Below are 112,667 nucleotides of genomic sequence, written 5' to 3'. Positions count from 1 at the left end.
TTACCCTGCCCGGGATAGGGTTACCTGGTGGGGAAGGAGCCTGAGTTAGTGCGTGAGGTTAAGAGGTACCGGCTAGATATAGTCGGGCTCACCTCTACGTATGGCTTGGGCTCTGGAACCAGTGTCCTGGAGAGGGGCTGGACTCTGTCTTAGTCTGGAGTTGCCCCTGGTGAGAGGCGGCGGGCTGGGGTGGGTATTCTAATATGCCCTCGGCTTGCTGCTGGTATGTTGGTGTTCTCCCCGGTGGATGAGAGGGTTTGTTCCCTGCGCTTTAGGGTCGGGGAACGGGTCCTGACTGTCATCTACGCTTATGCGCCGAGTAGCAGGTCAGAGTACCCAGCCTTCTTAGAGTCCCTGGGTGGGGTGCTGGAAGGTGCTCCACCTGGAGACTCTGTTATCCCACTGGGAGATTTCAATGCTCACGTGGGTAACGACAGTGAGACCTGGAGGGGCATGATTGGGAGGAACGGCCTCCCTGATGTGAATCTGAGCTGTGTTTTGTTATTGGACTTCTGTGCAAATCACAGTTTGGCCATAACGAACACCTTGTTCGAACATAAGAGTGTCCATAAGTGCACGTGGCACCAGGACGCTCTAGGCCGCAGGTCGATGATTGATTTTGTAATCGTATCACCAGACCTGCGACCATATGTTCTGGACACTCGTGTAAAGAGAGAGAGCTGTCAACTGATCACCATCTGGTGGTGAGTTGGATCAGGTGGCAGTGGAAGAAGCTGGACAGACCCAGTGCACCTAAACGCGTAGTGAGGGTGTGCTGGGAAGAATTTTGGACTGCCTCGAAGAGATTCTGGCAAACAGTCAGGCGTCTCAGGAGGGGAAAGCTGTGCTCTACCTACACTGTGTATAGACCTCCTTAATCCAACTGACTTCCGAGGAGGAAGGTGAGGTGAGGAAGTCAGAGTAGAATACATGCTGTGGAAAAGAGCCAGAGATTAATAATAATAATTCATGATTAAATACAGAGAGGTGTATAAACACCAGGGGCGAGGTTACTGAGCCAGTTAAACAACTCCTTGGTGGCAGAGCCCCTGGTGTGCATGAGTTCCGCCCCGAGTTCCTGAAGGTTCTGGACATTGTAGGGCTGTCCTGGTTGACACACCTCTACAATGTTGCGTGGAGATCAGGGGCAGTACCCCTGGACTGGCAGACCGGGGTGGTGGTCCCCATCTTTAAGAAAGGGGACCGGAGGGTGTGTTCCAACTACAGGGGGATCACACTCCTCAGCCTCCCTGGGAAAGTCTATGCCAGGGTGCTGGAAAGGAGAGTTTGTCCGCTAGTCGAACCTCAGATACAGGAGGAGCAATGCTGTTTTCGTCCTGGTCGCGGAATACTGGACCAGCTCTTCATCCTCTCAACGATACTTGAGGGTGCATAGGAGTTTGCACAACCAGTCTACATGTGTTTTGTGGACTTGGAAAAGGCATTCGACCGTGTCCCTCGGGGTGTCCTGTGGGAGGTGCTGGGGGAGTATGGGGTGTCTGGCCCATTGCTACGGGCCATTCGATCCCTATCCAGTGCGAACCGCTTGGTTTGCATTGCCGGCAATAAGTCGGACTCGTTTCCGGTGGGTGATGGGCTCCGCCAGGGCTGCCCTTTGTCTCCGGTTCTGTTCATAATTTTTATGGACAGGATTTCTAGGTGCAGCCAAGTGGCGGAGGGCTTTCACTTTGGTGGCCTCAGAATCTCATCTCTGCTTTTCGCAGATGATGTGGTTCTGTTGGCCTGATCAGGTGATGGCCTCCAGCTCACACTGGAATGGTTCGCAGCCGAGTATGAAGCAGCGGGAATGAGGATCAGCACCTCCAAATCTGAGGCCATGGTTCTCAGCCGGAAAAGGGTGGAGTGCCCACTCTGGGTCGGGGATGAGTACCTTCCCCAAGTGGAGGAGTTCAAGTATCTCGGGGTCTTGTTCGCGAGTGATGGGAGAAGGGAGCCGGAGATCAACAGACGGATTGGTGCTGCGGCCGCAGTGATGCGGACGCTGCACCAGTCCGTCGTGGTGAAGAGGGAGCTGAGTGTATAAGCTAAGCTCTAAGTTTACTGGTCGATCTACGTCCATACACTCACCTATGTCCACAAGCAGTGGGTAGTGACCAAAAGAACGAGATCGCGGATACAAGCGATGGAAATGAGCTTCCTCCGAAGGGTGGCTGGCCTCTCCCTTAGAAATAGGGTGAGAAGTTCACATTATCACATTATTTTATTGTATAATGCCTTGGTGCCACTGGATTTTAACAAGTCTGACACCCATACTGTAAGACAATTTGTGGGGGTGTAGTAAGGAAGTTGGGGGAAGCAGACCAGAGTCTTTAGTCTTCAGCAGGTACACTTGATCCGTGTCCTGGGGAAGACTAACCTGGACCAAAAGCTGCTGCTGGTCTTCTACAGCTCCTCAGTGGAGAGCATGCTTTCCTACTGCTTGTGTGATTGGTACACAGGGGCCACAACTGAAAACAGGAAGGCTGCACAGAGGGTAATTAACACCACCCAAAAAAATCACTGGCTGCCCTCTGCCAACCATGGAGGTCCCACACCTCCAGACACTAACTAACACTAACAGCTTCTTCCTCTGGGCCATTCCAACTGTAAACAAGCCCTATCCCCCCACTCTCAGGCTCTGTCCAATCATCTCACAAATCTGAGGCATGGTATGAGTAACCCACATTTTTGTTGTACATGTACAATGACAATATAGGGCTATTCTATTCTATTTCTGAAGTTTAACCATTTGGTGTGTGTTCTTTGGCTTCACAGATAGGTAGAGTTGGGTGTGATCTGCATAGCAGCGAAAATGTATGCTATGCCTTCTGATGATACTGCCTAAGGGAAGCATAATGTAAACAGAATTGGTCCTAGCACCCTGTGGAACTCTGTGGAAGAGGACTCTCCATTTACATGAACAAATTAGAGTCTATTAGATAGATATGATACAAATCACTGCATTGCAGCACCTGTAATACCTACATCATGCTCTAATCGCTCTAATAGGATATTATGGTCGACAGTATCGAACACTGCATTGAGGTCTAGCAGGACAAGCACAGAGATGAGTCCATTGTCAGAGGCCATAAGAAGGTCATTTGGAACCTTCACTAAAGCTGTTTCTGTACTGTGATGGGCTCTGAAACTCTTCGAATAAGCCATTCCTTTGCAGATGACCTGTTAGCTGTTTGACAACTGCTCGTTCAAGAATTTTTGGAATGAAAGGAAGGTTAGAGATTGGCCTTACTTAAAGGGTCAAATGATGCCTTTTAAAGTAATGGTTTATTTACTACCGGCTTGAAGGCCTGTGGTACATAGGAAATTATAAGAGAGAGGTTGATCATATTCAAGACTGAATCATTAACTAATGGTATTACTTCTTTTAGCAGTCTGTTCTACAAGACTTCCTTCGGTTATGACCTGCTCTCAGTAACAAGGTCTACAGATGTCTTTAATTTCTTAGCAAGTTTAGTCAAATGTTTTAATGTAAGCATCCTGTCCTATTATCACACGTGAAGCTGAAGCATCACTGACCTCCACATGACCTCTCCTGAAGAGTCTGTCTTGTGGTTTAGAGGTCAGATCTCACATTGACTGATCACTGGGTGAATGTGGTGAAAAACCATTGACCAGGCATGTCATCTCTGACCTCACTTATTGGTTCGCAGGGTTTGTTTTTTTTCTTTAAGTAAAAAGTGACCATATTTAAGTAAGAATGTTAAGCTGGTAGGGATTCCTGAAAACTGATTGGATAAACATACTCACCTAAGAGGCCTAGTATTTACATAAGGGCTGAGTTATTTTTTTTAAAAAGAGCTCTGCCACCTTGAGTACCATCATCAGTCAATACGATCATTCCTGGAATCCTGGCTGACAAACTGCAACAAAGACTCCACTTCCTTAGGACGCTGAGGAAAAACCATCTGGATAAGAACCTAATGGTAGCTTTTTACCACAGCACCACAGAGAGTGTCCTCACCTACTGAATCACAGTTTCGTATGTTAATTGCTTGGTAGCGAACAAGAAGAACCTGCAGAGAGTCATTAAGACAGCACAAAAGATCATCAGTTGTCCCTTACCCTCTCTAGAGGACATAGCCAGCACTTGGTGTTTCAGGAGAGCTATAAAGGAATGTTTATCTCGTCTTGTAACAAGTTAACTATTTTAACTACCTGTGCATGTGCATGGACCTGTACAAAGGGTCCATGTACAGGAAACAAAAATCTGGATTTCCCAGAAGGTTATGATCATGTCACCCTTACAGTAAATTAATAAAGAAGCCTAACATTGTGTTGCATATCAGCACATTTTTCCATCATGAATGAACAGTGTGGACATAAAAACATAAGCAGGTGAATGAAGCTGAAAATCTGAAGAAGAAACATTTGAAGTCAGATGTCATGTTACAGACATAAAACTGGAGGGTTTGCCCAACCGTAGCTCAAGGTTCGAGCAGAAGGTTTTTTGTTTTTTTAAATGTGAAACAAAAATGCCCTCCAGATCAAGATCAGCCAGACCCTGCAGGAACTGGAAATCCTTCTACCCTCTCCAATCTTAGAAGAGGTTTACAAGTTTGTGGACAAGGCTCAGCAGGCCCAACACTGTAAAGGAAAAGAAAGACAACGCAGGAAATTTCACACCTTGCTTTCAAAAACACACACTCCTCAGTCTGAACCTACACAACCCAGAGAAGAAAACACACCTGAAGTCAGTCAGGAGAAATGGGTTAAGAACTTTTCAGACAGGATTCTCACTGAACCTGAAAAGAGAGTATTAGCCAAAGGACTCAATTTTGCCATTTCTCCACAACAGTTGCCCATATTGGACCTCATCACAGCCACAGAATCTGCCATACGGATTAACAAATTATCACAGACAGAAGCAGAGCAAATCAGGATGAAAGTCTCAGCCACGCTCTCCAGTCCCTCCATCCAACCTCACAATACAGGAAAAGAAGGTCGTCGCTTCCCTGAGCAAAGACCACAACATCACTGTTTTACCAGCTGATAAGGGAAGATGCACCGTGGTCCTAAACACTACAGATTACCATACAAAGATCACTACTCTCCTCAGTGACAACAATACCTACGAAGCCCTAAAGCGAGACCCCACAAGCAGCTACAAAAAGAAAGTTATAGCTTGCCTTCAAGACTTTGAAAAGGACAAAATTATTGACCGCCTTACATATCACCGCCTTTACCCAGGGGATGCCATACCCTGCATCTATGGACTTCCTAAAATCCACAAGGAAGCTGTCCCACTCAGACCCATAGTCAGTAGCATAAACTCAGCCACTTATAACATTGCTAAACACCTTGCTACCATCCTTGCTCCTCTCGTGGGGAACACCCCACACCACATCAAGAACTCCACCGACTTCACCGACAAGGTCCAGAAACTTACCCTGGATCCAGATGAAACCATGGTGTCCTTTGATGTAGTCTCTCTCTTCACTTGCATACCCACCACGGAGGCCGTGGAGACTGTCAGAAAACGACTACAAGAAGACAGCTCCTTGGAGGACAGGACCAACTTCACACCCGATCAGATCTGCACACTGTTAGACCTCTGCCTCACCACTACATATTTCAAGTACAACGAAGGGGCTCCCCCGTGTCACCTATTGTAGCCAACCTTTACATGGAGGAAGTGGAAAGGAAGGCTCTTGGCTCTTTCAAAGGAAGAGTACCCAGCCACTGGTACAGATATGTGGATGACACCTGGGTCAAAATCAAGACACAAGAAGTGGAATCCTTCACTGCGCACATTAACGCTGTGGATAAAAACATCAAGTTCACCAGGGAAGACACAAAGGATAACTGTTTGCCTTTCCTGGACTGCGCTGTGCACATTGAAGAGAACGGCAAACTCAACATCGAAGTTTACCGGAAACCCACACACACGGACCAGTACCTCCTCTTTGACTCCCATCACCCTTTGGAACACAAACTTGGAGTAATTAGGACCCTACACCACCAGGCAGAACATGTTCCCTCTAAGCCTGAAGGAAAAAAGAAGGAACACACACATGTAAAGGAAGCACTCAAAACGTGCGGCTATCCTAAATGGGCGTTCTTAAAGTCAGCAAAGAGGCACAGAAAAGAAGACCAGACACCAGCGAGGGAGGATAAGAAGGACAGACGCAACAACATTGTCATCCCCTATGTAGCCGGTGTATCAGAGAAACTCAGGAGAGTTTTCTCCAAGCATGACATCCCGGTGCATTTCAGACCCAGCAACACGCTCAGACAGAAACTGGTTCACCCGAAAGACAAAACGCCAAAACACAAACTTAACAATGTGGTGTATGCTGTACAGTGCAGCGAGGAATGCTCAGACCTCTACATTGGAGAGACCCAACAGCCACTTCACAAGCGCATGGCACAACACAGAAGAGCCACCTCCACAGGAAAAGACTCAGCAGTCCATCTGCATCTTAAGGATAAAGGACACTCTTTCGAGGATGCCAATGTTCACATTTTGGACAGAGAGGACAGATGGTTTGAAAGAGGAGTGAAAGAAGCCATCTATGTCCACTGTGAGCGACCATCTTTGAACAGAGGCGGGGGTTTACGACACCAACTCTCTGCCATCTATAATCCAGTTTTGAGATCCCTTCCCAGACACCTTAACGCCCACTCACATCCTGGGCCATCTGATCTCAGGAATTCGCATGATAAGGTGGGGCCAGGTTTCACAGTGAACACACCCGAAACTCTGGCTGATTGGGACCCACACCCAGTTTCACACCTTGGCTCAGGCGATTAGAGGATCATCAGGGGGTCCTTTTGTCCCTCTGTGGGGGGTTACTCCCACTAGGTTTATATCTGGGACTCTCCACCATTTGACCTTAGAACTGAAGAAGCTTCTCGGATGAGAGGTGAAACGTCTTCAAGCAACGTAAAGAAGTCCAGACACTTTTCTTTGCAAGCTCCTTTGACTACGATGACCTGGATGACTGAGAACCTTCACAGACAAAAATGACAAATCAACCAAAACACAAAGTAAAGCTTTATTGGTGATTAACATCACATTTAACGGCTGAATCAGGTAAGAGGCGTTGTTAGAGGCTTAATGAGAAGCAGAAAGCAGTAGGTGTCCTGACCTCTGACCAGGATCCTAATGCACTGCAGCTGTCCATAATAAGCAGCTTCACGAAGAGCGATCCAGCCTTTATCATTTGGCTCCATAAGGCTGCTTAACCGCCTCTGGACCAATTCCATCAGAGCCTCTGCATCCCCATTCATGATGATGGACTGTAATGAACTGACCTCTCTGAGGAAACACACAAACCTTCAGAACCACAGACTTGGAGCCAGAGTCAGATCCAACACAGAGCCGCTGCACTGGAATAACACAGAGTTAAAACCACCATAACAGAACCAACAGATAGTCAGAACAAACACAGAACATGAGTAGAACGACAGAGTCACAAGCACAGAGCAAGTCAGAAACAACCCCACCCCCCACCCACCCACCCAACACACACACCCTGCAACCATCTCCAGACTGTCTGACACTCACTCTGAAACGTCTATTGATCTCTTGCTGCTTTCTGATGTTTGTGGATGTTTCCATCCTCTGAGCTCTATTTCATTGCAAACTGACTCACCTCTTGTAGACCTTGTAGAGCATGTCCACAGCATGTCTTTTATCCTGTCTTCCTTCTCTCACCCCAACCGGTCGCAGGAGATGGCCGCCCCTCCCTGAGCCTGGTTCTGCCGGAGGTTTCTTCCTGTTAAAAGGGAGTTTTTCCTTCCCACTGTGCTTGCTCATAGGGGGTCATATGATTGTTGGGTTTTTCTCTGTATCTATGAAGCTCCTTGAGGCGACTTATGTTGTGATTTGGCGCTATATAAATAAAACTGAATCGAATTGAATTGAATTGAATTGAATTGAATTGAAACTGTGACAGGGCTGTGGGAGGGTTTATACAATTTTGGATGTGGGGGGCAGGTTCAGGTGCAGGAACTGTCTGCACCCCTTTGGGTTAGGGTTTGTTTGGATGATGATGATGATGAAGCCTGTTTATCAGACAAGCTTCTCTCAACAGCGATCTGCAGCAGCTCCTCGTCTGCCAGGTGACTGTAGATACTGTAGTCATCCAGGTTCTGCTCAGAGACTGCCATGTCAGACAGGGGAACAGGAAACGGTTTGCTCTCTGTGTTTCTCGTTAATGCCAGCAGCGTGTGAACAGCAGCGGGTCATCCAAGATGATGGCGTTTTGGCCTCAGCTGCTGCTGAATGATGTCAAGACTGCGGGTCAGCGGTGTTTGTTTCCTCCAAGCTGAAGACAAAAATTCAAACACTGCGAGAGCTGCTGTCAGCAATATCTTCTGTCCTGCACCCGAAAAACAGCCTTCACCAACAACACAGATGGAAACAGGATCGATGCACATAACCAGACTCACAACAGCCCAGACAACTACTAACTGATTTGTGTATCAATCGTTTAAACCCGGTCAGTCAACAGCAGCCTGATAAAATTTCAAAGACTCAACTACTAACCCATCTCACACATTTAAATTCAATGATTTCAAACACACAAATGTAACCTAAATTAATTCAAAATCAGAATCATTAAAGAAAAAAATTGGTAAACACAGAACTGAGTGTTTGATTACAATCAAATTGGATGATAAAAACAAAACAACATTCAAGTGGATTCAAGTGTGGTTGGAAGTTCCACAAATTCAAACATATAAAAATAAAATAAAACAAACTGTTGACTGGGTACTACCTGTGAAACCATCCAATCAGGAAGCAGCACTCTCTGGTGTGCAGCAGAAGGTTCTGGTTCAGAGTCTGAGGGTCTGATCAACTCTGAGCTTTCATGAGCCGGACTGTCAGCCAACTCTGACACTGAGACTGCAGCTGAAGGTCAGCCCCTGTTCTTCTTCTCCTCCTCCTCCTTCTCCTCCTGTCTGTCTGGTCTCACCTGTCCCCATCTTTTTGCATTATGTGTTTTTTGTCTCGGTATGATAGTGTAACTTAAGTGGCTTACCTGCCTGCTCTGTCCCAACTACATGTCATTCAGAAACTCCAGGCATCTAACAAAGGGCCAACAGGGCTAACCTGTGATTACCTGCTCTAAAATGATGATTGAACACAGGAAACAATCTCAGAGCTTAACAGGTGAGGCATTCATCACATAAGCTGTGAGCTTCATGTTCACGTGGAAAAAGAAACATTTCAGAAAAAAAAGAAGAAAACCCTGAATGCAGGAAGTGACCCTGACCCTGCAAAATAAAACAAATCAATGCGGATTTTAAGCACGTGACGTGGATAGTTTTATTTGATGATTATTGAACTTTCAGGTGCGTTTACAGGTGATGGGACAGCTCAGAATGAGAGCGGGTTCTAGATCGAAGACACGTTCTGGACTTTATGAATTAGCACGGACAGTCGTTTCCATGGAGACGGATCAGCTGCTGCACTGCGCCTCCAGCTTAACGCCCTGCAGCTCATCTCTCGGTCCCGGTTCAGGTCGGGCTTGCATCCTCATGACTCCGTTTAGGTTCGCTCAGCCCGCTCTGCTGCTCACGGGTCACTCACGGTGATGAAGCCTCCTCCTCTTCGTCCTTTGGTGTGAAAATCAGTCTGATACCGTCTGTGAACTTTGACGCTGTCCGGTACCGGTCTGCGTATGACAGACCAGCACTGAACGTAGAGTGGGCGATTCGGTTCGGTTGTGCACTGTCGAGGATGACGGACTCAAAGGAGCACGGAGGAGCGCAGCCGCAGTTCTGCGTGACGCTCCCACCGCAGCCCTGAGGAGCTGAAGCAGGTGGAGAAGATCTGGACTTTGTCAGAATATTTGGAGATATGCGACGAACCGGAGAGGAGGTCCATCTGATTCATCCCGCGCCCGGTTTGTGCGGTTTCCTGCATTCAGTCTTTGGATTTACTCCGAATAAATTCCGTGTGCGGACTTTTGGACTGAGTGTGGTGTGAATGAAGAGTCCTCGGGGAATAAAAGAGTTAACTGGAGCTTTTTACACGCAGTCTGGCTGGCTTCTCTGCGCTGCACTGGATCTGCTTGGAAACGTGTGACACATCCCGGTAACGGTGTGACAGTTTGGGATGTTACGGGGGATTTTTCTGGAGGAATCGCAGTTCTGTGAGCGCCGAACCGCAGATCGTGCCGTGAGTGTGTGGACGGGTTTTGTTTGGGATCTCTGATAGCTGCATCGTGTGCAAATGAGCGCGTTCGTGAGACTTTGTCAGACTTTTGAACGGAGTCTGGAGTGACGTTCAGCTCGAGCCGGGATCTCCTTGGAAACGGTTAGTGACAGCCCCGCAACCCCCGCCCCCTCAACAGGGATGGTCGGAGCTGATACGACTGCCCCCCCTCTAACAGCCAGATGTTACCCGGCAGGATGGCCCTGAGCCCGGCCGGCGTGCTGTGCGGCCCGCTGGAGGAGCTGCAGGAACTCGCCTTCATCGAGAGGCCGATCCGCAGGAGCCTGAAGGTGGGTGTGTGTGTGTGAGAGAGAGAAACGTAAAGTAATGAGGAGGAGGGTGAGTTAGTGGGAGGAAGATCAGCAGCTTCAGTGGAGGAAGCAGAAGGGAGACCCGCAGCATGACGCAGTTTGTCCGCCTGTCTGTCTGTAGAGAGACAGACAGGTCTGAGGTGCATCGAGAAAAACGGCCAATAACTGATCGATTAACCAGTAATCATGAGAAACAGAGTGAAGCTGTCTCTGATCTAATTTAAGACAGTCGCTATTCATGACTGATCAGTAACTGAAAAGATAAACGCGCTGCCTGATTCTTACACCTGTAGCTGTGTGGGCGGGGTTTCACCATGATGACATTGAGAGAGGAGGCGGAGCTTGGGTGTTCTTACGGGAGAAAGCTGATGTGATGACGACAAACACACTTGCACTGTGTGCATGTGTATGTGTTGTTATGGTTGACAGTGGTCAGTCAGACTTCAGGTGAGCCTCTCCGTGTCCTCTTACGACCTTCCTGCACGTGTGAATGCTCAGGACAGTTCCTCATTGACAGACGTGACCCGGAAGTATCTGTGTTGCGCCCATAACAAGAGCTGTTCCATTTTTCCAAACACTAAGGAAAGGAGCTTCAGTGCTTCCTTTATTGCTTCCTTTAGCAGAGGAGACACTGGAACATCCTTTAGGAAAGGGAGCAGAAAACGCCAAATCTTAATTCATAGCATCTGATCGTTCATGAAAACAGGCAACATATTAAACAAAGTGAAGCAGATCATGAGAACATTCATCATAACTGCATTTTCCATTTCAGGGTCAGAATATTTTATTAATCCCTAGGGAAATGATGTGCTTTCATCCATAACCCGTTGATATATTTATAGTTTTTATAGCTGTTAAACTCACAGCTGATATCTGAACATCACACAGCTGGAATAAAACTACTTCCTGTTGAGTTGTTGCTGCATGAATGCAGAACGCTGTATGAGCTCAAGATTATGATCTATACCAGGGGTGGGGAAACTCCAGGCCTCAAGGGCTGGTGTGCTGTAGGTTTTAGATGTGTCCTTGATCCAACACAGTCGATTAAATGGCTAATAACCCCCTCAACATGTCTTGAAGAGGCCTTGTAATGAACTAATCATTTCATTCAGGTGTGCTGACCCAGGGTGAGATCTAAAACCTGCAGGTTCACCGGCCTTTCAGGCCTGGAGTTCCTCACCCTGATCTATATGAACAGATCAAAGTGTATGTAAGGTTTTGTATAATCAGTGATCATTAGTAATCATTAGTAATGTCCTTTGTTGTATTACAGGCTTTAGGAGTCATGTTTACTTCAGGTCAGGTGGGAACAGTGATGATGGAGACAAGCAAATAAATAAATACCATATACACAAGATAACTGCCAGAGGGCAGAAGCTTAAACACCTGGTGTCCTGTGTTTGTGCAGTCCTGCAAGATGTTGCGTGCCTTTTTGAGACAGCGGATGCTACAGAGGTCCTTCAGTGATTTTCTAGGCCATGTTAGCGACCCTTTTAAATCAGAATACTTTAATAATCCATAAGGAAATTGTGTGGGTTACAGTTGATCCAAGACAATAACAATAACAGACAGTAAATAATACTACATAATCCAAAGTTTACATAATATAAGAAATAGCTCTAATATTTACAAATAGCTCAATTATAAATATGCCTTAATGCCTTCTTGTGTGCCATGCTGCGGCTCAAGAACTACACAGAGATGCAATACATCACCACATCAAAGGCTAGTGATAAACCAGCTATCATCATGAGATTTGTAAACAGGAAACACAAGAATGCACTGCTGAAGCAGGGGAGGAAACTAAAAGGATCGAATGTCTACATGAATGACCATCTAACAAAATCCAACGCTGACATGGCGAAGAAAGCACGACACTTAAAGAAACTGGGAAAAATTCAGAATACCTGGACTGCAAACTGTAAAATATTTATTAAGCTTAACGGCACACCGGAGGAAGCTAAAGTGTTGGTCATCAAATGCATGCAGGATCTGGAAAACATTAACAAGTAATATAACTACAAAGACAAGGAGCTGGGCTAACAATCTACAGTCATCCAAGCAGGTAATAGAAGACAACAACGAGCTAAAAGCGTAACACATTTAAGGATGGAACAATCAAGTAACTCATTATCTGGGATCTATACAGTGTTATCACAAAGGATTGCTAATCAGGAGATAAATTCACCAGCAAACAAGGAATACAAAACACATTTCACAGAGCAGGACATTGATCCAGAACTGAACTTTTTTAACATCAAAAATACCTGCTATTATCATAATGATGATCAATTCAACAAAACTGTCAAGGTGGACGGTAAAATATCTATAATTCACTTTAACAGTAGAAGTTTATATGCAAATTTTCATAAAATAAGAGAATATTTAAGCAAATTTACACATCCATTCAGTGTGATTGCAGTATCTGAGACATGGATTAATAAAGAGAAAGGTGGGGACTTTGTAATAGATGGATATGAATTAAATCTTATAAATAGAAAGAATAAGAATGGCGGTGGTGTGGCCTTGTTTGTGGACAAAAATTTAAAATACAAGATGGTAGAAAAAATGTCGATGGCGGTAGATAATATATTAGAGTGTGTAACAATAGAAATTAGTATGGGAAAAGAGAAAAATGTCATTGTAAGCTGTATATATAGAACACCAGGTTCAAATACTGAAATTTTTAAGGAGTGGGTAGATAAAATATTCACTAGGACAAACCAAAAAGTCATCTTCATTTGTGGGGATTTTAACATAGATCTATTAAATCCAAGCAAACAGAAAATGACAGAGGAGTTTATTAATACAATGTATAGCTTGGGACTTTGTCCAATGATCACTAAACCCAGCAGGATCACAGCACAATCGGCAACCTTAATAGACAATATATTTACAAATGAAATAGAAAATAGATCCATAAGTGGTCTTTTAATAAATGATATCAGTGATCACCTACCTGTTTTTATAGTGTATAATAAAAATTATAGGAAGGTTACACAGGAAAATATAGTAAAATACAAACGAATGAGAACAGAAGAGTCAATAAATGCATTTAAAAATGATTTGCTCAAGCAAGAATGGGAGACGCTGTATAGGGAAAAAAATATTGATAAAGCTTATGAGATTTTTTTAGGAAAATTTAAAATGTTATATAATAGTCGTTGCCCAGTAAGGAAATATAGTAAAAAACAAAAATATGCAGAATGCCCATACAAAATGATTGCAAAATGCATGTAAGAAGAAAAATACCTTATACAGAGAATTTATAATGAACCGAAGTATAGAAGCTGAAAATAAATATAAGAAATATAAAAATAAATTAACGAGTATTTTGAGGTCATGTAAAAAGGAATACTATGAGAAATTATTGATTATGAATAAAAATAATACTAAAGGGATTTGGAAAACATTAAATACCATCATTAAAAAGGGCTCTGGACAGTCAGACTATCCTTCGTATTTCACTAATAATGATAGAAACATTAATAATATGAGCGATGTGGTAAATGATTTCAACAAATTCTTTGTAAGTGTTGGGCCAGACTTGGCTGAAACAATTCCTGATATGACAGATTCGGTAGAGAAAGAAACCAGATTCATTGATCGCAATCCTCATTCAATGTTCTTAACGGCAGTAGAAGAAAAGGAAATCATTGATATTGTTGGGAAATTACAAACAAAAAACTCTACAGACTCTGATGACATAGATATGGAAATAGTCAAAAAAGTGATAGAGGGCATTTCCAAACCCTTAACACATATCTGCAATTTGTCCATACAAACTGGTACATTCCCGACACAAATGAAAATAGCTAAAGTAACACCATTGTTCAAAAATGGAGATAAACACCAATTCACAAATTATAGGCCTGTCTCTCTACTTTCTCAATTTTCAAAAATACTGGAAAATTTTTTTATTAATAGACTCGACAAATTTATAGACAAACACAAAATAATAACGGATAGTCAGTATGGTTTCAGATCAAATAGATCAACATCATTGGCATTAATAGAATTGATCGAAAATATCACTAACAATATAGATAAAAGACAATGTATAGCTAGTATATTCATCGACCTAAAAAAAGCTTTTGATACAATTAATCATGAAATATTACTCGATAAATTGGAGTATTATGGCATTAGAGGAGTGGTGTTAGAGTGGGTAAAGAGTTATTTGAGAGACAGGAAGCAATTTGTGAAAATTGGGGAACATCAATCAGAGTGTATGGACATTGTTTGTGGAGTGCTGCAGGGGTCAGTATTGGGACCAAAGCTGTTTATCCTCTATATCAACGATATATGTAGAACATCAGATATATTACAGTTTATTCTATTTGCAGATGATACAAATATTTTTTGTGCTGGAGAGAACTTACAGCAGCTTTTGGAAATTGTCACACAAGAAATGATTAAACTGAAAACATGGTTTGATAGAAATAAGTTATCATTAAATTTGGAAAAAACGACATTTATGTTATTCGGAAATTATAAAAAAGATGCCGAAGCAAAGTTATTAGTAAATAATGTCAAATTTCTGGGTGTGATAATAGATAACAAAATCTGCTGGAAACCTAATATAAAGTATTTACAAGCTAAACTGTCAAGAAGTGTCTCCATACTGAGTAAAGTTAAATATTGTTTGCCTTCCAAATCACTCCGGGTACTTTACTGTTCACTTATATTGCCATATTTGGAATACTGTGCGGAAATTTGGGGAAACACATATAAAACTTCACTTCAACCAATATGTAAAATTTTAAAAAAAGCAATCAGGATGATTAGTAAAGCTGGATATAGAGACCATATTAACACCATGTTTTTGAAATTAAAAATATTGAAGTTTATGGATCTTATAAAATACAAAACGGCAAAAATTATGTATAAAGCTAGATACAATATGTTACCAGGAAATATACAGAGGATGTTCTATGACAGAGAAGGAGACTATGAACTAAGCGGTAAGTTGAATCTGAAGATCCTTAAAGCACGGTCAAATGTTAAAACTTTTTGCGTAACTATTTATGGAGTAAAACTGTGGAATAGCTTTACTGCAGAATTACAGCAATGCTCAGGAATTGGCAAGTTCATAAAACAAACAAACAAAAAAGGCAGCGGCTGCATTACTGCAGCTGCAGCCCCAATCCGTCTGTTGATCTCCGGCTCCCTTCTCCCATCACTCGCGAACAAGACCCCGAGATACTTAAACTCCTCCACTTGGGGCAGCATATTCCAGCATATAAAATAAAATAATGTTTTGTGTTAACACTCGCTCTTTCAAATAGATTCAAGTAAAACACAGCAAAAAATAAATAAAATCAAAGATTCAGTGGCACTAAGTCCTGTTGCTCTTAAATGCATTTTCACCCATTTAGCAGGAGTGGGGCCGATGGAGGTTTGTCAGTGTCGTGTCAGTGGGAGGATTTAGAGATTTCTCAGTGAATTTCACACTCCCGTGGCGGCTTGCTAGGTGCTTGAGATTTGAAGTTAAATTTTTCGCTGTCGAAAGAAGTTTTCTTCCCACGCAGAGTGTACAGCGGACGCTAATGTTTTTGTCACTTTTTACGGACTAAAACTTAAAGTAATTTCAGTACATCCACCCTTTAAACGCTGCATGGTTGTACTCTCTCCCACACTCCATATTATCCATTGTTGATCGACACACGTCTGTTGCTGCCACGTGCACCGCACGTGCTTACATCATTGTCATGAGACACTCTCACAAACAAAATCACAACACTTTAGTAACACAGTAACGCAGCATGCTTACGGGAAGGTAACAGTTATATAATTACTTTTTTGCAATGCTAATCCCTTACATTTCTCGTTACTTGAAAAAGTAATTGGATTACAGTAACATGTTACTTGTAACGCATTACTGGCCATCTGGTCGAGAATGACCGAGCTAAAATCCTGACAGACTTCCAGATAGACAGACAAGTTGGTGATGGCTAACCAACCAGACATAGAAGTGGTGGACCCTCAAGCTGACAGGACGAGATGGGAACTTTAAAAAAAAAACAAAAAAACAAAATTCCCCTCTCACCCCTGCAGTCGGTCTATCCTCCAATCTCGGGTCCTCTACCAGAGGCCTGGGAGATTGAGGGTCCTGCGCAGTATCTTAGCTGTTACTAGCACTGCGCTCTTCTGGAAAGAGATCTCAAATGTTGTTCCTGGGATCTCTGGAGCCACTTGTCTAGCTTGGGAGTCACTACACCTAGTGCTCTGATTACCGCTTGGACCACTGTTACCTTCACCCTCCACATCTTCTTGAGCTCTTCGCTGAACCCTTGGTACTTCTCCAGCTTCTCAAGTTTGGAAAGCTGGTATTCATGTGAAGAGTGATGTCACCCCACACTTCTTCCGTCCATGTTCTGTCCCCTTTGCATATGTTGCCCTCAGTGAAGAGGAACAGAAGCTACCTCTAGAAGTCAAAGTTGTAAAAAACACTATGCAAACTGATAAATAGAACCTCAGCTCTTCACAAGTTTCAGCTTGGTCCAGAACTTGCACACCTCCTTGGGTATCAGGTACTGTATGGCCAAACTGCACTGGTGGAGCTCCCCTGATGGCAGACCAAAACCTAATGAAGAAGGGCCTGTGGTTACAGATCTGAAGAAGGTCTGATTGCAGTAAAATGGTTCGACAACAAATGTGTCAACCCTCTAAACAATGCCTGTGGGTTCATGCCTCTTTCATCTGTCAAAAGGTGGAGCAAAAACTCCAACGCAAAGATCACCATTGCATGCCCATCACTCATCCTTACATATAATTAGCATATGGGAGGAACTGAGTTTTCTGATATGCTATTACACCTGTATAAGACAAGTTATAAGTTATAAGTTACAAGTTAAGGAGATGGCATATTCTGCTGTTCGGATACATCGTTGACTTGAATTCCTGGTCTACACGAGTTCCTGTGCCCTACAGAACCAGAAACCAATGGCTCTCAAAAGGTTCCACCTGGCTGTGTCTGAACCAAGTCAACAAACCAGATTTGCACTGTTTTTGTTTTATTTTTATTTTTTGCAAAGCAAAAATGATTTTGCACAGTAGCATTCAATCAGAAATGGCCTGAATGTGAGTGTTTTGCACTTTTTCATAGTTGCAGATTTAAAAAATATATATTTTGTTTTTTGATATAATACTTTCCTTTGATGGAATGAAAACCAGCAATGTTTGCTGGCATGCTACTTGAAATAATCTGTATCCAATGCCCGGGATAGTTTTTGTTATTAATTTAATTATAATTTGGCACTTTATTTGATTTTTCTTCAACTGTAAATTCTACTGTACTTGTGTTTGCATGACAAATACGTAAACCATTAAGTGGCATCTCAACCATTTAGTAGAGGTCCAGATAATCTTCCACAGCACACCTAATCATTTCTCACGCCACACCTATGTGCCACAGCACAGTGGTTGGGAAACACTGATCTATACAGTTATACATAAACAAGATCCCGAGATACTTGAACTCATCCCTGACCCGGAGTGGGCACTCCATTGTTTTTTCCAGCTGACAATCATAGGGTCAGAGTTGGAGTTGCTGTTTCTCATTCTTTATGGGTTGCTCTAAGCACAGGTGGGGTTTTTTTGTGTTTTTTTGTTTTTTAGTTGTAGTTACCACAGGTATTAATACCCAGGTCCTTAAAAGGCTCTGGCTATGATCTTTGACAAAGGTCTGACAGAGGTCTGATTAGCTTTAGTCTGTGTGGCAGGCAATATCACAGACTTATCATTAACTTCTCACATCTTGTCATGTTATCATATGATGACAACAAACATTTTAATGCAAAATGTGTACTTTACAGAGAAATAATTTTACTGTATTAGTACTTACTGTGCTAACATGCAGTTAACGTTATTTATTGTTACTACCCTGTGGGACCTTTGTAGTAATAGTTATTCTATGGCATGAATCATATTTTTTCAGAGAAAAAATATTTCGCCCTACTTTATGGGAGCTTGGGCCCCCTTGTTTAGTCAAATAAATCAGACCCCCACATCTCTGCAACAGAAATTTATTGTGCATACAAGCACCTCTCAAACAGCTTCTTCCACTGGGCCATTCAGACTGTTAACAAATACTACCCCCTCCTCCCTCACATATATATAGCCCTTAACTGACCTCTGAATTCCTAACTGTTGCTCAGACCTGATTCTGGGATCCTCTCGTACTCATAATCACTCTCACCGAGGCAGTGACCTTAAGACCCTAATTCTCCAATCAAATTCTTTCCTCCCATAAACTGCTCTTGTGCTCGTTTCCTGCAAGTTTGCGCATGGTCATTTTAATGCATTATTTTTTTGCTTTTACATCCTATCACTCAATGTTCTCAAAAAATGATCCCAATCCATGTCCAAACACAACTGTTTCCAATGTGCTGCAACTGCATGAAAACAAGGTGATCATTATAATGATCACCTTGTTTGGTGTTTTCCCCACTCCAAAAATTCTGGTGTTTTTTGAGTGGGGAAATGCCTCAAAAACCAAAACAAGCAGTCCCAAGGAACAGAATTTAGAAGAATTTAGAAGTCAGTCAGTCTAAGCTCAACCTCAAGACAAACATTTTCCTGGAGTCACAGAAAGCTTAATTCACATTTGCATATCCACCACAGAGGTTGCCAGGAAAGACCACCAGAGACTGCAGACACAAAGATCTTACAAAGACTATGCTTCATAAGCTGAATGCAGTTTTAGAGATTTTTAATGTCATATTTACCTCTGATGGTCTCATATATGATTAGGGTCTGTGTTGGGTCAACTGTCATTAAAGCTCACCTAAGGACAGCACAATCATATCAAACAGGTAACTCTGATCAGCTGACTTTGTATTTTTGTTTTTCCCATCAGACTGCAGAAGAGATTGATCAGCTGACTGTGGATGAAGACCTAAATGACATTGAGAGAGCTGTCTACCTCCTCAGGTGAGTCTCAGCAAAGGTTTATGCGCAGGTCAACAGCACTTCAAACTGAAACCCCACCTAGTGCCCCAGGTTTGTCAGACAGCTCCAGGTGCAGATCTGTTCATTCCTGTGGGGAAATGAAGAAACTGGAGCAGAGTTCAAGCTGAGACTATAACCATAATCCTTTTTAACCTGCCACAGAGTTTCTTTTTCTCTAAGTTAAATAGGTTACAATGAGACTAAAATAAGTTCAGCTATGTTTACAGTAAAGAACAAATACAAAAGCTTTTGTAGTTATGTGGATTTCTGGATGCCTTGGGTGGAGCTGAAAGCATTGTCCTCCACCCGTCCTCCTTTGCTGTGACCCAGTAAACTGTGGAGCTAATTGAACAATGGAAGTAATCAGCAGTCCAATCCCAGAGGGTTTAAATTAGTTCACTGAACTCATTCATAAACAGGACTTGAGCCTACAGGACTCCGACTGGAGTCTGGAGCAGATCTGAACCCATAAACCTGCCCTGTTCAGGTCGTCTTCGTTTGTTTGCTTGTTATTTTTTAAATCAACAATATTTTTTATTATTCTCAAATAAATATTAAGTAAAGAAACAGAAGCAAAACAACAAAAATATATTTTTTTAAAAACGAGACACAAACAAGCCTCATGAGATCACAAGTAATATGTTCGTAGTGCTTGCCTTCACTGCCCCCCCCCCGTCCCGTTTGGTTCTTTTGCCATCAGAATTATTGTCTAAAGGCAAAGAAAGATGCCCAATGGATTTACTTTATCAAATGGACCATCCCGGCCTTGGTCTATTTGATTCACCTTTGCTTTTATTGTGTGGAGGTAAACACAGACGACACGAGAGCTCTCGATTAACACTGCTCATTTATTACTCATCACCACACAACTGAATACTTTCCCCTCCAAAACACAGCAACAACACTTCCTGAGAACTGGGTGTGAGTGGAGCCCTTCCAGTGGTCCACCACACATGCCCCCCCCCCCCCCCCCCCCCCCCCGAACACCCAGTAGGGTCATCCCCTAGTCCAGAACCCTTGCTTTAATTAAACGTCCAGAACGGCTGAGACAGCACATAGGGAGCGAAGCACGGGGGTGGGCTCTCGGGCAAGAATTCCCCAGGGACCCGGAGGGGCTGACCGAGGACAAGTTCAGCCGAGGAAGCCCTGAGATCTTCTTTAACCGCGCAGGGCAACCCCAGTAAAACCCATGGAAGGTGGTCAACCCAGTTGCCATCTGTGAGAGAAGCGGCCTTAAGCGACCGGTGGAAACGTTCGCATATCCCGTTGGCCTGTGGGTGGTACGCAGTGGTTTGGTGGACCTTGACCCCCAGGCCGTCAGCCATGGCAGACCAACGAACTGGGGGCCCCTGTCTGAGGTGATGTCGGCGGGGGAACGAAACGCGAAACCCACGTTGACAAAAATGCCTTGGCCACTGCTGCTGCTGTAGTAGACGCCAGAGGCACTTGGTTGTGCAGTCCACTACAGTTAAAAGGTGCGTGAAACCTTGTGACTGCAGCAGAGGACCAACCAGATCCACATGCACATGATCAAAACGCCTCCCTGGAACGCGGAAGGATTCGAGGGGCGCCTATGTGCCTATGGATCTTAGCACGTTGGCATGGGATGCACGCGGCTGCCCAGTCTTTCACCGATTTACGAAGGCCCGGCCAAACGAACCTAGAGCTGACCAGCTTGACCGAGGCCCGGACGCCTGGATGAGAGAGGGTGTGTACGGAGTCGAAAATGCAACGACGCCACGAAAGGGGAACTACAGGGCGTGGACGGCTGGTGGAAACATCACAAAACAGGCTAGGCCCACCGTTCCACACGGGTCTGTCCTCCAGTACAAGGCCCGTTTGCGCAGACCGAAGGGCAAGGATGTCCGGGTCGGCCTGTTGGTCAGCGGCCATAGCCTCAATGTCTATGCCAACATAAACGGGAGAAACCAGCACGCGGGATAGACAGTCAGCCACGCAGTTGGACTTACTAGCCACGTGCTGAATGTCAGTTGTGAACTCGGAAATGGCTGCCAACTGGCGCTGCTGGCGCCCGCTCCACGGATCAGAGACCTTGGACATCGCGAATGTCAAGGGTTTATGATCAACGTACACGGTGAAGCTCCGACCCTTAAGAAAAAACGAAAATGCCGCGTTGCGAGGTGCAGGGCCAGCAACTCCTTGTCAAAAACGCTATATTTGCGCTCACTGTTTCTAAGCGTGCGACTAAAAAAAGCGAGCAGTGGCCAGGCACCGGAGACCCGCTGTTCTAACACTGCGCCCACCGCCACGTCCGACACGTCGGAGGTCAACGCAATCTCCGCCGACGGAAACGGGTGGGCCAGCAGGGCGGCGTTTGCCAGCGCGGCCTTGGCCCCAGAAAATGCCTGGATGCGTTCAGTGAGCCAATCAATTGGGTCCTTACCTGTTTTACCTTACCTTTTTCAAGGCAGCATAGAGAGGCTGCAGCAGGTGCGCAGCTCTGCGGTTGTACAAATTGACCATCCCCAAGAACTCCTGCAGCGCTTTAACGGACGCGGGACGCGGAAAAGCCGAAACGGCCCGGACCTTGTCTGGCAACGGAACCACACCATCAGCGGAAATGCGGTGGCCCAAGAAATCCAGAACCGGCAAGCCAAACTGGCACTTGGAGAAGTTGACGATCAGGCCGTGTGCCGCCAAGCGCTGGAAAACCTGATGCAGATGGGACGCGTGCTGACTCTCAGAACAGCTGGCCACCAATATATCGTCAAGGTACACGAAGTCGAAAGGCAGCCCGCGCAAGACAGAGTCCATCAACCGCTGAAGTCAATTTTAGAAAAAATCAAGGCACCTCGATTTTTTCTAAAATTGACTTGGTGCGGGGGTATCAGCGGGTTCCCGTGCGCACCGAAGACGTCCCCAAAACTGCCGTTATTACCCCTTTCGGCCTGTTTGAATTTTTCGCGCATACCATTCGGCCTGAAAGGCGCCGCCCAGACTGTCTTGCGCGGGCTGCCTTTCGTCTTCGTGTACCTTGACGATACGAGGTGGCCGGAAAAATCCTGGATGTGGGGAATGGGGTAACGGTCGTTCTCTGTAACATTATTCAAACGGCGAAAATCCCCACACGGCCGCCACCGACCGTCTGACTTGGGCACCATGTGTAGCGGAGAAGCCCAGGCACTATTCGACAGCTGCACTATGCCGAGGCGCTCCATTGCGGCAAACTCTTCCCGAGCGACGGAGAGTTTCGCAGGGTCGAGGCGGCGCGCGCGTGCGAACACCGGGGTACCGACCGTCGGAATATAATGTTCAACCCTGTGCTTCGTTGCCGTGTTCGAGAAATTAGGAACAGTCAGTGAAGGGAACTCCAAGAGCAAACGCTGAAAAACATTCCCTGAAGTCACAAAATTAGCCCGATTCAGGGGCTCGATGGTGCGAGTGAAACGGGGTATTGAAGAAAAAGACAGGGCATCAATTAAGCGTCTGTTAGTGACATCGACCAGCAGTCCGTGGGCACAAAGAAAATCGGCGCCCAAAATAGGTACAGAGCTAGTGGCAACAACAAAGGTCCATTGGAAATCCTGACCATGAAAACAAACAGTCACGAACCTTTCCCTGAACGTTGCGATGGGAGAGCCATTAGCTGCAATAAGCTGCAGTCCGCAGCCTGCTGCTAAACTGTCGCCTCCGGACGGGGGAAGGAGGCTCTTCTGGGAGCCGGAGTCCACTAGGAAACGTCTCCCAGAGCGCGAGTCTTCTATGAAGAGCAGTTTTTCTTTGTCGCTAGCAGTGGCGGCCGCTACAGCGCGCTGGCGGGGCCCGTGTCCCAGGGTCAGAAAAGCACAAGGCAGCAGAGAGCAGCGCGCTCCGGCGCCAAAACGCTGATGGTAGAAACAGAGGTCCCGTCCGTGGTGTTGCTGTGCCGCGATCTTTGCCGTCAGCGAAGGATCGGATACGTCGGGGCAGGTCAACGGGGAAGTGGAAGGCGCCGCCGGTGAGGCTGGAACTAGGTCGTGATCGTGGAAAGTGCGGGTAGCCAGGAGAATATGATCCGCGTCCTCAGCCAGTGAGCGATAATCCTTTGTGCCCAGAAGTGGAGAGTTGGCGAGGCCGGCTCTCACGGCAGCCGGCAGCTGTCGGAGGAAGATGTGGGCGAAGAGGAATCCCCCGTCGTCCGGTCCGAGAAAGGATAGCATGTGCTCCATCAGTTCGAGAGCCGTACCGCCACCCAGGCCTGAGAGGCAGAGGAGCTTCTCGGCTCGCTCTGCGTTGGAGAGGGCATTGCGCCGAAGAAGCAACTCCTTAAGGGCGGCATACTTCCCTCGGGTGGGTGGGTCCCGGAATAGAGTCAACGCACGACGAGTGGCTAGTGGGTTGAGAGAGGCCACCACATGGTGATATCAGCCGAGATGCCACGAAGAGCAAACTGAGCCTCCACGTGCACGAACCACGACGGGGGATCGTGAAGCCAAAAGTCTGGCAGCTTGAGCGCCACAGCAAACGCAGCTGCAGCCGTAGGCAGAGGGCTGGCGGCTGCTGATGCATCCAGAGCGGAGTCGGTGCCACCATCGGACTGCACCATGTTCGAGTCAGGGGTTACCATTGTGGAGGTAAACACAGATGACACGAGAGCTCTCGATTAACACTGCTAGTTTATTACTCATCACCACACAACTGAATACTTTTCCCTCCAAAACACAGCAACAACACTTCCTGAGAACTGGGTGTGAGTGGAGCCCTCCAGTGGTCCACCACAATTGTTTATTTTATTCTATTTTCACTTGCTACACATGGGACAGGGGAAAGAAAAGGGAGAAAGAAAGAGAGGTAGGGAAAGAAAAACAGCAGGGAAGAGGAACGGTGATAAAGGGCAAAAAAACAAAAACCAACAAAACAAACAGACAAAAAATACATATATCAATCACCTAGATCACATGTTGAGAAAGAAAAAAGAGAAAACAAGCAAAAAAAAGAGAGCAATATAATAAACAATATAATAAACAACATCAAATAAAGAGCAGTAGTTTGTTGTGTTTCAGCAGTAGTAACAGCAGTAGAAGATGAAACTGAACAGTGCAAAGCAGCTACCATAGACCAATCCACACCTTTCTGACCTGGAAACATTCTGACTACTCATTCTATCTCCCCTCTTTCCTCCCCTCTCTCTTCCCTCCGTCTCCCCTTCTATGTCAACTCTGCATCCCCGCTGTCTCCCCTCGGCTCTTCAGTGTTGGTCAGGAGGTGCAGAGGGTCAGTGTCATCAGTAACCTCTCGAGTCTCGTCCGACAGAATCCAGCTGAAACATTTCGTAGAGTGGTACCAAAAGTTCGGGTAAGTTACCTCTGTCACACTGTACTTCAAGGACATCCGAGTATGGCCACAAAATGACAGGTGCAATGTACAGGTGTGTCTTACAGGTAACCTGTCCTGTCTGTGTGACCCAGGAGGTTCTGAACGGAGCTGGAGCTGAAATCCAGCTGGCTGCAGCGGCGTCATTTTTAACTATCCTTCAAGATGACATCATACTGATCCACACCCACACTTACTCCATCCTAAAGATTGTCTTGTTGCACCTGAACCACAGAGACACAGGTAAAAACCTGAACTTCAGACGTGACAACAAGAAAAAAAGAAACCCTGGTTTGCTGGGCTCCTTTCATTGATAACAGTTTCAAATGTGTCCAGGTCCTTTCTCCCTGTAGAGATCTGTAGGTCCTGATGAGAAGGTGTGTGGTTGCGATTTTTGTGTAAGTGCTATAATTGTGGTGTTATTCTTTGATGGACCTTTCCAGTCTACGGTGTACGTATGACAGCTGGGATAAGCTCTAACCTCACACCCCAAAGACAATATTCAATAAAAGCAACTTTTGCTTGCTCCAGATTTTAAGAATATTCCATGGCTTATAAATAATGACATCATTTTTATACTGCCAACATACAGGTATAAAACATCTGTATATCTGACATTCTGACATCAAAGTTGCCTTGTTTGTTACTGATTTTGCCATCTTCATTGACAGTGGTGAGCAACGCCTGGCTGGAAACTCTGCTATTAGCTATCAACGCTCTGCCCAAAGAAACCATCAAACAAGAGGTCAGTTAATGCTGGCTAATCAGTTAATCCAAAATGCTGCAGTAAGAGTACTTACAAGGACTAAAAAGAGAGAGCATATTTCTCCTATTTTGGCTTCCCTTCATTAGCTCCCTGTTAAATCCAGAAATTAAAATCCTGCTCCTCACATACAACGTCTTAAACAATCAGGCCCCATCTTATCTTTTGGGGCAGGGATAGCTCAGTAGGTAAAGTGGTCGCCCCATGATCGGAAGGTCGGCGGTTCGAATCCACTTAACGGCTACCCTGACGTACCCCTGAGCAAGGTACCGTCCCTACACACTGCTCCCCGGGCACCTGCTTAGTGGGCTGCCCACTGCTTCACTGAGTGAATGGGTCAAATGCAGAGAAAAACAAGTAATTTCCCCATGGGGATCAATAAAGTATCCATTATTATTATTATTATCTTAATGACTTTATAGTACCATATTACCCCATTATAACACTTCGCTCTCGCACTGCAGGCTTACTTGTTGTTCATACAATATTTAAAAGTAGAATAGGAGGGAGACAGACACTATCTCTACTTTTAAGATTAGGCTTAATTGCAAAAGAATTGACTTGAACTGATTATTTACCAGATTTATATGGTCAATGAAATGCGTGTCTCCACAGGTGCTGAACCCCCTACTACATCAGTCTCAGCTGTCTCACGCTCCTCAGGCTCGGCTGGCTAGCTGTCGCATTTTAGGAAAAGTTGCCTGCAAATTTGATTCCTACATGTGAGCTGCAGCAAGTAGTACTCTGTAGTATTATAATACAAAGAGTTCTCTCATTTGGTCTAATACTAACTCTGTTTCTGTGCATCAGTGTAAAGAAGGAGCTGCTGCCTTTGGCTCGTTCTTTATGTCAGGACCCGGAATTTGAAGTCCGAGCCTGTATGTGCCGTCAGCTGGAGAGCATTGCGAGAGCCACTGGGTAATTGCAAGCAAATACTGAATAAACAATCATTGGGTAAAACACAACACTGACCAATCAAAAGCCCTGCACCGACCAGATGAAATCTCACCACTAACCAACCACTAGCCAGACAGTAACCAAGCAACCAAAAATCAAACAAAACCCAACACCTACCAAACATATGTGCTGTTTTTCTTTCAGGGTGGATGACACCAGGACAGAGCTTCTTCCTGATCTAGTGGAACTTGCTGGAGATGAGGACAGCAGTGTCCGCCTTGCTGCCTTTGACACAATCATCAACCTAATGGAGATGATGGACAGCGGTAAGTCAGATTTCATGCGGTATGCATAGGTGGCCCAGTATTTTAGTCTATTCAGTGTGTATTTGTAAACAGCTGGTTTAAAAATTCTTCTTCTCAGATGACCAACTCCACGTTGTCATTCCTTTGGTGATGGCGGTGTGTGAGGCCTCGCTGCAGGAGGATGAAGCAATTATGGCATCTTTGTCATTCCGGTTTGGGAAGCTCTGCAATGAATTGGCAGGTAGGACCAGTAGAAACAAAAGTCATTTGTTTAAATTAATTTTTTTTGGTGTCCACATATATGGACATCACATTTTGGGTTATTTAGACCAAAATACTCAATTTTGCTCTACAAGGGCCTGATATCCACTTACGAGGACATTATACTGCTACTGTTCTATGGAAATTTTAAATGAATATCCTCATATGTGGTTCTCATTTTTCTTAGAAACAAAAATTAGGTAAAAAAAAAATCTGGTAATTCTTTGTTTTTACATTCATCAAGTCCCAATCAACCTAAATATCAAAGAGAAATTAAAAACGCATGCGGTGGAAGAGTTTGGGTCTTAGGAGGTTAAGACATATCAGGTGAAAGGCTGCAAATAGCAGCAAGTCTGGGAGTTCAGTGAGCTCTACACTTCTAAAGTTACCCGGTGTCACAGGCTGGGTCTCTGACCCAGCGCTCTGAGTTCATGTTTGTATTTGTCTCATTTTGTTATGTGATTTAGTTTGTGTTATTTCCTATCTGCCTTTAGTTTAGGCAGTTATTGTTCCTGGGTTTTCTATGTTTTGGGGTTTTGTATTTATTCATCACATATTAGGTCTGTTAAGTTGTGTTGTCATGTTTTAGTATTTCCTGTTTTATTCTGACAATGTCATGTGTTCTTTGTTTATTGTATTTAGCTTTCCTCTCCTGGTCCTGTCATTAGGTTTATGTCTGTCAGCTGTTTTCCCCCATGTGTCGCCACTTCCCCTGATCACCTCATGTCTGTATTTAAGCCTTTTGTTTTCTTCATGCCATTGTCAGGTCGTCTGCTCATCCATGTCTCATCTCCAGGTACCCATGTCAGTTCACTATGGTTAAGGTTTTTCATGTTTTGTTATTAGTTCACCCAGTTTAGGTTATTGTTTAGTTTTCACCGATGCCCTATTATTTTGTACCCTCGTTGCTAACCTCAATAAACGGCTTGTTTTGTTAATCCACACCACGTTTTGGTCTGCGTTTGAGTCCTCCTCTGTAACACATACGGTCTGCCCCAGCCAGACCGTGACAGTACGACCTGACCACTATGGACTCAGCAGACCGCGAGCTTTACGAGCGTCGGGAGGCAGCCTTCGCCCAGCTGGAGGAGGAGCTCCGCTGGAAGCCGTGGCGTACCCCCGACTACGAGCGCATTTTCCACGGGACTCGGCTAGCTCTCGGAGGTCCCAAGAGCTGCCGAAAGTCCCCGCCTGTTGCGCTGCCTGCATCTAAGCCTCGCTCGCTTCAGGTGGGAGTCCTCCATGTGGCTTCAGGCGCTCACGCTCCAGCCTCGGTGTCACCATTCTGTGCACCAGGGGCTCAGTCGCTCGCTCCGCCAGCTTCCTCTGTTCGCAGGAAGCGGCGCGCACGCCGCCATAAACCGGACATCGCTGAGCAGCTCACGGTGGTGAGTGAAAATGACTTTTATTCTCACGTCCCGTCTGACCTTAACAACAATCGGCTCACTTCCGATCCATGGGGAATTTCCCTTATGGATGACGACGTGGACTGGGAGGATCCGTTTTGTTTTACTCCCTCTACGCAGGGAGGGATGAAAGACAATTCCCGCTCGCTTAAGTCTGCACATGCGGTTAAAGGAAAAACTGTTAACACTTCTACCAGGTCTACAACACTCAGTTCAGGTTTTGTTAAGTCTGGTTCAATCATCCCCAAGTCAGCTCACTCTAAGACCGTTAACCCAAGGACTGCTAATACTAAGACTGCTAAACATGAAGTGGACGGCGGATTCATTTTTGCTAGGTCTGTTTTTGTCGACCCAATACATATTAACCCTAAGCCTGCCGTTTCTAAGACTGTTTTTTCTGAGCCTGCTCCTTTGCCTGTTCGTGTTTCTGCTGCCAGGGCAGCTCGGGCCCAGCGTACCCCTGCACCCGTACCAGTTCCTCGGGTGAGGGAGTCTGAGGCCCAGCTGGTCCCTGCTCTGGTTTCCAGGCCAGCTGAGGCTCTGTCCATTTCTGCACCCGTACCAGCTCCTCGGGTGGGAAGGGCAGTTGCCCAGCCGTTGCCGGTGCCTGTCCCGGCTTCCGGGGTGAGGGGGGCTGTGAACCAGTCCACCCCTGCACCCATGCCGGTCCCCAGGGTGAGGTCAGCCAGGATACAGCCCGTCTCCGCACCCGTACCTACTCCTCGGGTGGGAGTGGCTAGTGTCCAGCAGGTGCCTGCACCCGTTCCTGTTTCTACTGAAGGCTCAGGAGAATTCAGTCCGCAACCAACACCACCATCACTACTGCATGCTTTTCAGTCTATAGCTCAGTCATTAGCTCTGTTAGCAGCCCAGTCAATAGTTCATTTTCCTGTGTTTCCGTTAGCTCAGCCCTTAGCCCACTGTGCAGCTCAGCCAGCTCCCCATTGTTCAGCTCAGTCATTCGCTCCATCACCTGCTCAGCCTTCTGTCCAGCCGGTGGTCTCTACACCTGCTGGTCATGCTTCGTCTGTTGGAGGTTCAGGAGAATCCACCCAGCTTCATGCCTCGTTTGCTGGAGGTTCAGGTGAACCCAGCCAGCTTCATGCTTCGTTTGCTGGAGGTTCAGGAGAACCCAGCCAGCTTCATTCTTCGTCTGCTGGGGGTTCAGGAGAATCCAGCCAGCTTCATGCTTCGTTTGCTGGAGGTTCAGGAGAACCCAGCCAGCTTCATGCTTCGTCTGCTGGAGGTTCAGGAGAACCCAGCCAGCTTCAAGTTTCGTCTGCTGGGGGTTCGGGTGAACCCAGCCGGCTTCAAGTTTCGTCTGCTGGAGGGCCCGAGGAGCCCATCCAGCCTCATGCCACGTCAGCTGGAGGGCCCGAGGAGCCTGTCCAGCCTCATGCCTCGTCTGCTGGAGGGCCCGAGGAGCCCGTCCAGCCTCATGCCTCGTCTGCTGGAGGGCCCAAGGAGCCCGTCCAGCCTCATGCCTCGTCAGCTGGAGGGCCCGAGGAGCCCGTCCAGCCTCATGCCTCGTCAGCTGGGGGTTCAGCAGAACCGCACCAGCCTCATGCCACGTCAGCTGGGGGTTCAGGAGAACCGCACCAGCCTCAAGCCACGTCAGCTGGAGGGCCCGAGGAGCCCGTCCAGCCTCAAGCCACGTCAGCTGGGGGGCCCGAGGAGCCCGTCCAGCCACCTTCAGATTCTGCTTCTGTTTCGCCTGCTGCAGCTCCAGCCTGTGCTTCGCCTGCTGCAGCTCCAGCCTGTGCTTCGCCTGCTGCGGCTTCATCAGAGCCTTCGTCTTCGCCTGGTGCGGCTTCGTCAGAGTCTTCATCTTCGCCTGGTGCGGCTTCGTCAGAGTCTTCATCTTCGCCTGGTGCGGCTTTGTCAGAGTCTTCATCTACGCCTGGTCCGGCTTCGTCAGAGTCTTCATCTACGCCTGGTCCGGCTTCGGCCTCTGCTCCTGCTTCTGCCTCACCTGGTCCGGCCTCAGCTTCTGCCTCGCCTGGTTCGGCCTCATCCGAGTCTTCCTCGGCTTCTGCTTCAGCGTCGCCTGGTCCTACGGCTGTTATGCCGCCGCCCAAGCCTCGCTCTGCACCTGGGAATCTTCGGCCACCTGCTGGACGTCACCGCCGTCGAGGTCGGCCACCTGAACTGTTTCTACGCCGTTGCCGTCCACACGGTCGGCCACCTGAACTGTTTCTACGCCGTTGCCGTCCGCACGGTCGGCCCCCTGAACGGTTTCCATGTCGCCACCATTGCCGTCCGCACGGACGGCCCCCGGAACTGTTCGACCATGGACTTCTGTGCCGTCGGCCTCCGGGCCGGCCCCCTGATCACATGAACTATGATTTTCTGGACCGTCACCCTCCGGGTCGGCCCCCTGAGGAGTCATGAACTGTTCCCTGTGCTCCTGTGATTTTGATGGACATTTTGGTTTTTTTGGCCTTGTTTCTGGCCCTCCGTCCTGGACCCCACCGCCCGCCCTTGGTGGGTTGTTTTTGGTTTTGTTTTTCGAGGTTTTGGGCGTCTGGAATCCGCCCTTGAGGGGGGGGGCTCTGTCACAGGCTGGGTCTCTGACCCAGCGCTCTGAGTTCATGTTTGTATTTGTCTCATTTTGTTATGTGATTTAGTTTGTGTTATTTCCTATCTGCCTTTAGTTTAGGCAGTTATTGTTCCTGGGTTTTCTATGTTTTGGGGTTTTGTATTTATTCATCACATATTAGGTCTGTTAAGTTGTGTTGTCATGTTTTAGTATTTCCTGTTTTATTCTGACAATGTCATGTGTTCTTTGTTTATTGTATTTAGCTTTCCTCTCCTGGTCCTGTCATTAGGTTTATGTCTGTCAGCTGTTTTCCCCCATGTGTCGCCACTTCCCCTGATCACCTCATGTCTGTATTTAAGCCTTTTGTTTTCTTCATGCCATTGTCAGGTCGTCTGCTCATCCATGTCTCATCTCCAGGTACCCATGTCAGTTCACTATGGTTAAGGTTTTTCATGTTTTGTTATTAGTTCACCCAGTTTAGGTTATTGTTTAGTTTTCACCGATGCCCTATTATTTTGTACCCTCGTTGCTAACCTCAATAAACGGCTTGTTTTGTTAATCCACACCACGTTTTGGTCTGCGTTTGAGTCCTCCTCTGCAACACATACAGTCTGCCCCAGCCAGACCGTGACACCCGGTGTGAAAGCCTTGCCCCTATAGAACACCAGCACTGCAGAATATCTGAACACTGCCTGCTGAGGGACAGGAACCTGGAAGGAGTGCTTGAAAAGAGCAGTCTGTTGTGATCCACAGAAGTGATCTGAAACACTCTGTTTTAGATCACTTCTGTGGATCATACTGTTTGATGATCGTGTTTCAGGCTCACTGTTAGATGAGCAGAAGAGTCATTTACTGCAGACATTTAAGGAGATGTGTACCACTGGACTGCAGACTGATGGAAACCAGACTGATAGCAACAACGAATCCACGCTTATCCGCTGCAACTGCTGCTACAACCTGCCGGTACACATGTGCACACAAACCCACAGACAAACACTCACAGTTCGTCAGCTCTTTAGGTGGTGGGGTCACTTCCTCTTCTCTCCATGCAGGCTATGGTGGTTTTTGCAGACACAGCTCATTTCCTATCGGAGCTGTACCCTTCTTTCTCTAGTCTTTGTAGTGACCCAGAGGTCTGTGTCCGGCGCAGCGCAGCAGCCAGTTTCCACCAGGTGAGATCCAGGCCTGATTCCAGATGGTCTATCCTCAGGGATTGGGCCTTTTGGCTGAGAAAGAAAGACATAAATGATCAAATAAAATTGCTAAATGATTGCCTCACTCTGATTGACTGCTTCCTTTCCCACCTTGCTGTCAGGTGGTCAAGTTGCTTGGTTCAAAAGTCCAGCTGGTCCACAAAGAACTTCTGTGTCTGCTTCAGGATGATGCACTGGAGGTGAGCGGCAATGCCCACTATCACTGTTTCATCAATCAGGATTTAGGGCCAAATGCCAATAACTTTCTGTGATGTCACAGTTTAGAAAATCATACATCAGGTTTTATTTGAATAAAGTGTTATGTTGGATTTTCTCTTGAGGTGCTGGATGCTCTGATGACTCATGTAGAAGAAACTTTGGAGGCAGTTCTGTCACGAGGAGAGAACCAGACGTTGGACAATAAGGTGAGAAAATAAAAATTTTCATTTTCACTTTAGTTTATCTCTCATTGCTTCCTTTAATCAAGTTCCCAGATCTGATGGCAGGACTACTGTTAGCTGAACAGAAGATTGGACGTTCCTTACGTTGGCGGCTTCACGAGAAGCTGCTACAACGTTATAGCTGCCTGGCAAGACTGCTTCCTGGAGAGCTGCTACACCAGAGCTTCTCACCTCGCATCTTCATTATCCTCACCACCAATGTGAGCACTGCCACATGCCACACCACGTCACAGCATGCTACATACAATATCCCATAGTATCCCACAGGTGAACCTGTGACAATAACGCTGCTGTTTTGGTTGCAGAAAGTGTTGCCGGTACAGAAGGCGGCAGCTCGCACATTCTGCACATTCCTGCGCTACAACCGCAAACAGGAGCAGCGTCAGGAGATGATGGGGCGACTCATACAAGGTCAGAACATTTCTGGTTCTTCTGGCACTTTTACTCTGATATTTGAACAGCAGAACATCAATAGGAATGCAGCTAACATGTAAATGCTGACAATCTGATAATCTCAGATCTGGCTCAGGGACGCAGCTACTGGCATCGTCTGAGGTTCCTAGATGTTTGTGAAACTGCCACAGAGATTTTCTCCAGAAAATACTTCAACAAACATTTCCTGATTCCAGCACTGGAGCTAGTCCATGACCCAGTTGCCAATGTCAGGTACATCATACTCATTTCGTCCAATGAGACATTGGCAAATCTGTCCGACATCCTACTAAACACACCTTTCTGGCTCTCAGGTACAAGCTGTGCCAGTTGCTGCCCAGGTTGCGTTCTTCGCTTCGTCTGCCAGCTGACAAACAGCTGCTACAGAAACTTGACTTCTGCGTCCAGAAGCTGCTTTGCAAAGAGAAAGACAAAGATGTGGTGGCCATGATTCGCAAGGTAACGCCTACCAGAGTCCAGACTATTCCAGATATTCAGGTCTGCAGACTTCAGATTCTGACTGTGTTGTTGATGAAGGTGATCAATGTTTCCATCGTCTTTTCCAGACAGTCTTGGAACTGGACAAACTAGACCTCTCAGAACCTGTAAGAAGTTGCTTTAACATGGAGCTGAAATGAGAATACAGGTTTACTACTGACCTCTAACCTCCTTCATGTCTTGTGTCTGTGGACAGTTTCATAAGAGGCAGGAGAGGGACTTGTTGGACCAGAAGAAGGAGAAGGAGGAGACGCTGTTGCTGGAGATGGTGAGTCTGAGACCTGCTACTAGACTACAGCCTGAGCTGCCTTGCTTTGTTATAAAAATGTCTTTGTGTTGTCAGGAACAGCTGGAGAGGCAGCAGAATGAAGGAAAACTGAACTCTGACAAACACCCGGAGAGAAAAAGTGAGCTGGGGGGGGCAGTCTCAGCAGAAATTTAGACCTGCAGTTCAGTCTGTAAACCATGTTTCTTTGACAGGAAGAGACAGCAAGACCAGTCTATCTGCCACCAAGTCCATGTCTGTGTCCTCATCTGCAGGCGCCTCATCCTCCTATGGTGAGACGATGATGATGATGTTAATGATGGTGATGACGGTGATGATGATCTCCTCTCTGTGCAGGTAAAGAGATGAGAAAGGCAAAGCTGTCACGGAGTCGGTCCCTCACCAGTCAGCCGACAACATCTAAACCTGTGACCTCAGACAGATCTCTGTAAGAACATCAACTTCCTCCACCCTCACCCTTAATTACATACATGTAAACCTTCTGCAGCACAGAAAAAATGTGTGTCTCTGTATTAACAAGGCTGATACAAAGGTCATTCTGAGTCTAGCCTGAGGTTTGAATTCTGCTATACAAAGATCTCATCTGTGACCAACTGTGAATATTATATATAATATTGACAAAGTAAAGACCATTAATACAAAATAAGACCACATGTAAAATAACATTTATTACAGTAAAAAAAAGATCATGCTAATAATGCCTCGTTGGCTGCATGTCGCAAAATGAACTGGTTGCCATTCTTCTGAAGTTTCTTTACAATTGTCCACTTTTTTAGTTAAAGCTTTTACCCAGCACATTGCACGCTCCTGCTTCCTACTTGCTTACCGGTAGCTTATACCCACTCTCACACACGAGCAGTGCAATAATTGTTTAGGCAAGCTTGACCTTCAAAATAAAATCAGCACCATTTCAACTAAATGAAAAAAAAAGTAACAGATTCCACTTGCAATTACAGCTATGACATTGACAAAAAATTATATAAACATTATCCTTATGGCAACAGATACACAATGGATGGCATTACCTTGGCCTCCAGTAACACTGTGAGGACCTTGGAGTTATTTTTAACCAGGATATGTCCTTCAATTTACATATTAAACAAATATTTAGGACTGCTTTCTTCCATTTGTGTAATATTTCTAAAATTTGAAATATTTACTTACTTCAAGGCTGGACTACTGTAATTCATTATTATCAGGATGTCCTAAAAATTCCATGAAAAGCCTTCAGTTAATCCAAATGCAAGAGTACTGATAGGGACTAGAAAGAGAGAGCATATTTCTCCTGTATTGGCTTCCCTTCACTGGCTTCCAGAATCAAGCTTAAAATCCTTACTTAACACATAAAAGTCTTGAATAATCATGCTCCATCTTATCTTAAAGACCCAATACCATCCATCCATCCATCTTCATCCGCTTTATCCGAGGCCGGGTCACGGGGGCAGCAGCCTAAGCAGAGAGGCCCAGACCTCCCTCTCCCCAGCCACCTCCTCCAGCTTATCCGGGGGAACACCAAGGCGTTCCCAGGCCAGCCGAGAGATATAATCTCTCCAGCATGTCCTGGGTCTGCCCCGGGGCCTCCTCCCGGTGGGACATGCCCGGAACACCTCACCCAAGAGGCGCCCAGGAGGCATCCTTGTCGAATGCCCGAACCACCTCAGCTGGCTCCTTTCGATGTGGAGCAGCAGCTGCTCTACTCTGAACCCCTCCCGGATGGCCGAACTTCTCATCCTATTTCTAAGGGAGGCCATCCACCCTTCGGAGGAAGCTCACTTCTGCCGCTTGTATTCGCGATCTTGTTCTTTCAGTTACAGCTCGTGGCCATAGGTGAGGGTAGGGACGTAGATCGACCGGTAAATTGAGAGCTTCGCATTTACACTCAGCTCCCTCTTCACCACGACGGGCGGGTGCAGTGTCCGCATCACTGCAGCCGCAGCCCCAATCCCAATTCCTTCCACCGCCTGACAAATTTCTCAGTCGATGTCAGCAGCGCTCCGCCAGCACTATACACAGTGCAGGTAGAGCACCGCTTTCCCCTCCTGAGACGCCTGACGGTTTGCCAGAATCTCTTCAAGGCAGTCCGAAAGTCTTTTTCCATGGCCTCTCCGAACTCCTCCCACACCCGAATTTTTGCTTCAGCCACTGCCCGTGCCGCATTCCGCTTGGCCTGTCGATACCTTCACCTCTGGTGTCCACCATTTGGTTCGGGGATCACCACCACAGCAGTCACCAACCACCTTGCGGCCGCAGCTCAATGCAGCAGCTTCGGCAATGGAGACGCTGAACATGGTCCATTCGGACTCAATGTCCCCAGTCTCCCTTGGAATGCTGTTGAAGCTCTGCCGGAGGTGTGCGTTGAAGATCTCGCGGACCCGATACCTTCTTATCTAAATGATATTCAACAGGTACCTTATCAGGGGTAGCAGTAGGCACCATCTCAGTATCCTGTGTGTAATGTCAGGGTCCCTGCTTCATACAATCCTGATCAAACGTTTAAAACCACTTGAAAAATGGCAAAAACTCATATTATGTATGGCTGGAGCTTAACAAGGTTCCATGTAGAGCTTCAACATGCAACAAGAAGAAATGGGAGTGAGACAAAACAATTTTTTGAGCATTAAATTTATTGAGAACAATGCTTAAACTGAAATGGGCTGTTTTACAGCTGATCAAAAGTTTAGGACCACATGCCTTTAAAAGGCCAAAAATGTGGATTCATTGTCATTTTCTGTCAGGAGGTCACACTGTCATGACATTCTGATGGCAAAGGCAAAGAAACTTTCCCTTTTTGAACGTGGTCATGTTGTTGAACTGCATAAGCAGGGTCTCTTGCTGCTCGCCATCACTGCTGAGGTGGGATGCAGTAAGACGGTCATTTGGAATTTCTTAAATGATCCTGAGATTTATGGAGCGGAAGAGTCAAGTGGAAAATCCAAATAAATTTCACTAGCACTGAGCTGGAGGATCCAATTGGCTGTCCGTCAAGACACTGGAAGATCCTTGACCCAAATTAAGGCGTTACTGGTGCCGACTGCAGCCCCATAATCATCAGATGACATCTGAGACTAATGGGCTTCAAAAACAAAAAATGTCTTCAAAGGCCTCGTCTCCTTGAACGCTACAGAACTGACCATTTGGACTTTGCAAGAGAGCACCAAACATGGGACATTGAAAGGTGGAAGAAAGTTTTATTCTCTGATGAGAAAAAATTTAACCTTGATGGTCCTGATGGTGTCCAACATTACTGGCATGACAAGCAGATCTCACCTGCGATGTTTTCTACATGCCACAGTGGAGGGGGCGCCATAATGGTCTGGGGTGCTTTTTCCTTCAGTGGAACAATGGAGCTTCAGGAGGTGCAGGAGCGTCAAACGGCCATTGGCTATGTCCAGATGTTGCAGAGAGCATCCTTCATGACTGAGAACACTCGTCTGTGTACTAACAATCGGTATTTTTCAACAAGACAATGCTATAGTACACAATGTCCACAGGACAAGGTACTTCTTCCAGTAAAATAACATCTATCATGTGTGTTCCCCTGATCTAAATCCAATTGAGAACCTTTCAGGACGGATGGTAAGGGTACTTAACAAAAATGGAAAACAGTTCCAGACAGTAGATGCCCTTCATGTGGCCATCTTCACCCCTTGGAGAATGGTCCCAGACACCTCATGGAAACTCTTGCATCAAGCATGCCGCAACGAATACGAATATTTGAAATGAACAGCAATAACGGTGAAGCTACTCATTACTGAGTTCATGTTTGGAATTTGATTTCTGTTTTGGGGGGTTTACGGGGTTCTTTGCAGGTGTGGTCTTAAACTTTTGATCAGCTGTAACAGCCTGTTTCAGTTTAGGCGTTGTTTTCAATAAATTGCATGTTCAAAGAATGTTTTGTCTCACTCCCATTTCTTCTTGTTGCATGTTAAAGCTCTACTTAGAACCTTGTTAAGATCCAACAATGCAAAATGCGATTTTATGCCATTTTTAAGTGGTCTTAAACTTTTGATTTGGACTGTATTTTCATTAATTTGGACTGTAAAGACTTATAATTCTATGGCACTGATTAATCCACAGATGAACATGTATCTTGTTAGCGTGTTTGTGTGTGTTGGAAATTTTTTAGGTTGGTTCGTATAAAATTAGCTCTTTTAATTAGAAACTTTTTTTTTTAACTCTAAACAAGCTCTGAGAAAGACCTTACTCCACACTTTGCTAGCTAGCACACCCAGCTTCACATTTTCAAAACAGTAATGTTTATGTATCTTCTGTAAAGACACCAAAATCCAACCTGACTCTGATGCATCCATCGGTTTGAGAATGGGTGTGTGTTGGCGTCAGGTTCCAGAAGTCCATTATATTCTAGTTGATTTATCAATTGTGTGTTTCAGGAAGGTCAAAGAGCTGAGCAGTGGATCTGCATCTGGGAAGGCCTCCATGTTGACCAGTAAAGGTAGCTTACTGACACTCAGGCCTGATCGACTTCAAAGTCAGTCTCTATATGAGTGTCTTTACTGTTTTCATGTCTCTTACAGATGACTCTTTAAGGACAGCTCACTTCAGCATGGGAGCCCAGTCTGCCTCCTCCATGCCAGTCCTGATCCGTAGCAACACCACTAGTCTCCTGGACAGGGCCAGTACGCTGGACCAGAGAGACCACAGGACCAGTAATCTAGAGCAGAGAGACCACAGGCCTAATACACTTGACTACAGGACAGTTAACATGGATCACAGGAACAATATAATGGATCACAGAACCAGTACATTGGACCAGAGAGACCACAGAACCAGTACCTTGGATCAGCGAGACCACAGGACTAGTACTCTAGAGCAGAGAGACCACAGGACCAGTACCTTGGATCAGCGCAGTAAAACAATGGATCGGGGGTGCGGCATGAAGGAAGGCCAGTCCAGGAAGCTATCCATGTAAGTTCTTTGTTCTAGCATAAACCTGGGTCCTGTTCCACAACATGGAATTAGAAAAAGTGAGTTCAGGTGCTTTGGGACCAAACAGTTTTGAGGATCATTGAGGATAACTTTCAGAGAGCTCTGTTATTTATTTCTTCCTCCATACAGTTAATGTAAGGACAGTTAATGTAAGGGCAAATTTCTACTGATGTTTAAATCTTTGCAAATATTAAACAATGGTTTAAACTTCGGTGACTGTCCAAAGTTTTCAGTAGTCAATCTATTAGAGGACAGAAACAGCCATCTGTGGACACCACAGAATTACCATGAGATAAGAACCACATCGTAAACTGTTTGATCCACAGTTTATTTTTTATCTACACTTTATTATCTTTTCCCATTACACTCCTGTTTAAAGTTTAAACATAAATCCTTCACCATGATCCAGAATTCAGCTCCTTAGGAGGCCCCACCTTTTATTTTCTAACCACCATGATGGCGGTTTTCTTTGCCCATACAGATGAACGCAAAGCAATAAAGTTATTGATTATTGATTGACCTTTGATCAGCTGATCTCAGGGCTACTGAGTAAGAAGTCTGATCTGGTTTCATTTTCTCATATTTTGCAGAAACAGGAAGTCGAACTCTTTCAGCGTCCAATCGGGACGAGACTGAAGATGATGACATCATCATACCTCCACTAGGCCATTAGCCAGTCAGCATTCAGAAAAGAGTTTCCATTCAGCTTCAGGACATTACCCAGAATACATCAGGACCTCATCAGAGACAGGGGAGTCTGATTCTACCTGTATCTATTGAGAACTGTGTAGACTGATGATCTCATCCTGCCACCTGATTGATTCAGTAAAAGAGTCCACCCACAAATTGTTGCTGTGTTCTTATTGGTTAAAGCAGGGGTCTCAAACTCGTGGCCCGGGGGGGGGGGCTCCCTATGTTAATGTGAAGAAATATAATGCAGTTTGATCTGTGAAGTTACTTTTTTTGTTAGGGAGGATTTGTTTGTTGTTGAGTGCAATGTTAAAACAAGTTCTTTAAAAAGCCAAAAATGGACAGCAAGGCAATGTGACCAGAGTACAAACATGCTGAGGGATTGGCTGTGTTAGTTCAGTGAGAGTCAAAAACTAATGTGTACACTGCATTTTTATTCTGTTAAATATGAACAAAATGATAGCAGAAGTGCTGCCACATGTCTAGCCAGAAAGAGAGGACCAACATGTTTATTTGGTCATTCAATGAAAGGCTTCCGTTAGTTAAGAGAGAGAGAAAAAAATTGTCTTGTCAATATACAATATTTGAATTTTTTTTAAAAACCAAACAAACAAACACTACATATTAGGAAATATTTGTGGGTGTTTTCTTGTTTGTTTGTTTTGTACTACTTGAACATTAAAGTGGCCCTCCAATGAGACGACAGTGCCAGGAGTGGCACACAGCTCATTTAAGTTTGACACCCCTGGGTAAAAGGTTTCAGCTGCTGTCCTGTGACTTTTTTCTCTGAGCTTCTCTCATAGTGTCATTTCAATAAAAGTTCATATGATCCAAAGATCAGAAAAAAGTGAATATCAATCCCACTCCACCTGCAGCATTAACACGTTTCCTTACTGGTTATCTAACAAAGTCATACATAATCAATCACCAGTCACGGTGAACAAACCAGGACTGAAAAACCCTACATGTAATGCAGTACTTTTACTTGATATTTGTACATCAGCGGAGGTTGAGAATACTTCTTCCACAGGTGAGCACCTATGAACACATCAGTACTGCGGAGGATTCACGTTAAATAGGTTTAATATAAATGCAACAGCACAGGATACACAACATGCTAATCAGCTGTAAACACAATGTGCAGCTGATGGAGAGGTCTACATCAGAGTTTCACATAGAAGTTTCAAAAGTGGAAAAGAATTTAAAAAAAACAACAGTTAAAACAAACAAAAATAAAATATCAGAGCTAACTTACTGAAATTACTGATGAATATTATCTATATTCTCTGTGAAACTATGGCCTCAGTCACACTAGAGGAAAAAACAGGAGAGTAACCTTCATGTGACCAGGAGAAATCAGCCAATGACTGCACTGAATTCTTTTCACGTCTGGGGCTGATTGTAAGTAATCCGGCAACCTATCACTCAATCATCTAACTTATAAACACAGACAGATTGCCAACATGGATAAATTACTCAGCCTTAAAACTTTGGCTCTGTCCTGTCGCACTTTACTCAGTACTCACTTTGAGCGTTAACCCTAACATATCCCTGCTCCACAGTGATACTGGGACTTCTGAAAAAGTTGATTCTGTTCGTCTGGACGTTTTCAGTGAGAAACGTTTTGTCATCATCAGGTGACTTCTTCAGTCTCAAGTCACTGCAGGTTTCCAACCTTATAAACAGTACATGATAGGTTCAAGCTACAAACCTATTCGCTGGAACGTTGAAGACAATATAATTACACAGCAAGCAAGACACGAAGTAGGCAAAGTTCTTCATGTTTCTCGTGCACGGGAGAGAACCGGACAAACGCCGTTCCTTCGCTTGACCCCAGTTGCTCTCGTCCACTCCCCCGTAACACTGCTCTTTTATTGAGGTTACATGAATATACATAGGTTCATTAACATATTTAACATATGACGTCTACATACAAACAAAGAGTACGTTACCTGTGTGTTGTGTAAGTGTGTGTGTGTGTGGGGTCAGAGTGTGACCCCATAAATGACTTCCCTAAACCTGCTGGTCTGGAAGTCCAGCAGTTCATCTAAACAAAAGGCACTTAGCCTAAAACAGGTATAGATACGTTTATCCTACCATAAAACAATAAGACAAGGTACGACCTCTCCCATGCTCCCAGAGTGCTCTCTAATGCACACAAAGTTTGCAGACTATCAAGGATCAAACCTCTACCAATCTACAACTAATTATAAAACTCTAAGCATATATAAGTAGATATTTCTAAGCATAAATGACAATCAACAATACAAAACCTAACAGTACATTTGCACAATGACTAAAACCAGCCCACTGAATAATGGGCTGCGAGGTCAGTTCCTTGATCAATTATATGCAACTTGTCATGACCATTGGTCAACCACTATTGATCAATAGCCATGAGTACCATTCACAGAGAGAAATTCAGTGGGCTAGTTTCAGTTATTGTGCAAATGTACTGTTTATAAGGTTGGAAACCTGCAGTCAGCTGAGACTGAAGAAGTCACCTTATGATGACGAAACGTTTCTCCCACTGAAAACGTCCAGATGAACAGAATCAACTTTTTGGGGATTTCCTTAACTAGATGATTGAGCATGCATCAAGACAAATACTGGGATTTGACTTAAACTGAGCAAAACTGAACTTGATGGAGCATCAAGGAGAGGAAGAAGGAGAATCCCAACACACTGTGGATGCAAGGTCCTATTGCCTTTTAGAGCAGAGTGGCTTTAAAAGTCTTTATTCTTCACAGAGATCAGTACACAACAAAAACGTGTGCGCACACACAGAGCTACATTCATATTTCCTTCTTTTACTTCCCTCAATAGGCCATAATGCAAAATGTATCTCTGCCAACATGCAGCTATTAATGTGGCCATATTAATGTTTGAACGTCACAATATGTTAAATGGGTTCAATTAATGCGTGCAAAGACTTACGCATTCTCCAAATACAAGACAAATGTTTACCACACAAGAACTAAATCCAGCTGTGCCATGTATGTGTCAAACTGCAACAACAGAAAATGCGGCCAGTTTAAAGAAAGAAGTGATAAAAATTTATACTCAGTAGATTCTTAAGAAAACAGACCGCTTTGATGAAGGATTTTTCTTCTGCATTCCTGCCTCAACTGTGAACTTGGGAAGGAGTCTTGCTCCATTCACTGAGATCAAAGGCAATCTTTCAGAGTCTGAGGGAATAAAATGAAAATGACTCAACTCTGTATCACATCACCATGGACCACGGGTGTTGATTCTTTCATTCAGGAGTGTGTCTGTTCTTCTTTATGGGTCCATTAAAGCAGCTCTAGAACCATTTACCTAGTAATTCTTTAGAGATGCCCTCATAGCAACGCTTTCTTACTGTGGATACAGAACTCCAAAATATGAAAATCTTCTTACTAATTGATCAACCCTTTATCACATCTTAATCCACCAATGTTGGCCTGAAGACAGCAGCTGAGTAGGAGTGGTTCCTCTAATAACTACTTTCTGTCTTCAAAGTGACCATCTCAAAGCTTCACAGAGATCACAAGGTGACTGCATACGGTCACACCGTGATCTCCAACCATTGTTTTTCCTAGTGTGACTGTGCTCTTATTGATAATGATAAAGATGTTACAGTCAGATGTCAGAGAGAATGTTACAGACAAGCCGCTAATGGGACGCTAACAGAATTAATAATGTAAATCGCTGTTATATATCTAGCTAATATTTGTCACAGGACATCATTAGAAGATGGGACGGGGGGGGGGGTGACTGTTTGCCGCCGGGGAGGCTTGGGTTGGTGTTTGGGCCCATTTATTTGCAGGTGGGGTCGTTGACTCGGCCAATGAACATCAGGCCACTGGTGCTTTGATGGTAGATGATGAAGATGAAGGGTCTGTTGAATGTCAGTCGAGGAGGAGGTGAGGAGAACACTGCATTTCCGGCGCTGGTGTCACTGCTGCTCTCTTCAACGGAGATGACGGACGTATGATACACCTGAGTGGAGAAGAAACCACAGCAGAATCTCGATTATTTAAACCAGGGTTAGGCACCTCCAGGCCTCGAGTGCCGGTGTCCTGGAGGTTTTAGATGTGTCCTTGATCCAACACAGCTGATTTAAAGGGCTAAATGACTCCTCAGCATTTCTCGAAGTTCTCCAGAGGCCTGGTAATGAACTAATCATTTGATTCAGGTGTGTTAACCCAGGGTGCGATTCAAAACCTGCAGGACACCGGCACGCGAGGCCTGGAGTTCGACACCCCTGATTTAAACCTTTCCTGAATAAATCAACACAGATGTCATCATCAGGTGATCAAATCTCTGTGACCATGGACACTCTAAAATATGGACGTAATGTCTGGGTCTGAAAAGTGAAGCGAACACTGAAATGACTTAAACCTGTATTCTCTGTAATGGCAACTTGAAGGAGATAACTGAGGGCAAAAAGGTTTCTAGTCCTTTATGAAATTTGGTGGTGAAAAGGGCTTCCTGACCTCTGACCACAGTTCAGGGCTCAGTCCTATGTTTCAGAAAGGATGATGACCCAGGGGACGCTTGTGATCACATAAAAAGTGATTGACCGGCAACTTTTTACCCCTTTTGGCTGGATGTTAGATGCTCCAGGCTCTTGTTTTTTGTTTTTTTGTTTTTTTATTTATACAGCGCCAAATCTCAGCAACGGTTGCCTCAAGGTGCTTTATATTGTAATGTAGACCCTACAATAATACATACAGAGAAAAATCCAACAGTCATATGATGCCACTTTGGCAACAGTGGGAAGGAAAAACTGGTAAAAACCATAGGCCCACCCCAGTGCATGCTGGTCCTATACCAGTCCTTTTACTTACAGAAAATGGTCCTAGAGTTCTTCCTACCTGACTTAACAAGATAAACAATAACAACAAAAAAAGAAAAAGAAGTATTAACCTACAAATTAAACTAGCAAACAACCCGAAAATATGAGTAAACCAACAACAAGCTTTAACAAATTTCAAAAATAATAAAAATAAAGAATAAATAGCTCCAACACCTGGAATTACAGGTTTAACCATAAAGAGAATTTATTCTGAACTCTGCCCTTTGATGTCATCACAACCCCCCTCCAGGTGGTTGTGATGACATCACAACCCCCTCCAGGTGGAGATGCCTCATATCCAAACAGCTCTTAATGTGGCAGACACTCACCTGTTTAAGTTTGGACCCTTCAGCTCCACCCATGTTGCTGAGGTCAGCGTCATCCTGAAACACCTGGGTGATGTCAAGAGTCTGCAGTGCATCCTTAAGTGAGTATGAACGGTCCAATGAAAAGCGAGGAAACTGTACCTCCAATTTCCTATTTACAAAAGAAGAACATTTATTTCCTGGTTTTAATTAAGAAGCCAGTGGGAGGAAGAACAGTATAGGAGGGAGGGAGGAAGGAAGGAAGGAAGGAAAGGAAAGGAAAGGAAAGGAAAGGAAAGGAAAGGAAAGGAAGAGGGCCTCACGTCTTCTTCAGCTGGCGGATCCAGGCCTGGATCTTATCAGCCGTAACTTCCTCCTCCACGGCGGTGACGTCCACACCTTCATCGGGAAGCACGGCCAACATGGCTGCACCGTCTCTCATCGGCAGCTTCAGCACGCCAGCCTTCACCGCAGCATCGTACGCCAGCAAGTACTTATCGGCCCTAAACATCATCGGAACCATGACGACATGATAGCTATCCACATAGAACCGCTCGTCCTGAGTGGACGACGCATTAAAGGGCGGAGTGAAGCTTGCTGAAACACACAGAAACTTTATTTGAACATATTATTGAGACAAGCTGCAGTTCTTCTGACGTCCAGCAGAGGAGTCATGCACAGGACTGTTAGTGACCTACGGTATTAACGTCCTGACACTTTAATTGGTGTGGAGATTTTAAGCATGTTGATGCGGACTCCATGCTATCGGCATACCGGCAGAGCGTGGATCAAGAACACAGGACAATCAAAAGAGCTGTCACACCTTAGTTCAAAGACTGAGGAGGTGGAGTTGTGGAGCCTCGCAGGACTGCTTCAACACTCTAAGTCCTGCCCTCTGGCAGATGATACATACCTCTGTAGGCTGTAACGGCGGCGAGCAGCAGCTGGGTCTGATGGTCCACTTCGGAAATGAAATCCTGGACCTGGTCTACAGTCTGCTCCAGCGCCCACTGGTTGATGGTGTTGATGGCTTCATAAGCATTTGTGTAGTCCACACCCTGAACTGTGCCTCCGAGCTTGGTCTGAACCAGGTTCAGGTAGGACGAGGCCACTTGGACACTCTGAGAGGGGAAGATGGCCGCACCCTGCTGCAGAGAGACTGTCGGAATGGCGTTCCTCAGAGTCTGAAACACATCTGAGCACAGGAGCACCACTTAGAACCTGAACCACAACCAGAATCTGGTGACCCTTGACCTTAAACCCACCTGGGAGTGTCTGAGCGTCCAGCCTGGTCAGCGTAAGTCCCGCCTGCAACTGCTCGCGGGTCTGTCCGTTGGTGGCACTCAGCAGCACTGTCAGAGCAGCAGACAAAGTGAACGGACACAGTAGGACGTTCTCGTCAGTGCGGGCGGCGAGTACTCGGTACAGACGGGCGCCAAAGTCCGCGTTCCTGCTGATCAGGTCCTGCAGAGCACTGGTCTCTGAGGAGGCGGGGCTTAGCAGGAGTACGAGGACAATGCTGACCAATGAGATGGGGCCCGGGTGAGTCATGGCGTCCTGCGTGTTAGATAAACAAAGCCTGAACCTGTGCTGTACAGTGGGGCAAAAAAGTATTTAGTCAGCCACCGATTGTGCAAGTTCCCCCACTTAAAATGATGACAGAGGTCAGTAATTTGCACCAGAGGTACACTTCAACTGTGAGAGACAGAATGTGAAAAAAAAATCCATGAATCCACATGGTAGGATTTGTAAAGAATTTATTCGTAAATTAGGGTGGAAAATAAGTATTTGGTCACCTCAAACAAGGAAAATCTCTGGCTCTCACAGACCTGTAACGTCTTCTGTAAGAAGCTTTTCTGTCCCCCACTCGTTACCTGTATGAATGGTACCTGTTTGAACTCATCATCTGTATAAAAGACACCTGTCCACAGCCTCAAACAGTCAGACTCCAAACTCCGCCATGGCCAAGACCAAAGAGCTTTCGAAGGACACCAGGAAAAGTATTGTAGACCTGCACCACACTGGGAAGAGTGAATCTACAATAGGCAAGCAGCTTGGTGTGAAAAAATCAACTGTGGGAGCAATCATCAGAAAATGGAAGACATACAAGACCACTGATAATCTCCCTCGATCTGGGGCTCCACGCAAGATCTCATCCCGTGGGGTCAAAATGATCATGAGAACGGTGAGCAAAGATCCCAGAACCACACGGGGGGACCTGGTGAATGACCTGCAGAGAGCTGGGACCAAAGTAACAAAGGTCACCATCAGTAACACACTACAACGGCAGGGAATCAAATCCCGCAGTGCCAGACGTGTTCCGCTGCTGAAGCCAGTGCATGTCCAGGCCCGTCTGAAGTTTGCCAGAGAGCACATGGATGATACAGCAGAGGATTGGGAGAATGTCATGTGGTCAGATGAAACCAAAGTAGAACTTTTTGGTATAAACTCAACTCGTCGTGTTTGGAGGAAGAAGAATACTGAGTTGCATCCCAAGAACACCATACCTACTGTGAAGCATTGGGGTGGAAACATCATGCTATGGGGCTGTTTTTCTGCCAAGGGGACAGGACGACTGATCCGTGTTAAGGACAGAATGAATGGGGCCATGTATCGTGAGATTTTGAGCCAAAACCTCCTTCCATCAGTGAGAACTTTGAAGATGAAACGAGGCTGGGTCTTCCAACATGACAATGATCCAAAACACACCGCCCGGGCAACAAAGGAGTGGCTCCGTAAGAAGCATTTGAAAGTCCTGGAGTGGCCTAGCCAGTCTCCAGACCTCAACCCCATAGAGAATCTGTGGCGGGAGTTGAAAGTCCGTGTTGCTCGGCGACAGCCCCAAAACATCACTGCTCTCGAGAAGATCTGCATGGAGGAATGGGCCAAAATACCAGCTACTGTGTGTAAAAACCTGGTAAAGACCTATAGTAAACATTTGACCTCTGTTATTGCCAACAAAGGTTATGTTACAAAGTATTGAGTTGTATTTTTGTTATTGACCAAATACTTATTTTCCACCCTGATTTACGAATAAATTCTTTACAAATCCTACCATGTGGATTCATGGATTTTTTTTCACATTCTGTCTCTCACAGTTGAAGTGTACCTCTGGTGCAAATTACTGACCTCTGTCATCATTTTAGGTGGGGGAACTTGCACAATCGGTGGCTGACTAAATACTTTTTTGCCCCACTGTATACCTGGGGTCCGTTCTTCGTACCTCGCTTACTACATCCAAGATCAAATCATCGCGCCTACTTTGACCTCGCTATCCCGGTTCTCCGAACACACCTGTTGTTGACGATTAGTATAGCTGGATGAAGTAATGTGAGATCACTGGGTGGCTTAACAGGGGCTACGCATCGATAGTAGAAACATTGATTGGCAACCCTTTGATTGGTCAGCGAAAATGTCGAAGGAGCGCGCTCAGTATTTTTCGGCAGCAGAGCAAGAACTCTTGATTGAGGGATTTCAGGAGTTTCAGAGTTTAATTAAAATGCAAGGGAACACTGCAAAGGCTGCAAAAGCAAGGCTGGCAGAAAGTTGCTGACAAATTAAACTCGTAAGTAATTTAATAATAATAATAATAATGGATTGGATTTATATAGCGCTTTTCAAGGCACCCAAAGCGCTTTACAATGCCACTATTCATTCCCCCTCACATTCACACACTGGTGGAGGCAGCTACGGTTGTAGCCACAGCTGCCCTGGGGCAGACTGACAGAAGCCAGGCTGCCATATCGCGCCATCGGCCCCTCTGGCCAACACCAGTAGGCGGTAGGGTACATTTATTATATTATATTACATTATATCATATTATATTATATTACATTATATCCTCTATCACATTAGAGCCACAACAGGACCCACTAGAACATGGGAACAAGTAAAAGTGAAATATAAGAATATTCTACAGCATGGTAATATTTATCACTTATATTGCTTTTAGTCTCTTGAAAAGAGACCCTGAAATAATCTGTTTGTTTGTTTATAACAGCAACCAGGAAAAGGGCAGAGCAAAAAAAGACAGGTGGTGGTCCTGCACCCCCTCGTCAACCAGTTGGTTAAGTAAATAATACCCTCACAGGAAAATCGATATCTCTCTATGAGCACACTGTCGCGCTGAGCTAAAGGATCCTGTCTATCCCGCAATATACGCTGAATTCTGAAAACTCTCCTTATCAATCTTGCACCTTCCGCAATGGGTGGCTGCGACAGACTTCCCAAATCCACCTTCGCTTTTATAGCCGTGGTCTCTCATCTTGCTTACATGAAGTAACTTACAATTACAACTCTAAAATATGAATTACATCTGAAATAATCAAATACATGAAATAGAATGATTAATAGTACATTTCCCTTTTTTAAGGAAATGACCTGTATGTATCTGTATGAAATCAATAAAAGAATCAAGTGCTGCATTATCTTTAGTTACATTGATAATATTTATTTATGGACAAACAGTGGTAAAATATCGCTGTTGCTTTCGTATAAATGAAGCGGACATACCTGAGTGGCCGCGATCTAATCCAGTTTACATAAAGTAAGCCTGCTCCCAAGCAGGTTTACGCTTACGGATCTGTTGCTATGACAGCAAGTCCCGGATGAGCTTCGGAGAACCGAACGATCCAAGGTCACGCGAAATCGTCAACAATCAAATCCAGCTAACTTACTTAGCGAGGTACGAAGAACGGACCCCTGGGCCCTATTTCAGAAAGCAGGTTTAGAAAACTCAGAGTTAAAAACGATACTCAGGGTTGAGTAACCCTGAACTGTCCAACTCGGAATATTCGGTTTCAGAAAGGCTGATAACAATTAGTTCAATCAACGCAGAGTTGCTTTAACCCCAAATTAAGCGAGCGCACGAGGATACATAAAGCCCTGATCAGTGGAGCACAGATTAAGCGAGTCACCATGGAGACGGAGGGAAAGAAGGCGCGGTCAATGTATCTTACAGCGCTTGAGGCCGAAATTCTGATGGCAGCATATGCCGATAACATGCAAATTTTGCGGAAAAAAAGTAACACAGCCTCAGCTGCAAAAGAAAGGGAGCATGCATGGCAAAGTATAGCCGACAGAGTCAATGCGTGAGTGTTAATTTAAACATTGATCTAGGGATTTACACCCATTTAACACGTTATTTTATTACATTTTATTTTATTTTTTATTTTATACATTTTATTTTGTGATGTGATGTGAGCACAGGTGCAACCCAACAGGCCCCAAACGTTCCTGGCAGCAAGTAAAAATGAAATATAAAAATATAGTCCAAACAGGTAAGGTGTAATTGTATTATGAGCCATAGTGCTTGGTCTGTTTGTCCTATGTAAATCAATTGCAGTTAGAGGCTAATTTTCTTTCTGTAAGCACTTATTGAAATTATCTGAGCACATTACAAGTACATATTTGCTTACTCTGTATGCTCAAATGTGACCCATTATAGCCACTAGAAAAAAAGCGGAGGCCCGAAAAACAGGTGGGGGTCCTCCACCACCACCACTCACAGAGGCTGAGCAGTTGGCTTCCACATTTGTGATAATGTTGGCAGCATCACATATGATCTTCACAGTGCAGAGAACACAAATTAGCATCCATTACTATAATGACATAATTTGTTAGTTTGAAATGCTACAGGGAACCATGTACCTGTACATTAATGCTGTGGAAAGACTTCCTGTTCACATTGCTCCTGATTGGAATGTGAGTGCCATCTATACAGCCAATCACGCCTGGGAACCGTGAGAATAAATGTAAAATTTAAGTAGTAGTTCAAGTATCACCACATCATGAATTAAGTTTTGTTCATCCTGATACCTGCAATTTTGTGGAATCCTTCTTTGATAAATCTTGTGGGTCTATGACCGGGGAACACCACAAACGAGTACAGGAGACGTTTCAGTGCAACTGTAACATTCCTGACTGCCCGACAGACGGTAGCCTTGGAAACGTGCTCAGCGTCACCAATATTATACAGAAAGCTCCCGTTTGCAAAAAAACGAAGTGCAATACAAATAATATGTACAGAACTGAGAGAATGTCCGCGATGTGTCACATGAGCAATATTAGGCCTGAGGATGTTATTCAAATAAATTATAGATTGTGCTGAAAAACGGTAACGTTCACACAGGAAATCATCAGGAAATGATAAAATGTCCAAACGCGCTCTAATCACTCTCTCCCGGCGGAGAGCTCTGCGGAGAATTTGGGCTTCAACATCTACTGGCTCTTCAAGGAAAGGGCAGGCCATGTCTGACACTTCCTGCAGTCAGGTTTCTGACAAAGAGGCGGAGAACGTCAGGGTTAGTTGAAGTAAACCTGCTAGGGGGCAGGTCAGCTTCACGGAGTGTGTCGTCATAGTAACTCACTCAGAATTAATCTAAACTCGCTTTGTGAAACCGAAAACCCAGAGTTTTCGTTAACTCAGGGTATACTTACTCAGAGTTTGCACTAAACCGGCTTCCTGAAATAGGGCCCGGGGCCTTACCTGTGAGGTAAACACGACATCACAATAATCACATGAACAGGTGATCGACCACGTCATCGGTCCATAGGGCCACGCCCTTAACATCTCGTGACGTCATTTGTTTTTGTTTCCATTTCCTGATCAGACTTTTAATGTGAATTAATTCTCGATCACTGATCGATCGCTGATTAGCTGACAACAGGAAGAAAATCAATCACAAATCTTACTGATGATCGAGTCTACCGCTGTAAACAACAGCAAACAACCGACAGGAAACAAACACGCTGGGTCTGACCTGCAGCTGATGTTCAATCTCTGATTTTCGATCTGAAGCTTCACGCGATGTGCATCACCGACCAGCTCCCATTCCGACCCTCACCGGAAACTACAGCTCAGAGTACGACACGCCCATTTCAAAATAAAAGCCGAAACTTTATATTACGTCAAACCAAACTATTTTTTAAACTCAATAAGATCAGCTGATCGGTCATAAAGGATCTCACCCCGCTTTGTGGTGTTCATCACGTTCTAGAAACGCAAGTTTTTCTCTTCCGGAAAGCGTCAGTTACCATGGTAACAGACTGTGCCCCTTACCTGGAGAAGATGACAGAGTGGAATTTTTCACTCAGTGAATCACAAAACACCATCATACGACAGGGTATGAGAACAATATATGGAATGTGGAGATAACACGTTGCTGTCCCCTCCTCGTGTCAGTGAAACAAAGCGATCAGTCCCTCAGTGATACATCATCCATCCTCGTTCATGCACGAGGGTGTAACCATCGATAACCTCGCATATCTCCATTACCAGACATTTCGTTTTGCACAAATCCTATCTTCTACATTTGTGTTTTCCTTCTGATCAGACGAAGCTTGCTTCATCGTCCTCATTCTGATTTCCGCCCTGTGTTTATGATTCCAAAGACAAATTGTTTCCTTTATTACTACAACGGAAAGTACGTCCTCGCTAACACAGCGGCACTTTGTCCTGAAACAACAGCTGTAATCTGCACATTACCACTGCTATTTCTTAAAATGACCAATAATGGCTTTTTATTTTTCTAAATGTGGCTGTACCATCCACACCGGTGATTGTCTGCCAAAAACTGCCTTCTTGTTAGTGTATAATATGTGAAACATATATCAAATGTATCCCTCATGAATGATATCACGTCATCTTGAGCAACAAACAACATTCCTGTAACAAGGTAGAAGCCGCAATCAGTTTTTGGCAGTGAGATTTATGTATCCTTTATGTTTGCAGTTTAAAAAAAAATATTGACTTTAAAAATATCTTTTAAGAGTAATCTGACCAAGAGGACAGCTGAAATTGCAACAAATGCAAAAATAGTTCTGTAAATATATTGTAAGTGGACAAAAGGGAGCTGATTGATTATAATGTAAGTGCAATAACACAGTCACAATGATACTTGAGAAACAGGTAATTTTTTAATTTTATATATAACCACTTTGTAATACCTGTTCACCAAAGACTTTTTAGCAACGTAACGATATTACACATAAAAAATAAAAAAACACACGCAAACATTGGAAATCAGTTTTTGGCAGGCAATCCACTTTTTGCCACAACACCGGGATACTCTCTTGCTTCTTTTATGTTGAAAGATTGGGTTGGTTTCCTGTTGTTATGGCAGTGAAACTGCAGGCGCAGTAAAAGGATGGCGACATTAGCCGAGCTAGAGGATAGGCTGCAACAAAGATCCGTGCGAGGCAATAGTCTGACGGTTTTGGTTTTCAAACTACAAAATGAATGAAATGTTTGGATCAATTAAGTAACAATCCCTTTGAGACCTTATACCAGGGGTCGGCAACCCTGTGCACGCCTGCCACAGCTGGCACGAAAAGGGTTAACTGATGGCACGACCCGCAGTGAATTACTCTGAGAAGGTGCATTAAAAATAAAGGGCACCGATGCACATCGCAAGTTAGCTCGCATAGACACATTAGTTGTGTTGCTTCTTAATGACGGCATCTTAGCTAATTACCCAATTACCAGATTCAACTTGTAATTGGCCAAAAATCACCTAGCCTAACGGTGAGAGGGACCTTGCTAGCTGACAGTTTTTTCAAGCGATGTTGAAATTTCCACATTCCGACACTTCAAATGCCTCAGAGCCAGTGCTTTAAGTGGGCTGGTACGCGCCGGTACTCAGTACCGCCACTTCTAAATATAGCTCTTGAGAGTACCGCCACCTCTCCATGCGCCCAGAACGTGCTTTTAGCGTACCGGTACTCTCATTTGCACATCTGTTATAATCGTTTGGCTGCGCTGCCGCTTTTCAGAGCGCCCTTCACAAGCACGCTTCCTAATTCGTCCCACCGAGAGCAGAGACTACATTACCCATACACCAATGTGTTTTACAAGTGAAAAGCGCATGCGTCGCTTTTGCCGTTGTCATGTCAACAACTCAACGTGGTCCGGAGAGGTTGTGTAAAACGCGCAAACAGCTGCTCTGTTAAAATACAAAAACAATGAACACTTAATATGCTCTCCTGGCTTCAGACTCTGAGTAGTAAAAGAACAAGGTCAGAATCAGAGGACTCGCTGGCTGACACCCCACCAAGCCAGAATGATATCGCTGCAGGTCAGATGAAAGCTGCACTAGTGCCGCAGCCGCGGACGACGGCACTTTTTGCGACGACGAGGACGAGAATGACACCATTTCTACCGATGACAACAGCCGCGTTAGCGAGCATGAGTGGCCAGAATGTTGGTCCCAAGCACAAGTCCGGTATTTCTCCACAAATTACAAGTGGCTGATCAGCAGAAATCAAAAGTTGGGTTGTAGTGTGTGTAGTCAAGTTTGTGCTCGCGTGGACATGCAGCAAGGGCAGAGAGTGTCGCAGGAGTGGAGTGGGTGCTTAATCTCGTCTTTTGGAAGGGACAAGGCTGCACAACAAAACTCACTACGAAAAAAAATAAAAGAGCACAGAGACTCAATTTATCACAAGAAAGCAGTTGAAATAAAAGAGAAGGCAACACAAAATACAATGCAAAAACACATTGAAGATATGAGAAAGGCTGACTACGCTTCAACTTGCAATGTGTTTAGAACAGCTTATAAGATTGGCAAGCATGGGCGTCCCTTTACAGACATGCCAATAGATGTCCAGTTGCAAGTCTTAAATGGTGTCAAGATGGGCAGAGTTTTGCACTCTAATAACTCATGTGCAAATATACTGGATCACATTGCAGCTGAAATGAAAAAGAAGGTAGTCAATGACATAGTGATGAATGAAAGAAAATTGTGTGTGCTCATTGATGAATCCACTACAATAAGTGGAAAGTCTGTGCTTGTCGTGTGCCTGCGGTCAGCTATTTCCAGTGAAAATCCAGACACAATATTTTTTGAACTGATTGAGCTGCAGGGGACCACAGCAAAGGACATCACTGAAGCACTGTTAGGATGTCTTCATAATAATGGCTTTGACCCTCACTACCTACAGGAACATTTGTTGGCATTTGCTTGTGATGGAGCCTCAGTGATGCTTGGGAGGAAAGCAGGAGTTGCTGCGCAGCTTTGTTCCAAATTCCCTTACCTGTTTGTCTGGCATTGTTCCAATCACAGACTGGAACTGGCAGTTTGTGATGTTTTGAAGGAGGTAGGAGGAATCAACCACTTTAAAATATTCTTAGATCAGCTTTACTCCCTCTACCATGCATCACCAAAAAAACCAAAGGGAGTTAACCGAGAGTGCTCACAATGTTGGACAACGTCTCCTTGTGATAGGCTGTGTTTTATCAGTGCGTTGGGTTGCTTCAAGTGAGAGAACAGTGAAAGCAGTATGGGAGAACTACCAAGCTCTGCAGGTACACTTTACAAGTGCTGCTGCTGATACCAGCAGGGACTCAAGAGAGAGAGCAAAATACAAAGGACTCAATGATGTTCTCACTACTGTTTCTTTTGTGGTCAATCTTGGCATCATGTATGACGCTCTCACAGAACTCAGTGACCTCTCAAGAATGCTCCAGAGACGGGACATGACTTTGGATCAAGCCGACAGGCAGCTGGACCGACAAATCCGGGTGTTTGAGTCAATGGTATCCACACCTGGTCCCTACACACAAACTGCCATTGAAGCTGAAAAGGAGAAAATCTTCAGAAATGTATGCCTGCATGAAAATCAGAGGGTTATAAAAATCAACCATGGCCAATTTTTCCATAGCCTGGCTGAAAATGTTAAGTGCAGGATGACTCCAACAACTTCCTCGCATGTCAGTAAAACCTCATCTGAAAAGACAGATAGTCACCTCCTCTCAGACATCAAGGTCCTCCAGTCTGACTCCTGGCCTGCATCTCTAGATATTCAATATGGGGATGCAGTGGTCAGACATTTATGTCAGAGATTCAGAGTTGGGGAGAGGGAAAGTGTCCTAGGATTTAGGGAGTATAAAGACCTTAAAGCTTCCAAGACACCAGCAGCCCTGAAGCCGCTTCTTACAGCTGTCCACACCATTGCAGTATCAACAAGTGAATGCGAGCGAGCTTTCAGCTCAATGAATGATACTTTGACAGATAAAAGAAACTCTCTCGACATCAAAAGGCTTTCAAATATGATTTTCCTGAAATGCAACGGACCACCCTTGGATCAGTTTAACGCACAAACATATGTGCAGACATGGCTGGCACTAGGGAGGAGAAGTGCAGCATCCACAAACTGCGAAGCCCAAAGTGAAAGGAAAGTGGAGCCCAAAACGTGCTGGAGCCTTTTCTAGGTAAAATGATTTGTACAGTATTTCTCATTTTTCATTTGGTGTACTGTGATTGTATTTTGCTGAATCTGCTTTTGTATATTTTTCAGGGGTAAAGAAATGAACCATCTTCAAGACTCAAGATTATATTCTACTGTTCTATGGTTATGTTTGGGTTGCTTCAAGTGAGAGAACAGTGAAAGTAGTATGGGAGAACTACCAAGCTCTGCAGGTACACTTTACAAGTGCTGCTGCTGATACCAGCAGGGACTCAAGAGAGAGAGCAAAATACAAATTATTTTATAATTTATTTTATATACATTTTGTGTAAAAAACAAAACAAAAAAACTTTACAAGTGCTGCTGCTGATAGCAGCAGTGACTCAAGAGAGAGCAAAATACAAATTAGTTTATAATTTATTTTATGTACATTTTGTTAAAAAAAAAATTTCAATACCTTTTTGCACATTTTATTTATGTTCAGTAGCTCTTTCTAGCTCAAGCAAATCCACAAACTAATAAAATGATTTATTATTTTGTATAAGGTTGTCTGTTGACTGTTGTATATAAAACCCATTCAATATAGTTGTTGTTACCTCAGGGGAGGCAAAAAAAAATAGAGTACCGGCACCTCTTTTGGGCCACTTAAAGCACTGCTCAGAGCTGTCCACTCAGCGCAGCATCAGCACCACGGAAATACAATAGTGTACTAATGGTAAATGGTCTGTATTTGTATAGCGCTTTACTTGTTCCTAAGGACCCCAAAGCGCTTTACACTATACACATACACACACATTCACACACTGGTGATGGCAAGCTACAGTGTAGCTACAGCCGCCCTGGGGCGCACTGACAGAGGCGACGCCAACATGCCAACAAATATAGATCTATAAAGTTGTTCTATATAGTGTGTAACTGTTGATATAGAGCGTTATTAAATTTATTGCTAATGCAATGGTTGATATGGCACATTGACTTCTGAGGAAATTTTAGATGGCACTCATCAGAAAGGTGGACGACCCCTGCCTTATACTATGATACAAATGTTTAAAAAAGCAAAGAAAAGTGCTTTAGTGCTTGTCTTTTAGCTAACACAGTGTAGGAGAAAAAATTACATTAATAAATAATATGAACAATAATCACAAATCTAAGAAAAGCAGCTGCATGAGGCTACAATAGAAACACGTGTTCACACATGATAGCAGTGACAGTGAGGTTGAATCAGTCTGACGGAGGACGAGCTCTACTGTGGGGGTGATGGGCTGTCCATGATTCGACTCAAACACTTCCAAATTCTGACCAATGATGCTTGCAGTCTTGTGGATTAGTTTGTTGATTCAGCTGCATCTCTGCACTGATGCTGCCCTTCAGCAGAGTAAACGGCTCTTGCTGCCACAGACTGGTAGAACATCTCCAACATCCTGCTGCACACATTAAAGGACCCAAGCTTCTTTAGAAAGTAGTTTCTCGTACACAGCATCACTGTTGGTCCTCAACAAAAAGCATATTTTTTTTACTTAGGACATTCATGTCAAGTAAAAAGATTACTTCTATAGCACATTTAAAAACCTCAGCTGAAAAAGTACATAAAAGTTACTAAATCAACACTGGATCAAGAAACATCCAAGATTAGCTGTTTCACAGGCCGCAGGAATGCAGCACCAAACCATCAAGACACGTAACAAGATTTAAAACTGGATCCTCAAAGCAGTAACATATTTAAAGGGATAAACGAGTCACAGCTGGAAGCTGATGTGAACGCCTGCTTAACGATCAGGCTGACAAAACTTTCAGGCTGCTGCAGACACCGCTTCTATTTCTGCTGTAATCTGATTACACTTCCTGTTAAATATGTTCAGTCACTAAATCATGTCAAATGACATTAGAGTATTTAAAAGTAGAATGGGAGGGAGAGCCTTCAGTTTTCAGGCCCCTCTTCTGTGGAACCAGCTTCCAGTTTGGATTCGGGAGACAGACACTATCTCTCTACTTTTAAGATTAGGCTTAAAACTTTCCTTTTTGCTAAAGCATATAGTTAGGGCTGGACCAGGTGACCCTGAATCCTCCCTTAGTTATGCTGCAATAGACGTAGGCTGCCGGGGGATTGCCATGAGGCATTGAGTTTTTCATTTTCAGTCACCTTTCTCACTCACTATGTATTAATAGACCTCTCTGCATTGAATCATATCTGTTATTAACCTCTGTCTCTCTTCCACAGCATGTCTTATATCCTGTCTTCCTTCTCTCACCCCAACCGGTCACAGCAGATGGCCCCGCCCCTCCCTGAGCCTGGTTCTGCCGGAGGTTTCTTCCTGTTAAAAGGGAGTTTTTCCTTCCCACTGTCGCCAAAGTGCTTGCTCATAGGGGGTCATATGATTGTTGGGTTTTTCTCTGTATCTATGAAGCGCCTTGAGGCGACTTTTGTTGTGATCTGGCGTTATATAAATAAAATTGAATTGAATTGAAAAGGTTCAGTCTGAAAATAATCTGAATCCACTTTAGCGGGTCAACCAGAACCGAATCATAGGCTCCTGAACAGACCAGAGTCCACCTGCACAGCAAAATCAGGATCATGTATCAGTCTGGACCTCCCAGCTCATTCTGTCCAGATCAAAGAGATATGAGGCCACTAACACACCTGTCTGACCCCCAGTCAATGCATCAGTGTCCACAACCTTCAGAACAGTCAGGAAACAGTGTGATCACTCTTTAATAATCTGATGCTACTGATGCTGTTTAATAAAGTTTATTTTCTATTTGAAGTCCAGCTCTCAACTCCTCTGAGCCCCTCCCTCCACACGGCAGCGTTTTGTCCGTCACGTGCCAGGTGAGGCGCAAACACCACCTCCAACCTGCGGAGAGCACTGCTCTGGTCACCACGGACGACCGTTCCTTGGAGACGGCTCATCATCAGCCGAACCATCACCTGATTGGCCCACGCCAACCCAAGAGCAGGAGACACAGTGGACAGCGAAGGCCTGAGTAGGAGGAAATTTATGCTGAAGTGGTTCTGAGGTCAAAGGTCAAAATGTGATCAGCTCATAAAGAAGATATCTGATTTACCCCATACTGTTGTGTGATTGGCTGAAAACATCTGTTACCTGGAAAACAAACACCTGTCACTGATTAGTGGTCAGAGATAAGAGACTGAACTCTGGTGTGCTACCTGGATGGTGTTACCTGGTTGATGCAGAGCACAGGTGTGCTGAACTCCTGACTCAGGTGATGCAGCATGGAGGAGAAGGTGAGTAGCTGTCTGTTCCTCTCTAGCCAATCATCGGCCTGGAACTCGGTCCTGAACAGCGCTGCCACTGAGTCGACCACGATTAGTCGCACCAGACCGCGTGTCAGTAGGAGGCGGGCACGGCGTGTTAGGCACACCAGGAGGGAATCCTGAGGACAGAGCAAGAAGTTATGGGTTGTAACGGGGTCTGAACAGATGTCGCATGATCAGACTTACCAGATCCGCGGTATGCTCAATGTAAACGTGGTCGCTGAAGCGAAGACTGCTTACAAGGTCCGCAGGAACGTCAGAACGCAGACAGACTTGCTCGCCAATCAGCTGGTGCAGACGCTTAATGGGAAATGAGTCCTCAGTGCAGACATACAACGCACCTGGAACCAACAACGAACACACAAATAATGAATGTGACATATCAGAGGTTATTTATTAACTTACAAATCAGCAGGTCATTGAACAGGTAAAGTAAGTAAGTAAATTTTTATTTATATAGCACTTTTCTAGATAAAAGATTACAAAGTGCTTCACACAGAGATTAAGTATAAAACAAAAACAGACAAAAGTTAACAAAAATGCAAATTTAAAAATGTGTTTTTAGTTGTTATTAAAAAGAGACTACTGAGTCCACAGATCTTAAGCTCAGTAGGAGAGAGTTCCATGGTCTGGGAGCCACAGTGGTAAAAGCTCTGTCTCCCTTAGTTCTCAGCCTTGTATGCTGAATAACAAGTAGGGCTTGATCACATGACCTCAGGGACCTGCTAGGGACATAGGGCTTTAAAAGTTCAATGATGCAAGCTGGTGCTTGTCCATGAAGGTCAGAACCAGAATCTTAAAATGGACTCTGAATTTAATGGGGAGGCAGTGCAACTGTATTAGCAACGGTGTCACATGTGAGTACTTTGATGATCTGGCCGGAAGCCTTGCTGCAGCGTTTTGAACAATCATCAGATGCTCCAAGGAGTTTTTGCTTAGACATGTAAACAGTGAATTACAGTAGTCTAATCATGATGAAATGAATGCATGTATAACAACTCCAGTTCAGTGCGAGATACAATAGGGCTTAATTTAGCAATGTTTCTTAAGTGATAAAACCAAGACCAAACCAGAGATTTGACATGAGCATCCAAAGTGAGAGGTGGGTCAATTTTATTTATATAGCGCCAAATCACAACAACAGTCGCCTCAAGGCGATTTATATTGTAAACAATGTTCCCTCTAAGCTGCGCACGTGCGCAATTGCGCACTGTAGGCACGGTCTCTGCGCACAAAAATTCTAACCTGAATTGAAATTAAAATTAATACTTTGACAATTCTGTTTTGCAGTGTTAGTCAGTAAGTGACTGGCTGCTCCCATATGGGATTAGAACGATGCCATCTTATCCCATAGTCCAGCCAATAATGCGATTCACATTCGCACATACGCAGCTAATCAACATCGTTGACAGGCTATGACAGCGTTCTTATATGCTGACACCGGTGTTTTAGCTAGCAAAGCGCCGTGGCTGATGTGGAGTGAAGCCACGTTAATGACAACGTGTACAACCATTGGAGATGTGAGCAGGACAGACGGAACAATTGACGGAAAAAGTGTGGACTTTATACTAGTTTTTAAATTGAGTTGATAGGCCACGTAAAACCATAATTATGATAAAAATATCTGCAATGTTTGGTTTTCTTCCTGAATACTATCGTTGTTTATATTTACTGCGGGAAGAAACGGTAAAAACGGCGTTTTATACGAAAAAAAGGCTCGAAAACACTCTCTGCCTGTGAGCAAAAACAAACCCTACCCCCCTCTCCCTTTCCTATTCGTCCAAAAAAGTACCATGTCAACCAATCAAAAAATGATATGGCAATGTGGCATTTAGTTGTTAAGAAACGGGGGGAAGTTTTAGGAGTGATGGCGGTGTTTTGAGATGTGAGAGATTTGAGACGTTTAGTGCAAATCCTGTGTAGTTAGTGTGTAGTGTAGTCAATAGTTTTGTTGTGTGTGTCAGAACAATGAGGCGACTGCTGAATGTTACAGGTGTTACAGGAGTGATACATCTCCTGTTGTCAGGCCTGCAGGTATCAGGCTGTTGTCAAAGGAGCTTGCAAAGAAAAGCGTCTGGACTTCTTTTAAGTTACTTGAAGACGTTTCACCTCTCATCCGAGAAGCTTCTTCAGTTCTAAGGTCAAATGGTGGAGAGTCCCAGATATAAACCTAGTGGGCGTAACCCCCCACAGAGGGACAAAAGGACCCCCTGATGATCCTCTAATCGCCTGAGCCAAGGTGTGAAACTGGGTGTGGGTCCCAATCAGCCAGAGTTTCGGGTGAGTTCATTGTGAAACCTGGCCCCACCTTATCATGCGAATTCCTGAGATCAGATGGCCCAGGATGTGAGTGGGCGTTAAGGCGTCTGGGAAGGGATCTCAAAACTGGATTATAGATGGCAGAGAGTTGGTGTCGTAAACCACCGCCTCTGTTCAAAGATGGTCGCTCACAGTGGACATAGATGGCTTCTTTCACTCGTCTTTCAAACCATCATTAAATGGGCGTTCTTAAAGTCAGCAAAGAGGCACAGAAAAGAAGACCAGACACCAGCGAGGGAGGATAAGAAAGACAGACGCAACAATGTTGTCATCCCCTATGTAGCCGGTGTATCAGAAAAACTCAGGAGAGTTTTCTCCAAGCATGACATCCCGGTGCATTTCAGACCCAGCAACACGCTCAGACAAAAACTGGTTCACCCGAAAGACAAAATGCCAAAACACAGACTTAACAATGTGGTGTATGCTGTATAGTGCAGCGAGGAATGCCCAGACCTCTACATTGGAGAGACCAAACAGCCACTTCACAAGCGCATGGCACAACACAGAAGAGCCACCTCCACAGGACAAGACTCAGCTGTCCATCTGCATCTTAAGGATAAAGGTCACTCTTTCGAGGATGCCAATGTTCACATTTTGGACAGAGAGGACAGATGGTTTGAAAGACGAGTGAAAGAAGCCATCTATGTCCACTGTGAGCGACCATCTTTGAACAGAGGCGGTGGTTTTACGACACCAACTCTCTGCCATTTATAATCCAGTTTTGAGATCCCTTCCCAGACGCCTTAACGCCCACTCACATCCTGGGCCATCTGATCTCAGGAGTTCGCATGATAAGGTGGGGCCAGGTTTCACAATGAACTCACCCGAAACTCTGGCTGATTGGGACCCACACCCAGTTTCACACCTTGGCTCAGGCGATTAGAGGATCATCAGGGGGTCCTTTTGTCCCTCTGTGGGGGGTTACGCCCACTAGGTTTATATCTGGGACTCTCCACCATTTGACCTTAGAACTGAAGAAGCTTCTCGGATGAGAGGTGAAACGTCTTCAAGCAACTTAAAGAAGTCCAGACGCTTTTCTTTGCAAGCTCCTTTGACTACGATGACCTGGATGACTGAGAACCTTCCCAGACGTATCAGGCTGTTGTTCTCCTTTATCTTATAGTGGACAGAAATTATTTTTTGGAGTGGCACAAATTATTTGTGTGGCATCAGATTTGATGCAGAACAGCTGATTGTTCTGTAAATAGTTTGAAATGTTAGTTTAAAAAACGCCTTGGCTGCATTAAAAAAAAAAAATAGCTGCAAAAAATGTTGTTTGCATAACTCAGTTACTTTTTTGAAGACGTAACTATATAATTAATTGCCCAGCATTGGTCATTATGTACTATATTTTGCAGACAGAGTTACAGGACTCTCTCCCAGACCACAGACTCATAATAAGTCAAAGCTTTATATATTTAAAAAAAACAAAAAACAAAACAAAACAAAAAAAAAAAACAAAGAAAGAAAAGAAAGTTGTGTTTTCGAAATTGGACTTCAAGTTATTTTTTACTTCCAATAGTGTTAACATACTACACAGGTCAATGACTAGATTTTTTTTTTTTTACATTTTCATTGTAAATGGGCTAAAGCAGTTAATTAAAAGTAGTCTAACATAAATGTAAACGCTGGCGTGACCACAGTGCACACGTGTGATGTCGCTCACAGTGGTCCAAGGGATCGCTCAGGGAGTTTGTGTGTTCGCTCAGACACGTGAAAAATTAGAGGGAACATTGATTGTAAGGTAGACCCTACAATAATACATACACAGAAAAAAACAGCAATAAAATGACCCCCTATGAGCAAGCACTTTGGCGACAGTGGGAAGGAAAAACTTCCTTTTAACAGGAAGAAACCTCCGGCAGAACCAGCCTCAGGAACGTGTGGCCATCTGCTGCGACCGGTTGGGGTGAGAGAAGGAAGACAGGATAAAAGGCATGCTGTAGAAGAGAGACAGAGATTAATAACAAGTATGATTCAATGCAGAGAGGTCTATTAACATATAGTGAGTGAAGAAGGTGACTGAAAATGAGAAACTCAATGCATCATGGGAGTCCCCCAGCAGCCTATGCCTATTGCAGCATAACTAAGGGAGGATTCAGGGTCACCTGGTCCAGCCCTAACATATAGTTAGCCAACAGGAATGTTTTAAGCCTAATCTTAAAAGTAGAGAAAGTGTCTGTCTCCCGAATCCAAACTGGAAGCTGGTTCCACAGAAGAGGGGCCTGAAAAATGAAGCCTTACCCACCCATTCTACTTTTAAATACTCTAGGAACAACAAGTAAGCCTGCAGTGCGAGAGCGAAGTGCTCTAATGGGGTGATATGGTCCTATAAGGTCATTAAGATAAGACGGGACCTGATTATTTAAGACCTTGTATGTGAGGAGCAGGATTTTGAATTCAATTCTGGATTTAACAGGGAGCAAATGAAGGTTCCTGATAGCTGACTTCACAAATATCGAAAGGGGACCAAAAGCATTCATTATCTTAGGTACATGTCTGTCAGGAGCACATACAGTGGGGCAAAAAAGTATTTAGTCAGCCACCGATTGTGCAAGTTCCCCCACCTAAAATGATGACAGAGGTCAGTAATTTGCACCAGAGGTACACTTCAACTGTGAGAGACAGAATGTGAAAAAAAAAAAATCCATGAATCCACATGGTAGGATTTGTAAAGAATTTATTCGTAAATCAGGGTGGAAAATAAATATTTGGTCAATAACAAAAATACAACTCAATACTTTGTAACATAACCTTTGTTGGCAATAACAGAGGTCAAACATTTACTATAGGTCTTTACCAGGTTTTTACACACAGTAGCTGGTATTTTGGCCCATTCCTCCATGCAGATCTTCTCGAGAGCAGTGATGTTTTGGGGCTGTCGCCGAGCAACACGGACTTTCAACTCCCGCCACAGATTTTCTATGGGGTTGAGGTCTGGAGACTGGCTAGGCCACTCCAGGACTTTCAAATGCTTCTTACGGAGCCACTCCTTTGTTGCCCGGGCGGTGTGTTTTGGATCATTGTCATGTTGGAAGACCCAGCCTCGTTTCATCTTCAAAGTTCTCACTGATGGAAGGAGGTTTTGGCTCAAAATCTCACGATACATGGCCCCATTCATTCTGTCCTTAACACGGATCAGTCGTCCTGTCCCCTTGGCAGAAAAACAGCCCCATAGCATGATGTTTCCACCCCCATGCTTCACAGTAGGTATGGTGTTCTTGGGATGCAACTCAGTATTCTTCTTCCTCCAAACACGACGAGTTGAGTTTATACCAAAAAGTTCTACTTTGATGATACAGCAGAGGATTGGGAGAATGTCATGTGGTCAGATGAAACCAATGTGCTCTCTGGCAAACTTCAGACGGGCCTGGACATGCACTGGCTTCAGCAGCGGAACACGTCTGGCACTGCAGGATTTGATTCCCTGCCGTTGTAGTGTGTTACTGATGGTGACCTTTATTACTTTGGTCCCAGCTCTCTGCAGGTCATTCACCAGGTCCCCCCGTGTGGTTCTGGGATCTTTGCTCACCGTTCTCATGATCATTTTGACCCCACGGGATGAGATCTTGCGTGGAGCCCCAGATCGAGGGAGATTATCAGTGGTCTTGTATATCTTCCATTTTCTGATGATTGCTCCCACAGTTGATTTTTTCACACCAAGCTGCTTGCCTATTGTAGATTCACTCTTCCCAGTGTGGTGCAGGTCTACAATACTTTTCCTGGTGTCCTTCGAAAGCTCTTTGGTCTTGGCCATGGCGGAGTTTGGAGTCTGACTGTTTGAGGCTGTGGACAGGTGTCTTTTATACAGATGATGAGTTCAAACAGGTGCCATTCATACAGGTAACGAGTGGGGGACAGAAAAGCTTCTTACAGAGGACGTTACAGGTCTGTGAGAGCCAGAGATTTTCCTTGTTTGAGGTGACCAAATACTTATTTTCCAACCTAATTTACGAATAAATTCTTTACAAATCCTACCATGTGAATTCATGGATTTTTTTTTCATTCTGTCTCTCACAGTTGAAGTGTACCTCTGGTGCAAATTACTGACCTCTGTCATCATTTTAAGTGGGGGAACTTCCACAATCGGTGGCTGACTAAATACTTTTTTGCCCCACTGTACGAGGAATTCAGATTCAAACATCTTGGGGCTTAAAAACAAAAAGTATAACTGGATGTCATTTGCATAGCAGTGGTAGCAAATGTCCTCAAAGGGGCTCAAAATGTGCTGGAGAGGAAGTAGATGTATTAAAAACAATAAAGGCCCCAATACAGAATCTTGTGGCACACCGTAGGTGAGGGAAGTACTTAGAAACTGCCACAGAAAAGTATCATTCATACAGATATGAGGAGAACCACTTTAAGGCAGATCCATATACACCGACCCAATATAATTGGATAATTGGAGGTGAGCTTCCCTCCCTCCAAGACATCTACAGGAAGCAGTGCCTGAGGAAAGCGGGGAGGATCATCAAGGACTCCAGTCACCCCAGCCATAAACTGTTCAGACTGCTTCCATCAGACTGCTGAACACTTCATAGACACCTCAGCTTCACTACTGGAACTTTAACATTATGCACTCCATACTGTACAGTAACGCCACTGTTTTGCACATGTCTCACTCTGTATATTTTATTTTATATATTTTATTTATTGTTTACTCTATTTAATTTGTAAAATATGTACACACACACACACACACACACACACACACACGTAGAAAAATATTTAGTATACACATCCAGAAATGCATATACTATTATATATTGTACATATATTTATTAGTTTCAGATGTAGCCATTCTTGTATTTTGCTTGTTTACATTATTGTATTTTGCACAACTCTGTTGCTTGTGAAGCTCGCACACAAGAATTTCACTCACATGTGCTGTACCAATGTACCTGCACATGTGATGTGACAATAAAAAGTGATTTGATTTGATTTGATATTTCAGCCTTTCAAGCAGAACGTGATGGTAAGCTGCATCAAAGGCCAACGTGAGGTCCAACATTTTCCCGCATCGTTTTGCATCAAAATGTCACTGGAAACTCTAAGAAGGGCTGTTTCAGTAGAATGAGCTCTGCGTAAGCCAGACTGAAATTTGTCAAGAATATTGTGTTTATCCAAAACTGCTGTAAGCTGCTTAGCCACAACCTTTTCACTGAATGTATCACAAACCTACTGATTGGCAAAATCATGGTGCGTTCACTGACCTGCTCCCAGCCCTCCGTGCTCTGCTGGGTACTGCACCGAGAGGCTGAGCTGCAGGCCCACCTGAGTCTTGCCGGTGCCACTCTCTCCAGCCAGCTCAGTGATGCCCCCCACAGGCAAACCGCCCCTCAAAAGGCGGTCCAGAACTGGACAGCCGAGCCTGAGCTGGGCGCCAGACACGCCGTGCTGCAGCTGCTGTGCTGAACACATACACACACACACACTTGGTTAATGCATGATATCACATCACACAGTGTGTCCAGTAAGACTCTTCTCCTGACCTGTGATTGGAGGGTGCCTTCTGCAGACGGCAGCGGCAGCAGTGATCAGCTGCTGGACATCAGAGTTGGACAAACCGGTGAGTCTCTGCAGGTCTGGAGCAGAAGCACAAACCATATCCTTCACAGACTTTAGCTGAACTGCAGCAGGAGAAGCACAAGTGGTTACCGTGGAAACAATGGAAACAACCACAAAAAAAGGAAGTCCAAGCAATTCATCACATCTCTGAATCTTTGGTGTTCACTGTCTAATCTGTAATAATTTGAATGGATTCTTAAAAAGAGCCAGCTGTCTCAGCTAATTACAGGCCAACCTCTAACCTTCCTTTCATCTTAAACATTCTTGAAAGAGTAGTTGTCAAACAGCTAACAGATCATCTGCAGAGGAATAGCTTATTTGAAGAGTTTCAGTCAGGTTTCAGAGTTCATCACAGCACAGAAACAGCTTTAGTGAAGGTTACAAATGATCTTCTTATGGCCTCTGACAGTGGACTCATCTCTTTGCTTGTCCTGCTAGACCTCAATGCAGTGTTCGATACTGTCGACCATGATATCCTATTAGAACAATTAGAGGATGCTGTAGGTATTATGTAGGACTGCTTTCTTCCATTTGCACAATATCTCTAAAATTAGAGCTACCCTGTCTCAGAGTGATGCTGAAAAACTAGCTTATGCATTTATTACTTCTAGGCTGGTTCATTATTATGAAGATCTAGCAAAAACTCCCCGAAAATACCTTCAGTTATTTCAAAATGCTGTAGCAAGAGTACTGACAGGGACTAGAGAGAGAGAGAGATTAGTCTACACAGTTATAATATTTGGAATAACAAGGATATCCTATATAAAGAAAACTTTTTTCTTAGTTTAGGAACAACATTATTTTAGTCAACCAATTATTCGATTCAAATTGTATGCTTTTCTCATATGACGAATTTTGTCTACATTTCAATTTAAGATAAGATAAGATAAGATAGAACTTTATTAATCCCTCGGGTGGGTTCCTCTGGGAAATTCGATTTCCAAAAAAGCACAGCACCGACAGAAGTTACAGAGTTACAGAATATTATATATATATACACACACACACACACACACACACACATATATATATAAATACAGAGACAATATAAATAAAATATACGAAGGGGATAAATAGAATAAATAGGAATAAAAAATAAAAATACAAGTGAATTGCACATTTCAAGTATTGAGGTCTATTACTTGGAAAGGCTGCCGTCACTCCAGCGCCATCTTTACTAAAAGATATTTAGCAATAAATCATGACAATTATATTAAAGCATTTGGGTCTATACCTTCAGGGGTTTGTATGCTTTATAAGAATAAACACTAATATCCCTTCATACCACAGGCCACTGGCATCTCCAATACAAACTGTTGTTGGTAAGACTTCTGGCAGAGATTATGTGTTTTTATCTCAGAACATGTATTTAAAGGATTTGCACTGTTCTGAAACTACGTATTATTTGGGTTCCACAAAAACTAAAGACAATTCAACATTGATAACAGGTATATGATTAACTTGTTAATCTTAAAGGTTAAATTTCATATTCACAAATCCAAATGTTTAGGGAGACATCCCTCCTTTTATGTATACTCCTATGAGCTTTTATAATATCTAAATTCAATTAAGAATTCTACTAACCCCAAAGGCTATGGTTGTATGTGAAAAAATAAAGATCCTCCAATCTTTACTCTTTGGCTTAATCAGTTAAACTTCTCCCCTTAGCGTACCGGTATGCGTATTGTAGGTTCTGAAAAATGGTCGTTTGTTTGTTTGTGGTTTACAATTTCTTTAAGTACAACACCTTCAATGTAATACTGTTTTAATTCTACTTTGTACTGACCTTTAAATAAAGGTTTAAAAAGAGAGAAAAAAAAACTATAGAGAGAGACCATATTTCTCCTATATTGGCTTCCCCTCAGTGGCTCCCTGTTAAATCCAGAATAGTTGGAATAACTGCAGATTAATAACATAAGATGAGCTCGGTGCTGTTACCTCTCCTCAGGGCAGCGCTGACCCGCGGGTGGAGCAGTAGTTGGTCGCAGTTCATCCCGCTGACCTCCGTCCGTCCGACTGTGTGTTTGTTTACATCAAAAGCGCCACTGCATCGAAAATAACCCGCCGAACGAGAAACGTCATCAGGCGGCGCCGGGTGGTACCGTTCAACACAGTCTGGGGGGAGGAGCGGGGTTATTTCTGGGTCAAAAGAAGTCGGTTTGTTTCATTGAGTCGAATCCAGATGATATAACATATTGGTGACGTGATAACAGTTACATTCGTTCAGGGTTTAATTATTAGGATTCAAATGCTTTCCTTTCCACACCCACGTCACCAACTCATGTCCTGTGCCTATTGAGTAACGTCACTCCAGCGCGCCACAGGAAGAAAACAAACTGCAATCTGAAAACAGTCAGTGATCAATAACTGATCAATAACCGTTATTAGCAGCCAATAAGGTGACCGGATGTGTTCTGGGACGGAACACTGTTTCTAACGGACCAGACTCTGAAGTTCTCCCGGTGAGTGGATCCAGATCTCTGGGAGAGGAGCTCCCCGGTCCCGGTGTTTCAGGTTAGCCGATTATATTTGTTTACATGTTCCAGGTGCAGCATCCGATGCTGATTAAAAATATTTAAATAAAGTTAGAGAAAAAAAAAAACTCTGACTGGACTCCAACCTTTGTTTTTATGACATAAATCACAAACCGACATTTTCCTGCTAACGCCATTGAGCAGCTCAGCGGGAGTCTGAGTTCACCTGCTGCTGATATGGTGACAGGCCAGTGCTGGTCTGGGCATCAGGAAGCTGGTGATCCACTGGCAGGTGGAGGTGGGTGAGCTTCTGGTGGAACATGTCTGGGATGATGGTGTTGAAGGCCAAACTGAAACCCATGAACAGTATCTGGCGTGTGTCTCAGGTTGGTCGAGGTGATGCAGTATCTAGTGCAGACCCATAGTGACTGCATCGGATCGGCTGACCCGTTTGCCCAGTAGGCAACTTAGAGAGAACAGTCATCTTGATTTTAACATCAGGATAACAGCAACTTACCATCTTAGTGTTTCAATTTCTTCAAAATTAACAATAAAGGGCTCTGATGTAACACAACCATGCATTCAAGTGAGGAAATATCCCTTTCCATTTACGGCAATCTATCAAAAGTTAAGCAGAGTCTTCTTAACTCACAGCTTCCATGTTCTCTTCCATGTGTTGCATAAGGAGGCAAGCCAAAGAGGTGGAGTTAAATAGTATCCAACAAATTCACAGAGAACAGGATGTGATGTGTGGTGGTGTAGGGAAGTAGGAAAAGGTTTAAAACTTGTCATTTTAACTAAAAGTGATCTGCTGATCAGATTTGTTCTGAGCTGAGCCAATCAGACTGTTTCATACATGTAAACAGGTAACAGCTGCAACCAATAAGAGTCACCCAAGTTTGAATCACAGAGTTTTGAATCCTCTTTAAGACACACACACACACTGTCTGCTGTCTGTAATTATTAATGTCTGCAGTCACAGGTGGATGAAGGTGGGGGTGAAAGTGAATCAGGGATCTGCTCTGAGCTCTTTCTTGTTTGCAGTAGTAATGAACACACTGAAAGATGAGGTCAGGCTGGGGTCACTGTGGATGATAATGTCTGCAGATGATACTGTGACCTAAGGTGAGATTAGGGAGCAGGTGGAGGTATGAAAGAGTAGAAGCAAGATAGAATACATGAGTGTGAATGAGAGGGAGACAAGGTGGAAGGTGAACATGGAGAAGCAGAGGTAGTGGTAGAGGGTCGTCCATGTAGTGAAGGAGGACATGCAGAGGGTTGGTGTGACATAGGAGGAGATGGAGACATATGACTGGCTGAAATGTTGTATGAGTCATCATCAGTGAGTGTACAGTGGAGCTATCCTACACATGACAGTGACTTGTTTCCTGTGTTGACCTTCATACTCATCGTCATGTGAAAGTTTAATATTTAACCGGTCTCTCCACCTCAGGGACTGCTGACCTCTGACCTCCACCATGAGCTCCCGGGTGTGCAGGACCTGCGGGGGGTCTGATATTGACGTGGACCAGGCTCGTGGCAGCGCCGTGTGCACCAGCTGTGGTTCGGTTCTGGAGGACAACATCATCGTGTCCGAGGTCCAGTTTGTGGAGGGAAGCGGAGGCGTGTCGTCCGCCGTGGGACAGTTTGTGTCTGCTGATGGTGAGACGCCAACAGAGGCAGGTTAGGGTGGTTTAGGGTGAAACAGGAAGGGCTGGTAATCCGCAGCATCAGCAAGTTTCAGAGACCATGTGAGTTTGCTGAAGTCCATCCAGGTTTCACAGATACAGCTCAAGCAGGCTTCGGACGTCTCTCTGACCAGTTCAGGTAATTTAATTAGTGCCACGTTTTAGAAGAAAACATCATGAGAAACAAGTCGCTGTGTTTCAAAGCTTCTCATCCAGAATCAGAAACATGTCCACCTGAGCATTCCCCTCGTTGTAATTAATTGATGTCCATCATCCCATGATGCATTGAGTATTCTTCAGTCACTATGTGTTAATAGACCTTTCTGCACCGAAGCATACTTGTTATTAATCTCTGTCTCTCTTCCATAGCATGTCTTTTATCCTGTCTTCCTTCTCTCACCCCAAGTGGTCATGGCAAATGGCCACCCCTCCCTGAGCCTGCTTCTGCTGGAGGTTTCTTCCTGTTGAAAGGGAGTTTTTCATTCCCACTGTCACCAAAGTGCTCACTCATAGGGGGTTATATGATTGTTGGTTTTTTCTCTGTATGTATTATTGTAGGGTCTGCCTTACAATATAAAGTGCCTTGAGCCGACTGTTGTTGTGATTTTGCGTTATATAAATAAAATTGAATTGAATTTTTAAAGTCAGTAAACACGTTTGCTATACAATCATTCCACCCTAGAATGAACACTCAACTTTGACTTCATGCCTGTGATGAGTGTCTAACACTAACCTGTCTTTACCCAAAATGCTCTGCAGCAACTACAGTGTCAAAAGTCAAAGTCCTCTGAACAGCTGTCTTTCTGCCTGCCCATCAGGTCCCGTTAAAGCGCCACTTCTTGGTTCTGGTTTCCACACCAGCGTTGGTAAAGAGTCGCGAGCCCAGACACTTCAGAACGGTGAGTCCTTTGACTGTTTGGGGGCAGGGTGTCCAGGTGAGCCACAGGTGTAACGAGCCTGTGTGTGTGCAGGTAAGCGTCAGATCCAGCAGCTGGGCAGTCAGTTGCAGCTCAACCAGCACTGCCTCGACACCGCCTTCAACTTCTTCAAGCTAGTCGTCAGCAAACACCTGACCCGGGGCCGCAAGACAGAGCACGTCATCGCTGCCTGCCTCTACCTTGTGTGCCGCACTGAGGGCACGCCACGTATCCTAGCAACCACTCTGACCCACTGAGCATGTGCAAACTGCCGAGACAAACCTGAACTCTGAAACCGCGATGGCCTACAGTCAGTTTACATGCAGCCAGGTGAACCACTGAACTGGTTTCCTCACCTGTAGCTCAGGTGTGCAGCTCATCTCCTCTTTTAAAACTACCGTATTTTCACGACCATAAGGCGCACTTAAAAGTCTTAGATTTTCTTCAAAAAGTACGGCGCGCCCTATAGCGCAGTGCGCCCTGTGTGTTGTAAGGAGGACGTAGTAGAGAACACCATGAGAACGCTAAAGGGTGAAGTGTGAGCGTTGATCGTATATACCGGACAATCGCACATACCTGTATAAAAGGACAGGTATGTGCATTATGTGGAACATCGTTGTTTTAACAACCCTGAAAATGGCAAAGAGACACGCTTATGAAGCACAGTTTAAACTGAAGGCCATCAGCTATGCGGAGGAACATGGAAATCGAGCAGCCGCGAGAGAATTTAAGATTAACGAATCGATGGTTTGCAAATGGAGGAAGCTAGAAAACAAGCTCCGGCAGGTCAAGAAAACGCAGCTGAGTTTCCGCGGACATAAGGCGAGGTGGCCCAAGTTGGAGGAAAGACTCGAGCGGTGGATCATCGAGCAAAGAACGAGCGGGAGAAGCGTTTCGACGGTCACCATTCGGCTAAAAGCAGTTTCACTAGCTGAAGAGATGAACATTGAACATTTCCAAGGAGGTCCGTCTTGGTGCTTTCGTTTTATGAAACGGTGCCATTTTTCCATCCGGACCAGGACTACGGTAGCGCAGCAACTTCCAGCGGATTATAAGGAAAAGCTGGCCATCTTCCGCAGCAAACACATCGGCGACAAAAACATCCAGCCCAGCCACATCACAAACATGGACGAGGTCCCGCTCACTTTTGACATCCCGGTGAGTCACACTGTGGAGAAGAAGGGGACCAGCACGGTAGCGATACGCACAACGGGGTATGAAAAGTCTTCTTTTACTGTTGTGCTTGGCTGCCATGCTAATGGACAGAAACTGCCGCCTATGGTGATTTTTAAGCGAAAGACTTTGCCTAAAGAGAAGTTTCCAGCAGGAATCATAATTAAGGCAAATGAAAAGGGCTGGATGGATGAGGAAATGATGAAAGAGTGGCTGAGGGAGGTGTATGTAAGGAGACCAGGTGGTTTTTTCCACGCATCACCATCGCTCTTAATCTGTGACTCTATGCGTGCCCCTCTCACAGCCGATGTGAAAAAACTAGTGAAACAAATGAACTGTGAGCTTGCTGTCATTCCGGGAGGCCTGACAAAGGAACTCCAACCGCTGGGCATCGGTGTGAACCGCCCGTTCAAAGTAAGACTGCGAGCGGCCTGGGAGCGATGGATGACCGTTGGGGACCACAGTTTCACCAAGAGTGGAAGGCAGCGCCGGGCGAGTTACGCCACAATTTGCCAATGGATTGTAGATGCTTGGGCTAACATGTCTGCTGGCACTGTTGTTCGAGCTTTCGCAAAAGCCGGCATCATTTCCGAGGAGCCGCACGGCACGGAAAGTGACTCTGACGGTGAAGAAAGTGAACCTGGCATGTTTGATGGAGATTTAGCGCAGCTGTTCAATTCAGACACAGAGGATGAGGACTTCGATGGGTTTGATTGATGATAAAAATGTGAGTACCAAACTTTGTTTTGCTCCTGCTTTATTTTTAAATACGCACACTTGTATGCTTGTATGTTGTTGATGATGACGATTACTGGTAATAAAAATGTGAGTACCAAACTTTGTTTTGCTCCTGCTTTATTTTTAAATATGCACACTTGTATGCTTGTGTGTTGTTGATGATGACGATTACCGGTAACAGAAATGTGAGTAAGGTACCGAACTCAGGTTTGCTCCCGCTTTATTTTTAAATATGCATACAGTACTTGTATGCGCCCTATGATCCAGTGCGCCTTATGTGTGTGTTAAATACAGTAATGGCACACATAACTGAGACTGCGCCTTTTAGTACAGTGCGTCTTATGGTCGTGAAAATACGGTATGAGGAGAAAGACATCAGATTTTCATCAGCTGCAGGTGGATGCAGGTTTGTCACAGGAACTGATCCATCAGCGGTACATTCAGATGTCCATCACCCTAATGTGCTGCAGATGTTCTGCTGTTTAAGGTGATCAGAAACACCTGGAACCAGTGATTTACAATTTTAAATCAAACACAAACGTGATAAAAACACAGAGGTTACAGGCTTCATTCTGACCTTTCATCTCCTGGTTTTCCTTATACAAGCCTCAGACATGCTGCTGGACCTCAGCGATCTGCTGCAGGTAAGACCGAGCCTCAGCTACTCTCAGTGGAATCTCAGTGGTGTCATTAAGGTGTGAGCTCTATGCTGTGTGTCCAGGTAAATGTCTACATCTTGGGAAAGACCTTCCTGCTGCTGGCTCGTGAGCTCTGCATCAATGCTCCCGCCATTGGTGAGCTATTTACTCATTGTATTTATTTAAAGCACACAACACTGGAAAAGCAGAGAATGCAGTCTCACAGATGATTTAAAGTGTGATAAACATGTGCAACATGTGCTGACATCCAGAAATAAACTGTAAATAAAAAAAAAACAAAAAAAAAACCACCAATCACATTTATCAGTTTCAACTTTATATTTTTTGTCTGCAATGCTTTTCTACTGAATACAGGCTTGAAATAATTTGTTGTTGCATTCAAATTTTTTATTTCCGTTTTACACGTGTGACCTTGAACACAACAAGTAAAATTCATTATCCACAGCACAAAAAAAGTTGAAAATCCCCCACAGTGTGAGATAGGGATGGGTATCGTTTAGGTTTTATCCGATACCGGTGCCAAATCGGTACTTTTGAAACGGTGCCGGTGCTTAAACGGTGCTCGAACCGGTGCTTAAAGAATGGAGAACACAAACTTTGTCCAAAAACCTCTCGTGTTTAACTGTTTCCCACTTTTTCTTTGGTCATTTTAGCCTTTTTGGCCAGGGTGAAGGGAGTATCTGCCATCAAACAAGAAGACAGCCGCATGTAGCTATGATGATGTTTGCTAGTTCACCTTACATGCATTAATGTAATAACGTGGTTAGCCTACTCAACGTAAATTACACACGGACAACAAGCTACTCACGCAGAGAAGAACGGCTGCTGCTGCCATCATCATCCGTCATCATTTCTGCTACACTGGCAGGGCTAGGGGCCAGGACTCTATTCTTCGGGTGTTTGGGGGATGTTGCTCCGGGTCCGATAACTGGCAACCCACCCGGCGTGCACGGTGTGAGGTCTCGCAGCAAGCTATCAAATACGGCGCATTTCTCGGCTTTTAAAAAAAACGCTATGCGTCGCCAGCTGTTTAATCGGATTCTTGGTGTTACCTCCTTTGACAGTATCACAGTATCAGCTTAAAGCACTTGTTGCAGGCTGCTGAGTTTTCATATTTTGCTGTGAAGTACAGCCAGACTTTTGACCGCTTCGCCTTGGACATTTTTAATCTGTAGCTCTGCTCTAACAGAACGTACGTACCTGGCCCCGCCTACTATCCTCGGAAACGTAAAATGATTGGCTAGAAGTGTATCACAGCTCAGGAAAAAAAAGCACCGAAATGTGCGCTGCTTTTCGGTCTGGTTACTACCGTTTATGTCAGAACCGGTGCCATGATGACACCGGTACCCATCCCTAGTGTGAGACCACATAGCCACATCTAGTGGCAGCAGCAGAAAAACTACAACTTCCTTTATTCATTTTCTCAAATATTCAGGAGACTTTAATATACACCAAACACTTCTAAAAACCTGACAGCCAATCAGCTCTCAGGTCCACGGCATTGTTCAATCAGCTGCCAATTTCCAATTGCCAGGTCCGTTGATTGAATCTGAGCTCCAGGCTCCGACTTCCTGCCTGTTGGCTGAATCCCTGGGTCCAGTTCAACAGTAGAAGATGAGCTCTGGGATCTGCCCCCCCTGCACCCCAGTGCCATTGGTACTGTCTGATGAGCACTGGAACTGGAAGGTCACTTTCCCACACTGCACTTCAGTCATCCCCTCCTGGCCAAAGTAACTCAGCTCGTTTCCGTCCAGGACGGCACTGACTGTGTAGAAGGTGTCCTGCTCTACCTGCACCGGGTGCTCGAACCACACCGGGAAGGTGCTGCTTGACCCATCTGACAGAAACTTGTTGAGATTCTGGGCTAGAACAGTTCCCTGCCTCTTCAATTCAATCCTCACAACGTACTCTGCCTTCCCACCACTGGAACCGTACAGACCAAGTCCAGCTACAAAAATCCTGCGATCCACGGCAAACTGGATGCTGTCACAGCGCCCCCTGTAGCGCCACTGGTTGCTCCGGTAGGCTGAGGATTGGAAGCGGTGGCACCTCTGTGGCAGTAGCCCCGCCCGCTTCACAGTGGGGAATTCCAGCCTGGGTTTGTTGGTAGCAGTGAACCACAGAAAGACGTCGTGGGCCTCTTTGAGCGTCAACACATCCGACTGCGCTGCCCCATCTGCAAACTCCTGCAGTGTCATGGAAGGGAATCGGACCAGGTACAGGGCCTTACCAAGCACCGTGCGTTGATTCCTGGGGTTCACTGTCAAGCCCTGCCGCCGACACTCTGCCGCCGCCCAGCACAGCAGTGCCTGAAACACCACGATCTCGCGGGTGTTGAGTGTTTCTCTCTGCAGGATTATCTCCAGCGTGAGCAAGTCGATCTCACAGAAACCTTCAGAGCGCAGAGCGAGTTCGGCTTGAGCGTCGATCACCTCCCAGCAGTGCTGCGTCAGTTCCGGCTCCTCAAACAGCCGACTCTGAGACAGCAGCACACAGGCATTCTTTGCCTCAAGGCTCGTCTCCAAGAAGGCTACGCAGGCCCTCGCCAGAGCAGGGACAATATACTTCTTAGCAGCATATAGCGTGGCGAGCACGGTATCAGCCTCCAACTCAATCTCATCGCTGTACATGTACCTGAGATAGAGAAAATAGTAGGATGAGGTCATGTTTCGACAAAAATTGTACAACACGCGGCATCCATAGCTGACTGTAGTGGGTTTGTGTACCACCACAGTGGAGCAGAAACAGAAGTTACCTCAATGTTATCAACATGATGGATTGTGAAATCTGGTCTGTGGTCCCTTTTCTCGAGCTACACCATAAACTACAACGCCTGCCTTACTCTCCTGTCCCTTCAACCAAATCCTGCTTCAAGAAACAAAATCACTGGAGCTGAACTCCTTCTGCCCAGCCCACGGTGTCTACAGTCTTTAAGCACGTCCCACCACAAACCTCCACCCTACCTCAGATCCTGCCACAGAACACTTTTCAATTTGGTCGAAACACTAATGGCGGTACTCAGATCTGCACTGAAAAAGATTTCATAGTCACGTTCAGGAGTCAAGTGTTCAGGATACTAACAAAACTTTTTATGTTTTGTAATAATTTTTTTCTGTCAGACAACGTTTTCTCAGATTGTAGTTCTGTGAAGCCTGTGCCTCTCTGATTCCATTGCTATCCTAGCCTTTATCCTTCTATCCTAGCCCAATGAGGCACACTAGAAAGGCAGCTGTAGCTCCACATGAGGCAGAATGCAAAGCTGGGGGTCATCCGAGTGAAGGAGACTACTTTCAGGACTCTGCTTGCTGCTAATTCACTAACAGTGGGCCTGGTCTTGATTTCTGACTCACTTTAAGAGGATGAGAAAAGCAGCCGGCTCAACATCAGGGATCTGGATCACAGACTGTCCCTCTGCCAGATCTCCATAAAACATGGCTCCAAACACCGAGCTGCCCACCGCCAGGACGTACTGCCATACAGAGGAATCCATTAGAATCTGGACCACAGCATCAAACCGTATGCTCTGGATCAAAGTGTCAGTGGGAACAGGTTCTGTACCTTATGAGCAGGCACTGTCTGAGTCTCTCCTGAAGAACCGACAATGAAGTGGACATCAGCCATCTGCTCATTGTTGAACATCAGAGCGTTCCTGCAGCCACACAACATAATCAACAGACAACAGCAAAGTACAAGGACAACAACAGACTCGGGTTAGCACATCACATTTCTTAGTAGCTAACATAGCCAAAAATGCAGAATGATGATAAAGCTGAATGTATGCAGACCCCAGCCCAGCAGCCAGAGCCTGAACTTCAACACATGAGGACATGCAGGAATGGCAAGATTGCTCAGAAGTCCTGCCATTAATTAATGCTTCAATCTTAAATATGGTCAACCTATCTCTATTAATCAGCTATGTATCACAGGCCTTCAAGCTGGTAGTAGTTAAACCGTTGCCTAAAACGCCATTTCTAGACCCACCGGTGTTAGCTAATTATAGGCCAATCCCCAACCTTCCTTTCATATTAAAAATTCTTGAAAGAGTAGTTGTCAAAGAACTAACACATCAACTGCAGAGGAATGGCTTATTTGAAGAGTTTCAGTCAGTTTTCAGAGCTCATCGCAGCACAGAAACAGCTTTAGTGAAGGTTACAATTGATGAGGGTTCTGTTATCATCAAGAGACATAGCATACATTTTCACTGCTATGCAGATGACACAGCTTTATCTATCCATGAAACTGGATAACATTGACCTCCACTCATCCCCAGCTGTTCACAGCAAATGGTAAAATGGTAAATGGCCTGTATTTATATAGCGCTTTACTAGTCCCTAAGGACCCCAAAGCGCTTTACATATCCAGTCATCCACCCATTCACACACACATTCACACACTGGTGATGGCAAGCTACATTGTAGCCACAGCCACCCTGGGGCGCACTGACAGAGGCGAGGCTGCCGGACACTGGCGCCACCGGGCCCTCTGACCACCACCAGCAGATGGTCACCCCTCTGTGAGCCTGGTTCTGCTAGAGGTTTGTTCCTGTTAAAAGGGAATTTTTTCTTCCCACTGTCACCAAAGCACTTACTCATAGGGGGTCATATGATTAATGGGGTTTTCTCTTTCTTTTTTGTGAAACTAGATGTTACAATCCCTGATATGGGATTGTAACATCTAGTCACTTTACTTAAACAATATAAAGCACCTTAAGGCAACAGTTGTTGTAATTTAGGACTGTAAAATTAACATTGAATTGGATGGGGCTTTGTGTTGGGGCTGTGTTAGCAACAAACATTTTAATGTCCTTTAGATGAAAAAGAAGCAATGTCTGCATAGTCAATTTGTTGTCCTCTTATTGTTGTTGTTTATCTCTCTGACTGCTTGTGGTTGTTGGTGGTGGGGTTTTTTTGGGGTTTTTTTTTTTTTTTTTACCTTTCTCTGAGGGTGGGGTGGGAAGCTTGCCAGCTGTCTGTTTCCTCCGGGTTCCCGTCATGGCTATTTGGCTGTGAGGCGGCAATGCCGCTGTCTCCACAGATGTCTTCGGCAGTCAGCTGCAGGTCGCTCACCTGAATGAAGCTCTTCTTCACCTCCAGAACCTCCACCTCCTCGTCTTGAGGGAGACTGGTGGAGAACAGCTCGGCTGCCATGTCCTCCTCAGAAAGCAGGCAGAGTCAGCAGTCACAGCATCGCAGCCTGCTGTGGGTCAGAGAGAGCGGGATGTTATGATCCACAGAGATTATGATCCAGATTATCTGACAGCAGAGCGTCTCCTTTGTCCTAAAGCACAGACAACTGACAGCAGCTGCAGGCTCATCATAATCTGGATTATCTGATCGCTGATATCATTCATCTGAGGGTGTCCAGGTGTGTTTACTAAGGCGGTCTGTAATGCTTCACCTGTCTGCGCTGCGGTCATTGATCTCTGATCACTAACATGGATCCAGCTAATAAACAGTATCTAACCCGCAGAGGTGTGGATTCAGCAGACCGCTGTTATTATTAACATCAGTGTGGCCCAGAAAGCCACGCCCACCACATCTGTTTATCTTCAGCGAACAGGAGATCGGGTCTCTGTCCGGTAACAATCGATCATCACTAATCACAGCTCTGAGTACCGATCACGTACCAGATTCTCAGCGTTGGACCTGTGGCGCGTGTCATGGAGCTTTGGTATGCGGGTTACCTGTGTGACGTCTGCCGTCCCCGCGTCCTTCCGCTGTAAACGTTAAAAACGAGCAGATCGCTGCAGCCTGCCTCCGGCCGCCATCTTACACCGTAGTACCGCCTTCACCACCGCTCCGCACTGCAAGAGGGCAGCAGAGCGCGGGAAAAGAACGCAGCCATCGAGCAACCGCAAATGTTTTCATGAACACCAAACACGGAAGTGTGTCCGTATGTTTATGTTTGCTACGTACAGTGTGTGGTGATGTCTGTGTCCAAGCCACTGTTAAGAAGAAAAAAAAATACTAAGCGTGTTAACAAGCAGTCTCTCTCACTCTCACACACACACACACACACACACACACGGAAATGCAGCTTCTGAGTGCAGAAGCGGCTCAGTGGATGCTGAACACTGGGATAGTGTGAACACACCTCACGTGCGGTGTAATTTCAGTATCCTTGGTGATTATTGAGGGTTTGCAGTCATGAGGGGAATCTCCCACATAGTTTCTGCAGTCTCTGATATGATGTGTGATCAGTGTAACTCACAGCTAACTTACAGAGCCCTGATGCGGATTCAATCATTCAGGTAAAGAAATCCCAGAAAGCTGATTCAGTTCTGGATTTAACAGTCAACAGTAAATGTAGTGGGCGGAGCTGGACACAAGGCCTTTAACTTAAGTTGAACTTAAGTTTGAATACTGTTTATAAATCTCTGCTGATGCCACAACAAAAAAGCGATCTTTTGCCTGCTGATGAACTTTGACCCTGTGTGGCCACGTTTATTAACATTGAAGCACTCCTTCCCCTCCTCAGACCCCTGTCTGTACATTCCTCGCTTTGCGCACATGTTGGAGTTTGGGGCGAAGACTCATGAGGTTTCCATGACGGCTCTTCGTCTTGTACAGAGGATGAAGAGGGACTGGATGCACACAGGACGCCGACCCTCTGGACTCTGTGGAGCAGGTGCAACCTGGAATTTGTCACTATAGCAACAAACGTCAGCGGCAATGTGCATGAAGCAGACATTAACACTCCTTCTCTTCCTCCTCCTCAGCACTCCTGGTAGCAGCTCGGATGCATAAGTTTCGGCGTTCAGTGAAGGACGTGATTGGCGTGGTGAAGGTCTGCCAGACCACACTGAGGAAGAGGTGAGCCCCACAAATACCTGAATACACCTGACCCCCACCAAAACAGGAAGCAGATCTCAGCGCCTTTCCCTCCCTGCAGGTTAACTGAGTTTGAGGACACGCCCACCAGTCAGCTGACCATTGATGAGTTCATGAGAGTAGATCTGGAGCAGGAGTGCGACCCCCCCTCATTCACTGCTGCACAGCACAAAGCCAAAATGCAGCAGGTACATCTTTGTCTCTGATTGGCTGCAGCAGCTAGGTGTCCAATTAGCTAACCACTCTGTGCTTCCTGGTTTCTTGCAGTTAGAGCAGGAGCTGGCTAAGAAACTGGATGAGGTCGAAGGTCAGTTTGTCTTTTTTACCTGGGTGGGCTGCCTCAGATGAGAGGGGGTTACGTATTGAATCTTTGAATCACAGTGCATTTCCTGTCATCATCAGGAGAGATCAGCTGCTACAAAGACGAGATTGAAACCGAGCTGGAGAAGAGTCGGCCCAAACTCAGAGGAATCTACGCCGCTTACACCAAAGAAGTTGGTCAGTTCTTTGGGTTACCTGACTGTCTCACCATGCCCACACAGTCACTCAGCTGCTCCCACCTTTTCTGTTTTCAGACCCCGAGGACAACGGCGAGGTTTTGTCAATGCCATCAGAGCCCGAGGAGGTTGAGAGCGAAGATGTGGAATTACAAGCGGCCACCCACCACCTGACTGAGGACTTCCTGTGTCAGGTGATCCAGGAGGAGGAGGTACGTGGCATGAAGGGAGATCCGGTGGCAGAGCCAGAGAAGGAGTCGATGGGACCACACCGTCAGGCTGCCTCTCTGACCTCCATTCTGGGAAAACTGCCAAGCGCCGCCAGCCTGAGCCTCCAGCAGACTTTCCAGACCTCGGACACATCAGAGAGTGGCGAGAAAGATCTCGGTGAGGATAACGACTGTAACAGAATGGTGACATCACCATTAGATCATAGGGCAGTTAGAAATCAAGCTCTGCGTTTACCTTCAGGTGACCACCCACAGAGCGAGGAGCTGGACCTGGAAGGTATTGATGATCAAGAGATCGATAAGGTCAGTTCACAGTTCTACAGGTACAAAGATACCTGAGCAACTTTTACTGTGAAAGGACCCAACTGCACGTGCTCTTTTCTGATTGGCCTGTTCTGTGTGATACAGTACATCCTAAATGAGAAGGAGGTTCAGGTGAAGACGGAGCTGTGGATGAAGCAGAACGCCGAATACCTGAAGGAGCAGAAAGGTGCTCATCAGCAATCATTGATGGGTGTTATTGATTACTGATTCTGATTGATTTGTTTTTGTGTTTCCAGAGAAACAGGAGCGGATAAACAAAGAGAAGGAGGAGGGCACCTACAAGGAGAAGGTGAGTGAAACCAGCATCCACTCAAGAGCCTCACCTGAAGCTCCACCCACCTAATCTGTGACCCCATGTGGTGAATATTTTGTCAGAAGAAGAAGAAGTCTAAGAAGCGGGACCAGATCGAGGCATTGACAGCGGGCGAGGCGATTGAGAGAATGTTAGAGAAGAAGAAGATCTCCAGTAAGATCAACTACGATGTCCTTAGAGATCTTAACCGAGGAACAGGAAGTCCGACCAGGTCCCCCGACCACACCCCCGATACCACCGTAGCACGAAAACGACTCAACCGCCGCCGGCGCAGGAAGACCAGTGACAGTAACCAAGACCTTGCAGCCAACACCAGCATTATGGGCAAGAGGTATCTCAACTGATCTGATCTCTCAATAACCTGTCATCAGTAATGAATATTCTTCAACCTGTCCTCCACGCTATCCTGATGTTCTCTCTCCTGCTCTTTCAGGTTCCGCCACCTCATTTCCTCCACACCAAAGAAGAAGAAAACAGCTCATCAGGTGCGCATCCTCCTTGCATGTCTCACCTGTGTGTCCTTCCTCACCTCTCGTACCTGTTACTCCCTCTTACCTGGTTTACCTGATGTTAATCTTTCAGGTAGAGAGAACAGTCACAGTGGTTACAGAAACAGAAACACCAGCAGAGACTGAGTCCAACCCACCCCTTGACTCTGCAGCAGAAACAAGCCCCACCCTCCCAACTGCTCCATCCCCCATGGAGGAGGAAGAGGAAGAGGAGGAGGAGGAGTGTGTTAGCGCTCTGCAGCTGGTGGGAGGTTAGTCCAGACTTTTATTCTCAAAATCATTACAGTAACATTGATTGATTTCATTGATTTTATTGATTTGCGTCATCCAGATTACGGTTGTGATGCAGATGAGGAGGAGATCTTTTGACTCCGCTTGCTGACCTTTTGACCCAACTGAAGAAACTCCATCCAGGCTCCAGAGCCAAGGCAGCTGATCCATATCTCACAGATCAATAACCAGTGTCAAGGGAATGAGTTACTGATCGGTTTTTATTTGCCCTTTAATTGATCCGTGATCATTTTTATTGATCCTCCTACTGAGGTTTTTAGACGCTTTTGTATTGACGTTAAAACCAGCTGTGTGTGTATGTAATTGTGTGTGTTTGTTGATCCTGTATTTCAATACAAACAAACAATAAGACAAACATTCCTTCACAATAAAGAAACTGACAGTGGTGACGAGTTTTTCTGGTCTCAGAACCAGACGATCTTGGTTCTGACTGTCCAGTTTTATGTATTTATTTGATTTGATTTTCGGTTGTTACAGACGGGACAGACATGACTGGGGGATAGAAGGAGGAAGGATGAAAGAAAGAGAGGGAGAGAAAGAAAAATAGAGGGGAGAAGAGATGGTGAGAAAGGCGGGAAGAAAAAAACAAAACAAAACACCTGGATCACCTGTATGGGGATAAGAAAAAACAGAAGAGTAAACAAACAAAAAACAACATAATAAATACAACACAATCACAATAAAGTAGCTAACAGCAGATAACAGTCGATACTAAATATGACATGTTATTGTGCAGTACGCAAGACCGACAGCGCACAATGTGCTTTGAGGTAGCAGCCAAGAAAGGTGAAGTGTGTGTCTGTGAAAACCCGTGTGTACACCTGTGTGGATCGGCATGCTTGAATTCAAAAGGTTTCTCCATGTAACGATCTGCTAGGAAGTGTGGGGAGCCACAGCACGTCCCCCAGGGCATGAAGCAGGTATGGAGGAGATCCAGGCCCCAGACATCCAGAGGTCCCAGAATACGAGGACCCATGGAGGACCACCAGGGGGGCAACTGTGCCACCCTCCTGGGAAGAGCTGAGGAGAGCCCCAAACGAGAGGTCACCCAGCAGCCACGGAGCAGAGGCCAGAGGGGGTTGCAGTGACGTGCCTGCGGACTCTGCAGGCAGCCAGCTGTGCCAGAGAGGACCGGGCCTCAGGCCCAGAGGCCTGAGGGTACCCCACCCACCGGAAGGGGCCCAGCCGGGCCACAGTCGCCAGGTCCTGCCAATCGGCCACCAGGAGTGAGTTGGTACATACATGAGCGCCCAGCCCCAGACACCAAGAACCACCAACACACCAACGTCTGAGGGCATCAGCTACTGGCAGGGAGTGTGGTGAGGGGAGATAGGCCTCCATACCTCGGAGAGCCTGAGATGTTCCCAGAGAGGTGGAGTCTAGGTCCCAGCTGACATATAGACACAGACAAAGAGGCGTACGCAGACACAAACATGCATTCCCACCCCCATATACACAAACAAATACTCGGCACTCACCCGACGTGGAGACAGACACAAATAGGCACTGTACACACATTCACACTCCCCAAACATACTCTACATCCCAGGTCCGGGTACCCCCGCCCCCAGAGGGGCAAACCATACCTGGACCCAGGAGATGTAACCCTTCTCACTGGGGTAGAGGAAGGCAGACCGCCTCCTTATCTGCAGTAGCAGGGAGGCCCCGCATCCCAGACCCCAATCCGACGGCCAGCACCTCCTCCCAGCCCCCCAGCCCCGATGGTTAACAGAACGCGGGGTGAGTGAAGACCCCAAACCTGAGTAATGTGGTTGTCTAGGTTGCGGATTAAAATTGAGGGACAGGCGGCCAGAAGGGGGCAGAGGGGGAGTGCCTCCCCTGCACCCTGGTGACACACCTGCACCCCAAGTCCTGCGTGTGTGTGGTGGATTGGGAAGAGGGAGGCAGCTGAGGATGGGGAGGGAAGAAAGGGAGGGGCTGGGGCTGTGGCTGTGGCTGTGGCTACAATGTAGCTTGCCATCACCAGTGTGTGCATGGGTGGATGACTGGATATGTAAAGCGCTTTGGGGTCCTTAGGGGCTAGTAAAGCGCTATATAAATACAGGCCATTTAGAGAGCCCTACAGTTGGGCTGATGCACCCGCCCACCACCCCGGCAACACAACAACCAGGACCCAAGGCCCAGCCAGAGAGCCCCAGCCCAGGGGCGGAGCACCCCCAGAACCACAAGCCTCCAAGCCCGTCCCGGACCCACCCAGGGGCAGCCAGGCTACCAGGCCAGTAACCAACGTCCGCCAGCACAGACCCTCCCCCATGTTTGCTGTACGCAGCTACAAGGAAAACACCATCTAAGGCTACATTCATACTGCACGCGAAAGCGCATCATATCCGACTTTTTTGACCCTATGCGACCCATATCCGATCATGGTATGACAGTGTGAACAGCACAAATCCGATATTTTCAAATCCGACCTGGGTCATGTTAAGATTCAAAATTGAGGAGGGAGAGTACAAACCACTCTTGGTCCAGTAGGTCTCTGGTCAAACAATGATTTTAATGAATACACGCGTGGGAAGACACTCTGTACGCAGACAGCCAGTAGTCCTCGACTTAATCAGAGCATACACAGATTTTTATAGCATCAGGGTTTGAATTACTGACGCCCCTTCATACGTCACAGACAGGATATATACATACGTCAAATCAAAACCACAATGACCTTTTAACACAGTTTAAAAGAACATCGTCTTCCATCTTCATAACAGGTGCATCCTGTCACTGCCGGATGCTCGCTTGTCATCTTGACACCTCAGCAGCAGTTCTGCGACAAACTGCTCTTTGCAACATCAGCAAAACATAATTAAACTTTCCCCCATAAATGAATCTAACTAAAAGTGTGTGTGTGTCTGTGTCTGTGTGCTAACCACAATTGCACCCTGTTTCCTGTCAGCCTGTGACTTTTAGCCTTTCTGAAAGACACACACTGTTCAACCCCTGAATGCAATATAAACTCCAGATTATATTATTAATGCAATGGTACTGATGACAATTATTTAACAATAGCAGTAAAATAATTTCCCTGCTCCACAGTCACTTTCATATGTGCTACTGAATCCAATACATATCTGAAAGCGACTGCTGTTTGAATGGTCATGCCGCATTAAATCCGTCTTTTATGTCACTGACACAAGACAGATGCCAATTATCAGCGCCGGAAATGCGCCCGATAAGACATCGCGAACGCTTCCTGGCCATCCAGTGTAGATGTTAGTGAAACTGTTGGGAAGACAACGTTGGAGAAACGTGAACATTTTATTTGTACTGTATTATCTCCACATTCTGACAGAAATCTGCAACTATCCTTTGAAGCACCACTTCTCTCTAAGAGGGAAGATTGCTCTGCAGAGAAGGGAATCTGCCAGTAGCCCTTGTTTAAATCCAGCATCGTGAAAAAACAAGCAGTGCCCAACCAGTCCAGGAGATCGTCGACCTGGGGCATTGGGTACACATCGAACGTGACACCTCATTCACCTTGCGGTAGTCCACACAGAACCGTATAGACCCATCTTTCTTCACCACAAGAACTATGGGCATATATCTTATATATCATATAACTATGGGGCTACTTTTTAGCCTCAGCATATTGTTCAATTCTGCAATTCAGCAATTTGTCTTTTATGCTCCAGGAGCCTGTAGGGCCATGAACCCACTGTCACGCCAGGGTGTGTCTCAATATGGTGCTCTATGAGAGACGTTCGGCCGGGCAGGGGGAGAACACATCAGCAAAGCGCTGTTGCAGTGCAGCAACATCTGCTCTCTGGGCCTGTGTGAGTGGTCATCACAATGGAGGGAGGCGGGGATGGTGGAATTTGGCACCTCCGGCCCACACTCATCTCTCTCCTTAACCAGGCTCAACAGAGCAGTGGTTTCAGCCTCCCTCCATGCTTTAAGGAGGTTGAGGTGGTAAATTTGCGTCGCTCCTCTCCTGTCTGACTGGTCAACCTCATAGTCAACGTCCCCCACTCGCTGTGTGACCACAAAGGGCCCTCGTCACTTGGCGAGCTGGAGAATGGTAGTAATACAAGCACTTTGTCTCCTGGTGAAAATTGCCTGAGCCTAGCCCCTCTGTTGTACAAGCTTTGCTGATGTTGCTGGGCCTGGAGTAAATTCTCCCGTGATAACCACCCCAACCTGTGCAGCTTTGCTCTCAGGCCCAGCACGTATTGAATTTTATTCTTTGTGGGGCTCGACCCATCCTCCCAGTTGTCTTGAATCAAGTCGAGCACCCCTTGCGGCTACCTGCCATACAGTAACTCAAAGGGAGAAAATCCCATGGAGGCCTGGGGTCTAGCCACCGATCCCAATTTCGTTCATCCTCGTGAATAAACTTAAGAATCATGGACTTTAAAGTCTTTTTCAGCCGCTCCACCAGCCCATCAGTCTGAGGGTATTAGACACTGGTCCGAATAGATTTAATGTCCAGTAATTTGTATAGCTCCCTCAGAGTGCGAGACATGAACGACGTGGTCTGGTCAGTCAGCATTTCTTTCGGAATACCGACTCGCAAGACAATGCCTGGGCCACACTCTTGAAATGGTGTGCAGCAGTACTGCTTACAGGTATCACGTTGCATAAACCACCAGCACCAACACAAAGCGATAGCCGCGTGCACTCCGGTGGAATGGCCCGAAGATATCCATACCAATGCGCTCAAACGGCATCTCCATCAGCGGTAATGGGCGCATTCCTTTGGAATGGCTGGGTGGTTAACCAGCTGGCATTCTGGGCACCACCAGCGGCGCACATCGGCCCAAATACCCGGCCAATAGAATTAGGCCATTATGCGCTCCAGAGTTTTCTTGCATCCTAAATGCCCTGCCATGGGGTTTGAATAAGCCGCCTGGAAAATGTTTCCCGGCGGCTTTGTGGCACCAACAACTGGGTGCAGATCTCATTCGTGCGAGTGTCAAGACTCACTCGATAAAGCCGATCGTTCCGTAACTGGAAATGGGTGTAAGTCCGCGAGGCTTCAGGGTGCACCAGCAGACCATCAATATCTATCACCTGGTCATAGGCTGAGCGTAGGGTGTCATCCCGAGACTGCTCTAGGGAAAAATCTTCTGTGGGGTGCATAACCGGAGGCAGTGGGGCCTCTGTAGAGGTTCCTGCCACCTCCTCCCCCCCAGAGTCAGTATCAGTCGACCCAGTGTCACTGCTAAGTGCCGGGCAAACATTACACAAATTTACTGGTTGCGATTTCACCCAGTTTATTACCCCAGTAAGCTGTGGAACTGTGCCCAAAATGGGATGCGACATGCCTCTCTCCGTCCTGCTGATCTCGCCTCCCCTCCCCTGAGCTGCAGACAACAGCAGCTGACGCTCTGAGGGCCCCCCCCCCCTGCCCGCAGTACCGGCGGCGGTCCTGCCGGCAGGTTGGTCCTCCGCCAGTGTTGGCCCCGGACGCAGCCAGCTCGCCGCCGTGTCCTCCAGCTGTCGAGCCCAAGTGAACGGCTGCTCCCCCGCTGACATCTGACTAGCCCGAAATCGCCTCCGGTAGTCCTCCGGGGTGAACCCGAGCCAATCCAATACTGCCCTGCAAACATCCTCAAAGACACCCCGGGACGCCGGGGGCAGGCTGGGCCGCCATCTGTGCCTCCCCTGACAGCAGCGGCAGAAGCCTGGAAGCCCACTCCTCCTCAGGCCACTGGCAGGCAAGTGCTGTGGCCTGGAATGTCTGCATAAAGATTAGCGGGTCCAAGATGACATGGTTGAAGTTCCCCAAGATTGCAATGAAGGCACTCAGGTGCTAAGTCTGTAACTGGGCTATGGCAGAGTGGATAGTGTCAGCCTAATTTCAGGTAATGCCGGGGCCCAGTTCTGATCACCTGGTTAATTGTATTTCTGTTTTCATTGTCTGGTTTCAGTCAGTTTCAGGCCTAGGATTCATACTGAACTCGTAAAAGTCTGACACCAATTTTTAGCCTAGATTTGACCTGATTTTAATCAAACAAAGTTTTTCTTGCTGGCTGGTCATGACTCATTTAGATAAATTGAACAGGGTCTTTCATAGGGCGTCATTTATAACGTGTTCTTGTCTTTCTTGGTCTGTTCTGATTTCGTCTGGTCCTTCCTAGTCTGTTCGAGTACCTCTTGGCTGATGAATGTCCTGTAGAGTTCATGAGCGTTGGTCTGGAATGTTTCTTTCAGATCGAAACTGCAGGTTTGGTTACGATCACCTGTGGGACAGGGGGCGGTACTGGAGGAGCACTTGGGGGCGGGGCTAATCTGCAGGACAACACAGAAAAATCAAAGGTCAGCACTTCAACAGTGAGGCTGAACAGGAGCTAAGTCAGGACAGGAGGAGCATCCTACTTGGGTTTTATTGGTCTTAACCTCATTCTTCTTGGTCGACACAGATGAATGCTGCTTCAGTGCGTTGGTGGTGGGAAGAATCATTCCCTGACCAAACTCTGTGGGATCAGAGGTCACAGTTACCCCATGGGTCATCTCCCTGGCTGATCTTTACAGGTGTAAATTTCATAATGAAGCGTTTTAGGGACTGTCTCAGAGTAATGGCTTGCTGAGGGCTGAAACTACAAACGTTCCAACCACCAGGAGAAGCTCAAAACAGAGTACTAAAGCTCCACTTAGATTTAACGTGTTTTGCTCACATGCATTTGTAGTGGATGTGTCACAATCCTGGGTCTTTTTACCCAGCGTTTTGAGTTTTTGTTAATTTGGATGTTTATGGTTTATGTTTAAGTTCATTGGGTTTTCTAAGGTAATTTGTTTATTAGTTTCCCCTTAAGTTTTCAACCCCTGTATTAAGTATCCCTTGTCCTTTATGTGTTTCATGTCTTCATGTCTTTTGTTGTGACAACATGAACTTGACACATCTGCGTTTCATTATCTTTCCCATTTTATTTTGAAGAGGTTCTGTGTTCCTGTGTTCTATGTGTTTAGCTTTACGTTTCCCCTGTGATGTCGTTATCCTCACTTGTTTCCCCATGTGTTTCCACTTCCCTCATTATCCTCCTGTGTGTACTTAGTCTGTGTGTTTTCAGTCATTTCTTGTCAGGTCGTCTGCTGTTTTCACGTCATGCATCCAGGTTTTTTTTCCATGTCTCCATGCCAGGTTTCATGTTGAAGGTTTTTTCATGCTTTAATCTTAATTCACCCAGTTTAGTTTATTGTTTAGTTTCACCTTTGTCTTTTGTTTTGTACTTCTTTGCCAGCCTTAATAAACGGCTCGGTTTTGTTATTCCATGTCACGTTTCACATTCTGTTTTGGTCTGCATTTGAGTTATTTTTCGCAATACATACAGTCTGCCTCAGCCAGACTCTGACAGGATTGCTGGGTGCTAGAGTTAATTGTAGACTCTGGTTGTCTCAGTAACTCACCCCCTCATATCAGCAGTATTCTTAACACTTTAGTATTCACTTCCAACTATTATCTCAAGCCTGGACCCACCCACCTCTCACTGCTGAATTTCACAGAACTTTAATGGTTTCAAGTTTCCACATTACTTCTAGCTTTTTCCTGTTTAGACCCACCCCTAAAAGGCTTTGATAGTTACTGACCGATCTACTTAAGAGACACAGAGGAGACACCCACGAACAGTTCTAAAAACTCCTTATGGTCAGAAACTGCCTGATGTCTTCTAGGTAACACACCTGATTTGAGCCGCTGGACATACTTGCCCAGAACCCTGCGAACCTCCTGGATGCCGGAGGTCTTCATGAGGTCCAGGAGAGGTGTGTTGGGCTGGTCTTTACAGAGAGCCACGCAGATCTGGATAGCAACATAATTATCAATACACTCATCTGTGCAGTCATCACTGGGTTGCAGGGTATGTGATCAGAATCAGAAGTCAAACTCACATCCAGGTCATCCTCGTCATTCTCGTCAGACAGGTTGGACACATCAATAGTTCCTCTGAACTTCACTCCCCTGCAGGACATCCCTGCACACAGAAAACAGTTGGCACTACAGAAAAAGAGCAACCCTATGTTAAAATCCCCGCTGTACACGTGGCTAGAGATTCTGGCAGTCATAGTCAAATGTATTCCAAGGGCCAGAGCGGGTGACACTGAGTCAAAATGAAACCTTTCATTCAGGATAAGAGTAGATTTAGTAGTTATAATTAATATCATCAGCAAAGACTCCTGGTTTACAATAATGGCTTACACAGCAGTGGGGAAGAACTCTTCAGTATTATATTTTTTCAATACCATGTGCCAACACAATGCAGAGACACTGCTTGAACTCTACTCCCATAGAGATTGATTATCTTGTTTAAAATGTTACCTGATTCTGAAAAAGAAAGACTGAAATCAAAAGCACTTGACTCCCTGGTATAAATGAATAATGTGCATTTTCAACCAGATAACCTGTGAGCTAAAGAGGAAATGGTGTCTTGCTGATTTAGAAGATCTTCATTTAGCAGGAAAAATAATTTGTTGCTCAATAAAAGTAAAGCATGAACACCTGACTATTCAACACTCACAATGAAGATTCTTTACAGTTTTTCCCCAGTGACCACTGAAGTTAGGGTTAACGCTGATAATATTTCAAAATAACTGCTCAAACATGCTCCGAGAGTTATCATCATGATAGCTGCCATGTTGTGCGACGTGCTTCTAGAAGAACTTTGGCTAAAAGGTTTAGTGCATGGGTCTCAAACCTAAATGAGCTATGGGCCACTGCTGGCACTGTCATCTTATTGGAGGGCCACTTCAGTGTTCAAGTAATACAAATCAAACAAATAAGAAAACACACACAAATATTTTCTAAAATGTAGTGTTGTATTTTTAAATTTCAAATATTGTATAACAAGACAAAACGTTTTTTTTCTCACTCTTAACTGAAGCCCTTCATTGAACCACCAAATAAACACATCAGTACTCTCTACCTGGCCAGACACATGGCAGCACTTCTACTATCATTTTGTTCATATTTAACAAATATGCAGACATAAGTGTACACATTAGTTTTTGACTCTCTCACTGAACTAACAGAGCCAATCCCTCAGCATATTTGTACTCTCTGCTCATATTGCCTTCATATTAAATCATTTTTGGCTTCTTAAATAACTCATTTTAACAAAAAAAAAAAGTCACTTCAAGGATCAAACTGTCAATATACGGGGCAGCAAGTAGCCCCTGGGTTGTGAGTTTGAGACCCCATATCTACAGCATCTACGTGAAGGTTAAAGTCAGTCACATGAACCAAATTGAGATGGTCTCCCATGATGAATGGATGGACGACATCATCAGTGAGATCACTGACCCAGCCAGCTGAGTCTCAGCTGCCACTCGTAGAAGTAGAAGAGCTTCCCTTTGCGGTTATTGATGGAAGCTTCTCCCTCCAGCTTAGTGACTTCGGTCAGATGGCAGACACCCTCAGGTCCCTCCACCTGCACACCGAGCAGCAACTGATGGAGGCACTCCGAGGACCAGGAGGACACATCTCGCTCTGTCCTGACCAGGGGAGAGAGGAGGGTCAGCGGGTACCAAATCACGCCCACCTCTGACATCACAGAGTTCAAAAATACCTCCAAACATGTGCTGAACCAGCTGCGGCTCACATAACACACACTGAGAGTCTAAAATAGCTCATCCTACAGTATCACATACACACTGAGATCATTCTGGAAATGTCCTCTTCTTACTCAGTCATGACATTCAGGCTGTTACCATGGAAATGAGGCCAGTGCCCTCAGTTACCTGCAGGAAGCCCCAAAGATTACTCAAAAATTAACTTCTTGCGCGTTTTCTATCACTGAGCTGAAGCAACTTCTATAGCAACAGCATTACCTGAATTCTACCTTCATCAGTCTGTCTGTCTGCCACATGGACCAGTTTATATTTATTACAATAAATAAGTAGTAGTAATAATAATAGTAGTATAATGAGTACTGCAGTGATGGTAGCATTGATGAAGATGAACAGACCAGTGCCAGTTGTTGACGTTGGTGGCGTCAGCTCTCTCCTCTACTATCCATCGAGGATCTCCTTCACCCCACTTAGCCATCACGATCGCTGATCAATACAGGGCCAATGAGACACTGCTGCTCACACTGGTAAAACCCTAAGCCTGACACCAGCTGAAAAATGAAACGCCCACTTCCTCTTAGCACTGTCAAAGTAAAAGCACAGAGGACCTGGGACCGACAGTTACCTTGAGGCCAGCTGTGGGTCTTTGCTCCCAGATTGAGAACCAGCAGAGCTATACCTGCACGCTGCTCTCAGGTGATAATAACCTAAAGCCTCCCAGGTGGAAATAAATCAGCTGATGTCTGCAACCAATCTGTTGACAGTCACATCACTGATGCTGAATGTAACAGACCAATCAGATCCATTTTTAGAAGAACGACTCCTCTGGTTTATGTGATGTTTTAAGACAATCAAATTAAAAAGAATATCTGTCTGGTTTCCTGCTCCTTTAATCGAATTATTGATTAGATCAAAAATGGACTTCCTGGTGCAGCGTACTACAGCTCCCAGCAAACTTCGCGCAGCCGGAAGCATCCTCGGTCAAAGAGAAAGGGACGAAGAAGCAGGTGAAGGTAAAAAACAAACAAACAAACAGCTGATTGATTCTCATCGATTATCAGGTTTACAACCAGCGGTTTGTGCTTGATGTCTACAGATTAGACACCTGCGGAGTGACGTCACATTCCCACCGTTTGTCACTAAAAACACTAATATGCGGATTTTTCATTTAGCTAGCTAATGCTAACATGCTAATAACAAACCTGCAGCTGTTACCAGAAAACGTGTCTGTAAAGGTTCTCAGTCATCCAGGTCATCGTAGTCTAAGGAGCTTGGAAAGAAAAGCATCTGGACTTCTTTAAGTTGCTTGAAGACGTTTCACCTCTCATCTGATAAGCTTCTTCAGTTTGACCCTAGAACCGAAGAAGCTCCTCGGATAAGAGGTGAAATGTCTTCAAGCAACTTAAAGAAATCCAGACGCTTTTTTTTCCGAGCTCGTTACTAGAAAACGCACACGTGCATAGCAGATGTGGGTCCGGGATCAGGCTAACCAACACGGGCTACGGCAGACTGCAGCGCACTACAACTCCCAGCAACCCCGCGAAATTGTAGTGGTTAGGTGTGGGAACGAATCATATCGCACAATAATTTCTATTGAGAGCTTCAGTAGATTTTCTTAATGTACAGGCTGTGATCAGCTGATCTGCTGCTCTTTATGGATGTATACACCTGAATTCAACAAGATGTGAGCCGATGTTTCCTGAGTTGTCCTAGCTGATTTCATCCTCTACACTGACAGTACACTGTTTATGTTGTCTTTATGTTAGACACTATACAAACATCATCAACTGAAATTCATATGAATCTCTGCTACACTTGATGTAAGCTAACTGAAATGAAACCACAGCATCTGTGCACCTTTACTGTATCCACCACAGTGCAGAAAACCAACCTGTTTATCTTTTTCTCTCCCTGTGAAATGCAGCTGGACCTTTAGCTGTAACACACTGTGGGACAAACTGCACACAAACAGTTTTTATATGTTTGCTGATGTTTGTTGAGCTGATAGAAATGCTGCATTTCAAACTGCCTGACACTTAAAAAAACGTTACTCCCTTTATGCTCGCTCCTCTTCAGCAGGGCTAGCTAGATGCTGAAGTACCGCAAACACAATTCATGGACACCCCTGGCGATGACTATGAAGGTTCGCAGTGATATAAAATAATTACTCCCCTCAGATGTGTTAAAACTAAAGTAAGGAGCCGTTTTGAAAATGTAAGGAGTAGAAAGTTCAGATATTTGTATAAAATGTAGGGATAAAAGTAAAAAGTTGTAAAAATAAATAAATAATAATAATACTCAAGTAAAGTACAGATACCTGAAGATTCTGCTGAAGTATTTGTAATTCGTTACTTCCCACCTCTGGGCCCAGACTAGGTAAATGTGGAGGGTTCAGGAAGGACATCCGGATCAGGCATGCAGGCCATAAAAAATCAGATTTCCATACCGGATCGGTCAGGCCCGGGTTAACAATGACTGACTGGGTTCTGCTGGCCAGCAGGTGCAAACTGGGCTACTATTGGCTACTACTACTGACTACTATTGAAGATGAAGGAAGAGGAGAGGGAGAATCAGAATACTTTAATAATCCCTAAGGAAATTATGTTGTTACAGTTGCTCCAAGACAATAACAGTAACAGACTAAACTAAATTAAATAATATAATATATTACAATGTTTACAAAATAATAACGGGCAGCATGGTGGCACGGTGGTTAGCACTGTTGCCGCACAGCAAGAAGGTCCTGAGTTTGGTTCCACCATCAGGCCAGGGTCTTTCTGTGTTTTTGCACAGCATGTTCGTATTGTTTCGTGCCACCAGTCTCTCTTTATTCAGAGTTTTCAGACACAGTTGTCTGTGTTTCTCCTTTTCTTTTTTCTCCATCGCTGTCTTTCTTCTTTTTCACTGTCTTTTCATGTGTAACTAAGTCTCAGCTGTCAGATTTACCGCCTGGAGTATACAGAGTTCATTGGCTGAGTGGTATCACATGGGGTGGCTTAAGTTGCACCCAACTGGTCTGTGCATTTCTTCAGCCACTGAACCACTACCGTAAAGACCAGAAAATGCTGGACCAGTTAAAACAGAAGCACCCTATCAGCTTTGAAATTTTTGCCTTCTGTTTTTACTGGAAGTCCGGTTCCATATGGGACCGCTTGTGGGTGCAGCTCAGGACCCCAGTCCGCCTATTAGTGACCTCTGGCTTATGTTGACATTAAACGGTTCTCAAATTTAACTCCATATCCGTATTTCTTAGTTTTAGACCAGTGGCTTACTCTAATATGTTTCCCTCATTTAGTTGACTAAGAAATTAGTCACCATTGCTAATTAATTATATATATTTAATAATTAGGCAGCACGGTGGCACGGTGGTTAGCACTGTTGCCGCAAGCAAGAAGGTCCTGAGTTCAATTCCACCATCAGGCCGGGGTCTTTCTGTGTGGAGTTTGCATGTTCTCCCCGTGTCTGCGTGGGTTCCCTCCGGGTACTCCGGCTTCCTCCCACCGTCCAAAGACATGCAGTTTGTGGGGATAGGTTAATTGGATAATCCAAATTGCCACTAGGTGTGAATGTGCGAGTGAATGGTTGTCTGTCCTTGTGTGTTGACCCTGCGACAGACTGGCGACCTGTCCAGGGTGTACCCCGCCTCTCACCCTATGATAGCTGGGATAGGCTCCAGCGCCCCCCGTGACCCTGAAAAGGATAAGCGGAAGCGAATGGATGGATGTTTACAAAATATAAGAAATAGCTCTAATGTATACAAATATATTCATAAATATCAAGAATATTAGAGACATGACATATACATGATTGACATTTTACTCTGTCCTGTAAAACGTTGTTATTTTACTGTACAGGATGTGCAGAAGGGTGTAACTTCTGCATTGTGCATTAGATGGAGGAGTTGTACGGAGATATCCACAGGCAGGAATGATTTCCTGTGTCGTTCAGTGGTGCCTTATGGGTAATCGCAGTCTCTCACTGAGCGTGGTCCTGGGACTGGCCAGCACATCATGGAATGGGTGGGAGGTATTATCCAGCATTGTCCTTATCTTGGACAACATCCACCTCTCAGATACCACCCTAAGGGAGTCCAGCTCCATCCTCACAATATTACTGGACTTGGGGATCAGTTTATTTAGTCTGTTGGCATCTGTGACCCTCAACCCAACAGCATGGGATGGCACTGGCGGCAACAGACTCATAGAACATCCTAAGCATTGTCCGACAGATGTTGAAAGACCTCAGAGACACGTCTGGCCCTTCCTGTAGAGTGCAGTGGTGTTTTTAACCCAGTCCAGTTTATTGTCTGTGTGTACTCCAAAGTATTTATAGTCCTCCACAAAGTCCACATCGACTCCCTGGATTGAAACAGGGGTCACAGGATTCCTCATCCTCCTAAAGTCCAGGTCCTTCTGAGAGGGCATGTTAGGACTAGGAGGCAGCGAGACAGAAGGAAAGGCAGGAGTGTGTAGGTGAGAGTAGGACTCTAAGTGTTGGGACTGTGATGGGAAAGGGAAAGAGGGTAGATATACTATGAGAGACCAGAAAAGGCCAGGAGCAGTGGAGGTGGATTCTGCTGTACCTTGGTGTAGATGGAAAGAGAAAGAAAGTAGTGGTAATGTTCGAGGTAGAATATGTAAATAGGGTTGTGGCAGTAAGGAGAGTCTGAAAAAGGATCATGATTTTGAAGCTAAAAGTCAAAAGGTGTGAAGTGGTAGAGAGTGTTCCCACACGGTTAGCGTGGTGATTGGAGCGGACTTTAAAGGATATGTAGGTGAAAGGAACATCAGACAAATGCTTTTCTTTGTGCACTCGTGCTACAGTCAAAGCTGATTTCAGTTTTTGAGTGGGAAGAGAAAAATGGTGGCATGGTCTACAGCTGCTGAGGGGTGGGGATATGGACAGGCCTTTAGATTTGAATGCACAAAAGAACAAGAGCGCGATGGTAAAGAGTAAACTACATTCAGTAAAGAAACAACTGCATTATTCTGTTAACACAACATCTGATAACATCTGCACTGAGAGCATGCTAACACAAAGCTAGCCAAGAGCGCAGAGTGATGTTAAAGCTGAGTTGTATGCAGACCCGAACCCAGCAGCCAGAGCATGAACTTCATCATGTAACAAAGACAGTAATGAGCAGTCAGGCTGCAGCGTCTGTTTCTACCTGTCCATGTGTGTACTGTAGAATCACCCTGGCAACCACTCTGCAGTGTGCTTTGGCCGATTTTTGGTTTTACTTTGTGTTTATGTGTAAAAATTGTATCCTCATTAGGATAGAGATCTGTGTCAGGTTTATACTGTTAAAAGTAAATGTGTGACAGTTGTTTCAGGTCATTTCTGGAGTAATGAGAAAGTAATGTAACAAGTAGTGTAATAAATTACTTTCTTTAGCGAGTAATTAAGTAACGTACTTTATGAAAAGTAATGAGTAATGTTTAACAGATTTTTTTTGACCAATAACATAATAGTGCTAATAATACACACTGAAAATGAAAAATATGAAAAGCTTAGCATATGCTGAGACAGTGTTTCTCACTGTGCGCCACTTCCTGACCTGTGATCTCATCACATGATCAATAAGGAGAAAAAGAATGACATCATGTGATGCAGGCTGTGTCTTACCAGCTAATAGCTTCCTTCCTTTCTGTGTTGACAATTTAAATAAAGAGTCACTAACTCTTTATGTCCAGATGATTAAGAGTAAAGTTGACGAGGAAGACTACTGGCACAGCTCCAAGTTTAAAGCGTTCACCTTCGATGATGAAGATGATGAGTTAAGCAGGGTAAGACCTCCAGAACCAGAAGCCAGAGTGAATTGTTCTAGCCCTGCATGTGTGTCATTGACTTGATGTGGCTCTCAGGTGTGATTTTTAGGTGTTGTTGTCTAACAGTTGAAGGAGTCTCGGCAGGCCGTAAACAATATACGGCGGCTGGTGGAGGAAGACGATGACGAAGATGATGTCGAGAGGGTCAGCTGGAGTGGCGAGCCAGTCGGCAGTAAGACCCCTACATTCTCCTCATTGGTCACTCCTTTGGAGAATGCTGAGATTTGATTGGTTATAGGGTGGTTACCTGTCATACTTGTGTCCACAGGTATTTCCTGGTCCGTTAAAGAGACAGCTGCCTCCAGTCAGAGGGCAGATAGAGAGCCTGCCTTCCCCAAAATTAGCACTGACACGCCATCGATCAGTAGGAGCCAATCAGGATACTCGCTGAGCTCTCTATTCAAAGGTGAGGACGGTCACATGACTCAGATAGACCGAAGCCTGATCATGTGATTCACTGCAGTTGTCATGTGATTCTGTGCAGGAAAACCTAAGGTAGGGAACTTCCAGACCTTCAGTGACGGTGAGTCCTCAGATGACTCAGGTGGTGTTCTTATACTTTTACGATATTTCACCTAGTCAGGGTCATGTATATCAGGGTATATAAATGAATGGTGATTGGATGAATATGGGATGATGTTGAATGGTGATTGGATGAATATGCAATGATGTTGGTTGGTGGTTGGATGAATATTGGATGGTATTTAAAGGTCAAATAATGGTTGTATAAATAGTGGGTGATGATTAGATGGTGATGGATGATGTTTGGATAGTGATTGGTTGATGGTTCGATTAATAATGAATGCTGATTTGATGGCGCTTGGATAATGGCTGGGTGAATACTGGTTGACTGATGGTGGTTGGATGTTGTTTGGTGGTTGCATGGTCATTAATGATAGTCAGATGATAGAGGATGTATGGTGGTTGGATGTCTCGCTCAGACTGACATTTGTTTTTTGGGGTTTTTAGCACTTACTGACTCGTCTGTCAGGCTCTACGCTCCTGAGCTCCGAAAACCAAAGTCTGAGTACAAGGTAAGATTACCCTGGTTAAATAGGGTGTTATATTTAGTAATCTAATTACTATGGGTGTGTAATATGGCTGTTCAAATATTGTGATAACTGTTAATCTCATTACAGTTATGCTTCAAAATCCAGTTACTCTTGGGTATTCTGATTACCCATGAGTAATTCAATTATAATATCATTAACCTGATGTAAGTTGATGTGCACGACTAGTCGACTGGACAACTAATCTTCACTGTTGTCACTAGTCGGTACCAGACATATGAGTCATTTAACCTAGTTGTTTTACATTTGAATTAATCCCCACTGCTGGTAAATAGTTGTGTCCTAATCTTATGGAACCATCTGCCACCAGGTGAGAAACGCCAAAAATCAGCCTCATATTTTAGTCACCACTGTTATTTCTAGTTCTTTTAAAGGCAAAAGAGTGAGATCACAGACAATCCTTAGCGATAGGGCGAGGAGTTCAGTTGTTTGGGAAGGATTTAGAGTAGAGTCGATGCTCGTCCACATTTAAAGGAGCCAGTCGAGGTAGACACCAACTGGGTAAGGTGGTCCGACCAGGGATATCCTGCCAGGAGGAGGCCGCTGTGTACACCTGAGACATGGGTCATGTTTTGTGAACTCAAAACATGTTTTCAATAATTTGGATTCCTCAAAACAGCCACCCTTTGCTTTGCTTACTGCTTTGCACAGTCTTGGCATTCTTTCGAGGAGCTTCATGAGGTTGTCACCTGAAATGGCTTTCCAACAGTCTTAAAGGAGTTTCCAGAGATGCTGAGCACTTGTTGGCCCTTTTGCCTTTGATCTGCGGTCCATCTCATCCCAAACCATCTCCATTGGCTTTTTAGGTCATGGTAAATGGTAGATGGACGGAGTCTTATATAGCGCTTTTATACTCTGTAAGGTTTTCTGACTGATGAAAGGTGTGACGTGTAACTGTTTGCACAGACCATTTTTTGAAAAAACAATTATTGGATTCATGAAGCTGAACTTAAATCATGCATAAATGATTAGTATTTATTCAGGTTTGGATGTATGCGTTTGTAAAATAGTTATACTCTTGCTCAGATTGCTTCCAATTTTTGTGTGGATTGACGTACGTTACACACAAATCACTGCACACATCTGTAAATCTTAGTTTATGCTTTTGGGTCATGTCGTACGCATTTGCAACCCTTTTGTGGAAAATTCCTCTCCGTATTTAATCACCCCCCTCTTTTCCGGTCAGAGTGAATTTTTAAACCAGGCTTGAATCAGGGCCATCCTGATACGCATGAGGAGGAGCTCACTGATGAGTCGGAAACAATATTTAGTGTTGATTATGTTCACAACGGAGAAAACTGCCTGGCTTTTGTGTGTGGAGCCAAACATGGTGACTTTCCTCACACCTGTGGAAGGTCGGCTTATGCAAATGGCTCTTTTGAGTCCACATCTGCTGGGAGATCGCATCTGCAGAGGCCCAGCATTCATCTGTTGCTCTATTGTCACTGTACACTTTTTTGTTTTTGCACAGCATGTTCGTATTGTTTCGTGCCACCAGTCTCTCTTTATTCAGAGTTTTCAGACACAGTTGTCTGTGTTTCTCCTTTTCTTTTTTCTCCATCGCTGTCTTTCTTCTTTTTCACTGTCTTTTCATGTGTAACTAAGTCTCAGCTGTCAGATTTACCGCCTGGAGTATACAGAGTTCATTGGCTGAGTGGTATCACATGGGGTGGCTTAAGTTGCACCCAACTGGTCTGTGCATTTCTTCAGCTACCGTAAAGACCAGAAAATGCTGGACCAGTTAAAACAGAAGCACCCTATCAGCTTTGAAATTTTTGCCTTCTGTTTTTACTGGAAGTCCGGTTCCATATGGGACCGCTTGTGGGTGCAGCTCAGGACCCCAGTCCGCCTATTAGTGACCTCTGGCTTATGTTGACATTAAACGGTTCTCAAATTTAACTCCATATCCGTATTTCTTAGTTTTAGACCAGTGGCTTACTCTAATATGTTTCCCTCATTTAGTTGACTAAGAAATTAGTCACCATTGCTAATTAATTATATATATTTAATAATTAGGCAGCACGGTGGCACGGTGGTTAGCACTGTTGCCGCAAGCAAGAAGGTCCTGAGTTCAATTCCACCATCAGGCCGGGGTCTTTCTGTGTGGAGTTTGCATGTTCTCCCTGTGTTTGCATGGTTTCCCTCTGGGTACTCCGGCTTCCTCCCACCGTCCAAAGACATGCAGCTTGTGGGGATAGGTTAATTGGATAATCCAAATTGTCACTAGGTGTGAATGTGCGAGTGAATGTGAGGGTGAATGGTTGTCTGTCCTTGTGTGTTGACCCTGCGACAGACTGGCGACCTGTCCAGGGTGTACCCTGCCTCTCGCCCTATGACAGCTGGGATAGGCTCCAGCCCCCCCCCCCCCCCCCCCCCCGCGACCCTGAAAAGGATAAGCGGTAGCGAATGGATGGATGCTAATTTAAATTACTCTGGGGTAATGTGATTACAGTTCTGTTGTCCTGTGCTGTCATTTCTAATGGTGATATGGTTATTGTGATGTCAGGATTATGTCAGTGATTGGTCACCTGAAGAGACGGTTCAGAGACTTCAGCAAGGAAAGGTAACACACCTGTTCACCCAAGTCTGAGTATTTCTGCTCTGTATTAATATTGTAAGTATTTGTACTGTGTGGCAGGCCGTGTCTCTGGAAAAATTCAGTGTGGTACTCTGAGCGTCAGTACTCTATAGTAGTAGTACTGTGATTATTTGTACTGCATTGTAGGCTGTGTCTCTGGAGAGGTTCCGCACACTGCAGGACAAACTGCTGCTGCTCGATCACGCCATTGCTGCTCATGATGGAAACGTCATCACGGCTGTAACTTGATCTGATTCATAACGGCATCATTTAAACTTTATTAACCATCCCATCAGACACAACTGAGCATGCTCTGTTTATGTTTCAGGTTTTAATCTATCTAAAGAGGACGCTCTGTAAAGGTGAGTGTGGTCTTGATCCCGGTCCTGCTGGTTGATTGGTTCTCCCACTGACTCTGTTTTTGTTCTCAGAGGTTTTGTTTCGAGAGCTGGAGTCCAGGCAGACAGCTCTCAGACACTTCATCCACTACCTGAGTGAGACCCAAAACCAGAGGCTGCTGCTGGAACTGCACAGGTTTGCTCTCACCTACAAGTACACCTGTCCCTGCTGATTACTGCCCTCGTCTGTATGAAGCGTGATGCTGAACATGCTGCAGGTGTTCTTGTGACTGAGTGATGAGGTTCAGGTCGGCAGATAGACATTCAGGTGTGTCACAGGTATCTGGTGTACACCTGTACAGATAGAACTCTTTTGATGTGTTTGCTTTCTTCCTGTTCCTCAGAGCACTGGGCAGAGCTGAGGATGCGGCGGTATGTAGTACTCTGTAGCTATAAACAAATCAACATTAATTCTTCTGGCGTTCATTGGGCTGATGATGATGCCATTTCCTGTTTTCATGGCAACAGCTGCTTCAGTATAAGGAACACTTGAGCATCACAGATGAAAACAAAAGACGGGACTTCCTGAAGAACTGCCTTAGGTCAGTAATCTGATTACACTCAGGTAACTGTTAGTGTTTGTTGTTTACAGTTGTTTGTTCGTTGTTTTCAGCCTCCCATTTTCTGCTGAGGACCTGGCCCATGTTCAGGATCACTACACTCTATTGGAAAGGCAGATCATCATCGAGGTCAGTAACCAGTTAATTAAGTTCATGATGAGGTTGAAGGTTTCTGATTGACTAGATCCAGTTTAATCACTGTTGTTGCTAGGTGACAGACCGGCAGGCTGAGCGTGGAGGGAAGGTGGAAATTTTCCAGAAGTTTCCCAGAAAAGCTTTGATCCTCAACATGCCGCTGATCACCACGCTGTACTACTGCTGCTTCTACCACTACGCTGAGCCAGAGGTCAGTCTGTTAGCCTGTGTTAGTTTTAGTTCCTGTTAGCCTGAATTAGTGTTAGTCCCTCTTAGCCTGAGTTAGTGTTAGCCCCTGTTAGCCTGAGTTAGCAGTAACCTGCAACAGTGTTTATATTTCAGGGGACCTTCAGCAGTCCGTTAAATATCCGTCAGACCTTTAAGGTGAGAGCTGACTGGTTTGCTTTGACTTTTGACCTCTTTTGATCTGTTTGACTCACTGACCTGTGACCTCTGAACTCAGATCTCAGAAAAGCAGTACTTTGTGACTGCTTTGGCTGCAAGGGCGAAGCTGAAGGCATGGCTGGACGTGGACGCTCTGTTTGCCAGCAGGAATTGGCTCGGGTTCACCAGGAAGAAATCACCACTGAGCTTCCAGCGAGTTGTTGACATCCTACAGAAGAACTCCGCCCCCACACACGTGAGCTACTGTAACACACCTGGTACAGAGGTAGAGAGAGACGTAGCCATCAGCTTGTTATTGATTTTTGATCATTGGTTATTGATTACTGTCAGGTGCTGCAGGACTACGTGGCACTCGTGGACGACGGAGAGTTGAGGCTCACTTTGGCTCAGAAACATAAATGTCACGACATCGTCATCAGTGTGAGTCTGCCAAATTTGATTTAGCTGCTTGTGGTGGAATTAAGGCACGACGGGTCCAAGGATCATAGTTTTGAGCCATTTTATTGAGCACTTCTCACCACAACAACCAACCCTTGAGTCCCCGTGTTTTAACACCACAGGTGCGATCTGCAGATGCCGTGCAGGTGCGTCCGCACGGCACCACAGACCACGCCCCACCACACTGCTGCTTTAAAAATGACCAATCAGAGAACAATACTTTGTATGATGTCATGATGATGTTGTATCTCTGGGCAAATCAGACATACCGGGACATGAAGGACCGGCAGCTGCTGCTGGGATACCGTGGGAAGGTGGTGAGGGGCTCAGCGGAGGAGAGGAAGATTGATGACCTGCTCAGCAACCCGGTGAGGAGGGCTCCTTTGTGAACTATATCATGTGACTTGACATGTGACTAAACTATTTCTTTTCTTTCAGCAAATTCGCTGGAAAAACTAACATGGCTGTCACCATGGCAACATGAATGTCCTTCCAGCCCATCTGTGGCTGTCTGAATCGATGTAGCTCTGCCTACATACCCAGGAAGGGGGAGAGTCATGACTCTGATGTTCCTTTGAAAACAGGAAGTGACTGTATTGATGTGAGAAAGAGTGGACGGAGTTATTTCTTCATGTTTCATCAGATAATTGGACACACCTCTGACATTAATTCTGACATCATCACGCCAAATAAAATAAAAACACAGATTGATGCTTCAGGACAGCATGCTGGCATACGGATGCTGCTGCCATATTTGTCCGAGAATGTATGTGTGCTCTCAAATGTTCAGGTTGCCACCTCTCATAGACAGATCTGTCCTAAAGTGATCGGGTTTGAAGTTTGTCTAAAAGTTTCCCAAGTAAAACAAAAATCCAAAAGCTGTGATCAATCCCATGTTTCTGTTAACATGAAGAGCAGACTGATGTATTAAATATTCCTGTACTGTGTGAGAAAATAAATCATAACTTTTAATTAAGAGACATCAGAAACAGCTGAATTTTGCTTAATGGATTTTTTTAACCTTTTATTTGTTCACAAACATAAAGTGCAAAATAAACACAAACATCCCCAAAACCCATCTGTCTGTTACAAACAGCCAATAAACATTTATATATCAATTATTGACTCTCCTCGTTTGTATATAATGACGATTTCTTTCATCACCACATGAGAGATTAAAGGGAAATAAACAGCAGCTTTGAAGAGCAAACATTCAGATATTTATCGAGTTTTCAGGCCAAACATCGATATTTTTCACTCCGCTGGCTCTGAATGTTGGCGCTTCCTTCTTATTTTACACGTGTTGTACAGGTTTGTGTTTACAGCCCCGTGCATTTTATGAGACTCCTCGTACTGCCAGCAGGCGGCGCGCGGTCGCGGTTTCACGTCATTGAGGAGACTGAACGCGTGTAGGCTGGCGTTTATCGATGGTCTCCGATAACAGACGAAAACGAGGTGTCGATGAGACGGTTAGGAGTCACGTGACTCTGCGGGACGTCACTGAGCATCACTTCGTTAAGGAGCAGCACGAGGACAGACGCAAGCTTCACCTGAGGACAGCAGGCAGCGCGTGCAGGTACAGAGACATACACTTACTGCAAATACACTGTAGTGCTGCCAGGTTTATTAGACAGAGTACTTCATTCTGCTGTAATAGCATTAAAGTCACTTGGTGTACTTCAAATATTCTGAGTGTACTTTCAGTTCACGTAGTACTGCAGTATACATAGTACTGTACAGAGAGGTTACTGATGAAGAACCAGTATTATTGATCGAGTTATTAATCCAGTCGATCGATCAGCGGGACACACAGCTGATCGAAATATTCGTTTAAAGTGAGTCAGTCGGTGATGAAGAGGAGGATGAGAACAAAGAGCATCAAATATTCACACTGAACCTCAAGTGCAGCCTTGTCCCTGGGCTCTTTGTTCCTGTTTCTCTAGTGACTCTGAAACACGCCAAAGATAACGCAGTGTGACATAGAGCTGTCAGCAGAAGAAGAAACAGCTCTTCTTGTAGTATGTGTAAGAGTAATAACAGAAGATAGTTGATTGGTTAATAATGTAACAATAACTGTAGTACTGAGTACTTGTGTATTTTTACTGCAGTAACAAATGAGTACTTTAATGTACACTTTAAACTTGCCGTGCACTTAGAGTACTAATAGTGCATTGTACACAGTACTTCTGCAGCTCTCCTTTGAAGTACTGTTACAATGACTTTATGTGTGAACTGATGAGGGATCAGTATGGAGGTGCAGTTATCGATCGCCATTTCAAGTATGTATTCCTGTGTCAGGTGTGTAAAGGGGAGGAATCAGCTGAGACCTCTGATTGATGGATTCTGATTGCACATTTCAGACTCATTATATTCCCGGAGGAGGAAGAGGAGGATCATTTCAGGTAAACTGTCTTCTCTGAGTACATTGCACTCTGTGGAGTGCTCAGATTGAAACCACAGAAAAAGAAAGCTTACCTAGCCAGACCCAGAGATGCGTGGTTTCCATGCGCCAATGAGGTGAGGTTTCAGCATGACAGACGTGAGAACCATTATTGTGGCAAGGTTTCCTGCAGCAGTTTCCTGTGCAGGCTCACTTCAGACAGGAAGTCATCTCATAATCGTGATCAGTCAGCCTGATGACCAATCGATCAGGTGGTATAAAGGTCAGAGGAAGCTAACAGTGTCTGACTGCGCCCACAGGAAAGATTCAGGTCGCTGATGAACTCGCTGATGAGTTTATAAACAGCGAGCACAAAAAACCCCTTTAAGACCCTTTAAGAACCCTTTAAGATTTAAAAAAACAACGTGTGAACACCTAGAAACAGATTCAACCTCTGACGATGTCTTGTATGAATTGACATGACTTTATTTCATGACCTCGGAGGAACTTTTCCTTTTTTTAATGAACATGAGCAAATCATGAAAATCTGCATACTTGAGGCTGGAGAGCATAAATAAATAGTCCCAGACCTGGATCTGGAACAGGTCGGCTCACCTTAAAGTGAATTCATTACCTCCTGATAACAGCTCAGTCCTGATACAAGTCCAGAAATCCCAAATTTACCTGCAGGCAGCTGGTGATCCAGCTTTCAGAATTTAGATGGTTAAAAGCTCCTTTACGACACTGAAGGTTTTTGACTTTAGAAGGAAGGGGAAGTGAAATTTACTTTACAGTCTCAAATTCTTTCAGGGTTTAGTTTATTTTAATCTCATTTAACAGATTTCTGATCACCTGGTTTATTCTTGCTTTGCGGCGCTCACCAGTATGGCTTTAACTCTTTGTCACAGATCAGCCACTCAGCCTGCGCTCGTCTGTGAGGGGAAAGTTCTTTTCATTCAAGTATGTAGTGATGAATAAATCAAGTTTCAGAATAAGAGTGTGGGTGAGATGTGAGAGCTCAGACCTTTTTTTAATGATCGAGCTGTTTTTGGCCTCATTTGGTGTTAAAATCATGCAGAAACCAAAAGGCCTGTGTTCTTTATCCCCACTCTCTCCATTGAAGGTCATTATTCAGGGCTGTGCCAGGTGTTATATGAATTGTGCAGCCCACATACAGCAGCTGAAAACCTCCTCTCAGACCGCCGTTTGATTGACACCTTCAGGTGCTTTTTCAGCGTGACACTGATCAGAGCAGCTCTCGCTGCTGAGCATGCTCAGCTGGGTCGGATTCTGCTGCCGTCTCCATGGATCCTGTCTGACCTTCTTGTGTGATTCCTTTCACTGTGCTTTAAGTTACGTTTTTATTTATGCTGATATCAGTCTTTGAGATACAGCCAAAGACTCTGATTGGCTGTATCTCTCTGCAGATGATTAGCCCTGGGCTCTGATTGGTTGTCTCTCCCCGCAGACATCATGCTGGCAGTCACCGAAATGGTGACCCAGACGACCAATCGAAGTGACCTGAACTGCACGCTGCCGCATGATGAGGGCCGCCTACCGCTGGTGCTGCTGTACAGCGCCGTGCTGCTGGTCGGTCTGCCCGCCAACCTGTTGACAGTCCTCCTCACGGGGTTGCAGGTGCGCAGGAAGAATGTGCTGGGCGTGTACCTGTGCAGCCTGTCGGTCTGTGACCTTACCTACCTGGGGACGCTGCCGCTGTGGGCGATCTACGTGAACAGCGGTCACAGGTGGCCATGGTCGTCAGCGTTCTGCAAGCTGACGGGCTACATCTTCTTCAACAACATGTACATCAGCATCTTCCTGCTTTGCTGTGTCTCCTTCGACCGCTGTGTCGCCGTTGTCTACAGCCTGGAGTCCCGTGGCCTGCGACGGCAACGCCACGCCGCCTTTGTCGTTGTCGCTATCATCCTGGTGGTGGCCATCGGACACGCCCCTGTCTTCACCATGAAGGAGGGCGCCACAGAGGGTTCGCATCACTGCTTCGAGCCGAGTCAGAGCAGCGCGATGGTGACAGGGTTTTACTACGCTCGCTTCGTCATCGGCTTCCTGCTCCCGCTGCTGTTGCTGGTGGTCACCAACCGCGGCATCCTGGCTAATGTGCAGCGCAGCACAGGGCTGCAGTCGGCACAAAAACGCCGTGTCCGGCAGTTGGCCGTGGGTGTGGTGGTTCTGTTCCTGGTGTGCTTTGCCCCATACCACATCATCCTACTGGTCCGAGGCATCATCTTCCACTTCCCGTGGCTTGACAACTGCTCGTTTCAGAAGGCCATGTACACACCCTACACCATATCGCTGGGCCTGTCCACCATCAACAGCGCTGTCAACCCAATCCTGTACGTCTTGTCAAGCAACAACATTCGAAAGGATCTACGGCGAGGACTTGCACAGGTCTGTGGCAGAGTGCTGGTGAGAACTCCGTCCAACACCAGCCAAAACAAAATCCAGCCGATCAACAACTCTTTAGAGCTCAACACGGGCAGTGAGAGGCTGGCAGCAGGAAAACCACCCGGGACCTGAGGTAGCGGTTCCCCAACACTGCAGTGTCCTGAGGTGACCGCAGAGGACCAGGACCAAGAACCGGGGGACTTTGAGTGCTACGCATGCACAGAAAAACAAAAACAGAAATGTTTGGAACAAGAACTTTAGAGACAGAAGCTAGAGTAAAGAAGGTGACACAAACACGAGGACTTGAATAAGGCCTGAGAGACGTTGATCTGTGATGTTGCAGTGCTCTGTGTGCACTGCTGTGTTGCACACTGTCAGCCTCCCTGCTGCCACGTGTTAGACTGAAACAGCAGCATCGTACCTGATGGCCGAACACCTAGTGCGTGGCCACTCCCGCAGACACAGAAACATGTAACTGCATCTCAAACATTCACACCTGCAGGGTGTGAATGTTTTTACTGTAGCACTTCAACCGGACAGACAGGTGACCTCACATTATTGTTTTCTCTGAACTGTAGCTACATCACACACCTGGTCTCACAGTTTTTAAACTGTATTCAGTGAATGGCTAATGTCTTCTGTCATCATTAAAAAATGTAAATTTTTCATTTTCACTCATGTGGACTTTTTTAAAGCAATTTGACTGAAATGTAACCGTGATCAGTTTCCAGTAGCAGGACACAGACAGAAATTTGCATAGTAAAGAAATTAGAATATAAAAAAGGGGGGAAAGAGAATGCGAATAGAAGCATAAGGATAAATATAGCATATATACACATATATAAATACAGAATATATAAATAGGCAGTGAAAAATACTCATTAATGAGATGTAGCAGCCAATTGTCTATTGCACTTTTCGACTATTGTGCAAACACTACAGCTTAGTTGTCCCCCCCCATATAACCATCGTATGATCACGTGACCTAAACCACCTCCATTTCCTCAATCAGATAACGAGAGTATCAGAGAACCTGGAGAATAATAACCCAATGCTGGAAGCATAAAACTACAACACCCAGAAGACGGACTACAAAATGCTGACATTACAGTTTTGTTTTTTTTAAGAACAACTTTATTTATACAGAACACATGTCAGCGTCCACGCTAGGAAAAGTTTACAGAGCGCAACATTAAAACACATTAACATTAACAGAACCACATTAGAAATGAATAAAGATAATAAAAACAGAAAGCTGTGAGTCCCACTGAAGGCTCCACCCACCCTGACCTCTGACAACTAAGAGAGTGAACAGTATTGTGTCCAAAAAGAAGCTCAGATAAACAGAATTATAAGCTTCAGGTGCGTCAGGCATTTATCAACAAATCTGAGTTGCTGATAGTTTTTTCTTTTTTAATCTGATGGAGTGCTACTATGAATTATGGGATGGAATCGTCTCATCATCATCACCTCTTCACTGATTGGCTGCGATCACCCACAAACTAACTAAAAATAAAATGGAATCACTTCCTGTTTAATCTGATGGCTGGTGACAGTGAAGTTTATTTTGTAGTTTTAATATTCAGGAACTTTATTTTCTGTCACATTGAGACTTTTCAGGGTCACAGATAAGGTGAGAGTGGATGGCAAGTTGGATGTGCCTTACATCAGTGATCACAAAGATAATTCTATGAAGAACTCAACAAAAAGCACGAGAGAGGGTTCATCAAGAGGTGAACACACAGGAAGTCGACTGCTTCAGAGCAGCATGCGTCTGTGGTTAACACTGTGCATGTGCATGGAGGCGTTTGAGTGGAAACAGGAAGCCGCAGAGAGTGTGAGACTGCAGAAAAGAAGAAGTCCCAAGAAAATTCAGCAGGTGTGCGAGCAGCTGCTCCTGCCAGACAAGAGTTGAGAGGGGAAAAAAAAGGACTATTAGAGTGAGGCTCACCTGAGACGCACCTACGTGCAGTCCGCAGGTGATTCAGCTTTTTATTTGTAAACGTCCAGTAAACTCAAACTTTGTGACGTGAATAAACAGATGTGATGCCAGAGGCAGGCTCGAGCTCCAGGTTCATCACGCCATTGTAGAGGGAGCAGCAGGAAGTCTGACCTCATTCCTGCTCTGCTGTGATTGGGTCTGTTGTTGCACTTCTGCCTCTGAGACGCTTTGATTGGCCGAGCTCCTGGAAGGCAAATGCTTAGCCTCATTAATGTTTAAGCAGCCTGTCAGACAGCACCCAGGGGAAATGAATCATTGAAGCTGACCTGAATAAGAACAGCAGCACCCATGGAGCAATTAACCAGAGTCAGAATTAACAGGAAGGTGGAGCTTTTCGGCTGATGCTCCTGTTGATCAGGCCAATCACCTGTCTGTAAACACATACCTGAGATCTACTCTTTAAACGTAGTCAGTTTGGCCCGAACCTGCTTCCACTCAGATCACAGGTTATGTCCAAACCCCGGAATCAGGCCAATCACCTGTCTGTAAACACATACCTGAGAACTCTGTTTCCATGGTAACTCATTAGGTTGCTTGTTGATCGCTCTAAGAAAGAACTGCATACACACGTGTGCAGGTTTGCCTTTAATGACTTTGGTTTTATTTTGTATCAGAGGTGTCAAACATGAGGCCCGGGGGCCAGAGTTGGCCCACTGTCTAGAGCTGATTGGACATTTGGTGGCTCGATCCCATGACGAGATACTAAAGCTGAGTTGCTCTCTGACACATCCATCGGAGCATGAGCATTCCAAAGCACTGAAGCATACAGGTGTTTGAATTAGTGCTGTCAAAATGAATGCGTTAACGCAGATTAAGCAGTCATCACGATTAACGTGATTGTCAAAGGAGCTTGCAAAGAAAAGCGTCTGGACTTCTTTAAGTTACTTGAAGACGTTTCACCTCTCATCCGAGAAGCTTCTTCAGTTCTAAGGTCAAATGGTGGAGAGTCCCAGATATAAACCTAGTGAGAGTATCCCCCCACAGAGGGACAAAAGGACCCCCTGATGATCCTCTAATCGCCAGAGCCAAGGTGTGAAACTGGGTGTGGGTCCCAATCAGCCAGAGTTTCGGGTGAGTTCATTGTGAAACCTGGCCCCACCTTATCATGCGAATTCCTGAGATCAGATGGCCCAGGATGTGAGTGGGCGTTAAGGCGTCTGGGAAGGGATCTCAAAACTGGATTATAGATGGCAGAGAGTTGGTGTCGTAAACCACCGCCTCTGTTCAAAGATGGTCGCTCACAGTGGACATAGATGGCTTCTTTCACTCCTCTTTCAAACCATCTGTCCTCTCTGTCCAAAATGTGAACATTGGCATCCTCGAAAGAGTGTCACAGACAGATTAACGTGATTTAAAAAAATTAACGCTATTAATGGATCTG

At 45.2% G+C, this 112,667-nt stretch overlaps 8 protein-coding genes and 1 pseudogene across 28 annotated transcripts; 5 read left to right on the top strand and 4 right to left on the bottom strand.

Moving 5' to 3' along the window:
* The first annotated feature begins 9,360 nt into the window (after nt 1–9,360).
* ppp4r4 (protein phosphatase 4, regulatory subunit 4) lies at nt 9,361–40,275 on the top strand. 5 transcript variants are annotated; one of them, XM_085432819.1, is made up of 25 exons: nt 9,362–10,476; nt 19,358–19,431; nt 24,642–24,744; nt 24,831–25,005; nt 25,434–25,507; nt 26,141–26,247; nt 26,336–26,443; nt 26,627–26,748; nt 26,846–26,968; nt 31,754–31,896; nt 31,986–32,105; nt 32,249–32,326; nt 32,468–32,551; nt 32,614–32,787; nt 32,893–32,998; nt 33,106–33,253; nt 33,334–33,478; nt 33,586–33,624; nt 33,714–33,785; nt 33,867–33,924; nt 33,998–34,075; nt 34,140–34,230; nt 38,195–38,256; nt 38,339–38,729; nt 39,341–40,275. In XM_085432819.1, exons 1-25 carry the CDS (start codon nt 10,369–10,371, stop codon nt 39,384–39,386), a joined length of 2,829 nt encoding a protein of 942 aa, XP_085288945.1. In that variant the 5' UTR covers nt 9,362–10,368; the 3' UTR covers nt 39,387–40,275. The 5 variants fall into 5 exon arrangements, with proteins under 5 accessions (XP_085288947.1, XP_085288945.1, XP_085288944.1 ...); XM_085432818.1 differs by having other exon boundaries at nt 33,861–33,924; XM_085432820.1 differs by having other exon boundaries at nt 9,363–10,476; nt 24,858–25,005; nt 33,861–33,924.
* Nucleotides 40,276–40,505: 230 nt separating this feature from the next.
* On the bottom strand, nt 40,506–51,588 carry LOC146692657 (protein Z-dependent protease inhibitor-like). Of its 4 annotated transcripts, none has more exons than XM_085432826.1 (6): nt 51,555–51,588; nt 45,851–45,937; nt 45,499–45,780; nt 44,909–45,182; nt 44,610–44,757; nt 40,506–43,421 (listed from the first exon to the last, which is right to left on the bottom strand). In XM_085432826.1, exons 1-6 carry the CDS (start codon nt 51,571–51,573, stop codon nt 43,239–43,241), a joined length of 993 nt encoding a protein of 330 aa, XP_085288952.1. In that variant the 5' UTR covers nt 51,574–51,588; the 3' UTR covers nt 40,506–43,238. The 4 variants fall into 4 exon arrangements, with proteins under 4 accessions (XP_085288952.1, XP_085288951.1, XP_085288950.1 ...); XM_085432825.1 differs by having other exon boundaries at nt 45,851–46,142; nt 51,555–51,579; XM_085432824.1 differs by lacking the exon at nt 51,555–51,588 and adding an exon at nt 51,347–51,509 and having other exon boundaries at nt 45,851–46,175.
* Nucleotides 51,589–53,442: 1,854 nt separating this feature from the next.
* On the top strand, nt 53,443–55,929 carry LOC146692656 (E3 SUMO-protein ligase KIAA1586-like; annotated as a pseudogene).
* A 1,322-nt stretch (nt 55,930–57,251) lies between these two features.
* xrcc3 (X-ray repair complementing 3) lies at nt 57,252–68,924 on the bottom strand. 4 transcript variants are annotated; one of them, XM_085432811.1, is made up of 7 exons: nt 68,866–68,924; nt 66,852–66,989; nt 66,573–66,770; nt 59,227–59,381; nt 58,947–59,159; nt 58,830–58,882; nt 57,252–58,744 (listed from the first exon to the last, which is right to left on the bottom strand). In XM_085432811.1, exons 1-7 carry the CDS (start codon nt 68,918–68,920, stop codon nt 58,513–58,515), a joined length of 1,044 nt encoding a protein of 347 aa, XP_085288937.1. In that variant the 5' UTR covers nt 68,921–68,924; the 3' UTR covers nt 57,252–58,512. The 4 variants fall into 4 exon arrangements, with proteins under 4 accessions (XP_085288937.1, XP_085288938.1, XP_085288939.1 ...); XM_085432812.1 differs by having other exon boundaries at nt 58,830–58,867; XM_085432813.1 differs by having other exon boundaries at nt 66,852–66,944; nt 68,866–68,923.
* Nucleotides 68,925–69,325: 401 nt separating this feature from the next.
* Nucleotides 69,326–83,955, top strand: LOC146692653 (transcription factor IIIB 90 kDa subunit-like). Of its 5 annotated transcripts, none has more exons than XM_085432804.1 (19): nt 69,326–69,389; nt 70,855–71,063; nt 71,908–71,988; nt 72,061–72,234; nt 74,530–74,561; nt 74,639–74,711; nt 81,054–81,203; nt 81,295–81,388; nt 81,468–81,594; nt 81,674–81,713; nt 81,809–81,904; nt 81,982–82,290; nt 82,375–82,436; nt 82,542–82,623; nt 82,694–82,746; nt 82,833–83,101; nt 83,204–83,255; nt 83,353–83,530; nt 83,611–83,955. In XM_085432804.1, the coding sequence occupies exons 2-19, from the start codon at nt 70,880–70,882 to the stop codon at nt 83,646–83,648; spliced, it is 2,094 nt and encodes a 697-aa protein (XP_085288930.1). In that variant the 5' UTR covers nt 69,326–69,389; nt 70,855–70,879; the 3' UTR covers nt 83,649–83,955. The 5 variants fall into 5 exon arrangements, with proteins under 5 accessions (XP_085288930.1, XP_085288931.1, XP_085288932.1 ...); XM_085432805.1 differs by having other exon boundaries at nt 69,378–69,441; nt 82,836–83,101; XM_085432806.1 differs by having other exon boundaries at nt 69,378–69,441; nt 83,432–83,530.
* On the bottom strand, nt 74,751–80,381 carry LOC146692654 (BTB/POZ domain-containing protein 6-B-like). Of its 2 annotated transcripts, XM_085432809.1 has the most exons (5): nt 80,260–80,381; nt 79,509–79,772; nt 78,135–78,225; nt 77,927–78,045; nt 74,751–77,210 (listed from the first exon to the last, which is right to left on the bottom strand). In XM_085432809.1, the coding sequence occupies exons 2-5, from the start codon at nt 79,721–79,723 to the stop codon at nt 76,178–76,180; spliced, it is 1,458 nt and encodes a 485-aa protein (XP_085288935.1). In that variant the 5' UTR covers nt 79,724–79,772; nt 80,260–80,381; the 3' UTR covers nt 74,751–76,177. The 2 variants fall into 2 exon arrangements, with proteins under 2 accessions (XP_085288935.1, XP_085288936.1); XM_085432810.1 differs by lacking the exon at nt 80,260–80,381 and having other exon boundaries at nt 79,509–79,873.
* On the bottom strand, nt 83,655–94,418 carry ahsa1a (AHA1, activator of heat shock protein ATPase homolog 1a). 4 transcript variants are annotated; one of them, XM_085432817.1, is made up of 7 exons: nt 94,302–94,418; nt 92,821–93,011; nt 91,413–91,495; nt 91,206–91,323; nt 89,904–90,001; nt 89,679–89,816; nt 83,655–84,178 (listed from the first exon to the last, which is right to left on the bottom strand). In XM_085432817.1, the coding sequence occupies exons 1-7, from the start codon at nt 94,340–94,342 to the stop codon at nt 84,011–84,013; spliced, it is 837 nt and encodes a 278-aa protein (XP_085288943.1). In that variant the 5' UTR covers nt 94,343–94,418; the 3' UTR covers nt 83,655–84,010. The 4 variants fall into 4 exon arrangements, 3 of the variants coding, with proteins under 3 accessions (XP_085288943.1, XP_085288941.1, XP_085288942.1); XM_085432815.1 differs by lacking the exon at nt 94,302–94,418 and adding an exon at nt 93,485–93,832; XM_085432816.1 differs by lacking the exon at nt 94,302–94,418 and adding an exon at nt 93,485–93,832 and having other exon boundaries at nt 89,925–90,001.
* Nucleotides 94,027–105,616, top strand: vipas39 (VPS33B interacting protein, apical-basolateral polarity regulator, spe-39 homolog). The gene is made up of 19 exons (XM_085432808.1): nt 94,027–94,099; nt 98,780–98,872; nt 98,981–99,086; nt 99,183–99,320; nt 99,399–99,437; nt 99,884–99,948; nt 102,491–102,547; nt 102,710–102,802; nt 102,891–102,924; nt 102,994–103,096; nt 103,305–103,332; nt 103,429–103,502; nt 103,574–103,649; nt 103,732–103,866; nt 103,998–104,039; nt 104,119–104,295; nt 104,391–104,480; nt 104,762–104,866; nt 104,937–105,616. Exons 2-19 carry the CDS (start codon nt 98,780–98,782, stop codon nt 104,955–104,957), a joined length of 1,476 nt encoding a protein of 491 aa, XP_085288934.1. The 5' UTR covers nt 94,027–94,099; the 3' UTR covers nt 104,958–105,616.
* Nucleotides 105,617–105,913: 297 nt separating this feature from the next.
* Nucleotides 105,914–109,952, top strand: gpr132b (G protein-coupled receptor 132b). Of its 3 annotated transcripts, XM_085432800.1 has the most exons (3): nt 105,914–106,074; nt 106,859–106,900; nt 108,347–109,952. In XM_085432800.1, exon 3 carries the CDS (start codon nt 108,352–108,354, stop codon nt 109,414–109,416), a length of 1,065 nt encoding a protein of 354 aa, XP_085288926.1. In that variant the 5' UTR covers nt 105,914–106,074; nt 106,859–106,900; nt 108,347–108,351; the 3' UTR covers nt 109,417–109,952. The 3 variants fall into 3 exon arrangements, with proteins under 3 accessions (XP_085288926.1, XP_085288927.1, XP_085288928.1); XM_085432801.1 differs by having other exon boundaries at nt 106,797–109,952; XM_085432802.1 differs by lacking the exon at nt 105,914–106,074 and having other exon boundaries at nt 106,084–106,900.
* The last annotated feature ends 2,715 nt before the right edge of the window (nt 109,953–112,667 follow it).

This window comes from Copadichromis virginalis, linkage group LG15 (assembly GCF_057382275.1).
Source record: "Copadichromis virginalis isolate Kocher_CV1m ecotype Utaka linkage group LG15, C_Virginalis_male_GT1.1, whole genome shotgun sequence".
NCBI classification, from domain to species: domain Eukaryota; kingdom Metazoa; phylum Chordata; class Actinopteri; order Cichliformes; family Cichlidae; genus Copadichromis; species Copadichromis virginalis.
Note: the sequence above shows the minus strand (reverse complement) of the source record. Positions and strands in the feature narration are given on the sequence as shown.

Coding starts and splice junctions, on each gene's coding strand:
- ahsa1a (XM_085432815.1), bottom strand. CDS start 93,564: ATGGCTAAGTGGGGTGAAGGAGATCCTCGATGGATAGTAGAGGAGAGA. Junction 93,012..93,484: donor AACGTCAACAACTGGCACTG/GTCTGTTCATCT, acceptor TCCCCTGGTCAG/GACAGAGCGAGATGTGTCCT. Junction 91,324..91,412: donor ATGACGAGGATGACCTGGAT/GTGAGTTTGACT, acceptor GTTGCTATCCAG/ATCTGCGTGGCTCTCTGTAA.
- ppp4r4 (XM_085432818.1), top strand. CDS start 10,369: ATGTTACCCGGCAGGATGGCCCTGAGCCCGGCCGGCGTGCTGTGCGGC. Junction 26,444..26,626: donor AGCATTGCGAGAGCCACTGG/GTAATTGCAAGC, acceptor TTTTTCTTTCAG/GGTGGATGACACCAGGACAG. Junction 33,625..33,713: donor AACTAGACCTCTCAGAACCT/GTAAGAAGTTGC, acceptor GTCTGTGGACAG/TTTCATAAGAGGCAGGAGAG.
- xrcc3 (XM_085432811.1), bottom strand. CDS start 68,920: ATGAACTGCGACCAACTACTGCTCCACCCGCGGGTCAGCGCTGCCCTG. Junction 59,160..59,226: donor TTGAGCATACCGCGGATCTG/GTAAGTCTGATC, acceptor CTCTGTCCTCAG/GATTCCCTCCTGGTGTGCCT. Junction 58,745..58,829: donor CAATCACACAACAGTATGGG/GTAAATCAGATA, acceptor CCTCCTACTCAG/GCCTTCGCTGTCCACTGTGT.
- LOC146692654 (XM_085432809.1), bottom strand. CDS start 79,723: ATGGCAGCCGAGCTGTTCTCCACCAGTCTCCCTCAAGACGAGGAGGTG. Junction 78,226..79,508: donor CACCCCACCCTCAGAGAAAG/GTAAAAAAAAAA, acceptor GTGTGGCTGCAG/GAACGCTCTGATGTTCAACA. Junction 78,046..78,134: donor AGACAGTGCCTGCTCATAAG/GTACAGAACCTG, acceptor TCTGTATGGCAG/TACGTCCTGGCGGTGGGCAG.
- LOC146692657 (XM_085432825.1), bottom strand. CDS start 46,136: ATGACTCACCCGGGCCCCATCTCATTGGTCAGCATTGTCCTCGTACTC. Junction 45,781..45,850: donor GGACGCTCAGACACTCCCAG/GTGGGTTTAAGG, acceptor TCCTGTGCTCAG/ATGTGTTTCAGACTCTGAGG. Junction 43,422..44,609: donor AAGGGTCCAAACTTAAACAG/GTGAGTGTCTGC, acceptor TTCTCCACTCAG/GTGTATCATACGTCCGTCAT.
- LOC146692653 (XM_085432804.1), top strand. CDS start 70,880: ATGAGCTCCCGGGTGTGCAGGACCTGCGGGGGGTCTGATATTGACGTG. Junction 81,905..81,981: donor CGCTTACACCAAAGAAGTTG/GTCAGTTCTTTG, acceptor TTCTGTTTTCAG/ACCCCGAGGACAACGGCGAG. Junction 83,102..83,203: donor ACCAGCATTATGGGCAAGAG/GTATCTCAACTG, acceptor CTGCTCTTTCAG/GTTCCGCCACCTCATTTCCT.
- gpr132b (XM_085432800.1), top strand. CDS start 108,352: ATGCTGGCAGTCACCGAAATGGTGACCCAGACGACCAATCGAAGTGAC.
- vipas39 (XM_085432808.1), top strand. CDS start 98,780: ATGATTAAGAGTAAAGTTGACGAGGAAGACTACTGGCACAGCTCCAAG. Junction 102,803..102,890: donor ATGGAAACGTCATCACGGCT/GTAACTTGATCT, acceptor TTTATGTTTCAG/GTTTTAATCTATCTAAAGAG. Junction 104,481..104,761: donor GTCACGACATCGTCATCAGT/GTGAGTCTGCCA, acceptor TGGGCAAATCAG/ACATACCGGGACATGAAGGA.